Below are 144,179 nucleotides of genomic sequence, written 5' to 3' on the forward strand. Positions count from 1 at the left end.
AGAAAAAGGAAGAAAGCGATAATACAAAGAGAATAGTGAAGAAAAAAGAGAGTAAGGATTATAAGTTCTCATTTGTAACAAAGTATTGTTCCATGTCCGATAATATTAAGAAAATGGTAAAAAAGAACTGGGGGACACTTAAAAATGACCCTGTTTTAGGAAAAATCATACCCGAAAATCCTTCCTTCATTTTCAAAAGAGCGGCTAATATTAAAACCAAGCTTGTGCATAGTGCCATTCCACCTGCGAATATTAAAATAAATAGAGAGGGAGGAAAGTTCACTTGGTGTGGTTTCTGCGTAGGTTGCAGAAACCGGAACACAAAGGAACGCAAGAGGAATAGTAATAGCATTATATCTAGCAAAAATGGAATGGAATTTCGTATCAGAGGGAATTGTTCATGTGAAAACGAGAATGTCATATACGTACTGGAGTGCCCATGTGGGCTCCAGTACGTGGGTAGGACAATAAGGAAGCTTAAAGTTCGAATACAAGAACATATACGAAACATTAAAAAAGGTCTTATCACTCATAGTGTGTCGGCTCATTTCAAACTTGTACATGGGAAGAATCCTTGGGGTTTGAAATTTGCTGGAGTCGAGACAGTTAGACCACATTGGCGAGGAGGGGATTCACTGACACAAATAAATAAGAAAGAGGTCGAGTGGATCTACCAGTTGGGGACTCTGCAGCCAGGTGGATTAAATATCGAGTTTGACTTGAAACCGTGCCTTTTGTGAAATACCTTACCTGGTGCGATATTCGACTCTTCCCCATCTCGCCTCTTGAGGACCTTCGGGTGACGTCAGGAGGTTGGACTATTTTGGTAGGGCAGCGTCATGGAGTGACGTAGCTGGAGGTAACCGGAGAGGCGGGATTGGACAGATCCGAATGACGCTCTAGGAGAGGGTGGGGCGAAATGACGATGTCATGATGACTGATAGATGAAAGGAGATGAGGGATAAAACTACGAGAAGGAGAATATGTAACCATTCTTAGAAAATGTGTTTAAAGTGCGGCTATTAGCGGGGATTGATGTATTAGATAAATGCAATAACGGATTATGATTAGGCTGACTAAAATGATATTGTAATATAAGAGATATGCGGTCATGATTTATGACGAAATTGATGAGAGTAATTAAGATGAAAGTAATGCTGTTTTGTGAGTGTATAATATGAAAGTGTGATCTGCACTTCCCGGATATGATCCGGTGTAACATTCAATGTAATGAGGCAGCTGGGCTACTTAAGGAGCCTGATTGCGCATATGCGCAGTTCGCCCCTGAAGAAGCAAGGTAGCGAAACCCGGGTCGGGTAGGAACGAGACGCTGTAAAGTGGAATTACTATATGCCTTTGTTGAACAACTTTGTTGTGAGTAGATTAAAACCTTTTTATACCATCTGGTAAAGGGTACTTCACTATTTTGTCTGTCCTTTGAACCTCATAGAGGCCACTGTGTTTGGAAGATCGGACCCTGTTAGGGTGACAGAGAAAAGGCGTGTGGAGCCCAATACCATTCATCACTGACCGGGGAACCTAATCTAGAGCAGCGCGGCTCCAACCCCCCTTCTATTGACTGCTTTGAGTGTGAATACCTACCACACTACCACGGAGCCTGCAGCAGCGCAAGTACCTGTCCTTACTGGGACACAGGACTGACTTTTATTGTACTGTTTTTCATTAGTTACTGGTCACTTTGAGCAGTATTGAATGAGATCCATGCTGACAGATATGGGGGATGGGCGGCCACCTGGCTGATCAGACAATGGACATGACTCATCCTTCCTTATACAGGGATGGGGTGTGTGCATTGTCTGTCCAGCCACGTTCAGCCCCTCCCCTGTCCCTTGACATGTCATCACTTCCTGTATGTCATCACTTCCTGTATGTCATCACTTCCTGTATCCTTGTCTTGGGCCAGCCCCTTTTACACCTTTTGTGAGTAAATAAAATAAACAGACTGGGCAGGGGCTCAGAATTCAAGATAGTAACACCTGTGTCTGACTCTGACTGCGGTTGAGGGAATAGGGGTTTACATTTCCTTACACAAAGTTTGATGCGAGCGGATTACAACTATTAATATTTCTACAACAAAGGTAAAGCAGGTAGACATGAAGCCTATAGCATACACCCTAGCTTTCGGATTGGAGTAGATCCCTTTAAGAGCTGATTGAAAAAGACAAGTAAAACGCACACCATCTCAGACCCGATCCAGCCACCTCCATCCAATACTGTCAAACGCTTCCTCTGTATCGAGCGTGACAATAGCAGCAGGTTCCTTCCCTCGTATTTCGGCGATCTGACGTACAGTACAGACCAAAAGTTTGGACGCACCTTCTCATTCAAAGAGTTTTCTTTATTTTCATGACTATGAAAATTGTAGATTCACACTGAAGGCATCAAAACTATGAATTAACACATGTGGAATTATATACATAACAAAAAAGTGTGAAACAACTGAAAATATGTCATATTCTAGGTTCTTCAAAGTAGCCACCCTTTGCTTTGATTACTGCTTTGCACACTCTTGGCATTCTCTTGATGAGCTTCAAGAGGTAGTCACCTGAAATGGTCTTCCAACAGTCTTGAAGGAGTTCCCAGAGATGCTTAGCACTTGTTGGCCCTTTTGCCTTCACTCTGCGGTCCAGCTCACCCCAAACCATCTCGATTGGGTTCAGGTCCGGTGACTGTGGAGGCCAGGTCATCTGGCGCAGCACCCCATCACTCTCCTTCATGGTCAAATAGCCCTTACACAGCCTGGAGGTGTGTTTGGGGTCATTGTCCTGTTGAAAAATAAATGATGGTCCAACTAAACGCAAACCGCTGCAAGATGCTGTGGTAGCCATGCTGGCTCAGTATGCCTTCAATTTAGAATAAATCCCCAACAGTGTCACCAGCAAAGCCCCCCCACACCATCACACCTCCTCCTCCATGCTTCACGGTGGGAACCAGGCATGTAGAGTCCATCCGTTCACCTGTTCTGCGTCGCACAAAGACACGGTGGTTGGAACCAAAGATCTCAAATTTGGACTCATCAGGCCAAAGCACAGATTTCCACTGGTCTAATGTCCATTCCTTGTGTTCTTTAGCCCAAACAAGTCTCTTCTGCTTGTTGCCTGTCCTTAGCAGTGGTTTCCTAGCAGATATTCTACCATGAAGGCCTGATTCACACAGTCTCCTCTTAACAGTTGTTCTAGAGATGTGTCTGCTGCTAGAACTCTGTGTGGCATTGACCTGGTCTCTAATCTGAGCTGCTGTTAACCTGCGATTTCTGAGGCTGGTGACTCGGAGGAACTTCTCCTCCGCAGCAGAGGTGACTCTTGGTCTTCCTTTCCTGGGGCGGTCCGCATGTGAGCCAGTTTCTTTGTAGCGCTTGATGGTTTTTGTGACTGCACTTGGGGACACTTTCAAAGTTTTCCCAATTTTTCGGACTGACTGACCTTCATTTCTTAAAGTAATGATGGCCACTCGTTTTTCTTTACTTATCTGCTTTTTTCTTGTCATAATACAAATTCTAACAGTCTATTCAGTAGGACTATCAGCTGTGTATCCACCTGACTTCTCCACAACGCAACTGATGGTCCCAACCCCATTTATAAGGCAAGAAATGCCACTTATTAAACCTAACAGGTCACACCTGTGAAGTGAAGACCATTTCAGGTGACGACCTCTTGAAGCTCATCAAGTGAATGCCAAGAGTGTGCAAAGCAGTAATCAAAGCAAAAGGTGGCTACTTTGAAGAACCTAGAATATGACATATTTTCAGTTGTTTTACACTTGTTTGTTATGTATATAATTCCACATGTGTTAATTCATAGTTTTGATGCCTTCAGTGTGAAGCTACAATTTTAATTGTGGCCGCGGCCACGGTCAGCAAGGTGACGGGAGGGGGCTAGACAGTGGCTGGTGTGTGCCTGGAGCCACGGGACGTGGGCCTGCCTAAAAGAGGGCCAAAGAGACACCAGGTAGGAGAAGTGCTGCTGTTTAATGCGTGTGGAACAGGGTTACAAAGCCAAGGAACGGAATACCTGTCGGGTTTCAGTCAGCGGATCCGGGATGTATCGAGAAAAACAGGCAGATCTCCACCTACCCATGTGACGGATGACGTGCGGAGGCGTCCCGTGCTTGGAAGCCGCTGAAGCCGCTCCGATGCGGAACGAATGTCCTGATATGGTTTTGGGGTCCACCCCCAACCCTGCGACCAGGGATCTGATGTGGGAGACAAACTGTGGCGTGGATAGGGGTTTCCCCTGGAATGGCAGCAACGGAGACTCTGGATCTGGAGATGGTGTGGAACCCAGGAGATGTTGGAGTACCACCACCGGACACCAGGCGTTCCCGGACTTGAAGAAACGGATCAGTACGGGAGGACCGGTTTGGGACGTCTTGGTGGAAGGCAGGCTTAATACCAGATGATCCTGGCTCCAGGATAGCTGCTTCTTTTTCAGGAAGACCGTTTTCAGGGAAGGAACTGAAAATTCTCCTGGACGAAGGAAGCCGTAGAAGCTTAGGTACATCGCGGCTTTGATGACCAGGCTAGTGAAATGGCCAAAAGGATTGCCATCTAGGGCTGCAGACAGCTGCCTAAACAGCTCACCGGAGACCGGCCGACGGGACGGGTTGGAGTCTTTACTGTTTTTCTCAATGCCTCTGAGCGTGGCCTTGACGGCTTGGGATGTGAACGCTGCGCGTACTTCTGGGTTCTGAAGGGCTAAGAAGTGCTGCGCCCCGGCCAGGTACAAACGTATGGTGCTGGGTGCCAGCTTGAGGTTGACATGGCAATGGGCCATGAAAGCCATGATGTACGCAATGAAGGACATATCCTGTTGGGGATGGACCCTGGAAAACGCCTGGAAGTGGTTCCAACCAGTGCCGTAGTTGCGAGCCGTGTTGACCGAAAGGGATCGGTGCCTGAGGTCCTCGGCGGTTGCCAGCAGAGACCTCAGTCCAACATCAGGTCGCTGAAACCGGGAATCCGGGCCCCGGTCCGGTCTGCTTCTGGACATACCTGAAAGAAGGTGTGAAAATTGAACCTCGATAAGGCATCGGCCGCCGTGTTGCTGGTACCTGGGATATGGGAACATGAGAAATGAAAGTTATGGGTCATGGCCAGCCAGACCAGTTTGCGCAACAGGGACATGACCCTGGCCGACTTAGCTCGGCCTTTGGAGATGATGTCCACAAGGTCCTGGCTGTCAGACACAAACATGACGCTGGAATTCGCCCAGAGGTGACCCCAGACAGAAGCGGCCGCCACGATGGGGTAAAATTCCAGGAATGGTGATGAGCTGAGGGACTGAGGGTCGGAACTGACCTGAGGAGGCCATGGGCCAGCCAGCCACTGGGACCCGAAGATGGCCGCGAAACCCCGGGATGCTGCGGCATCGGCAAACACCCTGGTAGATGACTGGGACCATGAGGGGACAAACAGGCTGACCCCGTTCCAAGATAACAGAAAGCTGTCCCACATGCGCAAGTCTGCCATGGCAGCCCTGTCCAAGTGGACAATGCTGCTGGGTTCAGAGGCTGAGGGAAGGAGCGAGAGCAGCCGGGAAATGAAAGCCCTGCCCTGGGGCATGACCCTTAAGGCAAAGTTCAGCCGACCCAGGATGGACTGTAGCTCGACCTTGGTCACCTGGGAAGAGGTGATGGCCCTGGCCACGACTTCCCGTATCTGGGACAGCTTTGCCTCTGGAAGCCTGGCTTCCATTCTGTCTGAGTCCAGGACAATGCCCAGGAAGGTGATGGAAGTGACCGGCCCCGCGGTCTTCCCCTGCGAAATTGGGATGGAAAGGGCGGCAAAGATCTCCAGGAGTGAGAGCAGCCCTGATGGTCGACCTAGCGGAGGTTCAATGAGGAGGAAGTCGTCCAGGTAATGGATGACCGCTGGGGCGCTGCCGTGGTGGATCAGGATCCAGTGCAGGGCCTGCGCCAATTGGTCGAATAACCACGGGCTGCTTTTTGAGCCGAAGGTCAACCTGTTGGCAAAATAGAACCTGCCCTCCCACCTGATGCCATAGAACTGCCAAAGGTGAGGGGCAATGGGCAGCAGTTTGAAGGCGTCCGCAATGTCAGTTTTAGACAACCAGGCGCCTTTCCCGGCGCTAAGGATGAGGGCAATGGCCTCGTCTATGGACGCATAGGTCATGGAAAATTCTTCCGAAGGGATGAGCGAATTGATGCTGGGGATGACGGAATCATGGGGGGCGGAGAGATCATAAATCAAACGTTTTTTATTTGAATCTTTTTTGGCCACGATGCCTATGGGACTGATCCGCCAGCGAGAGAAAGGAACCTGGTTGAAGGGGCCCAGGAGGAACCCTTTCTTCACCTCAGAATTCAGGAGTTCCTGTACAGCGGTGGGATCTGACCTGGCTGACTGCAGGTTGCCGCACTCCCAGGTGGAATGGGGTAGTGCCACCAACCCTGTGTCAAACCCGGAGCAGAGGCCAGTGATCAGGAAGTCCACGAACCCTGGCACCGGATGGTCCCGTAACAGGAGAGCCAGGAGGTCGATGTCGCAGTCGGCTAGTCATAGGCGCTTGTACCCCTTCTTGGGACATGTGGACCTGGGGTGAGCCCTGAAACAGATGGAGCAGATGTGCAGGGCCCTGCAACCGCTAAAAACACATGCACCAAAGTTAAAGTTGTTGCAAACTTGGCTATTGCCAAGGTAGACAATGGGTCTGCCCAGCTTATCGGTGGTGGAGGGACTGCGGGGGACCCCAGAGGGGCCTGGAATAGCCTTGTCTGGTTGGGCCGTGGCCGTTTGAGGACACCACTCAGTAGAATGGAAAATCGACTGGCAGGTCGAACAAGCGGGGGCCCGGAGGCCGGCGAAATGCTGGCAGAACAACTCCATGTCCAGCGTGGCCCAGTTGACGGAGAACTGGAACTGGGCAAGCGCGGCGGCGGCCCTGGCTGAGAAGGAGCGGTGGTAGTCATAAAAAGCCGTGCCGCCGTACTTGTGCCCAAGTCCAGTGACCCTGTGTAGATACGTGTCCAGCTCCTCCCGGCGGGCCGGGGAAGCGGAGCAGAGCACGTCTCTAAACAGGCCGAAGGCCAAAACAAACTCGACGACAGAGAGCTTGCGGTTGAGACGTCCATCCTTGGCCCGAAGGACCACCGAGACCTCCCCGCAGTCAAAAGTCTTGCTGTCTGCGGCATCGTGGGACGCAATCAGGATGGACGCGAGATTCACGTCCTTGCCCGCCAAGATGTCCCTCCTGATGTGGTCGGGTACCAAGTGCGCAGGAGCCACCACCGGAGCAGCCGGGAACGTACCTGGAGCCGGAAGCTGCAACAGAGGGGGATCGGAGACGGGGACCACCGCCTGGGAAGACGCCGGTGTTCTGGACTCCAAGTCCACCACCCTGGTCCTGATGTCAGCAACGGACGAGATGAGTGAATCCAAGGAGGCCTGCAACAGCACCAGGGACTGCTGGATGGCTGGAGGTGGATCTTCCCTTTCGGGAGCGCTGGACTCGGTCATCAACAGGCGGTATAACTCGGCCTTCCTGGCTGACGCTGGGTGTCTGATGCCTCTCTTGGCTAATTCCGCAACGAGCCTCGGCACAGTCCATCTTCGGAGGGCAACTGGGCCGCCTTGGCTGGAGACTGACGTACCCGGGAGGGACAACATGTCGTCGACATCAGAGACCTGTGACATGGCTTCAACAATGGCAGAGACCTTGCAACACCTGGAATTAGAGACAACAACACGGCCGCTGGAGAGGTCATGGGGACGTGCACCCCGACTAAAAAGGTCGTGGATGAACGTAAAAGATGACGTACCTGGGAGCGTTGGGTCAACACCCTTGTCTTACCGTCAGAGGATGGACGGGAACGAACCGGCTGGACCTGGGGACTGGAAAGTTGGGAGTGACATGAGAAAAAGCCGCGCGAGACTGGAACTATCGTGGGTGCGCGTGGACACCGTGACAGAGAAGACACCTGGGCCTCAGGGTGCCTGGACAGAGAAGACACCTGAACGCCTCAGGCAAGGATGGACAGTGAAGACACCTGACCGCTTCAGGGTACCTGGACGGAGAAGACACCTGAATGCTTCAGGGTACCTGGACAGAGAAGACACCTGAACGCCTCAGGCAAGGATGGACAGAGAAGACCCTGAACGCTTCAGGGTAGCTGGACAGAGAAGACACCTAAGTGCCCCAGGCAAGGAAGGACAGAGAAGATACCAGAACGCTGAGGGTACCTGGACGGAGAAGACACCTGAACGCTTCAGGGTGCCTGGACAGAGAAGACACCTGAACGCCTCAGGCAAGGATGGACAGAGAAGACACCTGAACGCTTCAGGGTACCTGGACAGAGAAGACACCTGAACGCCTCAGGCAAGGATGGACAGAGAAGACACCTGAACGCTTCAGGGTAGCTGGACAGAGAAGACACCTAAGTGCCTCCGGCAAGGAAGGACAGAGAAGATACCAGAACGCTTCAGGGTACCTGGACGGAGCAGACACCTGGACGCCTTGGGGAAAGATGGACAGAGAAGACCCATGAACGCTTCAGGGTACCTGTACAGAGAAGCCACCTGCACGCCTCAGGCAAAGATGGACCGAGAGGACCCCTGAACGCTTCAGGGAACCTGGAGAGAGAAGACACCTGAACGCCTCAGGCCAAGATGGACAGAAAGCACACCTGAACGCTTCAGGGTACCTGGAAAGAGAAGACACCTGAACGCCTCAGGCTAAGCAGGACAGAGGAGACACCTGAATGTCTCGGGTTGAGAGCGAGAACACATCCCCGTGTGCCTCCTGGGAGGCAACCCGGGATGTCGGGAGGAGGGACTGCCAGAAGCAGCCCCCGATTACCTACCTGAACCCTCAAGTATGAGTTTTCCCGCGAGCGGCCGACAGCGATTTCCTGCAGGACCTAACCTGACGTCGGGAAAGTCGGAATAAGGTACGACGGGAACCACGAACGCTACTGGCACCTGGGAAAGGAACACACATGTGAACATGGAGAGCACCAAGGCCGGAGCCCCCAGGGGCCCCGCTGGGAGGCCGTGGGTAGGCCGGGGCGTGAACGACCTGGAGCGCCACTGATCTGACCTGAACGTGTGTGACGGAACCGTGGCGTGTGCCGGCCTGGCAGGAGCGGGCCTGGGGGTGGACATGCCGGGCCCGGCACGGCGACCTGGAAGGGGCAGTGGGATGTGGAGGGGGTGTGGCCCGTGAATTGCCCATCTGGCCACCTGTGATGGGCAATTTACCGCGTGCCAGGGCTCAGACCACCCAGTGTTGGTCATGACCAGGGAGCCATCCCAGGCTGGGCCTGGGGCAGGACGTGGCCTGCCTGCGACTGCAGGCTGGCCAGTATGGATCCATGGCTGCTGGCGCCACGGATTGGGAGGAAGCTTACCCGGCTGACTAGTGGGGGGTAAAACGCCTGGCCCAGGCCACATGAGAGACCGGAATGTGGCCGCTGGACAGCGCGGGTGGCGGCTGCCTGAGCACCCCGGCTGAGCAGCGGCAGCCCCACCGGGGCGGGAGGACAGAGTGCCCGCATGCCTCAGCCCCCACCGGGGCATGTTTTTTTTTTTGCACATGAGAAAAGACTGAGGGACACAATTATGACGCTGTCTAAAGGGAAAAATGCCTCCGCCCACGGCAACCAATCACACCACAGCCTCCAATCTCCATGAGCAGAATTTGGAATGACAGCCGGGCTGTGACTGGTCGCCATGGGCAACAGCCAGCCTCCCCCCCAGACAGCTCCACAAATCTACCCGACTCTCTTTGGAAGCTTTTCCAACACGAGTGCTGCAATGTCCAGTCAGATTGCAAGTGAAATAAAACACCTTTGTGGCCGGCGGTGTCCCCCCCCCCCCCCGGCGGCCCGCGTGTGGCCGTGAGCGAGTGCCGTGGTGCCGCGCATGCGTCCTGCCTCTCGCGAGAGGACGGGCGGCCCCGGACGGCGGAGAGGGGAGCCTGCGGCGGCCGAAGGCGGGTGGAGGAGTGAGCCGGCGGTCGGACACGGCCCGGCAGGCGAGAGACCGGAGCCCACCATGGGAGCGCGTGGTGATACTTACCTGGGGCGCGTGCTTGCCGGAAGTGGCGTGCTTACCGGAAGTGACGTTCACATGAAGTGCTGGTCGGCGGACGCGGTGAAGGTGAGCTGTGCGGGGGGGTTTAAGTAAGGGGACCTGGCCCCTCCCACAATAACAGGCTGCATGCAGCCTTAACTATTAGTCATGAAAATAAAGAAAACTCTTTGAATGAGAAATGTACTGTATATTAGTGACCGCTGATCTCCCTTTAATAAAGCCCCCTTGAAATCAATGAGGGAAGGATTTCCGCTAACCTATGGGCTAAAATCTTAGACGGCAATTTTTCATGTCTTGATTGATTGTCCTCCGGATCCTTCCCCGTGTTATGTATCAGAGCCGGGTTCATGTGATCAGGTATTCTATTTCCATCGACTATGGAGGAATGAACAGTAGTCAGCACTGGGGTGATCTGTGTGCGCAGGGCTTTATAAAGATCAGCATCCGGCCCGGGGCCTGAAGGGAAGGACTTTATAGTAGATTGTATCTCTGCAGCCGGTATAGGGGCACTCATCGAAACAAGGTGTTCCTCAGTTATTTTTGGAAGAGACAAATCTCTAAAAAACGCCTTGCCCTCCGCTATCTCTTCCCCGCGCCCTTGATAAAATCTGGCAAAATAGTCACCAAGAAGTTCAGTTATTTGTTTGTATCTGCGCGCTCCCTGGTCCCATCCTCCGTTTTTATACTGTGCATATGGGTCCGTGGGCGTCTACCCTTCGCCAAAGAGGCCAGCATCCGACCTGATTTGTGTAGCTCTATGTCAAGTCTAGTTTTTTTTAAAGCTTTCCTGCTTATCTGTCCACACGTCAAACTCTCTCTGTGCCAAGAACCCCTTCTCTGGGTCCGACCAGCGTATGACTGCCTCAAAGCCTCGCTCGCTTCCTGAAAATGCTTTCTTGCTAACCGTTTACTAGAAGACACATTCGCCAGAAAGCGCCCCCTCAGCACGGTTTTTCCTGTTATCAGCGGCTCAGTCTGTGAGCGCTTTATCAGAGTAGTCCAAATATTTACATATAAATTGTCGTGGTCTTTGATTCACACGTGTAGACGGTGAGGTAGGGGGTTCTTCCAGAAGTCCAATTCTATGCGCCCCTTCTTCCTTCCTTTCACCGGCAAGGCCAAGCGCTTGGGGCAGTTCAGTGTCGAAAAAACAGCGCAGCTCTTGTGACGATACCGATTCAAGAACTCCTACCAATCTCACATTGCTTCTTCTAGATCAGGCATGTTCAAACTGCGGCCCTCCAGCTGTTGCAAAACTACAACTCCCAGCATGCCCTAATAGCTGTAAGCTATCCAGGCATGCTGGGAGTTGTAGTTTTGCAACAGCTGGAGGGCCGCAGTTTGGACATGCCTGTTCTAGATCGATTCTCTCAGGGATGCTCAACCTGCGGCACTGCAGCTGTTGTAAAACTACAACTCCCAGAATGCCCTCCTGTGGGCTGATATCTGTAGGCAGTCCGTGCATGCTGGGAGTTGTAGTTTTGCAACAGCTGGAGGGCCGCAGGTTGAGCATGCCTGCTCTAGATCGTCTACTCTCTCACGTAGGGTTACAGTAGTTTGGTTGAGGCTCCTGCAGAGTCTTTCTCTTGACATGCCACCCTTTGCTGGCTTCTCCACGTCCTCACATACCAGCGCCGGAACCAGCATCACCATTTCCACTAGCTCTAAATAAAGGAAGTCAAACTCAAAAAGCGACCTAATTAACAAGAACGCCCCATGCAAAGACGCGCGTGTGCGTCCCATGTTTCATATTTCCCATAGATTTTCAGCTAACAACTGCAAATGTGTTTTTCCTGCCAAAAATGCACCAAAAGTACCACAAAAGCGCAAAACGACACCATTAAAAAACGAACATATCAACCCACCCTTAGGGTCCATTCACACATTCGCAAGTGTTTCCACAAAACACGGACACGGGCCATGTGCGTTCCGCATTTTGCGGACTGCACATGGCCGGCACTATGATAGAAATGCATATTCTTGTCCGTGGCTGCGGAACGGAAGTGTGGATGTGGACGGCACGTGGTGTGCTGTCTGCATCTTTTGCGGCCCCGTTGAAATGAATGCGGAATCTTGCAGAACGGATGCGGACCCATTCATGCGGAGGTGTGCACGGACCCTTAGGCAAGGGCTACGCGCGACACCTGTCAGGCAAGAAATTCAGCCATGTTGGATGTCTTGCGACTGCCGTGCAGTATTGAAACAAAGTTGTATGCGAATCGACTTTGGATGTTTCATTCGCTCATCCCTAATTATGGCGCTACCACGTGTGCAGTATTGTGTCCGCTTTCCTTTTTACAAAACATAAGCGTTTAACACCGCCTTTGCCTGGGGCCTCCTCATTTCTTGTCCTGGCCCCTGGGAGGGACATTTCAGGAACAATTACGTCTTTCCTCGTCAGCAGTGGCCCCTCCAGCTACGTCTCACATCCTGCTCTAATCACCCAGTTCCCCCATTAGATTAACAGATAAAGGGATTTTCTGCAATTAATGCTTAGGTTAGTGTCCTGCATCTAATACCCTCCTAGTATCGCCATCACGCAAGGGGTTAACAGGGTGGGACTCAAAAAAAAAAAAAAAAAAAGAGGAAAGAAGCAAGAGCAGCCGAGCAAGCCCCGGGACCGCCCGGAATATCCGCCAGCCTGTGCGATTATCCATAGATCTCCATGTAAATAGATTTTTATAGAATTGAACAATAATTGCTACATATCAGTTGTCATGTCTGGATCCCACCATCCCAGGGACTGTGCACCCTGCCCTCATGGACCTGTTGGGTGCTGGGACATTAGCTTGCACTCACCATAGGAGGCTGGGTAGTATTTGGGTACTTTTTTAGGTCTAGGTGTACTGTGGGGGTTTGTGTGCTTTATGGGTACGTTATAAGAGTTAATACTCCATGGGACCCATCACCCAGTGAGGTGCAGACTAAGCAGATTACATTATCCCTGGGCTGTGATGTCACTATGTGTATGATCCCTGGGCTGTGATGTCACTATGTGTATGATCCCTGGGCTGTGATGTCACTATGTGTATTATCCCTGGGCTGTGATGTCACTATGTGTATGATCCCTGGGCTGTGATGTCACTATGTGTATGATCCCTGGGCTGTGATGTCACTATGTGTATTATCCCTGGGCTGTGATGTCACTATGTGTATGATCCCTGGGCTGTGATGTCACTATGTGTATGATCCCTGTGCTATAATATTAATGCATTATTCCTGTGTGTGATGTTTGTGTTTTCTGTGTAAAGACGGACGGACGTGCTTCCAACAATATGCAACGTGAAGGGAGTATGAAAGACTGTAGTAATGAACGTTCATCCTCCATTCAGTTTTTTTGGACCAGGTACAAATAAGCATCAACTGACTTGGACATGACACTGTACTGTGACATCACTGTGTGTATTATCTCTGTACTGTGACATCACTGTGTGTATTATCTCTGTGACATCACTGTGTGTATTATACCTGTGCTGTGATGTCACTGTGTGTATTATCCCTGTACTGTGACATCACCGTGTGTATTATCTCTGTACTGTGACATCACTGTGTGTATTATCTCTGTACTGTGACATCACTGTGTGTATTATCCCTGTACTGTGACATCACTGTGTGTATTATCTCTGTACTGTGACATCACTGTGTGTATTATACCTGTGCTGTGATGTCACTGTGTGTATTAATCCTGTACTGTGACATCACTGTGTGTATTATCCCTGTACTGTGACATCGCTGTGTGTATTATCTCTGTACTGTGACATCACTGTGTTTATTATCTCTGTACTGTGACATCGGTGTGTGTATTATCCCTGTACTGTGACATCACTGTGTGTATTATCCCTGTACTGTGACATCACTGTGTGTATTATCCCTGTACTGTGACATCACTGTGTGTATTATCTCTGATCTGTGACATCACTGTGTTTATTATCCCTGATCTGTGACATCACTGTGTTTATTATCCTGTACTGTGACGTCACTGTGTGTATTATCCCTGTACTGTGACATCATTGTGTGTATTATCCTGTACTGTGACATCACTGTGTGTATTATCCCTGTACTGTGACATCACTGTGTTTATTATCCCTGTACTGTGACATCACTGTGTTTATTATCCCTGTACTGTGACATCACTGTGTTTATTGTCCCTGTACTGTGACATCACTGTGTTTATTATCCCTGTACTGTGACATCACTGTGTGTATTATCTCTGATCTGTGACATCACTGTGTTTATTATCCCTGATCTGTGACATCACTGTGTTTATTATCCTGTACTGTGACGTCACTGTGTGTATTATCCCTGTACTGTGACATCACTGTGTGTATTATCCCTGTACTGTGACATCATTGTGTGTATTATCCTGTACTGTGACATCACTGTGTTTATTATCCCTGATCTGTGACATCACTGTGTTTATTATCCCTGATCTGTGACATCACTGTGTGTATTATCCCTGTACTGTGACATCACTGTGTTTATTATCTCTGTATTGTGACATCACTGTGTTTATTATCCTGTACTGTGACATCACTGTGTGTATTATCCCTGTACTGTGACATCACTGTGTGTATTATCCCTGTACTGTGACATCACTGTGTGTATTATCTCTGTACTGTGACATCACTGTGTCTATTATCTCTGTACTGTGACATCACTGTGTCTATTATCTCTGTACTGTGACATCACTGTGTGTATTATCCCTGTACTGTGACATCGCTGTGTTTATTATCCCTGATCTGTGACATCACTGTGTGTATTATCCCTGCACTGTGACATCACTGTGTGTATTATCCCTGTACTGTGACATCACTGTGTGTATTATCTCTGATCTGTGACATCACTGTGTTTATTATACCTGTGCTGTGATGTCACTGTGTTTATTAGCTCTGTACTGTGACATCACTGTGTGTATTATCCCTGTGCTGTGACATCACTGTGTGTATTATCCCTGTGCTGTGACATCACTGTGTGTATTATCCCTGTACTGTGACAGCACTGTGTGTATTATCCCTGCACTGTGACATCACTGTGTGTATTATCCCTGCACTGTGACATCACTGTGTGTATTATCCCTGCACTGTGACATCACTGTGTGTATTATCCCTGTACTGTGACATCACTGTGTGTATTATCCCTGTACTGTGACATCACTGTGTGTATTATCCCTGCACTGTGACATCACTGTGTGTATTATACCTGTACTGTGACATCACTGTGTGTATTATCCCTGTACTGTGACATCACTGTGTGTATTATCTCTGTACTGTGACATCACTGTGTCTATTATCTCTGTACTGTGACATCACTGTGTGTATTATCCCTGTACTGTGACATCGCTGTGTTTATTATCCCTGATCTGTGACATCACTGTGTGTATTATCCCTGCACTGTGACATCACTGTGTGTATTATCCCTGTACTATGACATCACTGTGTGTATTATCTCTGATCTGTGACATCACTGTGTTTATTATACCTGTGCTGTGATGTCACTGTGTTTATTATCCCTGTACTGTGACATCACTGTGTGTATTATCCCTGTGCTGTGACATCACTGTGTGTATTATCCCTGTGCTGTGACATCACTGTGTGTATTATCCCTGTACTGTGACATCACTGTGTGTATTATCCCTGCACTGTGACATCACTGTGTGTATTATCCCTGCACTGTGACATCACTGTGTGTATTATCCCTGTACTGTGACATCACTGTGTGTATTATCCCTGTACTGTGACATCACTGTGTGTATTATCCCTGTACTGTGACATCACTGTGTGTATTATCCCTGTACTGTGACATCACTGTGTGTATTATCTCTGTACTGTGACATCACTGTGTCTATTATCTCTGTACTGTGACATCACTGTGTGTATTATCCCTGTACTGTGACGTCATAACCTGTCTCTGGCAAATAATGATTGTGAATAGAATTCTGAATTCATCGGGTCTGGATTTTTTCGTGCAGGTTGCGCTGCAGCACCATTGACAATCATCAAGTGCTGTGTGACTTTCCGGTTGCTGTGTGGCCCCAGCACATGATAGGCCCGTTTCACACTGGCGTTTATCTTTTCCGGCAGGGGAATAGCCTTCCATATCCCTACTATAGTGTACACCCGGGCCCATTCGCTATAACGGGGACCGGAGATCCGTCCATAGCACGGCAGATATGCCGAGAGGCGGCCGGACAAAAGCCGCTGCATGCGCGGCCCCACATATTGCAGATGTACAGAACTGTGCCACCCCTGGAGTGGAGTAGAAGTAATTTTTTGACAAATTCATTCTTAAAAAAGGCGCGTCAAGGTACACAGGCTGAAAAAAAAAAAAACAGCACAACTTGTCTCGCCCACGAAATTCCCCAAACCATGAAACTGTTGAACGAGTCTAAAACAAATGCAGCCCTAATAGTAAATGTAGTGAAAATAATGAGTCTATCCAAAAAGGGAAAAATTAGACAAAATCTGTTTTGAACCACAATAAAAAATAACCCCCATTATGGGGAATGTAACAAATTATGCAAAAATTGGTGCAATTGTATCAGTTTATATAATTTTCTCTGTGCGCCTATAAGTATGTTCTGTATCCATAAGGGCTCGTTCACACAACCGCGCCGTTTTCTGCGGTCCGCAGTTTGCGGAACGGAACAGGAGGCCCATTATAGAGATGCCTATTGTCTGCAAAACAGACAAGAATAGGACATGTCTCATAATTTTTGCGGGGTCACGGAACGGATCAACGGATGCGGACCCATTGAAATGAATGGTTCCGTATACAGAATGTAAAAAACTTTGGTGTGAACGAGCCCTAAAGCTGAGTCTCAAACATTAGTATTTACACAGTACTGACCCAACCCAATCTGGCCAACCGGCAGCTCTCCAGCTGTTGCAAAACTACAACTCCCAGCATGCACAGACTGCCTTCAGCTATCAGCCTACAGGAGGGCATGGTGGGAGTTGTAGTTTTACAACAGCTAGAGAGCAGCAGGTTGGCCATGCCTGGTATAATGCATTGATTACCACACCCCGCCCCCATCCCCCAGCCCCAGCCCCAGCCCCCAGCCCAGAACCTCTTCACATTCCTGCAGAGAAAGAGCAGCCCTCCCAGTCCCTACAGCAGAGGGACCATTACTGGAAGGCTCTCCCATTTCTCAGACTTTGGAGCGTTTGGCTGGTGGCCATCTTCAAGGTACTGTTTCAGCAGATGCAGCAGTGCTCAGTTTGTCATTTGGCAAAATTCAAGGCGATATCATGTAGTATTATCTGTGTTTTTACATGGGACTGCAGCCGACTTTCTGCATTAGGTGAATTCAGTGAGTTATCGCTGTGCAGTGCACTAAGGAAACCCTGCAGCTCTGCTACATCTGTTGCTTTGTAATACTTTTATAATGTTATAATCCTGTTCTTTCAATGAGACATTCACATATCTGGGTTTTTTTGCAGGGTGGGGGAAATGCATTTTGAGTCCACGTGGGTTTTGCACTCTGCAGATTGTTGTTTCCAACTGAAATGCTCTGCATGATGTCCCCTCATTGTAGATGAACTGCTTCTATGATGGGGGCAATGCTGCTGCCAGATTGGCATGGGAAAACCTCATACAGGGCAGCTGTAGTTTGTGAAGCAGGAAGGACTCTTGGTTTTAAAGGGCAACTAACCCTATAGGGAGTAGTTTATAACATCTAGCTATGGGGGGTGCAGAGGTGGTGGTCACACCCTGTGGGGCCCCAGCACATGGACCCTCTGCTGCATAAGAAGAGACCAGTATATCCTATGGTGGGGAAGGGGCTGCTTTGTGGTCCAGGATCTTCAAGTTACCCCTCTGTAATGATGTAAATGTCTCCAGGCGTTGTCAGCATGGGGCATAATGTGTTAAAGAAGCTTCTGTGATAGAGGTAGCATTCTGTTCCATGCAGCTCTGGTTGTGATTGGAGTCTAGGGGCGTCTTCACGCTCTGCAGATTCTGTTCCATTCACCTGGACGGGGCTTGCAGAGATCCATGTGCTTGGCACACCCTTCAAATGAATGGAACTGATTTTCAGTCGTGGAAAATTCTGCAACAAAATCTGGGGTTTGTTAAGTGGCGTCCAGAGCAAGATACGAGATTGCATAAGGTTTTCAAATGTGTCAGGGACGCGGTGCAGAACAAATGTGAGGGGCCCCTACCATACGCCATAGCTGGGGGCCCCTTCAGGCACCAGGGTGCGGCTGCTTCCTCTGCATCCCCTGTACTTACCCCCCTACAGTGGATTGTGCCCTAACCTTCTGTGACACCTTATGGGGGTTAAGATTGGCTTTTCATGCCAGTCTTTTGCTCGTTTTTTTTGCCGCCTTATTCCAAGTGTAAATGTTTCTGGGCTGGAGGCCTGGACCAGTTGGTCGTGTCAGGGACTGGGACATATATACTTACATTTACGCCTGGGAAAAGGCGCAAATGTAAGCTGAAAACTACTAGTTTTTACTCCAGGTGCACAGACTGCCACAGATGCGACTTGGCGCACGCCTTGCCATACGTTAGACGTACCTAGCAGCAGCACAGAGGGAAGCGTAAAAAGCCGCTCTTAGTAAATGTGTCCCATTAAGTCTGGTCACATGACTGCTGATATTGCTAATGGCTGACAGTCTGCTACATTGTATCAATTCTCTCGCAACACTCTGATACATTTTATCTGCACTGATACATTGTAGCAAATTATCAGAATCAGAGAGACACTCCAGTTACAGGTGCATTTAGTGCACAGAACATTGTAACAAATCCTCAGCTATGAGAAGTATTGCATCTGTACAGGTCTATAGCCTCTGGATCCCATTTGTTTGTCTATTTTGAAGAACTTGAAGAGGAGGCGCAGCAGAAGTTCTCAATTAAAACTCGGATTTCTTCAACGGGTTGATGTTGAAATCCATGTGGGTTTACCTTCAGTATGAACATGCATCAATGATGAACACGAAATCCACAGCACCTTCACATGCATTGCTGCAGAATACATGCCTACATCCAGACAGAATCTGCTGCCATGCCTGTGTGTCAGTCTTTGCATTTTATTCATGGACCAGGAGGCTCAGGTTGAACAGTGCTTTGACCCTCTGACACATGGGAACAGTGTAGTGCAGGGATCAGCAACCTCCAGCTGTTCAGAAGCTACAACTCCCAGGATCCTCCCTTCACTTCTATCAGAGTTAGGCCTCATGGACACGACCGTGGTGTGTTTTGCGGTCCGCAAAACACGGATGGCGTCCGTGTGCCTTCCGCAATTTGACAGCCTTCAATATAAATTCCTATTCTTGTCCAGAAAGCACGGACAAGAATAGGACATGCTATATTTTTTTTGGGGGGGCCACGGAACGGAGCAATGGATGAGGACAGCAGACAGAGTGCTGTCCGCATCTTTTGCGGCCCCATTGAACTGAATGGGTCTGCATCCGAGCCGCCAAAACGGCGGCTCGGATGCGGATCAAAACAACGGCTGTGTGCGTGAGGCCTTACAAGAACAGCTAAGTCAAGGCTCATGCACACGGCCACATGTATTTTACAATCCGCAAAAATATGGTTGACATCCGTATTTATTTATTTTTTGCGGAGAAGAATAAGACATGTTCTATCTTTTTTGTGAAATGGCCATGCTGAGAACCGGAAACGCAATAAAAAAGGAATGAACACGGAAACAAAATAAGTTTGTGTGCATGAGCCCTAAGGGCTAATGCACATGAACATTTTTTGCGTTCCGTATACGGACCATATTTTGATTCCGTATACGGAACCATTCATTTCAATCGGTCCACAAAAGATCTGTTCCGTGGCCCTGCAAAAATTATAAGGCATGTCCTATTCTTGTCTGTTTTGCGGACAAGAATAGGCATTTCTATAATGGGCCTCCTGTTCCGTTCAAGATTGTCGTCCGCGCATCCACGTCCGTTTTTTTCCTATCATTTGCATAGCAAACCTGTCTTAGATTTATTTTTTACTTTCCTTCATGTCTGGTGATCATCCAAAAATAAAGGAAGACACACAGAAACGGATCACGGAACAACGGAACCCCATTTTGCGGAACGGAACACAACAACGGTCGGGTGCATGAGGCCTAAGTGTGTAGTTTCACAACAGCTGGAGTGCGGAAGGTTGCTGATCCCGGGTGAGAGGGAGAGGTGATTGTAATCGGTGAATGGAGGATATTGATGCTCCATTAGAGCTAAATGTGACCGGACTGGAGGCCGCTCCCTAGGACTGCAGTCATCTGATCGCCTTTCATGTAAAGGTTGTGTATTTATAGCTGGCGCTCCAGCGCATGACCAGTGTCGGGAATTACATGCCGTCTATGGGGCACATTTACTAAAGTGTTTGCGCCTGTTTTAGACAGTCTTATTTTATTTTTGTCGCATTTACTACTGAAATTGTGCCTGTTTGAGGCTTTTGTGCCTTTTTCGACAACTTTTTTTTTTATTTTTTAGACAACGAAACGTAAATTCAACAGATTTGAGAATAAATAAGCTAATGCAGATTTCTAACTTTTTTTCAGATGTATTTATGTATATGCACCTTCTTTTGTGCTCGAATTTGTCATAAAAACTGCCTAATTTGTTCACCACCCCAGGGCTGTTGTACGTTCTTTTTTTTTTTTTTGCGTTAAATCGCAGTTTCCTTTTTTTTTTTTTTTTTTTTTTTTTTTTTTTTCAGTCTAAGGCCTCATGCACACGACCGTTGTGTGCATCCGTGGCCGTTGTGCCGTGTTCCGTTTTTTTTTTCGCGGACCCATTGACTTTCAATGGGTCCGTGGAAAAATCGGAAAATGCACCGTTTTGCAGCCGAGGCCGTGATCCGTGTATCCTGTCCGTCAAAAAAATATGACCTGTCCTATTTTTTTGACGGACAACGGTTCACGGACCCATTCAAGTCAATGGGTCCGTGAAAGAACACGGATGCACACAAGATTGGCATCCGTGTCCGTGATCCGTGGCCGTAGGTTGCTTTCATACAGACGGATCCGAAGATCCGTCTGCATAAAAGCTTTTTCAGAGGTGAGTTTTCACTTCGCGAAAACTCAGATCCGACAGTATATTCTAACACAGAGGCGTTCCCATGGTGATGGGGACGCTTCAGGTTAGAATATACTGAAAAACTGTGTACATGACTGCCCCCTGCTGCCTGGCAGGTGCTGCCAGGCAGCAGGGGGCAGACCCCCCCCCCCCCCTGTTTTTAACTCATTTGTGGCCAGTGCGGCCGCCCCCCCCCCCCCTCCCTCCCCTGTAGTTAACTTCTTGGTAGCCAGCCCCCCCTCCCTCCCCTGTAGTTAACTAATTGGTGTCCAGTGGGCCCCCCCTCCGTCCGCTATAGATAACTCATTGGTGTCCAGTGGGCCCCCCCTCCGTCCGCTATAGATAACTCATTGGTGTCCAGTGGGCCCCCCCTCCGTCCGCTATAGATAACTCATTGGTGTCCAGTGGGCCCTCTCCCCTCCCACCCCCTCCTAATTAAAATCGCCCCCCTATCATTGGTGGCAGTGGTGAGTACCGATCGGAGTCCCAGTGTAATCGCTGGGGCTCCGATCGGTAACCATGGCAACCGGGACGCTACTGCAGTCCCGGTTGCCATGGTAGCTTAGCAATTTGTAGAAGCTTTATACTTACCTGAAGAGCAGCGATGTCTGTGACCGGCCGGGAGCTCCTCCTACTGGTAAGTGACAGGTCTGTGCTATAAGCAATGCGCTGCACAGACCTTTCACTTACCAGTAGGAGGAGCTCCCGGCCGGTCACAGACATCGCAGCTCTTCAGGTAAGTATGAAGCTTCTACAAATTGCTAAGCTACCATGGCAACCGGAACTGCAGTAGCGTCCCGGTTGCCATGGTTACCGATCGGAGCCCCAGCGATTACACTGGGACTCCGATCGGTACTCACCACTGCCACCAATGATAGGGGGGCGATTTTAATTAGGAGGGGGAGGGAGGGGAGAGGGCCCACTGGCCACCAACGAGTTATCTACAGCGGAGGGAGGGGGGGCCCACTGGACACCAATGAGTTATCTATAGCGGACGGAGGGGGGGCCCACTGGACACCAATAAGTTATCTATAGCGGACGGAGGGGGGGCCCACTGGCCACCAACGAGTTAACTACAGGGGAGGGAGGGGGGGCCCACTGGACACCAACGAGTTTACTACAGGGGAGGGAGGGGGGGGGGGCGGCCGCACAGGGGAGGGAGGGGGGGGGGGGCGGCCGCACAGGGGAGGGGGGGGCGGCCGCACAGGGGAGGGGGGGGCGGCCGCACAGGGGAGGGAGCGGCCGCACTGGCCACCAATGAGTTAACTACAGGGGAGGGAGGGGGGGCGGCCGCACTGGCCACCAATGAGTTAACTACAGGGGAGGGAGGGGGGGCGGCCGCACTGGCCACCAATGATTTAAAAACAGGGGGGGGGGGGGGGTCTGCCCCCTGCTGCCTGGCAGCACCTGCCAGGCAGCAGGGGGCAGTCATGTACACAGTTTTTCAGTATATTCTAACCTGAAGCGTCCCCATCACCATGGGAACGCCTCTGTGTTAGAATATACTGTCGGATCTGATTTTCACGATGTAGCTCATATCCGACAGTATATTCTAACATAGAGGCGTTCCCATGGTGATGGGGACGCTTCAAGTTAAAATATACCATCGGATTGGAGAAAACTCCAATCCGATGGTATAAAAGAACTCCAGACTTTACATTGAAAGTCAATGGGGACGGATCCGTTTGAAATGGCACCATATTGTGTCAACTTCAAACGGATCCGTCCCTATTGACTTGCATTGTAATTCAGGACGGATCCGTTTGGCTCCGCACGGCCAGGCGGACGCCAAAACGACTTTTTTTTCATGTCCGTGGATCCTCCAAAAATCAAGGAAGACCCACGGACGAAAAAACGGTCACGGACCCACGGACCCCGTTTTTGCGGGCCGTGAAAAAAAACTGTCGTGTGCATGAGGCCTAAGTCAGGCATCCTCAAACTGCGGCCCTCCAGCTGTTGCAAAACTACAACTCCCAGCATGCCTGAACAGCCTACAAGTATCAGCCTACAGCAGGGCATTGTGGGAGTTGTAGTTTTACAACAGCTGGAGGGCCGCAGTTTGAGGATGCCTGGTCTAAGTGAATAAGAACCTGTGTAACTGAAAAACAACCACCGGAGGTCAGACTAGGGGTTGATGCACATGAATGTATTTTCTTTCCGTGTCCATTCCATTTATTTATTTATTTATTTTTGGACTGTATACAGAACCATCAATTTCAATGGGTCACCCAAAAAAATAAAAAAAATAACTGTGCTTTCCATGTTCGTTCCGCAAAAAAATAGAACAAGTCTTATTATTGTCTGCATTACGGACAAGGATAGGACTGTTCTATTAGGGTCCGGCTGTTCCGTTCCGCAAAATATGGAATGCACACGGACATCATCCGTATTTTTTGCGGACTGCAAAATACAGTTGTGTGCGTGAGCCCTAATAGCAATACGCCGAGTCTAATTCATCAACTGCTGTGCGACTTTGATTAAATTCTCTGCAAAAGAAAGACGGACGGATGAAATACGCCTGTTTAATTTTATGGCCAAAAATGGACGCGCCTGATAAATGTGCCTCTATAAGTGCTCGAGACAAGACAGCACCTGCGCTTGCTGTCATTGACTGGTCTGGAGCATATTTCCAGCATTTTGCACAGCTCTTTCCTATGGTCTTCAGGAGATCTTGTGAACAGGGTAGCGGGCATCATATATCGCCACTGATCTAGGGGGTGCCAGGCTGGAGGCTGTTGGGGCACTTTTTTGCATTTTGATTTTTGTGTTAAGCAGATGTAGCAGACCGAAATGTGTTGTCTTGACACATACCCTGCTTTCACACCTGAGCGTTTCTCAAACGCGTTTTACGCGCATTTTTGTCGCGCGTTTTTATGCACGTTTTTTGTAATAGTAAACGCGCGTTTGTGTGATTGACTGCAGTGTCCTATGGCCACAAACGCGCGTCAAAACGCCCCAAAAAAGCTCAAGTACTTGATTATGCGTCGGGCGTTTTACAGCGCGATCGTACGCGCTGTAAAACGCCCAGGTGAGAACCATTCCCATAGGGAAGCATTGGTTTTCATGTGTTGAGCGTTTTACAGCGCGTTTGAACGCGCTGTAAAACGCTCAGGTGTGAACTTAGGGATAAGGAAAAAATTACAACCCTTGGAATCCACAGGAAAAAAAAATCTGCAAAATGTTTGCAGTTGAGGGGCGAAAAACTGCTTTTTATGCAAAGTGAAAAAGCGAGTTTGCAAGCTTTTAAATGTGTTTTCATCTGAAGTATGATTTGAGATTGAAGGGGTTATCCGAGGTTGGAAATGTCCAATCTCTCCCCCCCCCCCCCCCATATACCTGGGCACACTAATTCTACTTACCACGCTCCCTGCGCTGCTCCTGGTACCTGCACGGCCACTACTGCTTCTCCCAATGCGCGGATGAAAACATCTGGTGTTAGGGGAATGGGGGTTGGAGGCAGCCAATGGCAGGCGGTGACAGGAACGAGTCTCCCTAGCATCGTGGTTGACGCTAGTGAGGCTCATCCTCCCCCCAACACAGGATATTTTCATCCGCGCATGGGGGGGAAAAGCAGCTGTGGCCATGCGGGGACCAGAAGTGGCACGGGGAGCTAGGAAAGTAGTGTGTGTGTTTAAAATAAATAAATAAAATTTGTATTTTAGGCCAGGGTATTAGTTTATACATTGTTGATTACATAGTAGTTGGGAGTATGTTGAGGTTCAAAGTTAGATTAACCTAGTTTATGATCATTTGTCAAGCTTGTCTGTTTCTGCCTCTAAAATTAGACTGGCGGCATATTTCATTCACCTGCCTTTCTTTTTGTCGCACAGCCATTGATTTAATTGGACTCGGCGTATTGCTATTTGACTGCCCTCTGGTGGTTGTTTTTCAGTACGACAGGTTCATATTCACTTAGACTGGTCTAGTTAGTATCCGCATGAAAAATTTGCATCTTTGCAAGCAAAGTCAGACGCTCTTGTGAAATGACCCTAAATGTTAGTAAGTTTGCTGGGGTTGGAGTCCAGGCCCTGGCACAGCCCCCGTCATGCCCAACTGGCAGACACTGCGTAAAACCGGCCATGTGACTAAATATTGTTGCATTGCTGGTTATACCTGAAATAGTCGCAAGTCTGTTAGTAGACGCGCTCCATTAGTTTGCTCAGCAGTTCAGTCTCTGGTGTGTTGCACTGGTGACTGGTTAGGGGTGAGGTTAGCTAATTAAGAAGACGTAAATTGCCAGAGGGAAAAAATGCTGTCTGCCTTCGAATGGAGAGAAACTCCGTTATAGTTAGACTGAAAAAGCGAGTTTGGTAGTGTTCAGTGTGTGACTTAAGGTTCAGAGGTGGGAACTGAGTTTATTCACTTGTTTATCCTCTTCATTGTATAATTTACCATTTATTTATTTTGTTCTGGTTTGATCCCTGTTAGCAAATATGTGCTCTCTTATTGGCAGTGCAGCCCAGTGCACATCTTGTATGCGGTCCTGGAGGCGCTGTATGAGGGTGCATACTGCTGTGCAAAATGTGAGCCAATTGCACATTTGAAAGCCCAGGTCCTGTATGTAAATAAGCGAATTGCAGCGTTGAGACGCATTGACAATATTGGAAAGGAGTTTGCTGCTCACTGAAGAGATACTCTATGGAGAAGGTGCAGGGAAAGCTGGTGGTACGGAGGGACAGGAAAGTGAGTAAGGCTACTCTCACACCAGCTAGAGCAGTGATGGCTAACCTTGGCACTCCAGCTGTGGTAAAACTACAATTCCCAAGATGCCCCCCTTGTTTGGCTGCTCCCAGAACTCTATAGAAATAAATGGAACATGCTGGGAGTCGTAGTTTCACCACAGCTGGAGTGCCAAGGTTAGCCATCACTGAGCTAGAGTCACCTGGCAGGCTACTCCAATAGAGCAGCCTGCTGGAGTTCTCTGGATCTGGCAGAGCTGGATAGTCCCACTGGACCACATTGACCCACAATGGGAACCAACAGAGAGCCAGCCACTCCCCAGCATATATATTCCGTCAGGCAAAAAAACGTGTCGTGAGACTTTTATCCTGCCAGTTTCCATTACAGTCAGAGGTTTGGGGGCAGGCAGGACTTCCCAGCTATGCCGGATCCGGAGAACTTCGCCAGGCTGCTAGAACAGCCTGCGGGAGGTCTCTAACACTGGTGTGAAACCAGCATAAAAGATAGAAGGTGAGGGAAGAGTGCCAGGGAGGCTAGCCCTGATCTGACACAAGGTTGGCAGATGAGGGGATGTCAGTCCAGGGTTGGCACTGCCACAAACAGACACTTAAAATAGAAAAATAGAATATGTAAAAGACAGCTAGGCTGGGGACGGAGAACTAACCATAACATGTTCTTTAATTATATTAATGGTAAAAGGTTAAACCTGAAAATAGTGATGGGGGAGCGAGTTCATTACATTTTTGTCCACTGGAAAATCAAATGTAGAGTGGCAAAATAAACTCTCCATTAAATGTGGCCTCTCTGACCCAGGAAGAAGTGCAGCAGCATCATAAAAAGATTAAAATAGACAAATCACCGGATCCAGATGGCATACACCCCTGTATCCTAAGAGAGTTAAGTTATATTATAGACAGACCCTGATTTATGATATTTAAGGACTCTATACTGACAGGGAGCGTTTTCCTCATGATTGGCTTAGCAAATGTGGTGGCAATATTCAAAAAGGGGTAAAAAAAACAGAGCTTTTAAACTGTAGGCCGGCAAGTCTAACATCTGTTATGGGTAAACTGAGCGTTTTCTAAGAGATGCTATTCTGTAGTGTCTCAATAAAAATTAGTGTCTAACGCCATTTCAGCATCTAATAATTTAACCAGTTTTTGTGAGGAGGTAAATTCTGGGTATAGGGCCCCTGTCCTCGTGATCAATGGGGTCTCGGCAGTAGGACCCTCACCAATCTGATAGTCCTCACCCATTCTGTGAACAGGGATAACTTGTTTTAACCAGAATGTTGCTTTAATGATTGCACACCCAGCTCTGCTATACCTATTATCTCCCTGACCAGGCCTGCACAGTACATCTGTCTGGCTCAATCATTTTGCTATTTACAGGAATCTGGTATGTGCAGGGGAGAGAAAGGGATTTTAAGCCTCAGATAATTACTGTGTAAACATTACTGGAGAAGATCTTTAGGTTCAGATTGCGGGTTGGGGTATTGTAAATGTGAACCAACACAGGAAAGGAGACAGAGTGTATATAATGCATGCATGTGTTATAAAAGCAGCGCTAGGATCTGCAGACAGTGGAGAGATAGCAGAATCACATTTAATGTTCATATTTCCATTTTAGGTCTATGATAAAATTCACCACTAGAGACAGCTCACTACATACAGATTATACAGCCACCACTAGAGGGAGCTCACTACATACAGATTATACAGCCACCACTAGAGGGAGCTCACTACATACAGATTATACAGCCACCACTAGGGGGAGCTCACTACATACAGATTATACAGCCACCACTAGAGGGAGCTCACTACATACAGATTATACAGGCACCACTAGAGGGAGCTCACTACATACAGATTATACAGCCACCACTAGAGGGAGCTCACTACATACAGAATATACAGCCACCACTAGAGGGAGCTCACTACATACAGATTATACAGCCACCACTAGAGGGAGCTCAATACATACAGATTATACAGCCACCACTAGGGGGAGCTCAATACATACAGATTATACAGCCACCACTAGGGGGACCTCACTACATACAGATTATACAGCCACCACTAGGGGGACCTCACTACATACAGATTATACAGCCACCACTAGGGGGACCTCACTACATACAGATTATACAGCCACCACTAGGGGGACCTCACTACATACAGATTATACAGCCACCACTAGGGGGACCTCACTACATACAGATTATACAGCCACCACTAGGGGGACCTCACTACATACAGATTATACAGCCACCACTAGGGGGACCTCACTACATACAGATTATACAGCCACCACTAGGGGGACCTCACTACATACAGTAGCTGTATAATCTGTATGTAGTGAGCTCCCCCTAGTGGGGGCTAAAGGTAGAGAAAACCCCATGTAAACACATGGTGCCATCAGCCGTTATACAATTGTGTACACTGAGCAGGGTCATAGGTCTATATGTCCTTTCATAGCTCCTTATAGGTTTAACCTAAATATCGTAGGCCCCAATGCAAAACGTATAACCTAGCCATTTGTGTATCCTATTTAGTACTGGGACAGAGACCACATATGGTACTGATGCTTATGTGGTAGAGGATCCTTGCTGCTGCCTTAGGGCCTGGGTGGAGGTGCAGCCTCTGCAGCCCCTATAGTTCGCCCCTATAGCACTGGACATGTACAAATGACTGTGTTTTCAGGCTTCCCATGGTTGACCACATTTTCCTCCCTCTTTGTAAAGTTCACTGCAGGAATAGGAAGAGTCTCTGGGGGAACCTTAATGGAGTCATAATAAGCAGAGGAAAGATGTGTGTAAACCCCCGCCCTCCTCTATGCAAACAGCCACCAAATTCTGTTGCTTTCTAGGACAATGAATACAGGATGAGGGCGTGTAATTGGCAAGTGCAAACCTAATATACCAGTTCCTCCAGTGCAGCAGAGGAGGTTACTGCTGGGTTAATCCACCATAAGTGCTCATATCACTGGAGCCAGATAATATATATCCAACATGGCTGCTTTCTTCTGCGAACAGTGTCACGTCTGCTCATAGGTTGTGTCAACTGTAAATTAAATGAATGTGGCCGAGATGCAATACCACACACAGCCTGTGGACCAGTGTGGCGCTGTCCATGGAGAAACAGCTGTGTTTTTCTAGCCCTGCAGTCTTTCTGGTCAGTAGCCACTGTTGTCGTAGTGCAGCATCAATACTGCGAGGCTTTACAGCTGCTTCTGCAATATATGCGCCCCCTGTTGGTAACGGAGACCAATGACAATTATAATCTTACGCTTCACATTTCTGTGGATTTCCTAGAGGAAAAAGATTTTATTTTGTGACAATTTTTTTTATTTTTTTTTCCAGTTCATCCAAAACCATGAATATGTCAGCAGCTACTCCCCTTCTGCAGCCAGGATACCCCATGAACCCAGGTAACTCCTTGAAGGTGACATGATGGGTGTTTTCAGCATGGATGATGGGACTCATACAATCCAGAGTCGTGTAGTTTGATCTCTTTAAGTTGTTAGGCCCCTTGCAGATGAGCGTGTCGCACTGCGAGTCCGGCAGCGCAGCTCCCGTCCTGACCTCCCAGCACTGACTGGGACACACAGCATTATAGTGATTGATGCTATGTAACCCTTACAGTTCTGGAATGTATTGATGACACTGACATAATGCTGTTAGTGTCATCTAATACATTCCAGGACTGCAAGGGTTAAACAGCATCATAAATAAATATAATTCTATGTGTCCCTCGTCAGTGCTGGGAGGTCAGGACGGGAGCTGCGCTGCGGACTCGGTGTGACGGACACTTATCTGCCTTAGAGCCGTACATAATCACTTATGTTGAAAGTTGCCCAATATTTTCATTTTGGATACATTGAGGCAAAAAAGTCATCAAAAGTATACACGCCCTTTAAGATGGGATCATATAGTTAAATTACAGGTGATGTATAAAATGAGTTCAGATTCAAACCTTAATATGTTTTTGTTTTTCCCAAATTAATCCAGCAATGGCGCCAGGGCTCCCCTACCCGCCTCCTATGAACGCCGCTGTGACTCCGGGCTATTACCCCTCTGTGAACACAAGCGCCCTTGCCCCTCAGGTGGCGCCCTATCCCCAGTTTGCTGGCATTCCCGGCTATGAAGGGATGTCTGGTGATGGCAACGGTGAGTGATCTCATTAATTTCATTGCGTTTATCTTGTAGCGTTTTGTACATACCGTATGTTTGTATCCATTTCTTATATAGTTGAAAATGTTTGCCTCTTCCTATAATACTGTGTGTGTTAATTTCTCATCATTTTCAAGATCTCTGCTGTCTCGGTTGTTGACATTCAGATGCTAAAAACCGTACATACCTAATACTTCTCACAGCTGAGGATTTGTTACAATTGTATCCAGACTAGTAAATGCTGTGAGGCATACTGCCTGGACAATAGATTACATTCAGTCTGGTGACCACATGTGAATACAGTAGTAGTAGCAGCAAACCCTCAGCTGTGAGAAGGATTAGGAATGCGCAGGTTTTTAACCCATGGATTCAGCAATCTTGAAAATGGTGGAAAAAATAAAAATAAGTCCTTCTAATGATGCAGCCTGTATATATTGTAAGTAAATTCAACAATACAGCTCTGCTACGTCCGGTAAGGACCAGTTTTTTACTGACTGTCCGTTGCCTGGTATAATTCTGACATGATCCTTTTTGTTTCATTTCCAGATGGTAGATTTCTACCTCCCCCACCACCTTTTGGACCAGCACCTGGCAATATACCCGCTCCTACAAACAACGACTGGTTGTACGTGGCTGCTTTCTAACATTGTATCACTCGTTTATGTAGAAGGTATAGGGCAGTGTTTCCCAACCAGTGTGCCTACAGCTGTTGCAAAACTACAACTCCCAGCATGCCCGCACAGCCAAAGGCTGTCCAGGCATGCTGGGAGTTGTAGTCTTGCAACACCTGGAGGCACACTGGTTGGGAAACACTGGTATAGGGAACGGACTAACATGGCACCCCATGGGTGGCCTGAGCAGGTAGGCTTCAGCGCAGGTGGTCCATAGGGGTTTCCCATATGGGGATCCTATGCAGCCAGCCCAGACTAGCCTTAATCCTCCCCTCTCTAACATCTCGGCAAAAGTGGGGGGGAAATGTAACATATGAACCCAATGTAGATTTCTGCCCCCTTGAACTATTGCACCCTCTTACAACCTTATCTCCCTGCAGAATTCCGTCTATCAATCAAGAGACGGCGAAGCAGGCCCTGCTGGACTATGCCAACGGTCAGTGTTGTTATGGGTCATCCCCAGCAGAAGAGATGACAATTACTCAGCTCAGGCCATACAACACCTATCGGGTCAGTGCTGCCCCCTATGCTTCCTGCTGTATTGCTGTAATTATACAATTCTTATACATAGTTGTTCCCTCTAACTTTTTTTTTTTTCTTCTTCTTTTGTTCTAGTTTCGGCTGGAAACATTTACAGAGTCGCGGTTATGTGAATGGGTCACTAAACCTCTGCCGGGTAAGTGCCGTAAGCCACAATACCAGAGATGTAATACCCTGATACTTTACTATCCCTAAGCTCAGAAAAGCTGGGTGACAGTACATTGCTTATTTATAATGGCAGACATATTGGATGTAACCTCCTAATGAGATTTTTCAATGCAGCGGGGGCCCTTGACGGTCCTGACAAAGGCAATGCCCCTCAACCCTGGGATATCCAAGTGACTCCTCCAACTCTCTTCCATGATGAAACCAAAAAAATGCCCATTCCTTTTACAACTTCCAAGAAGGTGAGAACTATGTCGGCCCTGTCAATCCAATGGATCCATTCCAGTAAGGAGCGCTGGAGCTAATCTTCACATCTTGTGTTACAGTCCTGCCAAGAGTGCAACGGAAAAGGAAAGATCATCTGCCAGAAATGTAATGGAAATAGCCGGGTGAGTGTGTGGCTGTAGTAGCGCAAGCTGCCAGCAGGGGGCGCACTGTTCTTGTGACAGTATTGTGTGTTAGTGGGTGCCAGAAATAAAGGTTAATAACTTCTTAGTTTTCCCTTATGGTGTCGGGATGCGGTGTTTTACGGAATAAATCAAACCTACTAATGTCCCATGGACTAAATTACACCTCTTAATCCTGCACCTACTTATTACTAAAACATAACTTTTATTAAATTAATCTATCTAATATATTTCTAGAGGGTGCTTTTACAATTGCCAGCTAGTCTCAGCCTGCACTTCTAAATGTTATTGCGGCTCCTGCTCTAGTATCCTAGCTAGGAATGTAACATTGTTACTGTTACTGGCTGCGCGCTGCCAGTATAGTTTGTAGGTACAATGTATCATTTACTTGTTGTGGGATTGACTTGCTATTGCTTTGCTAGAGGCTATGCTGAATTAAAACATATGAGCAACGTGGTCCCTTGCCGACAATCGATCCGATTGGTTAGTCTGTGCAGACTAACCAATCGGATCGCGGCGGTAAAAAAAATGCCTGTTCCAGGCTCTGACCTGCGCTCTGCAGATCAGAGCCTGAAATCAGGTAATGTGTCCTCGTGCCCCCCGATCTGTACCCCCTTCCTGTGCGCCTCCTGTCCCCGCCTGCCTCTGATGCAGTTCCCCCCCCCCCGGCCCCATCCATATTCATGCAGCCTGCCCCTGATGCGGTTGGCCCCCTCCCCGCCCCATACATTTACTCTGCCCCCATTTGCTCTTGCCCCTCAATGCTGGCTGTACTTCCCCCTCCCCCTTTCCAGCACTGCCCCCTGCCCTTTGCCCCCGATGCGGTGCAGTCCCCCTGCTGTGTGTGATGGCGGTGGCTCTGTTCCTGAGCCGCTGCCATCAGCAGCAAGTGTCGGCTCTATGCTGACACTCTGGTATAACCCCTTAGATGCCGCGGCATCCATGGGGTTAATAGAGGGAGGGATCTCACTCTCTCAACCATCGGGGCTGCCGCGCTGCGATGGCAGCGCCCGATGATTGCCATTGCAACTGGATGCGTTGCAAAGCGTCCTGGTGTTGCCACCTACAGGACATCTGATAGTATTATATAATGCAAGAGCATTGCAAAGTATAGTACAGCCATCAGCCCCACTGGATCTTAAAGATCCAAGAGGGACTTGATAAAAAAAAAAAAAGTGAAAATAATAAAAGTAAAAAAATTAAAAATGTAAATAAAAAAATTGCCTTTTGCTAAAAAAAAACTAAAAAAAAATAAAACTACACATATTGGGTATCGCCGCATCCGTAATGACAGTCTCTATAAATGTATCACATGATAGACCCCTGTCCAATAAACACCATAGAAATAAAAAAAATTGTGTAAAAACAAAAATGCTATTTTGTCACTTTACATCACAAAAAATGCAACACCAAGCGATCAAAAAGGTATATATCAAACAAAATGGTACCGATAAGTCACCTCATCCCGCAAAAAATGAGACCCTACATAAGAAAATCGAAAAAAAAATATAGTTCTTAGAACATTGAGACACTAAAACATAAATATGCTATTGTGTTAAAGTAAAAAAAGTGTACATATTAGGTATCGCCGCATCTGTAATAACCTGCTCGATAAAAATATCACATGACCTTAACTCCTCAGGTGAACACCGTAAAAAACAAAAACAATAAAAAACTGACAAAAAAGCCATTTTTGTCACCTTACATCACAAAGTGGAACATCAAGCAATCAAAAAGGCTTATGACCCCCAAAATAGTACCAATCAAACCGAAACCTCATCCCGCAAAAAATTATACTCTATTTAAGACAATCGCCCAAAAAATAAAAAAGCTATGACTCTCAGACTATGGAAGACACTAAAACATCATTTGTTTGGTTTCGTAAATGCTATTAATGTTACCTTGCCTCACAAAAAACGAAATTTAGAGCAATTAAAAATCATATGTACCCCAAATTAGTACCAATAAAACTGGCACCTTATCCCCTAGTTTCCAAAATAGGGTCCCTTTTTGGGAGTTTCTCCTGTATGGGTGCATCAGGGGGGCTTTAAATGGGACATGGCATCTAAAACCAGTCCAGCAAAATCTGCCTTCCAAAAACCACACGGCGCTCCTTTTCTTCTGCGCCCTGCCATGCGCCCTTACAGAAACACCCCAGATGTGGTCGTAAACTGATGTAAGCCGCGGAATCGGGGTAATAAATATTGAGTTTTGTTTGGCTGTTAACCCTCAATGTGTTAAAGAAAAAAATGTAATAAAATGGAAAATCTGCCCAAAAAGTGAAATTTAGAAATGTAATCTCCATTTTCCTTTAACAAAGTTAACAAAGTTTGTAAAATCAGTTTTGAGTAACTTGAGGGGCATAGTTTCTACAATGGGGTTGTTTATGGGGGGTTCCCACTGTGTAAGCCCCACAAAGTGACTTCAGACCTGAACTGGTCCTTTAAAAAGTGGGTTTTTGAAATTTTTCTTAAAATTTTTTAAGAATTGCTTCTAAAGTTCTAAGGCTACTTTCACACTAGCGTTCGGGGCTCCGCTTATGAGTTCCGTTTGAAGGCTCTGACAAGCGGCCCCGAACGCATCCGTACTGCCCTAATACATTCTGAGTGGATGCGGATCCGCTCAGAATGCATCAGTCTGGCAGCGTTTGTCCTCCGCTCAGCAGGCGGACACCCGAACACTGCTTGCATCGTTCGGATGTCCGCCTGGCCATGCGGAGGCAAACGGATCCGTCCAGACTTACAATGTAAGTCAATGGGGACGGATCCGTTTGAATATGACACAGTATGGCTCAATTTTCAAACTGATCCGTCCCCCATTGACTTTCAATGTAAAGTCAAAACGGATCCGTTTGCACTATCATGAACAAAAAAAAAATTTTTTTTTTTTTTTGTTCATGGTAATGCAAACGGGTCCGTTCTGAACGGATCTAAGCATTTGCATTATAGGTGCGGATCCGTCTGTGCAGACACCAGACGGATCCGCTCCGAACGCAAGTGTGAAAGTAGCCTAAGCCTTAACGTCCTAAAAAAATAAAATGACATTTCCAAAATGATGCCAACATAAAGTATCCATATGGGGAATGTTAAGTAATAAATATTTTATTAGGTATGACTTTCGGTTTTAGAAGCAGAGAAATTGAGATTTTGAAAATTTTTCTAAATTTTTTTGTATACAAAATATATATATTTTTTTCATAAATAAAGGTGAAATATATTGACTCACATTTATGCCTATCATGAAATACAATCTGAGTGACTTGGATAAATAAGTGTTCCAAAGCCATTACCACATAAAGTGACGCATGTCAGATTTGTAAATTTTGACCTGGACACTGGGGCATCAATGACCCTTGGTCATGAAAGGGTTAACTAATATATATAATGCATTTCCATTGCTTTTAGATGAAATGTGATGACTGTAATGGATCTGGGAATCGTGCAGGGGCGGAGTGTACGGAGTGCGGAGGGTCTGGATCTGTAGGGTACGTATCTCCGGCGAGGGGAACAGGGGGGGATTCTTCTTGCCAATGCCGCACCAGGTCCAGAGCACATCTCTGGCTGGATGTTTAAAAAACTAACATTCCAGATTAGTGGGTTTTTCCGACTATTGGATACTATTCAGTAAAAATGCTGACATTTATGGGATGTTGGTCTCCCCAGGAACCTTGCATGGTTGTCTTCCTCCTTAGAACCCATATTAAAGTTCTTTTAGAAGACCCAGAATTAAGAGAAGGGGAAACGTGAGGTCAGAAAGGTGGTCAAAAGATCAGTAGATATAAGGGGTTCCTCATTCCTTTGCTGCTACAGTTTGCAACATGTTTTGGGAGATTCCTCCTCCTACAGATTTTGCAGTTCACACCATGCGTTTCAAAATAAAATCTTGCTACCCCCATTACCCCGAATCTGTGATCAGACTGCTGTGCCTGTATGGCCCACTTCACTGCTCATCTCAGACAACGGGGGCATATCGCTACGGAGCCCCGAAAGTAGTGGAGGGCACGCTGCGCATGCACAGCCGCTGGCTTGGCCATTTGTCGGACCCGTAGAAGTGTTTGGGAGCCGAGGCCGGTCATAGCACAATTCATTGCTATGGGGAGATCGCTTGATGGTGCCAGACCGGAGTCCTCCGGCCACCAGTTTCCCCGCTCTGTTCTTTATTTCACCTATCGGACAATGGGAGTGTATCCTAGCGATATGCCCTCATTGCCTCAGATGAGAATACCCCTTGAAGGACCTTGGGGTCAGCATCAGATTATCATATATTCACTTTTCATATTTTTATTAATTTATAGATGCAAGACCTGCAACCAGACCAATGTCCAGACCTGTCCAGGCTGCAATGGAAAGGGCCAAGTGATGACCTACATCGAGCTGACAGTGACCTGGTGAGGACATGACGCTAAAGGACCACTACCCCTAAAGTGGGGGGCTGCATTATAAAAGGAGCGACTGATGATAAATCACATTTGCCTCTTGTAACCTGAAATGGCTGATACCAGGGGACAATATCTCTACAGTCTCTACCCAGTCCGACACGGCTGATGGCAGTGACCAATAGATTCATTTACACAGTCCCATTATTCTGACCACTTCCTACTTTTGTTGTCTGCAGCCATGTGGTGGGCTGGCTCGGTGGCTACATAAGGTGTGGTGGGCTGGCTCGGTGGCTACATAAGGTGTGGTGGGCTGGCTCGGTGGCTACATAAGGTGTGGTGGGCTGGCTCGGTGGCTACATAAGGTGTGGTGGGCTGGCTCGGTGGGTACATAAGGTGCGGTGGGCTGGCTCGGTGGGTACATAAGGTGTGGTGGGCTGGCTCGGTGGGTACATAAGGTGTGGTGGGCTGGCTCGGTGGCTATATAAGGTGTGGTGGACTGGCTCGGTGGCTACATAAGGTGTGGTGGGCTGGCTCTGTGGCTACATAAGGTGTGGTGGGCTGGCTCGGTGGCTAAATAAGGTGTGGTGGGCTGGCTCGGTGGCTACATAAGGTGTGGTGGGCTGGCTCGGTGGCTACATAAGGTGTGGTGGGCTGGCTCGGTGGGTACATAAGGTGTGGTGGGCTGGCTCGGTGGGTACATAAGGTGTGGTGGGCTGGCTCGGTGGGTACATAAGGTGTGGTGGGCTGGCTCGGTGGCTATATAAGGTGTGGTGGGCTGGCTCGGTGGGTACATAAGGTGTGGTGGGTACATAAGGTGTGGTGGGCTGGCTCGGTGGCTACATAAGGTGTGGTGGGCTGGCTCGGTGGCTACATAAGGTGCGGTGGGCTTTCTGCACACATATCCCTCATTGCTGTCATGGGCGAAAGAGGTGATTTATCGGAGATGCAGGAAGGGATGATTATTGGCTTTCGGGCCCCGGGTGGCGGTATTTATGAACCTGCGCAGTGTGAACTGTTCTCTGCTGTTGTGGTGAAAATGTCTGGCGTGTATCTGGCATGTCAGGAGAGAAACATCAGAAAGGGAACACCCCGCAGCCATTGCTGGAAGAACACAGGCTGGTGGGGGCAGCGTTATGGTCGGGGGGAGGTTTTCCTGGCATTCTCTGGGCCACTCAGCCATGTGGAAGGCGCTCTCAGCCGATGAATCCATCCTTGCAGATCTCGTACACCCATACATGCTGATTGTATCCCATGGGGCGGATGGCATCTTCCAGCAAGACAATGCGACCCGTCACACGAAGAGAAATGTCTGACGTTGGTTGGATGAGCCTGACCAAGACTTCCAAGTACTACCCTGCCCCTAATTAACCAGACTTGAACCCAGTTGATTATCTGTGGGACCCCCTTGCAGGTCATGTCCGCTCTGTTTCCCCCCTACGCCCCCTCCGGCAGCTGTGGGATGCACTGCGGTCAGCATGGCTCCAGATACCTGTCACAACCGACCAGGACCTTATGGAGTCACTCCGGGCCCGTCTAGCTGCTGTCCGTGAGGCACACGGTGGTTAGTCTGGAGATCAGCTGGTGGCCATAATATGGGACTCGACTGTAATTAAACACCAAATGGAGATCGGCGCAGTGTCCCTTTACCACCAGACCTGTGGTTGCAGCGCTGGTTTCACTATGGATTTTCATTGTATTTATAGGAAGAATAATGTATACGAGTTCATCCCCGATCACCACTCGGAATTCCCGACAGACCTCTTCAAGAAGGTGACGGGAGAGAAGATGTATACGGATGAGCAGTTCCTGGTGAGACACCAATATATCTGAGAACTGCTGCTCTGAGGCGCACCGACCCTTCACTAATACAGAACCAACATTCATCTTTACATCTGTGTCTTCTCCATAGGTACCTCCCATCATGAATTTCCCTGAGCCGTCCATAAACCAGGCCTCACAAACCGCGGTCCAGCAGCATTACTCCGAGTACATGTCCACAGCTCGAATCCTGAAGCAGGTAAGTACTGGTCAGTCCGAGTAAGGAATTGGATCAATTCACAGTCATATGTGGAAGAGCTAAATATCAGGTTGTGTACAGCATGTACTATAATACTGCTCCTCTGTACAAGAATATAACTGCTATAATACTGCCCCTATGTACAAGAATATAACTACTATAATACTGCCTCCTATGTACAAGAATATAACTACTATAATACTGCCTCCTATGTACAAGAATATAACTACTATAATACTGCCTCCTATGTACAAGAATATACCTACTATAATACTGCCTCCTATGTACAAGAATATAACTACTATAATACTGCCTCCTATGTACAAGAATATAACTACTATAATACTGCCTCCTATGTACAAGAATATAACTACTATAATACTGCCTCCTATGTACAAGAATATACCTACTATAATACTGCCTCCTATGTACAAGAATATAACTACTATAATACTGCCTCCTATGTACAAGAATATAACTACTATAATACTGCCTCCTATGTACAAGAATATAACTACTATAATACTGCCTCCTATGTACAAGAATATAACTACTATAATACTGCCTCCTATGTACAAGAATATAACTACTATAATACTGCCTCCTATGTACAAGAATATAACTACTATAATACTGCTCCTATGTACAAGAATATAACCACTATATTACTGCTCCCTATGTGCAAGAATATAACTACGATAATACTGCTCCTATGTACAAGAATATAACTACTATAATACTGCCCCCTATGTGCAAGAATATAACTACTATAATACTGCCCCCTATGTGCAAGAATATAACTACTATAATACTGCTCCTATGTACAAGAATATAACTACTATAATACTGCTCCTATGTACAAGAATATAACTACTATAATACTGCTCCTATGTACAGGAATATAACTACTATAATACTGCTATTATGTGGTCCTTTCGCTGGTCTTGTATAACATTTTGTGTTTTCTCTCCTCAGAGACAGTCCATTGAGTGGCTTCCGCTCACTAAGGTTGAGTACAGCTGGAAGGGTAAAAATTGCAGTTACTTTGTGTACGGACGGGAGAATAAAGTGCAGACTAAGGACTATCCTTCCACTTGTTGCTGCGTCATCCTGTGATCGGGAACTTTTACTTTTTACTACTTTTTTATATTTTCTCCTAATGAAGAGAGGCAGCATGTAGACTGTAATCACCTCCTATGTATCCTGGCCTCTGTTAGTGGAAGCTGGAGATGTCGCTGTATGTAGTGTCTTGTGCACATTGTGGATTATAACTTCTGTTTTGTTTTTTGTTTTTGTTCCAGTTTATTCGGTTCTCCTTTAAAAAAATAAATAAAACAGATCCCCAGTAAATATAAATCCTTAATTCATCCTCCAGCAGGTCTTACATTGGTTGTCTCACCCCTTTACCCCTTTCCTGCGGTTTGTCTGGAAAAGCTGAGCAGCAACTCGCACGGGAGCTGCCATATTGACGGTCACACGTCTCGCCTGAATCAAACAGAGGAATAATCCAGTGTCAACATTACTTTTAATGGCGGCCATATTGGTTGTTACCAAACTTTTCCAGAACCAGAGACGGCAGGATATAATTTTTACCCACCGCACATAATGAGACACAAGAATTTTAGATTTGCTGGAGATTTTTTAGCTTTTAATTTTGAGGTTGAAAGTGCCTTTTAATTTAAATGGATTGTCTATAGTTATCACTGGACACATCTGCGGGAAATATATTATAGGACTATATGGGACTGGAAATGTAACATTTTATGTGCTTCATTATTACTTTAAGAAAAACTCTGTTGCAATAAACTTCATTTTTTAATCAGTGTGTTTGAGTTGGGAAGGGGGCGCGGGGGGTATCAAAATGGCCACAATTATTCTCTTATTGATATGTCTACCTCCTTCCACACCTTAATGGTTGTGCCTGGTGCTAAAGTGTATGACGCAGGGTTGCAAAACTGCACACAACCTGTGAACAGGTTACATGATGAAATTCTGTCTGCCTGCAGTCACCACTAGGGGAGCTCTGTGCACATACGGTTATACATCCACCACTAGGGGAAGTTTACTACATACAGATTATACAGCCACCACTAGAGGGAGCTCACTTCATACAGATTATACAGCCACTGCTAGAGGAAGCTCACTACATACAGATTATACAGCCACCACTAGAGGGAGCTCACTACATACAGATTATACAGCCACCACTAGAGGGAGCTCACTACATACAGATTATACAGCCACCGCTAGAGGGAGCTCACTACATGCAGATTATACAGCCACCGCTAGAGGGAGCTCACTACATACAGATTATATAGCCACCACTAGAGGGAGCTCACTACATACAGATTATACAGCCACCACTAGAGGGAGCTCACTACATACAGATTATACAGCCACCACTAGAGGGAGCTCACTACATACAGATTATACAGCCACCACTAGGGGGAGCTCACTACATGCAGATTATACAGCCACCACTAGGGGGAGCTCACTACATGCAGATTATACACTTTTTACAATTTTTCATTCAGTTTCATGATCACTGTGTTAAATACAACTGAGTGCCCCCTAGTGGATTTATCCTATACTACATGAAGGAACCTTCACAATGTTTTTATGCAGGTTATCTTCTCTAAACATGTTTAAGATTGATTTATTTATTTTTTACTTTATTAGTCAGATCACTTAGTGGGGGGTGGGGCCCCATACTAAGATTTGCTATGGGGCCCTATGATTTATGTGTCCATGTGACACTGCACATAGCTAAACCAGTATATAATAGAGACCAGAGAGGGACACCGCGTATGGGGAGTTCCCTATTATGTCATCAACGTTGTGTTTAACAGCTTCTTTAGCAAGGTCACGAATCCTAGATCTGCAAAATCTCAATACTTGCAGGATATGTAAAAGTTGGGAATTTGGTAGTTGGAATCTTTCTTTCAATTCCCCAGGGGACAACCATCTCCTTTCCTCCACCTGCATCAGATGTTCCGCCCTAGTGATCCCTTTCATTCTCCATGTCTCCAGAAATGCATTGTGTCTGCCCCGAGGGAACTCCGGGTGAATCCCATAGTGGCATCCATTTGGATGTTGAGAAAGGGAGCCCAAATGCTTTCCTGGCCACTTTCCATGCAACTACTGTGTCTTATTAGTATCGAGTTTTTTATTCCCAATGGTAAAGTAGCTAAATTGGAGTGGAGGCATGAGACCGGGCCCCACGGAGCTACTAAGTCTCTGTTAGAGAACTGGTCCGTCCCATGTAGCCAGTCCAGGATAGGTCTCGTGAGGCAGATAATATTATAGCCCCTAATGTTTGGGAACTTCCGTCCTTCTTCAGGCTTCCACAGCATCAGTTTATGCAGGGAGATTCGGGGTCATTTCCCAACCCATAAGAATTTAGTGAAGGCTGAGTGTTTCAGCAAAATTGGAAGGGTTTGAAGAGGGTAAAGTAGCTTGGAAAAACTCATCATTTTGATTAGGTGACACCGTCCCATGAACGACAGTGGAAGACAATGCCATCTATTCAAGTCCGCCACTATGGTATTAATCAGAGGCGGGTAGTTTAGATGACACAGGGAGCTCGTAAGTTTGCCTATCTTCAGCCCTAAGGCCCCTTTCACACGGGCAAGATTTCCACGCTGGTGCAATGCAAGTGCGGATGCGGTTGCAAGGACATGATCGGGATGGAGACCCGATCATTATTATTTTCCCTTATAACATGGTTATAAGGGAAAATAATAGCATTCTGAATACAGACTGCATAGTACAATAGCGCTGGAGGGTTAAAAAAATTGAACTCACTTTAATCCACTTGTTCGCGCAACCGGCATCTCTTCTGTCTTCATCTTTGCTGTGCACAGGAAAAGGACCTGTGGTGACGTCACTGCGCTCATCACATGGTCCGTCACATGGTCCATCACAATGGTAAAAGATCATATGATGGACCATGTGATGAGTGCAAAGGTCCTATTCCTCAAAGATGAAAACAGAAGTGGATTAAGGTGAGTCACATTAATATTATTTTTTTTAACCCCTCCAGCGCTATTGTACTATGCATTCTGTATTCAGAATGCTATTATTTTCCCTTATAACCATGTTATAAGGGAAAATAATACAATCTACACAACCTTGAACCCAAACCTGAACTTCTGTGAAGAAGTTCGGATTTGGGTACCACATTCAGTTATTTATCATGCGCGTGCAAAACACATTGCACCCCGCGTGATAAAAACGGAACGCAATCGCAGTCCAAACTGTAATTGGGTACCTACTTGTGAGGGGTTTGCCGCATTGCACCTGGGACGCCTCCGGAGCCAAAATGTGACGCCCGTGTAAAAGGAGCCTAAATATGTTATGTTTTGTTTAACCGAGTTAGAGGCGAACCCATTAGTCTGCCATAATTGAGGGGGATTCCTGGCTTGTAGTTCAAGAATTTCACTTTTGGAGGAGTTGATTTGGTATCCTGAAAGAGAACCAAAGGTCCGCATTAAATCCATTAGGGGGCGTAAGTGTTGGGCTGGATTTGACATGAACAATAGCAAATCATCTACATACAGGGTTAATTTTACTTCTTTTCTGCCAATTTTAATACCCGAGTAAACATCTGACCCCTCCAGGAGTCGTGCTAAGGGCTCTAGGGCTCGGTCGAAGAGTAGCGGGTATAGGGGGCACCCTTGTCGCGTTCCCTTGTATAATGAGAAGGTGGGGGAGAGGAAACCTCCCGTATGTACTAATGGGTCTGTATACAAGCCTTTCAAAAAGGTGCAGAAAAAAATAACATAATCTGGAACTTGTCTAGAACCGCTTCCAGCCAATCCCATTTCACCGAATCGAAAGCTTTCTCCGCATCTATAGCTAGCAAAATAGGGGACTCTCTACAGCCGACCTATGCGTTGCCTCTCTCCTGTCCACCCACAATTCATAGCCACTTCTGGCCCTGATCCAATTCTCTTTATCTGTTAAGGAAGCTGATTTTAGAAATGCTGTATAAGCTTCTCTCAGGGACTTACTGGCCGCCAAATGTTGTCTAGATATTGTTTTGCGCAGGTTGCCGATACGCCCAATCAGGGCCGGCTCCAGGTTCATGTGGGCCCTTGGGCGATAAATCCCAGTGGGCCCCCATGAGGCATTTTTTTTACATTGACATGTCCCCCTGTGGCTCCCACCAGGTATAATGACCCCCCAGTGGCCCCTATACAGTATAATGACTACTAGTGGCCCTTCACACAGTATAATGACTACTAGTGGCCCTTCACACAGTATAATGACTACTAGTGGCCCTTCACACAGTATAATGACTACTAGTGGCCCTTCACATAGTATAATGAACCCCCAATTCCCCCCCACTGTATAATGACCACCTGTGGCCCCCCATTCAGAATAATAACCCCCAGTCGCCCCCATTCAGAATAATGACCCCCCAGTAGCCCCCACACTGGGGGAATACTGTATGGAGGGGGCTCTGGGGGTCATTATACTGAATGGAGGGTCATTGGTGATCATTATTCTAAATTATGTAAAGGGCCCTCACAGTATAATGACCCCACAGTGACCCTCCATTCAGAATAATGACCCCCAGTCGCCCCCACACTGGGGGTTATACTGTATGGAGGGGGCACGAGGGGTTATTATATTTAATAGGGGCTCTGGTGGTCATTATGCTAAATGGAGGGTCAATGGGATCATTATACTAAATGGGGGGCACTGGGAGTCATTATACTGTGTAAGGGGCCCTCACAGTGTGATGAATGACCCCCCAGTGGCCCCCTCACATACCTATCATTGCAGGGGAGGCGGCGGTCCTGTCATTCACTAACCGCAGCTCCCTGCGCTCCTTCTCTCCTCCGGCGGCCGCTGCAGCAGTGAGCCGGGCCTGGAGGAGAGAAGGAGACGTGCAGTGATGTAGCTAGAACTGACTGGGCCCCACAGCAAATTTTTAGTAAGCCCCCCTCCCCCCCCCCCCATGTGTGTTCACATCACGTTTTTCCTATCGGTTTGATGTATAGACATGTGCAGCGCTCCACGTTTTTGTATCCTGCAGTCAAGTAAAAAATGCAGACGTTAACGTATATGTTTTTTCTACCATGGAACTGTATGGTGAACGGACGCCACTGTAAGGCATCAGTCTGAGGATTGTATGGTGACCGGACGCCACTGTACGGCATCAGTCTGAGGATTGTATGGTGACCGGACGCCACTGTGCGGCATCAGTCTGAGGATTGTATGGTGACCGGACGCCGCTGTACGGCATCAGTCTGAGGATTGTATGGTGACCGGACGCCACTGTGCGGCATCAGTCTGAGGATTGTATGGTGACCGGACGCCACTGTACGGCATCAGTCTGAGGATTGTATGGTGAACGGACGCCACTGTGCGGCATCAGTCTGAGGATTGTATGGTGACCGGACGCCACTGTACAGCATCAGTCTGAGGATTGTATGGTGAACGGACGCCACTGTACGGCATCAGTCTGAGGATTGTATGGTGACTGGACGCCGCTGTACGGCATCAGTCTGAGGATTGTATGGTGAACGGACGCCACTGTACAGCATCAGTCTGAGGATTGTACGGTGACCGGACGCCGCTGTACGGCATCAGTCTGAGGATTGTATGGTGACCGGACGCCGCTGTACGGCATCAGTCTGAGGATTGTATGGTGACCGGACGCCACTGTACGGCATCAGTCTGAGGATTGTATGGCGACCGGACCCCACTGTACGGCATCAGTCTGAGGATTGTATGGTGACTGGACGCCGCTGTACGGCATCAGTCTGAGGATTGTATGGTGACCGGACGCCACTGTACGGCATCAGTCTGAGGATTGTATGGTGACCGGACGCCACTGTACGGCATCAGTCTGAGGATTGTATGGTGAACGGACGCCACTGTACGGCATCAGTCTGAGGATTGTATGGTGACCGGACGCCACTGTACGGCATCAGTCTGAGGATTGTATGGTGACCGGACGCCCCTGTACGGCATCAGTCTGAGGCATCTGGGAACGCATACATTTTTGGTATACATTAAATGGATGGCAAAAATAGGACGTGAACCCAGCCCTAGTGTCAGAATAAGCCCCAGTACACAGCGGAGCAGCGTGGCGGAGCGGGGAGGCCGCCATGTACTGACAGAGCGCTAACTGGTCCTGGTGGTCAGGGATGAGGACTATGCTTCCCAGGATCATTTTCTACTGGGAAATACAGGGCACAGTATAAGACACTAGAATCTATATAATATACAGATATTAGCCCTACCTCCAAATAATAATACAATTAGGGGGTCATTTATTATATAGAAATACATCTATATTAGGCGTATTTCTGACACAGATTGTGGTGCAAAGGTCCTTAGCACCGCAATCTGTATCTTTTCCCGCTCATGCCAGGTCTAAAAAAGGATGGCGTGGGCAGGGAAGGGGATACAGTTATGGCCATGCAGTTATTGGATACCACCGCCATATAGTGATAACACCGACATACAATGATAAAACCACCATACAGTGACCGGATAAAAGGGTATAAGAGGGCACAGTACAGGGAATGACTATGGGCACTGCACAGGGTGTGGTAAGAGGGCACAATGCAGGGTATAAAGGGGCACAGTACGGGGTGGGGGGCACAGTCACATGACCCTGTGACGTTAGAAGGCCCTTATGGTGAATGCTGTTCAGATGCCACCATAATGTGAGACAGGGGCCCTGGATGGACAGGAGGGGTGGACACAGCAAGTAGGTGGAAGGGGCTCTGAGGGGGATTCATACAAGAAGTAGGGGCAGGAGGTCTGTGCAGGGCAGCAATAGGAGATCGGAGGGTGGGACAGGAGCTCTGGATACATGAGGGAGGAAAGGAGACAGCAGGGGTCCCATGAGGATGAGATAGGACAGGATATGGGGGGGGGGGGCAGGTGTCATGGAGACAAACTGCTTAATGAAACAGTAACACAACTAAATAGAATGAAGCAGCAGATCGAAGAGTCCCCCCTTCTGTCCCACAGACAAGAGACAGTCACAGTGCAGACTCACTCACAGACTGTCCTCACACTTCTGTGCTCCAGCCCTGCGGTCTCTCTCCTCAGGCAGCATGTCCTGTGTAGAGGGGGCGTGTCCTGTGTAGAGGGGGCGTGTTCTGAGTCTCTGCAGCTCAGAGGCCCCACCAAAGGGGTACTGCGTAAGTGAAATGACAGCAGTGAGAGCTCCCATCTGTATTGATGGAAGTGCTCATAGCAGCTCAGTGGGCCCCCCCAGGAGCATTGGGCCCCGGGGATGCCGGGTTATGACGCCGGCCCTGTGCCCAATTATCTTACCCCTCAAAACCGCTTTTGCCACTTCCCAATGAGTAGAGACATCTGATGCATGTGGGGGATTGTCATCTTCAAACTCCAACCACCAACCTTTTAAGATATTGTGGAAGTTATCATCCTTGGCCAAGAAGGAAGGATAGCGCCAAATAAAATCCGTTCCCCTGGGATGTGCGTTCTGAAAGTAAATAGATACAGGTGAGTGATCTGATATCCCCAAACCATGGATCTCCGCACCGGTCACTCTGCCCTCCATGTTTGTGCTAGGCAGCAGATAATCAATGTGAGACCACGACTGGTGCACATGAGAATAATGTGTGCATTCTCTATCATCTGGGTGAAGAGATCTCCATGTGTCTGTAATGCCAGAAGAGGACATGAGGGGTTGTAAGACCTTATCGGTGGGGCGTGGGTTAATTACTGACCGATCCTCATGAGTCGGGACAACTGTATTGAAATCTCCTCCTACAATCTTGTTGGGGATTTTCATCTGATAGTAACCTATTTTCTAAGCTGGTGAAGAAGGTTTTATTTCCCCCATTAGGTGCCTATATGTTATGTATGCTATACTTTGCACCTTCAAATTCTAGGGTTAATCTAAGCCAGGCATGTCCAAACTGCGGCCCTCGTCATATGTCTCAGAAAGTGGAGTAAAATCCACTTGGAGTAAGATCATCACTCCAGCTTTGTGGCCTACAGCCGGAGATCTATAGACTCTACCAACCCAGAACTTCTGCATCCGGAAAAAATCCTCTTTGACTAGATGAGTCTCCTGGAGGAGAACAATCTCACGACGTAGACGTTTCTAGTCACGTAGAATTTTAGAGCGCTTCGATGGAGAGCGAAGCCCTTTCCTGTTCCAGGATAGTATATGCATCACTGGTCTGGCTTGGTAGTGTCCAATGGAGCACGATGAGAAGGTCAGGAAAGTAGAGAAAAGGAGAAAGTGAGGGAAGAACAATAATCAACAATTTAACTCTTATATAGTAGTAGCTGAGATAGAAACTAGTGCTACACCGTATGTGGAAGTAAGAATGGTCAGTGTACACTTCCCGGTGCTAAGCTGGAGACTTCTCTTTTTTCTGCCAGAGATAGCTCTAAACTGCAGGCACTGAAACCTCCGCATGTCATAACCCCATAACTTCACGCTGAGTACACAAACAAAGAACCTCTTAAATACCCCCATGAACTAGCTCAAGACACATGCAGTCAGGTCCATAAATATTGGGACATCAACACAATTGTAACATTTTTGGCTCTATACTCTACCACAATGGATTTGAAATGAAACCGACAAGATGTGCTTTACCTGCAGACTGTCAGCTTTACCTGCAGACTGTCAGCTTTACCTGCAGACTGTCGGCTTTACCTGCAGACTGTCAGCTTTACCTGCAGACTGTCAGCTTTACCTGCAGACTGTCAGCTGTAATATGAGGGTATTTACATCCAAATCAGGTGAACGGTGCAGGAATTACAGCAGTTTGCATCTGTGCCTCCCACTTGTTAAGGGACCAAAAGTAATGGGACAATTGGCTTCTCAGCTGTTCCATGGCCGGTGTGTGTTATTCCCTCATTATCCCAATTACAATGAGCAGATAAAGGGTCCAGAGGACATCTCCAGTCTGCTATTTGCTATTTGCATTTGGAATCTGTTGCTGTCAACTGTCAAGATGAGATCGAAAGAGCGGTCACTATCAGTGAAGCCATCATTAGGCTGAAAAACACCACAAACCCATCAGAGAGATAGCAAAAACATTAGGCGCGGCCAAAACAACTTTTTGGAACATTCTTACACAGAAGGAACGCACCGGAGAGCTCAGCAACACCGAAAGACCCGGAAGACCACGGAAAACAACTGTGGTGGATGAGCGAAGAATTCTTTCCCTGGTGAAGAAAACGCCCTTCACAACAGTTGGCCGGATCAAGAACACTCTCCAGGAGGTAGGTGTATGTGTGTCAAAGTCAACCATCAGGAGAAGACTTCACCAGAGTGAATACAGAGGGTTCACCACAAGATGGAAACCATTGGTGAGCCTCAAAAACAGGAAGGCGAGATTAGAGTTTGCCAAACGACATCTAAAAAAGCCTTCACGGTTCTGGAACAACATCCTATGGACAGATGAGACCAAGATCAACTTGTACCAGAGTGATGGGAAGAGAAGAGTATGGAGAAGGAAAGGAACTGCTCATGATCCTAAGCAGACCACCTCATCAGTGAAGCATGGTGGTGGTAGTGTCATGGCGTGGGCATGTATGGCTGCCAATGGAACTGGTTCTCTGGTATTTATTGATGATGTGACTGCTGACAAAAGCAGCAGGATGAATTCTGAAGTGTTTCGGGCAATATTATCTGCTCCTATTCAGCCAAATGCTTCAGAACTCATTGGACAGCGCTTCACAGTGCAGATGGACAATGACCCAAAGCATACTGCAAAAGCAACCAAAGAGTTTAAGGGAAAGAAGTGGAATGTACTGCAATGGCCGAGTCAATCCCCGGACCTGAATCCGATTGAGCATTTCACTTGCTGAAGACAAAACTGAAGGGAAAATGCCCCAAGAACAAGCAGGAACTGAAGACAGTTGCAGTAGAGGCCGGGCCGAGCGTCACCAGGGATGAGACCAGCGTCTGGTGATGTCTATGCGTTCCAGACTTCAGGCTGTAATTGACTGCAAAGGATTTGTAACCAAGTATTAAAAAGTGAAAGTTTGATTTATGATTATTATTCTGTCCCATTACTTCTGGTTCCTTAACAAGTGGGAGGCACAGATGCAAACTGCTGTAATTCCTGCACCGTTCACCTGATATGGATGTAAATCCCCTCAGATTACAGCTGACAGTCTGCAGGTAAAGCTGACAGTCTGCAGGTAAAGCTGACAGTCTGCAGGTAAAGCCGACAGTCTGCAGGTAAAGCACATCTTGTTTGTTTCATTTCAAATCCATTGTGGTGGTGTATAGAGCCAAAAATGTTACAATTGTGTCCATGTCCCAATATTTATGGACCTGACTTTATATATATATATATATATATCTTGGTCTGCAGAGATTTCGCCATGCATGGCGTCAGGCGAGTTAGAGTCACACTTAACCTTCTAAGGGCGTTTGGCGGTCCGCATCTAGCCGTATCTTCCCGACGATTGCGGAGTCAGTCGTCTGATGCTTCTTGATCTTCCTGCCGATCGTCTTTCTGAGCGACCTCTGCGCTGTTGGAAGGTTTTCCTCTCTTCAGAATGTCCGTAGGTTCGTGGCGAAGAGGATGCTGGAGTGGAGACATTCCTGAAGATAATGGAGTCCAAGGCCGTCTCCGCTTCCGAAGTAAGAACCTTTTCCTGATGATAAACCTTTAGAATCGCCGGGTGCAGGAGCTGGAACCGGATATTTCCCTCGTATAGCTTAGTGCAGATAGGGCTGAAAGCTTTGCGCTTTTTCGCCATCTCCGCTGAGTAATCTTTAACTAACATGACTGTGTGGCCCCTGATAGATATCAGGCGATGTCTTCTCCGGAAGGCTCGCATCATGGCTGCTTTGTCATTAAATCCAGCAGACACATTATAACTTGGCGAGGTCTCTCTCGGAGGAAAGAAGGAGTCGGGGCAGAGCGGGACCTGTGCCTCGTCATGGTGTCTGGCCCCACTCTGTGTGCTCTTTCCACCCTACAGAAAAAGTTACGGCCCAAAGCCTCTGGCAGCTCCTTCTCGCATATGTCAAGTAATTCTGGAGGCCGGATGCTCTCAGGCAGTCCCACCATCCGCAGATTGTTGTGGAGGGACCTGTTTTCAAGATCCTCCATTTTTCAGTGCATTTGATCAATAACCCGTTGCTGGGTTTGAATAGTGGTGGCTACTTCTGCCGAGGTGGCACGAAGCAAATTTATCTCTTGCTCAAGTTCTCCCACCCTTTGGCTGGTTTGACCTACTTCCTCCTGCAATGCGTTCAGGGAGGACTGGATGGTGGTCTCCAGGGTCTTTTTGATGTCCGGGGTTATGCGTAGTGCCACTTCAATGGCTAGTCGCTTGTAATCCAGCACATCTGGGTCCCCGCTAAAAGGTTCTGGATCTTGAGAGCCGTCATCCTGGAGCAGGAGGGGTGATGTCGCCGCCGCCATATTGGTAGGCTGTGAGGCGAGGAAGGGAATCCCACCGATTTCTGGCTGCTATGAAGTAAGTATCGCTCCATGTGCAGCGAGTGAGATCTCCCGATGTTGTGTCCCGATGTCGGGGGAGAGAATGCTATGCAGGCTCACTTAAAAGTAACTTGTTAGATCAGTGCCGCGGAGGAGCTCTTCCCTTTGCGTTCTCACATGGCAGTGCCGGAACCGGAAGTCGTGGCGTCTGCTTTTTGTAGAACGGACATATGGAGGTGGAAAGCACATGGGAGATAAAGAATGGAACAATAAGAACATGTCCAATTCTTGGCCACAAATGCAGACAATTGAAGTAATCCGCTTTTTTCGGACCACAAAATACGTACTGTCGTATAAATGTGGCCTAAATTTGGGGGTCATACAGCTGAAAATGACTTTTCTGGTGTTAAATGCACTGGATGGTCAGATGGGGGCGCCACAGCAGTCTATTTGATTTTCATGTTAAGGGTCCATTGACACGTCCGTAAGTGTTTTGCGGTCTGCAAATTGCACATCCGAAGAGCACGGATACTGGCCGTCTGCATTTCCCTTTTTCCAGACTGCACATGGCTCGCCCTATAATAGAAATTGCTATTCTTGTCTGCGATTGTGAAACGGATGCAGCCCCAGAACTACCCTAACATGACTCTATGTTATGAGTGTTGTTACCAGTGTTACAATAGATGGACCATAGGAGTCTGCTGCTATGCGTCTAGACCCGGGATCAGCAACCAGCTGTTCTGAAACTACAACTCCCAAAATGCTCTATTCATTTCTATTGGAGTTAGAAGAACAGCCAAGTATGTTTGCATGCTGGGAGTTGTAGTTTTACAGCAGCTGGAATGCTGAAGGTTGCTGATCCCTGGTGTAGACATTTATGGCAAAAGTCCATTCATTCTCTGAGGGTTTGTTACAATCGAATCCTCACATAAGCAGCTTGAACGTCTCTCATCTTTTGATATTTTGACACATTTAACTACCCTGATACATTGTATCAGTCTGGAGTCCAGCCTGTTGTCCAGCTACACTTGTAACAAACCTTCAGTTCTGGAAGTAACAGTTCTTTATAGTTTTTACCATTTGGGAATGCTTCTGTCTCCATTCACTGACAGCAAGCAGAAATGACACTTTGTAATATTATAGAACTGTGATGCACAGCAGTACGGGGTTGTAACCGGAGAACAGAAACAGAAAGTGGTGACCCGGCTGGGCGGAGAATTGTGTAATAATCTGCATAAGGAAGAGGAAGTGAGTTCTACTTCTATCAGTCACATTCTGTGGTCATGGAGGAGCACAGGGGGATCAGGTCAGTGACATGTTAATCCTGTGTCGTTACTTTGTATCAGTTTTGCTACTGTTCATTTCTATTACAGAACAGTCACGGTAGAACTACAAAGCTCAGCATGCCCAATCACAGGATGGCCAACCATGATTTAAGAGGAAGCATATCCTAAAGTCTGGACAGCAGGCATCTGTGGGACTGTGCCCTGTTATCTGCCATTTCAGAGGAGAGGATGACTGTAGGACAGGAGAATACAGTCTATTACCCCCTGTTATCAGCCATTTCAGGGAGAGGATGACTGTAGGACAGGAGAATACAGTCTATTGCTCCCTGTTATCAGCCATTTCAGGGGAGAGGATGACTGTAGGACAGGAGAATACAGTCTATTGCCCCCTGTTATCAGCCATTTCAGGGGAGAGGATGACTGTAAGACAGGAGAATACAGTCTATTGCCCCCTGTTATCAGCCATTTCAGTGGAGAGGATGACTGTAGGACAGGAGAATACAGTCTATTGCTCCCTGTTATCAGCCATTTCAGGGGAGATGATGACTGTAGGACAGGAGAATACAGTCTATTGCCCCCTGTTATCAGCCATTTCAGGGGGGAAGATGACTGTAGGACAGGAGAATACAGTCTATTGCCCCCTGTTATCAGCCATTTCAGGGGATAGGATGACTGTATGACAGGAGAATACAGTCTATTGCTCCCTGTTATCAGCCATTTCAGGGGGGAAGATGACTGTAGGACAGGAGAATACAGTCTATTGCCCCCTGTTATCAGCCATTTCAGGGGATAGGATGACTGTATGACAGGAGAATACAGTCTATTGCCCCCTGTTATCAGCCATCTCAGGGGAGAGGATGACTGTAGGACAGGAGAATACAGTCTATTGCCCCCTGTTATCAGCCAATTCAGGGGAGAGGATGACTGTAGGACAGGAGAATACAGTCTATTGCCCCCTGTTATCAGCCATTTCAGAGGAGAGGATGACTGTAGGACAGGAGAATACAGTCTAATTGCCCCCTGTTATCAGCCATTTCAGGGGAGAGGACGACTGTAGGACAGGAGAATACAGTTTATTGCCCCCTGTTATCAGCCATTTCAGGGGAGAGGATGACTGTAGGACAAGAGAATACAGTCTATTGCCCCCTGTTATCAGCCATTTCAGGGGAGAGGACGACTGTAGGACAGGAGAATACAGTTTATTGCCCCCTGTTATCAGCCATTTCAGGGGAGAGGATGACTGTAGGACAGGAGAATACAGTCTATTGCCCCCTGTTATCAGCCATTACAGGGGAGAGGATGACTGTAGGACAGGAGAATACAGTCTATTGCCCCCTGTTATCAGCCATTTCAGGGGAGAGGATGACTGTAGGACAGGAGAATACAGTCTATTGCCTCCTGTTATCAGCCATTTCAAGGGAGAGGATGATTGTAGGACAGGAGAATACAGTCTATTGCCCCCTGTTATCAGCCATTTCAGGGGAGAGGATGACTGTAGGACAGGAGAATACAGTCTATTGCCCCCTGTTATCAGCCATTTCAGGGGAGAAGATGACTGTAGGACAGGAGAATACAGTCTATTGCCCCTGTTATCAGCCATTTCAGGGGAGAGGATGACTGTAGGACAGGAGAATACAGTCTATTGCCCCCTGTTATCAGCCATTTCAGGGGATAGGATGACTGTAGGACAGGAGAATACAGTCTATTGCTCCCTGTTATCAGCCATTTCAGGGGAGAGGATGACTGTAGGACAGGAGAATACAATCTATTGCCTCCTGTTATCAGCCATTTCAGGGGAGAGGATGACTGTAGGACAGGAGAATTCAGTCTTTTGCTCCCTGTTATCAGCCATTTCAGGGGGAGGATGACTGTAGGACATGAGAATACAGTCTATTGCCCCCTGTTATCAGCCATTTCAGGGGTGAGGACGACTGTAGGACAGGAGAATACAGTCTATTGCTCCCTGTTATCAGCCATTTCAGGGGTGAGGACGACTGTAGGACAGGAGAATACAGTCTATTGCTCCCTGTTATCAGCCATTTCAGGGGAGAGGATGACTGTAGGACAGGAGAATACAGTCTACTGCCCCCTGTTATCAGCCATTTCAGGGGAGAGGATGACTGTAGGACAGGAGAATACAGTCTATTGCCTCCTGTTATCAGCCATGTCAGGGGAGAGGATGACTGTAGGACAGGAGAATACAGTCTATTGCTCCCTGTTATCAGCCATTTCAGGGGTGAGGATGACTGTAGGACAGGAGAATACAGTCTATTGCTCCCTGTTATCAGCCATTTCAGGGGAGAGGATGACTGTAGGACAGGAGAATACAGTCTATTGCTCCCTGTTATCAGCCATTTCAGAGGAGAGGATGACTGTAGGACAGGAGAATACAGTCTATTGCCCCCTGTTATCAGCCATTTCAGAGGAGAGGATGACTGTAGGACAGGAGAATACAGTCTATTGCCCCCTGTTATCGGCCATTTCAGGGGAGAGGATGACTGTAGGACAGGAGAATACAGTCTATTGCCCCCTGTTATCAGCCATTTCAGGGGAGAGGATGACTGTAGGACAGGAGAATACAGTCTATTGCCTCCTGTTATCAGCCATTTCAGGGCAGAGGATGACTGTAGGACAGGAGAATACAGTCTATTGCCTCCTGTTATCAGCCATTTCAGGGGAGAGGACGACTGTAGGACAGGAGAATACAGTCTATTGCTCCCTGTTATCAGCCATTTCAGGGGAGAGGATGACTGTAGGACAGGAGAATACAGTCTATTGCCTCCTGTTATCAGCCATTTCAGGGGTGAGGATGACTGTAGGAAAGGAGAATACAGTCTATTGCCCCCTATTATCAGCCATCTAGTTGCAGAGTTGGGTTTTCAGGTGTCCATTTAAATTGTACTAAATATGAGGAGCAGGTGACGACCCTGTGGTGACTTTGCTCTGTATCACCATTTTGCAGTGATTTTTGGGATTATTGCAACATCTCCCTATATATGGTTCATTACTGGGGTTGAAAGACGGGGATGCAAGCGGCCGCCTAGGACTTAGCCTGAGCCTTTTACTGTGTGAACACTGCACATTATGTATTATTACCACGGTGTGATCTCTCAGTCTCATGATAATAACTGCACTGATGTGATTAGAATGGGAAATTCTGTTATTGCTGCTACTCATTATGTCTCATGTCCAGGAAGCCGCGCCTCATCTATAAGCTGTAGCTTACGGCCGGGGTCACATGTGACTGATTAGCTGTGGATTTTCGTGCGGCATATCCGATGTGGATGAGAATTTCTGAATTCTCTTCCACACGTTGCATAAAAAGAATGCAGCAGAAAAGCTGCGCTATTGTGGATTTGAAATCTGAATAATTTTATACAGCGGATTGTTTTTTGCGGATTTCACCATTTCTAATGCAGAGAGTGAAATCTGCTGGCATTTCTGCCAAAAATACCTGCACTTATGTGGTTTTGCTGTGTTTCTTTGTGCATTTTTACATCGGAAAAGGAGCAAAAAATCTGCAGTGGATGGGTCCGCTAGATTTTCCGTCATGTGTGTCCCTGGTCTTAAAGGGAATCTGTCACCAGGATTTTGGGTATAGAGCTGAGGACATGGGTTGCTAGATGGCCGCTAGCACACCCGCAATACCCAGTCCCCATAGCTCTGTGTGCTTTTATTCTGTAAAAAAAAACGATTTGATACATATGCAAATTAACATAAAAGAGTCATATCTTACTTGTGTGACCAGAGAAGAGTCATATTTTCAAGCTCTGACTCATCTCAAGTTAATTTGCATATGTATCAAATCGGTTTTTATACACAATAAAAGCACACAGAGCTATGGGGACTGGGTATTGCGGATGTGCTAGCGGCTATCTAGCAACCCATGTCCTCAGCTCTATACCCAAAATCCAGGTGACAGGTTCCCTTTAATGTCTGCCAAAGTTTAACCAGAATCCTTCAGCTTCACAGCCCCTGCTTGTTCTGTTGCTCTGTGTGATAGGGGTTCAATGGTGACTGCAACCATCGGGAGGACTGGTCAACGTGAATTCCCACGTGGGATGTCTCCCAGCTTTTCTAAGGGACTGAATGGCAGGAGAGAAAGTTGTGGGAATCCGGAAAGTATCCGGAATTTCTGAATTCCCATTCTGGAGTCTGGGAAAGCTGGATGACATTCCCAATTGAGACTGAAAAAACCGAGCAGATTTTTAGAACCGGATTTCTTTACCTTTATGTCTGGTGAAGGTTATGAGTTATTCTAATTATTTTCTTATTCTCAGAGCACCAAACTCCACCAACTATGGAGCCATGGGGCAGCCGTTCGACGCCAATTACCTCATGCCATCAGGTAGGACCCGCCACAGGACTCATCCTCCTGATTGAAAAGCTCTGCAACTTTCTAGCATCATTTGTGTTTCAATTCTTCACCGTTCTCAAGATTCTGCTTGAAGGTTATTATAATTTGGGCTAAACATGCCTCATGCACACGACTGTGTCCATTTTGGTGTCCGTACACTGCGAATCTGTGTGCCATCCACACTTTTTTTCGGTCCCATTGACTTCTATAGTTCCGTGGTCTGCGTCTTATTATCTTTGCATAATGAACATACAAATGCAGACATTACATCTGTGTGCTTTCCGCATCCGTATGTCCGTTCTGCAAAAAGATAGAGCATGTCCTGTACATGGCTGTAAAATGTGGACCATGGACCTATTGAAGTCAATGGGTCTGCAAAAAATACGGATGCAACAAGGGCGGCTGCAATTTGTGGACTGCAAAATACATATGGTCGTGTGCATGAGGCCTTTTACAAATCTCTCTTCTATCCTGACTGTTTGCTACAGTGCAGGGGAGCAGTGGGGGGGGGGGGAGCTGGGGGCTTGATGGGGGGGGGCACCTGCCTGGCAGTTCATTTAGATGATAAAGTAGGGAGCCGTCTGCTCCCTGCTTCACTGTTCCGCTGGTCCCCAACGCTCCCCAGCAGCCGCACATCGCACTGTGAGGTGAAAGCCCGGGAATCAGCCTCCTGCACAGCCAGCGGCGCAGTGTGTGTGAGAGCGCGTCGTGCTGCTGCTACTGAGGAACGCAGGATGTGCCGACCATCAGGGCAACAGATGAGTATTTGTGTTTTTTGTTTTTTATGAAGCTAGAGAGGGCACTAGGGGCCGAAAGGGGGTACAAGGAGGACATAACTGCAATGAGGGGGCACAACGGTGGGCATATCTACTGTGAAGAGGCACAAAGGTGCCATAACTACTGTGAAGGGGCACAAAGGTGGGCATAACTACTGTGAAGGGGCACAAAGGTGGCCAAAACTACTGTGAAGGGGCACAAAGGTAGGCATAACTACTGTAAAGGGGCTCAAAGGTGGGCATAACTACTGTGAAGGGGCACAAAGGGAGGCATAACTACTGTTAAGGGGCACAATGGTGGCCAAAACTACTGTGAAGGGGCACAAAGATGGGCATAACTACTGTGAAGGGGCACAAAGGGAGGCATAACTACTGTTAAGGGGCACAATGGTGGCCAAAACTACTGTGAAGGGGCACAATAGTGGCCAAAACTATTGTGAAGGGGCACAAAGGTGGCCAAAACTACCGTGAAGGGGCACAAAGATAGGCATAAGTACTTTGAAGGGGCACAAGGTGGACAAAACTGCAGTGAGAGGGCACAATGTGGGCATTAGTACTTTGTGGCAGAACTAAGGGGAAATGCCCTTGAGTACCCTGCTATACATTGGGATGACTCGGTTTTACAGGCCAGCGCAGCGCCCCCTGCTGGGCATTTTGTGATTATAATTTTTGCTTTAAACCACTTGTTCCAGATCCAGCAGACATCACGCCGACGCCAGTGGCACCCTGATTGAGGTAGAACCAGTTGGTTCTTTCGTTTATCGCAGGTGTGTTGGTTCCGCTGTGTACCCTGGGATAGATTTTATCAGGTAAGTGGTACTCGGTGAGTAAAGTTATGCATTGGGTGGAGTTAGAGGAGCGGCTTAGTAAAAAAAATAAAAAAAAGTTTGACGCACCACGTGACACACGCCGCTGAACTTATTCGTCTTTATGTAAATTTGTGTGGCGGGGTGCGGTGAGGAGGACTGGGCCAATATGGATTCCTTGCCCCGGGTGCTGGAAGCCTCGCTGCACCTCTGCTACAGTGTATCAGTGCAGGTGAAATGTATCGGTTTGCAGTCCAGGAGAGCAGAGAGATTTGCGCTGCTGCTGTGTGTAGCTCACAGGGGATTACCTGTGGGGGATACACTGTAACAAACCTTCAGCTTATTGTTAGTACGAGACTCATCAGATCGGTCCCGATAAATTTTAGGTAAGTGAGAAATAGATTAAAAAGCTGTCGGCCTCATTGCCCCCATGACAGCGCTGCTCATTTACAATACGTCATAACAATCGTATACTTTCCTCCACTGAAGACAGGACATAAAGATAGATAAGCCGCACCATGTACAGGCGTGCAGACTTTCGCAAGGATGGTTCCAGGAATGTTGCAATGGACAATAAACCGTAACAACGCTGACGCAATCAGTTTCCCAATTCTCAGAGTTTTGCAAATGCATCTTAGGCTACTTTCACACTAGCGTTATTCTTTTCCGGCAATGAGTTCCGTCCCAGGGGCTCAATACCGGAAAAGAACTGATTAGTTTTATCCCCATGCATTCTGAATGGAGAGCGATCCCTTCAGGACGTCTTCAGTTCAGTCTTTTTGCCTTTTCAGGACGGAGTTAATACCGCAGCATGCTACGGTTTTATCTCCATCCAAAATTCCAGAACACTTGCCGGAATGCCGGATCCAGCATTTTTTCCCATTGAAATGCATTAATGCCTGATCCGGCAAAACTGATCCGTTTTTGCGGTCTACGCATGCTCAGACCGCAAAAATGTGAAAAAAATAAATGCTGGATCCGTTTTTTTCCAGATGACACCAGAGAGAAGGATCCGGCATTTCAATGCATTTGTCAGACGGATCAGGATTTTGCATACGTTTTGACGGATCCGAATCCTCTGCCGCAAGTGTGAAAGTACCCTAAAATAAAACAAAACATTGCAATAAAAAAATCCTGCCGCTTTCTGTCCACAGCTCCTAGGCAGAACCGCGTGTCTCCATGGTTACAGACTACAAACCAGCCCTGTGTAGTCTGATCCTGCTCTGATAAGCTCTGGGCAGTAGGAGGACGAGCCGACTGATGAGTCTAGGATTCGATCCGTACATTGATTTTCACCTAATCTCTCTCTCTCTCTCTCTGTGCTCTGCTCCCTGAATTATGAAACTATCCAGAGAAAGCAATGACGTCAGCGCTAATGAATCCAGCTATGGCTCCAGCCATGACGTCACAGGGGGCTCCTCTTACTGCACCTGCAGTAGTCACTGATGGTCCAACAGCGCCACCCTCTGACTGGGAGGTGATTCCAGGGTATGAAGGCATGGGCAGCGATGATGGCGGTATGTGGACTACTTTGCTTACTGATGTTACATTTTGTTATAACATATTTTCTGATTTCTTAGACATATCATTGTAATATTTAAAGGGATTGTCTATATTTGGATGCCTCCCTTTAATTCCAGAATCTATGCCAGTAGCTAAAGTAAACTGGGCCAGTGGAACAAAAACCACCATCCATCTAAAAAAAGGAGATCTCTTGAGCTGTATTGTTGTCTTGGATGTTATATCCTGTTCTTCCTGCAGGGGCGCTGCAGGCAAAGCTTTCTATGTACAGATGTAGCAAACTTTAGTGCAACAAAAGCCTTTGAGAACTTTGCTACATCTGTAATTTAGGAAGATTTCAGCTGCTGGAATATGAGGCTGGCTGTGGGGGCACTTACATATGCGGGCCCCTAGCTCTCCTTGATTTCTAGATAATAAAAGGTGAAAGGTGAATGAATCCCTAAATAGACAGATTTACCATTCAGGAGGTAACAGCCCTGGCTGGAGTCGTCATGGAGGCCATATTGGAGATTACCCAGCTTTTCCAGGAGAAGATAGATCTAAGTAAGGCCTCATGCACACGGACGTTTTTTTTGCGGTCCGCAAAAACGGTTTCCGTTGTTCCGAGGATCCACGGACATGAAAAATGAAAAAAAAATCTAAGTAAAGTTTTTCTTTGAAATGATAGGAAAAAACGGACACGGATCACGGACGCGGATGACAATCTTGTGTGCATCCGTGATTTTTCACGGACCCATTGACTTGAATGGGTCCGTGAACCGTTGGCCGTAAAAAAAATAGGACAGGTCATATTTTTTTCACGGACTGGAAACACGGATCACGGACGCCAAACGGTGCATTTTCCAATTTTTCCACTGACCCATTCAATGGGTCAGCGGAAAAGAACGGAAAATGGAACAACGGCCGCGGATGCACACAACGGTCGTGTGCATGAGGCCTTTTATCTGAACCGCAGATTCTGCAACTGAAACTCCAGAGCAGACACTCGATGTGGACCGTGACCGAGGTTTGATTCCGGGGGTAATGCACACATGACCTCATCTTTATTACATGGCTTCTCCAATTATTCTGGATGAATATCGCCTTTTATAATGTTTTCTGCTACTAATTAGGAGGAGGCTGCTTTTCTCTAAATCTCCATCCTTGAGATGCTGGGAAATACTTTTCATAGTTCTTAGCAGCAAAGCATAGCAGAGCCGAGTGTGTGGTGAGGTCCGTGGGGAAGCAGATGGAGTCCCTGCGGTGCCGCACTATGCTTTATGTAACAACTAGGGATCAACAGGTTGATAGATGCCCATCACCCGATGAAGGCTTGTCCCCGATAATAGGCCCAAAAATCACATGGGTGCTGTGCATTGGGGATCGCAAATTGCATCCATGTGGCCTGCGCTGGCGGATGCAGACCCATTCAACTTGAAAGGATCCACGATACGTCCGCACCGCAGAAAAATATAGCATGTTCTATTTTTTTTTGCGATGCAGAGGCACGGAGAGAAAACCCATGGAAGTACTCCATAGTACCTTCCAGACTGCAGACCCAAGTGAATGGGCCCGCATCCATGATATGGCGCGCACACAGCCGGTGCCCGTATATTGCAGACCCGCTGTTTGCACGACACGGCCGCCACACGTTCGTGTGCATGAGCCCTAAAGTGCCCTGATGCTTTCTAATTGACTTTTGTTACAATTTGTCTCCATTTTCTCTGCTTGCTGTTAGTGAATGAGAAACTTCAGTTTAAAGGGACACTGACAGGCCCAAAAAGCATATTTAGGTATATATATGACAGTACAGGTCATATAAAGTGTATTAGAATCATCTAAGTATCCCCCCTGTCCACCTCATAAATACAGTAAAAAGAAGTTTTATAACCTGCTTTCATCGTGTTCAATCTGCCCAAGGGGCGATGTTTCATCTCAACTTGCGCCCCGCCAGCCTCGCCACAACTGCCGTCTGAAGCGCCGCCCAGCTAATCAATATTCACTTCGCTGGGCGGCTACTAGTGTCCCCGGCCATCTTCAGCGCATGCGCCCGGCACCCTCACTAGCCGGGATCGCATCGCGCCTGCGCACAGTCTGATTCCCAGAGGCCGATGCAGCCTCTGCTTAATGCGCATGCGCCGGGCACAGCAGCGCTTCAGAGTAGCCGCCCAGCGAAGTGAATATTGATTAGCTGGGCGGCGCTTCAAACGGCAGTTGTGGCGAGGCTGGCTGGGCGCAAGTTGAGATGAAACACCGCCCCTTGGGCAGATTGAACACGATGAAAGCAGGTTATAAAACTTCAGATTACTGTATTTATAAGGTGGACAGGGGGGCTACTTAGATGATTCTAATACACTTTATATGACCTGTACTGTCATATATATACCTAAATATGCTTTTTGGGCCTGTCAGTGTCCCTTTAAATATCCTCCCCGATCTAATACGGTTGAAGGTTTGCTACAATTGTATCCAGTCTAAACAATTGTCTGTGAGCTGACCCTCCAGGATTCCAGACTGACACATACTGATACATTGTAACAAACTCGCTCATCAGCACAGGAGAGAGATTTGTGCTGCTTGGACCTCAGTAGATTGTCCAGACTGGATACGATTGTAACAAACCTTCAGCTGTGGGAGGTATTAGGTCTGTACAATCAGGCTAGGTTCACATCTGTGGTGATGGTTCCAGCCAGATTCCAGGAAAGAAATGGAGAAATACCTCTGAATGAAGTAGAATTTTTTTGGGTAAAATGCTGGGATCCTAATGCACCTCATTACAGTCGGTGTCGGACACAGGATCCGGCGATTTTCCTATGCAGGAACAGAAAACCAGAATTTCTCCGCAGATGTGAACGCAGTCAAAGTAAAGAAGAACGTTCACATTTATTGACACGGACTGTGTCCGACAAACAGATTATTGGGGACAACATTTCATTTTCTCATAATCTACAAACTCGCTCTCATAGATGACACATTTCTCACTGGCGTCTGAACCGTCCGATATCTGATGATACAGTAAATAAGAAAATCAATAAAAGCATAAAAGATGCACATTAGCATTTCCCTTTTCCTAAATTATTTCCTTTTTTTCTTGATTTATTGTTTCCTTTTTTCTTGATCCCTTGGTTATTTTCAGCCGTGCTATGTGACTATTATTTCTTTTTCTGACCCTTTGTCTAATGTAGACTTTCCTGCCGTTCACAGGTAAATTTCTGCCCCCAGCCCAACCGGGGCTGATGCCAGGCTCCATGCCGACACCTGCAAACACCAGCTGGACGTAAGAGAACTTCTGGTGTCGTATACATAGTAACAGAGAGAGGATCACTGTATATACCCAGTCTGTAGATTTAAAGGAGTTGTCCCATCTTGGACATTGGGGGCATAGGGTTAGAACGGAGCCCTCAAAATGTGCAGGAGGGCGCACTCCATTCATTGCTGTGAGACTGCCAAAGTAAATTGAGTGGTAGCTGCGCTTGCACGATGGACCCCCCCCCCCCCCCTATTCACCTCTATGGGACGGCTCTTTAGTATTCAAGTGTATAGGAAGAAGCCATCGCATAGAATGGAATGGGACGGCTTTGTGCAATTACACTGATCATTGCTGCGAGGTCGACGGCGAGCGGGTAATCAATGAAGGGAAGGCTGCACTGGCATGGAGCAGCTGATTGGCGATCTGATATTGATAAATTATCCTAAAGGATAGGGCATCAATATTAAAATCCCGGAAAACCCCTTTAAGTAAAGACTAATAATAATTTGATCCATTCTGTGAGGCTGTGGTCTCCAGCCCGAGCCTCTCTCGCTGTTGCAAAACTACAACTCCCAGCAGGCCCTGACAGCCTTGCGATACTGACACACCCAGGGGTATAAATATAGGGGGTGCAGAAGTATCAAGGAGGTCCAATGGTCCCAGTGCCATGTATGAATACACCAGAGATCTAGAAGGCGGGGGCACATCAAGATTTAAGATAAGAATGCCGGCACACGGTATGAAACATTCAATATGATCCAAGAAAGAGAGAGAGAGAATACCGAGATAAGAGCCGCACATCTAAAAAGTATCAAAATTATTCAAGACAATAGACACAACAAGGACAACTTAAAATGATTGTATACAATAAATCATGGCTGTGTGGACTGGATACGTGCCACACGCCACCCTGACTCTACCACAAAGCCTTAAACATCCTCCCACATAAATTAGTACATTTCAATTAAAGTGCATAAAATCCATCAACATGAATGATCTAGGTGGAATCTGCGTGGTGGTCAGGGAGAAAAATGCCCATCGCGTATCGCCAGGCTCTGCTGGCTTCCTCAGGTGCCTATTTCTGTGTCACATATGGGCTTGTATATATATACATAATAATGATCATCACCTGTGGTATAGACGTACATGTGGTCTATTAGAGGAATCCCCCCCCCCCCCCCACACCTCACACAGGGGGAGGAGATGCTGGTCATCAGTATGAATTCAGCACAGAGGCAAGAATGCGCGCCGAGACAAGCGGCAGACGGAACTGACATCTGCGCATGCGTTCAGTCGAACCAGCCGCGTTCCAAATAGCGGAAGCAGCAGATCACGCTGGATCAGAGCGCGTGCTGCGTTCCATAGACCGGAAGCACCGTCACGCAATGAAGGCTCGACCTGAACGCATGGGGACCCATGTGGGAGAGAGGACAAAAGGGGAAAGGAAACAAACAAACAAAGGATAGGACATAAATGATAACAAAAATAGATATCTCATGAAGAGCAAATGATAGGCATGAACCCATATGTATATACAAAGCAAATTGTGCTCATAAAGCAAAAAATAATAAAAAGAAGAAATAAAATATATATTCAAAATACATACAAAATCCACATAATATGTAGCACAGTGACCATGATTAGTGTATATTATTAATGACCATGATTGGTGTGTATATATATAAAAAAACTCATATTAAACCCATCACTTTTAACTCTTTAACTCACTATCAATTGTGTCCATTATTTATTTAGTATTATTTGTACTGGTTATTCTATACATTATTTAATAATCTGCATAATTTATGCTTTTTATTTCTTGTGTTAAATGTATGACTACACCAGTGTTATAGATGGTGCTTCGTAGCTGAGGACGTTATTAGACATTATACATAGAGAACCAGAAGCTTCTTGGGATGGAGTCATAGAGCCTGTTTGGCCCCCACTACTCCCATTACAAGCCTTAGGCCTCTTTCACACTTGCGTTGTCCGGATCCGGCGTGTACTCCATTTGCCGGAATTACACGCCGGATCCGGAAAAACGCAAGTGTACTGAAAGCATTTGAAGACGGATCCGTCTTCAAAATGCGTTCAGTGTTACTATGGCAGCCAGGATGCTATTAAAGTCCTGGTTGCCATAGTAGGAGCGGGGAGCGGGGGAGCGGTATACTTACAGTCCGTGCGGCTCCCGGGGCGCTCCAGAGTGACGTCAGAGCGCCCCATGCGCATGGATGACGTGCCATGCGATCACGTGATCCATGCGCTTGGGGCGCCCTGACGTCACTCTGGAGCGCCCCGGGAGCAGCACGGACTGTAAGTATACCGCTCCCCCGCTCCCCGCTCCTACTATGGCAACCAGGACTTTAGCGTCCCAGCAGCCATGGTAACCATTCAGAAAAAACTAAATGTCGGATCCGGCAATGCGCCGAAACGACGTTTAGCTTAAGGCCAGATCCGAATTAATGCCTTTCAATGGGCATTAATTCCGGATCCGGCCTTGCGGCAAGTCTTCAGGATTTTTGGCCGGAGCAAAAAGCGCAGCATGCTGCGGTATTTTCTCCGGCCAAAAAACGTTCCGGTCCTGAACTGAAGACATCCTGATGCATCCTGAACGGATTTCTCTCCATTCAGAATGCATTAGGATAAAACTGATCAGGATTCTTCCGGCATAGAGCCCCGACGACGGAACTCTATGCCGGAAGACAAGAACGCAGGTGTGAAAGAGCCCTAAGGGGTATTCCGGTGTTAAAAGATATTCCCTATCCACAGGATAGGGGATAACTATTAGATTGGTGGGGGTCCTACTGCTGGGACCCCACTGATCGTCATGAGAATTGATTGCTTCTTTGTCTGCCCTCAGGGGCCCAATATTGTCCACATGGACAGCCTCACCGGTAGCTAGATAGTCTCCATATAGACAATTTAGGATACGTGGTTTCCTGCTCTCATATATTTCTGATTGTTGTAGAATTGCATTCAAGATCACCGATTCTGGTTTGTTGCCTTCATTTTTGCAGAATCCCATCGGTCTCAGAAAATGATGCTAGAAATGCCCTGAAGGATTTTGCCAAAAATAAATGCTGCTACCGCACCACCCCTGCAGAGGAAATGGACTTCCATGAACTTCGACCTTTTAATACATACAGGGTGTGTAGAATGTTTTTTACTCTTACCCTTAAAAGGGAAGTATCACATTTTATAGACCTTGTCACCTCGGTCACATGGTCACATATGTCACTTTATAATTGTAGTATCGACTGGAGACGTTCACAGAGTCCCGGACATGTAAATGGGTCACCACACCTTACAATGGTCAGTATGTAATCAGGGTCAGCACTGCTGTTCAGAGGTCAGTGCTACAGTCAGGGTGCACTGAGGTTATGGTTTGCAGTCTGACTGCAGCTACATCTGCATGGAGTTTGCTTGTTCCTGCTGTTTGCATTGACTTTGGGCACTTTTTATTTGCTTATGTGGACTTTGGGTGTTTGCCTTCTGCATACATAGACTTTTGGTGCTTTATTTCTGCTGGCATGAACTTTGGGCACTAATTCTCTGTTTGCGTGGACATTGGCCACTTTGCTTCTGTTTCCATTAAATTTGGGTATTTTTCTTCTGTTCTAATGGACTTTGGGTGCTTTCCTTGTGCATATATGGACTTTGGGTGCTTCCCTTCTGCTTGCATGGACTTTGTGCACTTTCCTTCTTTCTTTTTTCCATAGACTTTGGGTGCTTTCCTTCTGCATACATGGACTTTGGGTGCTTTCCTTCTGGTTGAATGGTCTTTGGGTTGTTCCTTCTGCTTTCATGGACTTTGGGTGTTTTTCTTCTGCATGCATGGACTCCGCCTGCTTTCCCTCTGTTTGCATGGACTTTGGGTACTTTCCTTCTGCTTGCATGGACTTGGGGCACTTTTTCTCTGTTTGCATGGACTTTGGCCACTTTTCCTCTTTTTCCATGGACTTTGGGTGCTTTCCTTCTGGTTGCATGGATTTTAGGTGCTTTCCCTCTGTTTGCATGGACTTTGGGTGCTTTCCCTCTGTTTACATGGAATTTAGGTGCTTTCCCTCTGTTTGCATTGACTTTGGGTGCTTTCCTTCTGGTTGCATGGACTTGGGGCACTTTCCCTCTTTTTCCGTAGACTTTGGGTGCTTTCCTTCTGGTTGCATTGTCTTTGGGTCGTTCCTTCTTCTTTCATGGACTTTGGGTGCTTTCCTTCTGCATGAATGGACTCTGCAGGCTTTCCCTCTGTTTGCATGGACTTTGGGTGCTTTCCTTCTGCTTGCATGAACTTGGGGAACGTTCTCTCTGTTTGCATGGACTTTGGCCACTTTCCCTCTTTTTCCATAGATTTTGGGTGCTTTCCTTCTGCTTGCATGGACTTGGGGCACGTTCTCTCTTTTTCCATGGACTTTGGGTGCTTTCCTTCTGGTTGCATGGACTTGGCATGCTTTCCTTCTGCATGCATGGACTTTGGGTGCTTTCCTTCTGGTTGCATGGACTTTGGGTGCTTTCCCTCTGTTTGCATTGACTTTGGGTGCTTTCCTTCTGCATGCTTGGACTTTGGGTGCTTTCCCTCTCATTTGGATTGACTTTGGATGCTTTCCTTCTGGTTGCATGGACTTGGGGTACTTTCCCTCTTTTTTTTATAGACTTTGGGTGCTTTCCTTCTGGTTGCATGGTCTTTGAGTAGTTCCTTCTGCTTTCATGGGCTTTGGGTGCTTTCCTTCTGCATGCATGGACTCTGCGTGCTTTCCCTCTGTTTGCATGGACTTTTGGTACTTTCCTTCTGCTTGCATTGACTTGGGGCACTTTTTCTCTGTTTGCATGGACTTTCGGTGCTTTCCTTCTGCTTGCATGGACTTTGGCCACTCTCCCTCTTTTTCCATAGACTTTGGGTGCTTTCCTTCTGCTTGCATGGACTTGGGGCACGATCCCTCTTTTTCCATGGACTTTGCGTGCTTTCCTTCTGGTTGCATGGATTTTGGATGCTTTCCTCCTGCATGCATGGACTCTGCGTGCTTTCCCTCTGTTTGCATGGACTTTGGATGCTTTCCTTCTGCATGCATGGACTTTGGGTGCTTTACCTCTGTTTGCATTGACTTTGGGTGCTTTCCTTCTGGTTGCATGGTCTTTGGGTAGTTCCTTCTGCTTTCATGGGCTTTAGGTGCTTTCCTTCTGCATGCATGGACTCTGCGTGCTTTCCCTCTGTTTTCATGGACTTTTGGTACTTTCCTTCTGCTTGAATGGACTTGGGGCACTTTTTCTCTGTTTGCATGGACTTTGGCTACTTTCACTCTTTTTTTCCCATGGACTTTGGGTGCTTTCCTTCTGCATTTATGGACTTTGGGTGATTTCCTTCTGGTTGCATTGACTATGGGTGCTTTCCTTCTGTATGCATGGACTTTGGGTGCTTTCCTTCTGTATGCATGGACTTTGGGTGCTTTCCCTCTGGTTGCATGGACTTTGGGTGCTTTCCCTCTGTTTGCATTGACTTTGGGTGTTTTCCCTCTGTTTGCATTGACTTTGGGTGTTTTACCTCTGTTTGCATTGACTTTGGGTGCTTTCCTTCTAGTTGCATGGACTTGGGGCACTTTCACTCTTTTTCCATAGACTTTGGGTGCTTTCCTTCTGGTTGCATGGACTTGGGGCACTTTCCCTCTTTTTCCATAGACTTTGGGTGCTTTTCTTCTGGTTGCATGGTCTTTGGGTCGTTCCTTTTGAATTCATGGACTTTAGGTGCTTTCCTTCGCATGCATGGACTTTGGATGCTTTCCTTCTGCATGCATGGACTTTGGGTGCTTTCCTTCTGGTTGCATGGGCTTTAGGTGCTTTCCCTCTGTTTGCATTGACTTTGGGTGCTTTCCTTCTGCATGCTTGGACTTTGGGTGCTTTCCCTCTGTTTGGATTGACTTTGGGTCCTTTCCTTCTGTTTGCATGGACTTGGGGTACTTTACCTCTTTTTCCATAGACTTTGGGTGCTTTCCTTTTGGTTGCATGGTCTTTGGGTAGTTCCTTCTGCTTTCATGGGCTTTGGGTGCTTTCCTTCTGCATGCATGGACTCTGCGTGCTTTCCCTCTGTTTGCATGGACTTTTGGTACTTTCCTTCTGCTTGACTGGACTTGGGGCACTTTCCCTCTTTTTCCATAGACTTTGGGTGCTTTCCTTCTGGTTGCATGGACTTAGGGCACTTTCCCTCTTTTTCCATAGACTTTGGGTGCTTTCCTTCTGGTTGCATGGTCTTTGGGTAGTTCCTTCTGCTTTCATGGGCTTTAGGTGCTTTCCTTCTGCATGCATGGACTCTGCGTGCTTTCCCTCTGTTTTCATGGACTTTTGGTACTTTCCTTCTGCTTGAATGGACTTGGGGCACTTTTTCTCTGTTTGCATGGACTTTGGCCACTTTCACTCTTTTTTCCATGGACTTTGGGTGCTTTCCTTCTGCATTCATGGACTTTGGGTGATTTCCTTCTGGTTGCATGGACTTGGGGTACTTTACCTCTTTTTCCATAGACTTTGGGTGCTTTCCTTTTGGTTGCATGGTCTTTGGGTAGTTCCTTCTGCTTTCATGGGCTTTGGGTGCTTTCCTTCTGCATGCATGGACACTGCGTGCTTTCCCTCTGTTTGCATGGACTTTTGGTACTTTCCTTCTGCTTGACTGGACTTGGGGCACTTTCCCTCTTTTTCCATAGACTTTGGGTGCTTTCCTTCTGGTTGCATGGACTTAGGGCACTTTCCCTCTTTTTCCATAGACTTTGGGTGCTTTCCTTCTGGTTGCATGGTCTTTGGGTCGTTCCTTTTGAATTCATGGACTTTGGGTGCTTTCCTTCTGCATGCATGGACTCTGCATGCTTTCCCTCTGTTTGCATGGACTTTGGGTACTTTCCTTCTGCTTGAATGGACTTGGGGCACGTTCTCTCTGTTTGCATGGACTTTGGGTACTTTCCTTCTGCTTGCATGGAATTTGGGTGCTTTCCTTCTGGTTGCATGGACATTGGGTGCTTTCCCTCTGTTTGCATGGACTTTTGGTACTTTCCTTCTGCTTGCATGGACTTGGGGCACTTTTTATCTGTTTGCATGGAGTTTGGCCCCTTTCCCTCTTTTTTTATGGACTTTGGGTGCTTTCCTTCTGCATGCATGGACTTTGGGTGCTTTCCTTCCGGTTGCATGGACTTTGGGCACTTTCCTTCACTTTGCTTGGACTTTGAATACTTTCCCTCTGTTTACATGGACTTTGGGCACTTTCCCTGGCTTTGCAGGGACTTTTGACACTTTTCTTCTGCTTGCATGGACTTCAGGCTTCTGTTTCCATTGACTTTGGGCGTTTGCCTCCTGCATGCATGGACTTTGGGCACTTTTCCTTTGTATGTATGTGCTTCCTGCTAATCTTTCTAAACATTCTGGCTCTGATTTTTCAAACTGGTGTAAAGTAAAACAGGCTTACTTCCCCATAGCATCCAAACAGATTTCATCTATCATTTTCCAATGGAGCTCTGAAAAATTGGTTGCTATGTTAACTAAGCCCGTTTTCCTTTACACCAGTTGTGATAAATCCCCCCTCTCTGTTTTGCTCAGATTACTGACCTTGTAGCCTAGATCCTGTGTCTTCAGGTGGTATTGCATCATTGCAGTGCTTCGCCCTCTAGTGGCTGATCCAAAAAATGTTATATATTTTATATAGAGCTTAGGCATCTTCCACTCCTCCCAAATTTTATGCATAATTACAACTTATGACCAGTGATTAGAATTTTCCATTTTGTCATTACTGACAGGTCAGTCTGTGGATTCACCAGTATTTGGCATTCCCCCTCAGCCATGGGATGTACCCATCCAGATCCCAGCTATGTTTAAAGATGAGATAATGAAGATGCCTGTTCCTCATACATCTTCCTTGAAGGTGCAAATATTAATGATAGAGGTGCTCAGTGGTCAGCAGTACAGGTGTCTTGCAGTGCTGGGTCCTGGGTTTGAATCTGACCAGGGACATCATCTGCATGGAGTTTGTATCTTCTCGCCGTGTTTGCATGGGTTTCCTCAGGGTTGTCCGGTTTCCTCCCACACTGCAAAAATATACTAATAGCCAAATTGGCTTGACTTCCCAGGGAGTATCCCCAGCCACACAACCATCCCTGGGCTTTGAAGCACATTAGAAATGTTTGTCATTGTCACTGTCTATTTATGCTCCCCCCGGGATAAGAAGACCCAATGCTTTTTTGGATCCTTCTTTCTCCTTACCCCTTATATGAGAGAGATGGGCAGTATAACGCACACTACCCATGTGGAAGGGGTGAGGCCAGTCTGATCCAGGTCCCCTCCCTCAGAGCAGTTAGGCCGAGTTCACGTCACCGTTTATTTTTCCGACGTAGCACATTGGTCTTTCATAAATTGCCCCCTAAGAGCTAAAGATCCTGGACTCCAGACAGATACATTGTATCAGACTATAACACTACACTTACCACCTGCATCTGTGTAGCGATCTGATCTCCCTTACAGTTTTCTTCTTTGCCTTTCATGTAACAGATTTAGATTTTCTACCCTGTAAAGTGATGACATTTGTTATTTCAGGCCTGTCCTCAGTGTCTGGGAATCTGCAAGACGGTGTGCAAGAAGTGTCATGGCACAGGCCGTGTAAGTGCTAACCGGGTATTATTATGAAGGATGTATGGATCAGACGAAGTGTTTACATTGATGAACCTGCAAATCCTCTTCTGACCAAGATCAACCAATCACCTGCTGGACATCAGGGGCCACAAAGTGATGTTTTTGATGAAAATGTTGCTTTAATGGTAAAGATGTCACGCACACCAAGTAGTTAGGCAAAGGCTCAGAGTGGTGCCATCCTCCCTTCCCCCATAAACACACAACAAACTTATGGTTTAACCAAATTTATCCCCCCCCCAGAAAATATAAGGTAACATATACCATTGTACCAAACACATCTTATTGCTGCACTGCACACATATAGTACTGCTATATGATACACACGTACCTAAAAACACAGGTATGTGTAAACACATATATGCACAATACACACATTGCACACAAATTCATGCCTGCATATATACATCTGTCCTCCCTATTTTTTTTTTAAATTTACAAAACCTTTTGTGTTAAGAATTTAAAGAATATCATGGAAAAACTGTCACATGGTTGGGTTTAAAAAAAAAGGCATGCAGGATGGTGAATGATACAATGGGAAAATTGTTCTGTCTTGGGTGCATCGATCAATAGTGACCGTGGCATCAAAGTGGTTTAGAGGGAGTGGGCTCCCTCTCTCAGGCATCTGCACCACCTCAATAAACAGTACAGTGTATTATAGAAACAATCAGAAGATTGATCGACAAACTCCCCTTGTGGGGCTAATAAATAGTAAAAATAAGAGTTAAAGTTTTATTAAATCAAAAAATCTCCGAGTTAAAACCATGTGCCCTTTTTACATTAAAAAATTATTTTCAAATTTTGGGAAAAAATTGCAAAACTTAAATCTACCCCACATATTTGTTATCACCACATCCATAACCAACCACACTATACAATTATCACATAATATTAAAACTGCATGTTGAATACCATAAAAAAAAACTGAATTGCAGTTTTTTGTGTCAAATCAAATGCTGTTATCTACCCCAAACTGGCAACAATAAAAACTATAATTTTTTCCGCAATAATCAAGCCCTCACCCAGCTCCATACAAATAAAAAATAAAAACATTATGGGTCTTGGGATGTGGAAACATTTTCCTTTTTTAAAAAAAGGGGCTTTATTGTGCAAAAGTTTATATATATATATATATATATATATATATGTATATAGCAAACAAATAAAGTAGCAGCACACCACTAAATGCACTAAGACTGAGTATACAGGTGAATGTGTGAACAGGGTCAAATACATGACGCCAATATTTACTGCAAATGCAGTGAAGAAGCTCTTAGCGCATATTATTGATCAAAAATATGTCAGGCCCACCTACCAGACGACAAGGTAGCTTCTCTGATTTAAAAACACCCCAGCCCTTGGTGTTTTTAAATCAGAGTGAAAATGGAACTGGACCCTCCATGTTAGAGTAGGTCCCACCTGATAAGAAGCTACCTTGTCGTCTGGTAGGTGGGCCCGACATATTTTTGATCAATAATATGCGCTAAGAGCTTCTTCACTGCATTTGCAGTAAATATTGGCGTCAAGTATTTGACCCTGTTCACACATTCACCTGTATACTCAGTCTTAGTGCATTTAGTGGTGTGCTGCTACTTTATTTGTTTGCTGTATTATTGCCGGGTAGCTTGCACCTGCGATTTGTCTCAGGAGGTGCTGTTCCGTTTTTTTGCTTATATATATATATATATATATATACAGTGGGGGAAATAATTATTTGACCCCTCACTGATTTTGTAAGTTTGTCCAATGACAAAGAAATGAAAAGTCTCAGAACAGTATCATTTCAATGGTAGGTTTATTGTAACAGTGGCAGATAGCACATCAAAAGGAAAATCGAAAAAATAACTTTAAATAAAAGATAGCAACTGATTTGCATTTCATTGAGTGAAATAAGTATTTGAACCCTCTAACAAAAAAAGACTTAATACTTGGTGGAAAAACCCTTGTTTGCAAGCACAGAGGTCAAACGTTTCTTGTAATTGATGACCAAGTTTGCGCACATTTTAGGAGGAATGTTGGTCCACTCCTCTTTGCAGATCATCTCTAAATCCCTAAGGTTTCGAGGCTGTCTCTGTGCAACTCTGAGCTTGAGCTCCCTCCATAGGTTTTCGATTGGATTAAGGTCCGGAGACTGACTAGGCCACTCCATGACCTTAATGTGCTTCTTCTTGAGCCACTCCTTTGTTGCCTTTGCTGTATGTTTTGGGTCATTGTCGTGCTGGAACATCCATCCACGACCCATTTTCAGTTTCCTGGCAGAGGGAAGGAGGTTGTCGCTCAGGATTTCACGATACATGGCTCCGTCCATTTTCCCGTTTATGCGAATAAGTTGTCCTGTGCCCTTAGCAGAAAAACACCCCCAAAGCAAAATGTTTCCACCCCCATGCTTGACGGTGGGGACGGTGTTTTGGGGGTCATAGGCAGCATTTTTCTTCCTCCAAACACAGCGAGTTGAGTTAATGCCAAAGAGCTCTATTTTGGTCTCATCAGACCACAGCACCTTCTCCCAGTCACTCTCTGAATCATTCAGGTGTTCATTGGCAAACTTCAGACGGGCCTGCACATGTGCCTTCCTGAGCAGGGGGACCTTGCGAGCCCTGCAGGATTTTAATCCATTGCGGTGTAATGTGTTTCCAATGGTTTTCTTGGTGACTGTGGTCCCTGCTAATTTGAGGTCATTAACTAACTCCTCCCGTGTAGTTCTAGGATGCTTTTTCACCTTTCTCAGAACCATTGACACCCCACGAGGTGAGATCTTGCGTGGAGCCCCAGAGCGAGGTCGATTGATGGTCATTTTGTGCTCCTTCCATTTTCGAACAATCGCACCAACAGTTGTCACCTTCTCTCCCAGCTTCTTGCTAATGGTTTTGTAGCCCATTCCAGCCTTGTGCAGGTCTACAATTTTGTCTCTGACATCCTTGGACAGCTCTTTGGTCTTTCCCATGTTGGAGAGTTTGGAGTCTGCTTGATTGATTGATTCTGTGGACAGGTGTCTTTTATACAGGTGACTAGTTAAGACAGGTGTCCTTAATGAGGGTGACTAATTGAGTAGAAGTGTCTAACCACTCTGTGGGAGCCAGAACTCTTAATGGTTGGTAGGGGTTCAAATACTTATTTCACTCAATGAAATGCAAATCAGTTGCTATCTTTTATTTAAAGTTATTTTTTCGATTTTCCTTTTGATGTGCTATCTGCCACTGTTACAATAAACCTACCATTGAAATGATACTGTTCTGAGACTTTTCATTTCTTTGTCATTGGACAAACTTACAAAATCAGTGAGGGGTCAAATAATTATTTCCCCCACTGTATATTAGCATTGTAATCATTCTGACCCCAAGAATAACGTTATAAAGTTATTTTATTGCCAAAGAACAAACACCGCAAAATGTATAAAGTAAAAACTCAGTGGCAGTATTGTTATTCCCCCTCCCCAGGAACATTTAATAAAAGTAAATTTTTGTGTGTACCTCAAAATGATGTTATTAAAAACTACAACTTTTCCTGCAAAAAACGAGCCCTCATACGACTACATTGATAGAAATATAAAAAAGTTATAGCTTTGAATACGACAATTAGAAAATGAATGAAAAATTGCTTGGTCACTAAGGCCCAGAATTTTCTTTCCGTCTCCGTTCCGTTTTTTTTTTTTTTTTGCGGACTGTATGCAGAACCATTCATTTAAAAAAAAAACGGAAGTTACTCCGTGTGCATTCTGTTTCCATATGTCTGTATTTCCGTTCCACAAAAAAATAGAACATGTCCTACTATTGTCCGCATTACAGACAAGGATAGTACTGTTCTATTAGGGGCTAGATGATACGGAATGCACACGGATGTCATTCATATTTTTTGCGATCCGTAAAATACATACGGTCGTGTGCATGAGCCCTAAGGGGTTAATGGCAGTAAAAAACGTTGTTGCTGTTTGTTGAATGGAAATATCACTGGCTCCAGGAATATCATCAGTAACTCACTCATTTGTCACTCTTTGCTTTCATGCAGGTGAGGTGCTGGGTTTGCAACGGGACTGGACGCCGTTTCGATGACCCTTGTCACCGCTGCAGAGGACAAGGCACAGAAAGGTGGGCGAAACTTTTCAGTCTGTAGGGGCGTCTTAGGAGAGATGTGGTGAGACACTTAGGCTGTACCCATGAACTGTCAGTGCATCCCATTGATATGAGTGGGACCCACCAGCAAAATCCAGTGCTTGCTCTGACCATCGACTGGAGGAAGCTCCTGACCAGCTCAGCACTTTGCTTCCTACTCTGGTGGCCACATTGGATGGAAAATTGGGGTTAGAGGGCACCTGTTCTATCCATAGGCGTCTCATAAAGACAACCTCTTTCTATATGTCCTATCACAGACATATAGAATATCTTGAAAAAGTATTCATACCCCTTGGACTTTTTCACATTTTTCCATTTTACACCCACAAGCTAAAATGTGCTTTACTGGGAGTTCATGTGATCGGCCAACACAAAGTACAAGTCTGTGTGAAGTGAGAAGAAGATGATACAAGGTTTTCACAATTTGTAATAAATAAATATCTGGAAAGTGTGCGATGCATTTGTATTCAGCCCCCTGAGTCAATACTTAGTAGGACCACCTGTCACTGCAATTACAGCTGCAGTCTTTTGGGGGGGATGTCTCTACCAGCTTTGCACATCTAGAGGCTGAAATTTTTCCCGATTGTTCTTTGCAGAAGAGCTCAGGCTCAGTTAGATTCCATGGAGTGCATCTGTGAAGAGCAATTTCCAAGTCTTGCCCCAGATTCTCAGTGGGATTTAGGTCTGGACTGTGACTGGGCCGTTCTAACACATGAAGATGCTCTGATCTAAACCATTCCATTGTAGCTCTGGCCTGATGTTGAGGGTGGTTGTCCTGCTGGAAGGTGAACCTTCTCCCAGTCTCAAGTCTTTTGCAGCCTCTCCCAGGTTTTCCTCCAGGATTGTCCTGTATTTAGCTCCATCCATCTTCCCATCACCTCTGACCGGCTTCGCTGTCCCTGCTGAAGAAGAGCCTCCCCCCGGCATGATGCTGCCACCGCCATGTCTCATGGTGGGGATGGTGAGTTCAGGGTGATGTGCAGGGTTAGTTTCCCCCACACATAGCGTTTAGGCCAAAAAGTTCCACTTTGGTCTCCTTTGACCAGAGAACCTTCTTCCATGTTTGCTGTGTCCCCTACATGGCTTGTGGGAAACTGCAGATGGGCCTTCTTAAGGCGTCTTTTTTCTTGCGACTCTTCCATAAAGGGCAGATTTGCAGAGTACACGACTAGGATCTCTGCAGCTCCTCCAGAGTGACCATGGGCCTCGGCTACTTCTCGAATAAGTGCTTTCCTCTTCTGGGCTGTCAGTTTAGGTTTGCAGTTGTGCCATACTCCTTCCATTTTCGGATGATGGATTGAACAGTGCTCCATGAGATGTTCAGAGCATGGGGGATTTTATTTTATAACCTAACCCTGCTTTATACTTCTCCACAACTTTATCCCTGACCTGTCTGATGTGTTCCTGTCATGCCCTGCTCAGGTTATGTGCGGAGGTCTGCCAGGTTAGCAGCACGTGTGTAGTTTGTTTTGTTTTGGGTTTGGATTTGAGCTGTATCCGCCTCCTTCCAGGTGCACTGGGTGTGGTTGTTTGTATGAGTTTAAATTATGCCCCTTCCCAGTGTCCTGTGCAGGTTATAGCTTCTATCTTGCTCTGAGGAAGGAAGGAAGAAATCGCTGTTTCTGCACAGCTACAGATAAGTTGGTTTTGTTTCTCTCTTGTGTTCTGTCTAGGCTGTTAGGGAGACACCTGCTCCCTCTTTGCTTGAGGAAGCGGGCTGTCTCTTTTCCCCTTTTCCATCATCTTAGGGATTTTAGGGTTTCTTCAGCCTTAGGCACGGGGGCACGTTTATTCCCACCTTCAGGGTCTGAACGTGTGCACAGAAGTCCAGGGAGAATTGGTAGGGATTTGTCAGGAGGTGACCTTTATCCACAGCTTCTGGCCTAGACACTTGTTTCATGGTTTTCTGTGTTTCTATTGTATCTTGTATCCTACCCAGCGTGACAGTATAACCCGCCAATACTTAGACGGCCATTTCTCAGCTGCTTTGAGATGGTTATCAATTGAAGCGCTAGTTGATTGCATGCAGGGATTATCCCTAGAGGTGGCTGATCTGCGTAATTCTGTCGCACAGTGTCAGAATGCCTTGGCATCAGGTGCAAAAGGAGGAAGTCAAATTTATGGGGAGCCTAGAGTCGCTCTCCCTGATAGATTTGCAGGGGGTGTGGATGACTTTATCCGCTTTAGAGAGTCATGCAAGCTGTATTTTTGGCAGCATCTATCTTCATCTGGTGATGAGATTCAGAGAGTAGGGATAATCATATCCCTGCTTAAAGGGGACGCGCAATCCTGGGCCTTTTCTCCGATTCTGTGGCCCTCCGGTCGGTGGAAGCCTTGGGATTAATTTATGACGACCCAGATCGGGTCTCGATGGCGGAATCTAAATTGCGTAATTTATTACAAGGCGAACATACTGCAGAGGCTTACTGCGTTGAGTTTAGGAGATAGGCTACTGAGTCAGAGTGGAATGACCCTGCGTTACGTAGTTGAGGTTGTCTGAGAGATTAAAAGATACCCTTGCTTTTCATGAGTACCCGGATACATTGGAGAATGCTATGTCTTTGGCAGTACGGTTAGATAGACGTATTAGAGAGAGGTGTAAGGTTCCCTCCGCGCAAGGATCCCTTCTGTGAGTGGTTTCGTCTCACCTGCTCCCCAGGTTGATATGACATGTAACTCTGGGGTAGGGAAGGAACCCATGCAGCTGGGTCAGGTGTCTATCCGTTCTGGTAGTAGGAACTTTAGGAGGTTGCATAAACTATGTTATTACTGTGGGAAAAGTGGTCATTTTATTTTTGCTTGTCCTTTAGTTAAACTGCATGTTGATGAGAGAGAATCACAAAGAGGTTTACTTAAAGAGAAAAAAGAAACATTTCTGACTCTTGGTAGTGTGGATGGGGTGGTGGAGCAAGCAGGTATGCAAGCTCCCTGTAATACTCGCTTTCTCCTTCCAGCTATGGTGGGGCTAGACTCAAGAAAATTCAATGTTGAAGTATTCATTGACTGTGGTGCTGGGGTAAACCTTATTGATTTTCTTTTTCTTCAAAATCTAGGACTAAGTACTTGCACTTTAGAAAGAGAGATTCCGGTTTTTGCAATTGACTCTTCCCCTCTTTCTCAGAGGAGTCTCACTCATATAGCTCATGGTATTCTGTTAAGGGTGGGTGATTCACATGTTGAGATCATGTCTTGTTTTGTTATGAAGGACTTGCCCGCTCCTATAGTCTTAGGTTTACCTTGGTTGACCAAACATAACCCAATTATAGATTGGCAGGCAAGACAGATCATTGGTTGGAGTGAATTTTGTTTGGACAATTGTCTTGGCACATCTATCTCTGGTGTGTCTACTACAGCTCTACCTCAGTATCTCTCAGATTTTAGGGATGTCTTTTCGGAGGGTGGGGCTCAGGAATTGCCCCCTCATCGTGAATATGATTGTCCAGTTAATCTCATCCCAGGGGCTAAGTTGCCAAAGTTTTGGCTTTACAATCTTTGTCAACCTGAAAGAGAGGTCATGCGGAAGTATATTGCCGAGAGTTTGTCAAAAGGTCATATTAGGCCATCTAAGTCTCCGGTTTCAGTTGGGTTATTCTTTGTAAAGAAAAAGGATGAATCGCTTAGACCTTGTTTGGATTTCCGGGAATTAAACCGTATTACGGTCCGTGATCCGTTTCCCCTTCCTTTGATCTCTGACCTTTTTGATCAAATTGTTGGAGCCAAGGTGTTCTCCAAGTTAGATTTAAGAGGGGCCTACAATCTGATCAGAATCAAGGAAGGAGATGAGTGGAAAACGGCCTTCAACACGCACGAGGGCCATTTCGAGAATCTGGGTATGCCTTTTGGGTTAACTAACGCGGTTTTTCAGCGATTTGTCAGTTACATTTTCCATCATTTTGTGGGAAGGTTCGTGGTAATTTACTTGGATGACATTCTAATTTACTCTCCTGTTCTGAAGACCCATCAGGATCACGTGAAACAGGTTTTGTCGATCCTTCGGGCGAATAAATTATATGCCAAATTGGAGAAATGTGTGTTTTCTGTTCAGGAGCTTCCGTTTCTGGGATATCTGCTTTCTGACTCTGGTTTTCGTATGGACCCCTAAAAGGTCCGGGCAGTTCTGGAATGGGACCGACCGGAGAATCAGAAAGCTTTGATGCGGTTTTTGGGGTTTACTAATTATTATAGAAAATTTATCTTGAACTAATCTACCATTGTAAGACCTCTGACCGATATGACTAAGAAGGGCGTCGACTTCTCTGTCTGGTCGGATGAGGCATTGCAGGCTTTTTCGGCTATTAAGGAATGTTTTGCGTCTGCTCCCATTCTGATGCAGCCCGATGTGTCTCAGCCATACGTGGTGGAGGTGGATGCATCCCGTTACGGTATATACTGATCATAAGAATTTGGCTTACCTGCAATCTGCCAAGCGTCTGAATCCTAGACAGGCTAGATGGTCACTGTTCTTTACTATGTTCAATTTTGTGGTTACTTTTCGCCCAGGGGTTAAAAACGTCAAGGCAGATGCATTGTCTCATAGTTTTCCTGGGGGAGGTGATTCAGAGGATCCTGCTCCGATTTTGGCTGATGGGGTGGTGGTCTCCGCTCTGTACCCCGAATTGGAGATGGAAGTGTTGGGAGCCCAGGAGGAGGCTCCTGATTCTTGTCCCCCAGGGAGGTTGTTTGTTCCTGATGGACTGCGATACAAGGTATTCAAGGAACATCACTGTCCTTGCTGGACATCCTGGTGGTAAGTCCACCTTTGATCTTATTTCCCGGAGGTTCTGGTGGCCCGGATTACGTAAGAGTGTTGAGGATTATGTAGCAGCTTGTGAGACCTGTGCCCGGTCAAAGGTTGCTCACACTCGACCTTCTGGTTCACTTCTTCCTTTGTCTATTCCATCTCGTCCTTGGACGCACTTGTCTATGGACTTTATCACTGATCTGCCGAGTTCCTCCGCGAAAACAGTGATTTTGGTGGTTGTTGACCGTTTTAGTAAAATGTCTCACTTTGTATCGTTAGCTAGTCTGCCCAATGCCAAGACTCTTGCTCAGTTTAGGACCTTTTCTGGGACTAGTTCCTCTGGGATGCCAGAGGAGGAGAGATTTTCTTCTGCCTTGTCCTCTATCTGGCGGAGGATCGAAGTGAATTTGGAGAAGATGGGTGAGAGGTATAACCGAATGGATGACAAGAGACGTATGACTGGTCCAGACCTGTGTGTGGGTGATCTGGTGTGGTTATCTACTAAAAATATTAAACTGAGAGTACCATCTTGGAAACTGGGTCCAAGATTTATTGGACCTTACAAAATATCTGCGGTTGTCAATCCAGTTGCGTTTCGTCTGGATTTTCCACAGATCTGGAAGATCCATGATGTGTTCCACAGGTCTTTACTGAAGAAATATGTAAAACCGGTGGAACCATCGCCATTGCCTCTTCCCCCTGTTCTGGTTGATGGAAATTTAGAGTTTGAGATCTCTAGGGTTCTCCACTTATGTGTTCTTCGGGGTTCCCTTCAGTACCTGGTACACTGGAGGGGATACGGCCCCGAGGAGAGGATGTGGGTTCCGGCTGTGGATGTTAGTGCCAGCCGACTCAGCCGACTGGTGAGGGCCTTTCACAGGACCCATCCGGATAAAGTTGGGCCGGGGTGTCCGGAGGTTACCCGTAGAAGGGGGGGTACTGTCATGCCCTGCTCAGGTTATGTGCGGAGGTCTGCCAGGTTAGCAGCACGTGTGTAGTTTGTTTTGTTTTGGGTTTGGATTTGAGCTGTATCCGCCTCCTGTCAGGTGCACTGGGTGGGGTTGTTTGTGTGAGTTTAAATTTTGCCCCTTCCCAGTGTCCTGTGCGGGTTATAGCTTCTATCTTGCTCTGAGGAAGGAAGGAATCGCTGTTTCTGCTCAGCTACATATAAGTTGGTTTTGTTTCTCTTGTGTTCTGTCTAGGCTGTTAGGGAGACAGCTGCTCCCTCCTTGCTTGAGGAAGCAGGCTGTCTCTTTTCCCCTTTTCCACCCTCTTAGGGATTTTAGGGTTTCTTCAGCCTTAGGCACGGGGGCACGTTTATTCCCACCTTCAGGGTCTGAACGTGGGCACAGAAGTCCAGGGAGAGTTGGTAGGGATTTGTCAGGAGGTGACCTTTATCCACAGCTTCTGGCCTAGACACTTGTTTCATGGTTTTCTGTGTTTCTATTGCATCTTGTATCCTACCCAGCATGACAGTTCCTTGGTTTTAATGATGCTGTTTGATCACTGATGTTCTCTAATAAACCTCTGAGGCCTTCACAGAACATCTGTAGTTATACTGAGAATACATTACAGACAAGTGAACTCCATTTATTAATTAGGTGACTTAATTTAATTGGATTCATTAGGTTTCCATTCAAGAAAAGTTTTTTGTCGCAGAGGCAAAAGTCCTGTTCCCCTGAACAGAAACCTAACAAATCCGATTATAGTCAATGAGGTCCATAGGTTTCGTTCACTTCTGTTAACGGATCAGAAGAATGAAAAACTAAAGAGCTGATGTAAAAGCAGCGTAAGTTTGTGGGTGTAACGTGGAAATGTTCAAGGGGGTATGAATACTTTTTCAAGGCACTGAAGATGCCATACAGGGACCTCCGTATAGGAGCCAGAATAGAGAGCTGCCCTATAAGAGTGGCCCGTAGTCTTGTGTATAAGGCAACCCCTTTAATTGGCTTTGTATGACACCCTGCATATATAAGGTATGTACACTTTTGCAACCAAGTAGCTAACTGTAACTGTAGCCAAGCGTATATGGGGGCAGGGGGATTCCAAGAAATAGTTGCTGGCCAAGCAGACATTCATCCATGGCCACCTTTACACGACTGCAGGATCAGACCACACAGGAATTGTTTGCAGTCTGCAACCATGAAAGCACATAAGTCTGCATGGGAGCTGTATACAAAAATAAATGCAAAGTTTAAATCAGGACTAGTTGCAAAGTTGCACCATTTTATTTATTTTAGATGCACTGGCTGCAATTGTGTAGACTCCCTTTTAAAATGTTTTTCAATGCTCCTGCAATCCAGTCCTTGGATGCTCAGTAACAAGCCGTTGTGTTGTCACCCACAGCTGCACCACTTGTCACAGCACTAGATATGAGAGGTGTGTGGGATGCTCTGGACGCGGACAGATCCTGAACTACATTGAGCTGACTGTCACATGGTGAGAGGGAGGGTTGTAATAATCTCAAGGGGTCAACCTAGAGAGACAGAATCTTTGGTCTTTGCAGAATTTACAGTTTTTGTGCAATTCTTTTAAAACCTTTCAAAAAGTTGACTGCATTAGATTATCGGCAGCTGCTAAGTTGTCGTGGAGGCATGTGAATGAGGGGCGGCTGGTGCCAGATAGCTGCTGCAAAAGGCTCCAGTTCCAAATTGTATTTACTGATACAGGTAGGCTCTGTGCCCGCCCCTGCAGAGCTCTGTGCCCACCCCCGCAGACCTTCCTTGGTGACAGGGCAAATCCAGCAGCAGAAAGGAGAGTAATGTTCACTTCTGTTCTCCCGTCCACTGATTGTGTCGTCTTTTCTGTTTCCAGGAAAAATAACATTTATGAGTTTGTAGCCGAACACAATTCAGAGTTTCCTACAGATCTGTTCAAAAAGGTCAATGGAGAAATGATCTTCATGGATGAGCAAATGCTGGTGAGGATTTGTTGGTTAGATAGACAGATATACAAATAGATAGATAGGAGAGAGTGATACATAAATGATAGATAGATATGAGATAGATAGATTTTATTGTGTATGTTTGTATCTTGATCTTCTTCCCTTTGTTCATTCTTGTTACAGTTGTCTCCCTTGGTTAATTTCCCAGCTCAGTCCATAAATCAGTCTTCCCAGAATGCCTTGCAGCAGCATCGTACCCAGTTTTTTTCCACAAGTCGGGTGCTCAGACAGGTGCGTCCCTCTGGTCTATTCCCCTTGCCTATGGGAAGCTAAACCTGGCCAAGTTTTAACGAGTATTTTTCCCGTTCCTGCAGAGACACAGCATCGAGTGGCTGCCGCTCACCAAGGTGGAGTACATCTGGAGGGGGAATCGCTATGACTACTTTGTGTACGGAAAAGAGAACCAAGTGTACACTGACAACTATCCACAGAAGTGCTGCTGCGTAGTCATGTGACTTGTACCTGTCCCAGGACAGCACTCATCATGCCTATTTCCAGAAGGTTCCTCATGGGCGGAGCCTGTGATGTTGCAGCAGCTCACATGATTGGGCTATATGAGGTCCTTTCCAGACAATAAAATCACAATCCAGTGTAATACTGGACCTCATTACAAGGGTATATTCACACATTGCTGCGCCATAGCAAAACTACATGCAGATAAAAGTCGCTTTTGTCACAGTTCTAATGTAATTGCAGTGGGGGCTTATTTACATGTTTATATTTTCAGTTTCTACTGTTTAATTATACAATTGTATCAATATATGATCAATGGGAGCAATAAAAAAAATAAAAAATTTCCACTGGGGAAAACTAACCTCAATCATTGCCAATATTCTGGTGTGTATGGCCCTTTAAGAACCAGTATTACTATAAAATACCAGCACACATTTTTGATTGGAAACAAATTGTCTTCCTTTTTTAGTGTGTGACCCTCTGCATGACCGCACAATATGTAGCTTTACGTATGTGCATTCATCAGATTTTATGTAGTGCATCGTTATTTATGCTTTGTGGCATATTTTAGGATTGTGTCCACTCAATACAATATTTTTTTGCTCCAGTGTCTCTAAAATAATAAAATGAAACATCTTTTCAAATAATCTTGTCTATGTTTCTGACCATATAGCTCCTATGCAGACTTGGGTGTCTCCATGGTGACAGACTACAAACTCACCGTCGGTCATTAGATCTGTGGGGTCCGACTACCGGGACACCCATGATCAGCTTTTAGAAGGAGACTTGAGCACTGCAGTCTCTTCCTAAGCCAGTGACATCACTGCACTTCGGTCACACGGCCTAGAAGCTGGCAGGAGCCTGCATTGTGTTCACCATAGCTCCGGTGAGCACTGGTGCGGGTGTCGGGACTTGGACCCCCGCTGATGTGATAACGATGATCTATCCTGAGGATAAGTCATCATTGTTGAAGGGTAGGAACCCTGGCTCCATGTGTCTTCCATCTTCTTCAGCTGCAACCCCCAACAGAGGGAGAGTAAGAAGACCCCCTTGTCTTTCCCTGTCAGTCATTTATGGCATAGATACAGATGTGTCTTACTAATGTATGCGCTTCTACATTGTCATATATGGAGACTTCAAATATAGGTCTTGATGTTCCCATGCAGACCTCCCTTGTGTATCACTGTAGATGGCGTCAGTGTGTAGTGTAATAAATCCTTTATATTAAATACCAACTAATATTATATCACATATTATTTAGCGGGTAGTCCTTGCCTCTGCCAGAAAATGTATTTCAGCCCTTGTCAGGCATAGTTTTTTTTGGTAACTATTACGCTTTTTTCCTGTTGTAAAATTAGTAAATTAAAATTAACAAAATTAGCGGTCCCCATCACTCCCCGTCACTGCTATGTGTCGAACACGGCGTAAAAACAAATATTGTCACATAAGCGTTTGAAAAGTTGCAAAAATGCGTCCGTGCAACAATTTTATGCCAAAAAGAGTCATCAAATTGTTAGTAAATGACCCGTACAGCTTTCCAAGGTGCACTGATGAGTCCTGCAGTCTCTCCCACTGCCTGCGGGATCTTGCCCCCTCACACGCAGCACCCGCGCCCACTGCATAGTCCTCAGACCAGACCCCAAATGAATCCAACCCCCGCGGATCCCTTTGTACATTGCACTGATGCTGGGGGCCCCGTGTCGGCTCTGCTACATCACTTTCCTCTGCAAATATATTTGCTGTTAAGCATCTCCCATTGATTCCTATTGGAGAGGACGTTTCCAAAAAAAAAAAAAAAGATGCAGGGTCACGGAGTGGGGCCCTCAGCAAGGTCCTTCAGCCTCCGCTACATCCCTGGATATTACCTTTGAACACACACAACACAAATATAACAATGCTGGATGGAGATGGATCTGAAATATAATAGAATACATAGTATAGTGACAGGAGACGGAGTCTGCCGTTATGTGGAGGGTCCAGCTGGAGCTTTTCGACCTCGAATCAGAGTTGGAAAAGGTCAAGCCAGCAGCTAAAGGGTTACTGCCCTCTCCAATCCCAATATCAGGTGTCGGCACCCCCCTCCCTGAACACCTCAACCCCGGCCCTCAGTGTGGATGCTGCTGTGGACTTTCCTTGGTCACTGTATAGCGACATATTTCCACGTAGGTGAACAGTCACTTTAATAAATGAAGGCCATCATGTACAGCCAGTCTGTCTCCTGTGCTGGACTCCATGCTTGTATCTCCTTCACTGACACATTGTAGCAAACTGAGGTTGTATGAAGTTAGATACAGGCTGTTTAGACTCAGCTTTGCAAACAATACATATTTCCATTTCTCAGCAAGCAGAGATCTTGAAAATGGTGAGGAATTCAAAAAGTGAAAGTGAACTAGAAAGGTAACAAATTAAGGGAGGGAAGATATTTTTCTGCGCACACGGAACTTCCTGTCCTGTGACTGCAGTCACTTGTTATATGGTTGATAACGGAGAGCGACAGTCCCCGTGATCTGTGTCTGTCACTGGCCACAGAGGGAGAAGTGGCGCAGCGTGTGGGATTTATTTGGTTTGTAAAATGATGTTTAGAGGTTTTTTGAGGATTTTTATATTGATGACCACAACTCAGGTCCACAGCTGAGTGTTTGTTACAGTTGTATCTGGCCTTGAAAATCCTGTCTGAACTATAGACAGTCTGGACCGTAGACTGCTACAATGTATCAGCGGAGCTGAAATGTATCAAAATATCAGGACTGGAGAGAGATCACACAGGATGCAGTTGGAACAAGAGTTAGGCCTCATGCACACAACCGTTGTTTTGGTCCGCATCCGAGCCGCAGTTTTGGCGGCTCGGATGCGGACCCATTCACTTTAATGGGGCTGAAAAAGATGCAGACGGCACTCCGTGTGTTGTCCGCATCTGTTGCTCCGTTCCGTGGTCTGCAAAAAAACATATAACCTGTCCTATTCTTGTCTGTTTTGTGGACAAGAATAGGCAGTTATATCAATGGCTGTCCGAGCCATTCCGCAAATTCGCGTGACGCACACGGCTGCCATCCGTGTTTTGCAGACTGCAAAACACACAATGGTCGTGTGCATGAGGCCTTAATGGATTTTTCCCATACATGTGTGACATTGGGTTTCAGTTCAGTAGATAATAGTTTTCCTTTATTTGTCACCAGATTAATGGATTGGACAGACCTCCGTGTCGTCTCCGATTCCCCAGGTCAGTACATGGCATCGTAACCTACAGGCAGGGTGAGGTAGGTATGTTCCAGACCAGAGAGGGGCATGGCCATCCCACCAGTCAGTGCAATGTGATGGGCGCATAGATTTATTTATGATTTAATATTTTTTATTACATAAAACTTTGATCCCCCGATTGCAGCCTTTACATTGAGTTACTCTGTGCAAAATATGGAGGAATTGCTTAAATAGCAGTCGCCTAATGTGATGTGAGAGTTCTGAAGCTGCTGTGAATAGTCCGTGGTTGCTCTTTATGGCAGTCTGTATTCTGAAACATTGGTCCAGGTGACAGGAGATATTCTGAGATACCACTGCATGGAATTGCTACTTAAGCATCATGCACACATTTCCTGCAAAACAGCTTTTAGTGCTGAAAAAAATAACTGATGTGAAATCCCCATCAGGATTCTGCGTAGTTTTCTGGATGCAGTTTTGACCCTTTTTTTTTTTTTCCATCCTGCCCATTTCATAGGGAATTATTATTCCTATTAGAAAACTGCATAAGTAGCAATTCCCTAATATCAATTGGATTACTACAATATAGGGCCATGGGTTCCAATTTATAGCCCTCCAGCTGTTGGGGAAACTACAACTCCCAGCATGCCCTAACAGCCTGCAGTTTGCCACCAGCCACAGTTTGATGGCCTTTGTATTATGGAACTGCTATATATGCAGTTCCCTCATATGGATACTATGTATCAGTATGTATAATGCAAAAATTTATTATGGGTTAACCCTTTATTTCCCCAGACCCGGTAAGAATGGCTGTGACTCCATCTCGCACCATGTCGGATTTCGTTGAGGTTGATTTGAGCACTCCTAAATCCTCCCCAAAGGTAGCGCTGGTTCCCCCATCCAAGGGCACAGCAGTGGGTTTGGCATCTCTCCGTGCCCCCCAGGGCAGCACTGTACCCGCCTCGCCTCTCGCATCACTAAACACAGGCGCAGAGCAGCTTCATCCTCGCAACCCAAATGGAAGCTCAGAGGAGGCGCCGCCGTCCAACCCTCCACCTGGTATGGATGCCAGTCCAGGGGCATCAGGTCCAACCACTGTGAGGTCCCAGTGTCGCCCTCCAGTGGACGTTCAAGTAGGGGTTCCCCAGGACTTTAGCCAATCTCCTGGGAACACGGGTCCTATTGATGGTGAGTACATATCGGGGGTCCTGAAACTAACAGATTGGTCCAAGCCACACTTAATAAATATTGCCAGGTCTGCTTTTCAGGACTCTAGGAAAGCTGGGTGACTGACAAGCTCTGTGAGGGATCTAATGGCATCCCCGGATCACAGCCTCTATGTCCACTATTTCCACAGGTGGGCAGTCTTCACCATCTCGTCCTTCTGGCCAAATTCCTGCATCTGCCGCTGCGTCCTGCCCCCCGGACCGCAGGTAAGTCGACATCCCCTGGCCGCAGGGATTCCAAGGGTTAAATCACAGTAAAGGGACAGCAGAGTGCTGAAATCTCACCCTGAGGGCTCGTTCACACGACCAATGGTGTCCAGTGCCCATACTGTAAACCACAAACTGCGGTCCGCAATGCACTGGCACCTTCCGTGGGGCAGGCGCATGGGGATCGCAGACCCATTCACTTGAATGGGTCCGCAATCCCTCCGTTCTGCAAAAAGATAGATCTTTTTGCGGTGCGGAAGCACCGAACGGAACCCCAGAAAGCACTCCGTAGTGTTCCGTTCCGTGCTTCCATTACGCATCTCCAGATTTGCAGACCCATTGAAATGAATGGGTCCGCATCCGTGATACGGAATAGCCACGGAACGGTGCCCGTGTATTGCGGTTCTGCAAATGCGGTCGGCAATATGGGAACGGGACACCAACGGTCGTGTGTATGAGCCCTAACGCCCTCACAGTTGATCATGATAAGCGGTGTCCTCCGCAGGGCGCTCCTGATCACTGAAGCTGCAGCCAAACAAGCGTTTCGGGATTATGGTGACAGCAAATTTTGGTATGGAAGCGCGCCGGCCAAAGAGATGACGATCGAGGGGCTGCAGCCATTAAACACTTATAGGGTGAGAATCTTAGAGGTTTATAGGAGTACTGATCAGTTCTTTGCCCGTGCTTTACACTACAGCTCTGCTCCCTTATGGCACTGGTATCATCAATGATGTCTGTCGGAGCCTTAGGTAGTCTCTTACCCACCTGACATTAGAGGCTCAGACCACCGCTCTGTCCTATTCATGCTTTAGGCCTCTTTCACATGGATGCGTCTTCCGTCCGGTCGATGCGTGCACTGAACGGACTAACTCCGGATCCATTCACTTCACTGGGTCTGTGCATCATCCTGACACAATACATATCGCGCTTCTGTCCATTGGGGCTCTGCTATGATGGCGACTCCAGCTCTGCTGCATTGTCTGTTGTAGTCTAAAGAGGCTCAGACTACCATTATTGTCCATCCACCATGCTTTACTCTGCAGCTCTACTTCACTAGTTTACAGCTACGATCAGTCATTCCGGCTCTGCTGCGTTGACTGTTGGATTTTGGGTAGTCAGAAATCTATGTTCTGTATCATCGGAGCTGCTTCTTTGTCCCATGCTTTACACTACAGCTTTTCTCGTTCAGTGACCCCAGCTTCACTGCATGTCTGATGGAGTCTCAGGTTGCCCATAATGAAGTGGATATCTAAATCAGACTCCTTCCCTCATGCTTTACAGTGCTGCTCTCCTCCGAATGGACACAGCTCTGACTCTCCAAGTTAGGGCTCACGCACACGACCCTTGGCTAGTTTGCGGTCCGCAAAACATGGATACCGGCATAGTGCATTCCACATTTAGCGAAACGGCCGGCTCCTATAGAACTATCCTATCTTTGTCCGTAATGCGTCAAGAATAGGACATGTTCTATAATTTTCAGATGTGAATGGGTCCGCATCCGATCCGCATCTTTTGCGGGACATGAAATACGTTTTTGTGCCTGAGCCATTAGCCTATTGGAATCTCAGGTAGTCAGAAATCCACCACTCATTGCAACAGAAGTTCTAACTAGTCCTCTGTCCCTTCTCCATGCTTTACACTGCAGCTTTGCTTGCTAAGCGCTGCATAGACCTAGTATTAGTATTTTATCTATTATTACAGGGGGTCATGTATAGCTAGTGTAAACCATCCAGCGCTAATGGTTTCTCTTTGCAGTTTTCTTTGGAGACTTTTACAGATTCGCGGACCTGCGAATGGGTGACGGAACTATATACAGGTGGGTGCCCCGTATACAGGTAGATGTATGCAGTCCGTTCCTTCAGATCACCAAAAGGGGAGTGGTTTTCTCACAGTGGGTGTGGTCCTGACAACACTGGGTGGAGCTTAGTTGATAACCCACAGAACATAATGTGATACAATGTAACATTCCTCATTGTGGAACCTTATTATACTGAGGAATTTCATTTAAAGGGGCAGCTTTATTTAGGGGATCAGTGTGTGGAGCTTGCAGACCCCAATTCTCAGACATTGCTCATGTCTGTTATTCTTCTGCGGGTCCCATAGGTCAGCACGTGGATTCTACAAATGTTAGGTTCGTCCAGCCCTGGGAGGTCACGGTCGCTGTACCCGACATGTTCAAGGACAGGACTCAGAAGATGAAGGTTCCTAATACGTCCTCGGTGAAGGTACTGACCGTGGGGGGAGGGGCGGTGGAATATGAGACGCCGGACTATTAGTGTCTGTTCACACCTGGCAGGTTTGTTGCACGCGCGTGTTTGCTGTCATCACACGTATGGAGCTGATTTTCAGCCACAGAACATTCTGCAATGAATCTGCTGCAAGTGAATTCATCTTATATTGGAATTTCAGTGTCCAGTCCTGTTCCTGCGCTGGGACTGTGTGGGTCTGTGAAGCCTGGGTGACTCTGAGACTAAGGCCTCGTGGCCATGCTGCAGTCCGCAATGCACGAGCACCCACCGTGGGGCAGCCGCAGCGGATCGCGGACCCATTCACTTGAATGGGTCCTCGATCCGGACGTTCCACAAAAAGATAGGACATGTTCTATCTTTTTGCGGAACGGAAGTACGGGACGAAACCCCACAGAAGCACTCCGTAGTGCTTCCGTAGGGTTCCGTTCACCGCACCATTTCTGCATCTTCAGATTTGCGGACCCATTCAAGTGAATGGGTCAGCATCCGTGATGCGAAATGCCCACCGAACGGCGCCCGTGTATTGCAGATCCGCAAATGCGGTCCACAAAATAGCCACGGAGCGCGCATGTTCGTGCCTAAGGCCTCCTGCACATGACCGTAGGTGTCCCGTTGCTGTATTGCGCACCCTCAATACACGGGCACTGTTCCGTGGGCATTCTGCATCACTGATGCGGACCCATTCACTTCAAAGGGTCCGCAAATCCGGAGATGTGGAATGGTGCGGAACTGAAACACGGAACCCTACAGAAGCACTACGGAGTGCTTCCGCAGGGTTTCGTCTCGTACTTCCGTTCCGCAAAAAGATAGAACATGTCCTATATTTTTACAGAACGGCCGGATCGAGGACCCATTAAAGTGAATGGGTCCGCGATCCGCTGCGGCTGCCCCGCGGTCGGTGTTTGTGCTTGGCGGCTCACATTTTGCGGTCTGCAGCGCGGCCACGGGGCGCACACGTTCGTGTGCAGATGGCCTAAGTGAAAGCTTCATAATTGCTAGAAAAATTGAGCCCTGGAACTTTTGTTCCTTTCTGTTCTGATCCAGTTGCAAGAGGAAGAAGGGGTGATGAGAGTAACTGGCTGATACAGGAGGAAAATAGCACCCAGCGACCGTACAGAAGGGGGTCTGGGCACTGCAGGGGGGGTGCACATAGTGGGCGCTGCTGGTGATGTGTCTGCTATTTGGTTGTGGTGTGTGCAGAACCTCCTGTGTCCCCCCCCCCCCCCCCTGGGGGTTTATAATTCCCCCCTTTCATTTTCCTTTCCTTGTGTTTCTCCAGGTTTGTGCACAATGCAAAGGGATGGGAAAGAACATGTGCCTGAGGTGTCACGGGACCGGCCGGGTGCGTACGACTGACCAATCACAGGGACCTGCCCGGAGGAGCAGCTACTATAGGGGAGAAAATGGGGGCATGTCCCCTTTAAACACGATGCAGCCATTGGTTCGAAAGGCTAACTTGCGTGCTTGAGTTATCTTTTACTCCAGTCGCTTCCAGAGCTGCAGTAACAATTTTACAGGCTGTCTGTCCTTTGCCAGGTTTTACAGACGCTGAATCAATAGGGGCAGCAGAAAGATCCCCCAACGCAGGAATCCAGCAGAGCTCGGAGTGCAGCTCTGGATGTGACTGGAGTAAACGGTTAACTGTAGATTATTTTTTATTACTTATGTTCACACATTTAGAGGGGAAGACTACCACTGAGAACCGTTATAGAGGTGGGGTCCCGTGATGCATTCTGATGTGGGGTGGGGTCCCGTGATGCATTCTGATGTCCCTGTTCATATTCTTGCTGCAGATCCAGTGCATGTGGTGTAACGGGACCGGGAGACGGATGCAGATGGAGATGTGTCAGCAGTGCTACGGGAGCGGGACCGAGAGGTGACCAATAAAATAAACCATGCTACTGGTCTGCAACTTGTGATACTATAACTCCCACCTGAAGGCTATTGGGGTATGCTAGGAGTTGTAGTTTCACTAGGATTGGAGCGTTCCAGGCTGTAAACCACAATTCCTCTTCTATTTGCCACAGCCTCCATGTGTTTGAGGTCAGACGTGTCCTAATTTATCCCCCCCTGTGTCCTGCAGCTGTAGGATGTGTAACGTCACCAACATTCAGAACTGCGTCACCTGCGCCGGGAGGGGACAAGTCCTGACCTACCTGCAGCTGACCGTCACCTGGTGAGCGGCTGGTAACAGAATTCATAGCAGGGCCGCATCTAAGGAATGTGTAATGGCTGCATCATGGAAAATACCCTTCCATTTTCAAGATCTCTGCTTGCTGGAATAGAAAGATATTTTTTCTTGCATTCAGGTGCTGATAACCCTGCATAGATCTGAATGTTCTCACAGCTGAGGATTTGTTACAATGCATCCATTCTAGACAATGCTATGTGATAGGAAAAGGTCAGATTCTAGACGGATACCTTGTACCTGAAGATGTTTATCTGCACTGGATACAATTGTAATAACTCCAAAACAGTGTGTGCGCTGAATGTAAGCAAGCAGAGATCTTAAACATAGAGAGTAATTAAGCTAATTACTGACTATATGTATTCTTTTTTTTTCTTTCAGGAAGAATAATAAATATGAATACATATCGGATCATAACTCAGAATTCTCCTCGGATCACTTCAGCGCTGTTCACGGAGAGAGGATCTTTACAGACGAACAGTTGTCGGTCAGCTATCCAGCCAACTATATCATACGGGGGTCACACACCTATAGTTACCAGCAGCGCAGAGGATTTCAGGAGGGGAGTGTGCTGATCTTGTGGGAGGTCACAGGATGAGAGTTACATAGTGGAAGGAGCAGGGTCCTCCCAGCAGCACAGAGGATTTCAGGAGGGGAGTGCGCTGATCTTCTGGGAGGTCACAGGATGAGGGTTACATAGTGGAAGGTGCAGGGTCCCCAGCAGCACAGAGTACTTCAGGAGAGGGGTGTGCTGAGTTGTTGATTTTACATGCAGGTATCTCCACTGGCACATTTCCCAGACTCCTCCATTATTTGGGCTTCCCAGAATGCTTTGGAGCAGCACCGCACCCAGTTCTCCTCCACATGTCATGTTCTCAGACAGGTATACAATCTGGTTACAAGTGTTGGGGGAGGGGGTTTATTTTTCTTGATTTTATCGTTTTAAATTAATTGTTGACAAATGGTTAATATCTCATCATATGAAGCTATGGAGAACTACAAGTCTCAGCCTACAGGCAGCTCTGGGATTAGCAGTCAGATGAGGCTTCTATACAGTTTACCTAGCCCTGCAGTTTTTTCAGTACTGTTCTTATGACCCCTTTCTCCCCCCCCCCCCCCCCCCGACTTGTAAAAACTGCACCTATCTGTTTCCACCACTAGAGGGCGATCTCTACATAACAGTATCAGAATCCTATGGCTAGAAGCTGCGTAGAGAGATCGCCCCCCAGTGGTGGTAACAGGCAGCTGAGATTTTTGGATTCTTGCTCTTTAATAGTAGCTTCACTTTAAGACGATACAATATAACTTGCTTTTCCTTCCTAACAGCGGCAGAGCATTGAATTACTTCCTCTCACCAAAGTGCAATACACCTGGAAAGGGAATCCATTAAACTACTTTGTGTATGGAAAGGAAAACAAGGTTTATGTCCAGAATTACCCCCAGAAGTGCTGCTGCGCGGTCATGTGACCTCCCTGAACCAATCACGTACTTGGACTTCTAACCCTGTGTCTTGTGTGATAATTTATAGTTTTTTTATTTGTATCACTCTCACCGAAGCACGAAAATCCACAGTTCTAAAATGTGCACAAAATTATAACCTATTAAGAAATGTGTAAAATATAATAAATCGTAACTTAACATTGTTGTAAAAAAAAATCCTTGTTCTGTTTAGTCTGCGATTTGTGATGGGAAATGAAATCTGTTTATTAAAGCTTGTATTCTGATTATAATTGTTTGCAATATTATATTATGTTACATTTCAACTTTTATGTTCCAATCTGTAATTTTATTGCACGCCTTGGGATATTCTTCCTGCAGTTTGTAACATGGCCACAAGATGGCAGTGTTATTTCAGTTCTCCATTGGACTCCGTTCACATAGCTGTCACTTTTGATGGCAGGAATAGCGCAGCGTAAGGAAGAAACGCATTGAAATCTGTGCAAAAGTGAAAGGATCCGGCTTCTGGTAAAACGATATCCTTTATTTGATGCGGTAAAATCCATACAGTGCAAGACAAGTGCAAAATTGACGCGTTTCGGATCACAAGTTAACGCTGGATCCTTTCACTTTTTGCACAGTTCATGTTGGCCTCGTCCTAGCCACATCCATGCCTCTGATACCATACGCAGGTGAGCGCTGAGTTTCTATACCCATCTTCCATCCTTTACATGGCTCATTCAGCTCTGCTACATCAGTCCATACTGTGAAGTTAAACCAAACATAGTGAATGCAGCAATTTGCACACTGGAATCAGCCAGATGTCCTATATTTGCAAAAGTGACACCCCAATGGGTCAGTGAGGCGTGAGGTCTCTATTCCTAGCTGGTTTGCTACATGTGATGCTTATGTATCTGTGTGTTACGTGGACGGCGCTCGCTTTTGTTATTTTGTTGCAGGAGTAACGTGATTTCATCCACACAATTCCAAACCACACCCGGCCTAGTGCGTGCGACGCCACCCGCTGCTCCATTGTGGTCAAATGACCCTGGGTACTTGCAACGTGGCCAGTGGTCTGGTCTGCAACCTGTGGCTCTCCAGCTGTTGTGGAACTACAAGTCCCAGCCTGCCTTAGCTATTTACTTTATTTGCTGCTACTAATAGGGGGCGTTCACACTTATTCAACTGGTATTAATATGTTCCTATTTTGACCCAGGATTAGATATGACTAGGATGCAGCAGAGCACAGCGACCCCGTCCATTCTTGATCTTATCGGTTTCTGTAGTGTTTGCGAATTCTCTGGACAATGGACGGGCTGGGTCCTGGCGCCCTATATATAGAGAGAAACAATCCTTCTGAGTGAGACGACTCTGAGCGCCTCTTATCATCCCCAGACCAGATTTTACCGTAATGTCGGCCGCACCAACAACCATTGTCCGCCCCCTCCCAAGGGGCATTATTGCTCAGACCCATCCCCCCCGGGGGGTTGTGATCCCCCCCCAGCACTGTGCCCGGGCTCCGAGCTGCACAGGGTCTGATTCTCTGCTCTCTCAGAGTTGCCTCTGCCTGTAGAGTGGGGGTTGTTGTCTTGCTGCACCATGTCTGGAGGATCTGGGTCTGTTTTTGGGATTTCTTGCAGATATGGAGCTGCCTCATGGACCGTCCACCCATTACTGACCACCTGCATGTGACATTGGACACATCCGCATGGAGCCAGGTAGATGTTTTGTCACCTGCATTTCCCCCATCTCTTCTCAGAGCTGTGTATTACATTGCTTTCTTCCTGCAGAATAACATAACTGCTGTGGGGTCATTAGTAGAAGGGGGCGCTGCACTGAAATGTCACCTGCCTTCTTTTACAAGTTACCTGGAGCTGCCACTAGGGAGCGCTCACTACATGCACCTTTGTATTGACTCAATACTAACTTTTTAAATCCACGTGAAGTGAGCTCCCCCTAGTGGTGGCTGAAGAAAGCCAGGATTATTATAATTGATCTCTGCTTGCTGTCATCAAATGGAAACAATCTTTTCTTTTTATATCCAGAGACCGTATAGTTCTCACAGCTGAGTTTTGTTATAATTGTATCCCGTTTAGACAATCCTCTATGAGCTAAACACATCAACACCACAAATCTCTCTCCTGTCCTGATCATTGTTACACATTTTCCATAACCTCAGTTACTTCCTACATAGGAACCTCTATGGGCAGTGACCACTTCACCCTATGTGAGATCTCCAGCAGAAACCTCCAGGGCTACAGGTGAGACTTGCCAATTATATGCTGTGTCTATTTTCACTTCACTTCCCCCATATTACCGCCAGCCTGATTGCTTCAATGCTACTCTACCGCACTATCCTGCACTGGAGCACCCCCCCCCCCTTCCTAAATAAGAACGCTCACTATCTTTGCCTCCCTTCTTATTTAGAAATGTCCTTATCGCAGAGGACGCTGCACGGGACGCTGTGCAGAAATACACGTCCTCCTCATACTGCTGCTATAGACCCAGAGCAGAAGAGCCGGTTATTGAGAGGTTAACACAAATGCCTCTGTACAGGGTGAGTCCGTTTTTGCAATGTTTTGAGAATTTTGCCCTGATGTGGAGTTACATGTTGGTATACTCCAGCCACATCCAGAGCTGCATTCACAGAATTGATCGTCTACCTGCTGCCCCCTACTGGTTAACTCTCCAGAGCATGTTTTATAATGATGCAATACAAATGATGAACTGGTTATAATAACAGGCGCAGTAGTTTGATAAAGTAAAAGAAAGCAATGCACCACATAACGGGTGAGGGTAAACGTGAGGGGTATGAAGTGGATAAGGCAGGGTCCTGGAGCTCAGAGAAGTGGGTAGAGACATATCGCTCAGTACACTGCTGATATATTCCAATTAGCAGCCAGCAGAATCCTGAATGCAGCTCTGGATGCAACTGCCTGAGGAGGTGGTGATGGGGAGTCACTAAAAGAGCTCAGGAGGGGCCTGGATGTATTTCTGGAGTGTAATAATATTACAGGCTATAGCTACTAGAGAGGGGTCGGGGATCCAGGGAGTTATTCTGATTGGAGTCGGGAAGGAATTTTTTTCGCCTAATGTGGGGAAATTTGGCTTCTACCTCAAAGGGGCTGCGTGAAAATCACAAGCATCCGCAAGCAAGTGCTGTATTATTTTCCGTTATAACATGGTTATAAGGGAAAATAACAGCATTCTTAATACAGAATGCATAGTAGAAGGTCAATTGAGGGTTAAAAAATAAAAAATAATTAACTTACCTCCTCCTCTTGATCGCGTAGCTGCCGGTTTCTTCTTACTTCTTTAATCATGAGCTGCCGGCTAAAGGACCTGTGGTGACGTCGCATCACATGGTCCAATCACATGGTCCATCACTGTGGTGATGGACCATGTGATTGGACCATGTGATGAGCGCAGCGACGTCACCACAGGTCCTTTGAAGAAAGAACAGGAGACCGGCAGCTACGCGATCAATTGGAGAAGGTGAGTTCATTTTTTAAATTTATTTTAACCCTCAATTGACCACCTACTAAGCATTCTGTATTAAAGAATGCTATTATTTTCCCTTATATCCATGTTATAAGGGAAAATAATTACATCCACACAAAACCGAACCCAAACCTAAACTTCAGAGAAGAAGTTTGGGTCTGGGTACCACAGTGCGTGTGGTACCAAAATGCATTGCACCCGCGGAATAAAAACTGAACAACGGAACGCAATCGCAGTCAAAACTGACTGCACTTGGGTACCTACTCACGCGGGTGCAATGCACCTGGGACGCTTCCGGAGCCAAAACGTGACGCCCGTGTGAAAGAGGCCTTAGACTTGAACTGTAGAGCAGAAATATTCCCCAGTTTCTGTAAAAGATGACATATAATTTCTTTTGTGTGTCCTGTTATATATCTGTTAAAGGGACCCTAATGCTTTTGGGCCCCATATTAAGGCTTGTTCTGCTTATGCTCCCACCCCAATCTATTTTACAGTACAAACTGGAGACTTTCACTGAAACGAGGCACATTGAGAGAACCTGCAAGCCTCATACTGGTGAGTGCAGAGAAGTGCGTCCTGTAAGGTAGAGGTATATATGTTGGCTGCAGAGCATTGCATTCCTCTGGTGGTAGCTTATTTAGATTGTATTCCCATTGGTTTTGTGGATAGATGCTGGAGATGCGAGTGCCCGGATATCTGTCGGTCAGAGGATTGACGCCTCATACAACAAGACTCTGTCACAGCTTTGGGAAATTGAAGTCTACACCCCAAAAATGTTTCATGAAGGGTCTAAGAAATTTCCCCTTCCTGGATCCAGAGAAATAAAGGTAAATGGGATATTCCTATAGTATTGCTGTGTGTCTAGTTTATAGATTGTAAGCTCCTCAGGTCAGAAACTTCTATATTAGTCATATAATATCTGCCTGTTGAGGTTATAATTTACCCTGGGATTCCCCTTAATATCTCTTAAAGGGGTCACTAATATAGCAGGATCTATTTCTAAACAGATATTGCATCTTGTAACCCCCCGGTGGCTGAGAAGAGAGGCTTATCAACAAGCAGCCATACACTGTGGACATTGTGGGGGGTATTTAGGGGATTCTGTTGCATTTCCTAATTCAGAGATACACTGTACATGGGCATCTGACAATCATATGTTAAATAGAGGTTTAATAGTCCATTTAAGAATTTGTCCAGTTACTTTAGTTTTGGGTAAAACGGATGAATCTGTGACCCTGAAATACCTTGTTGCAGTCGTGCCATAAATGCGGTGGTCGGGGACGCTGTAAATGCTCCAGATGTGGAGGATCAGGACAAGTAAGAATGTAATTCCTTTGTCAAATTTTCCCATTTTCAGTTTTCTGGTGTCTCCAAAACATTCTTTATTTTTCCACAGTTCAGATGTCGATGCTCCAGCAGCAGCCGCCAGAGATCCAGAAACAAGAGATGTCCTGCGTGCTCGGGGAGCGGCAGAAAGAGGTGTATAGCGCAGAAACTGCAGAGCCTTGTGTGTTATCAATAGGTTATAATACTGCCTCCTGTGTACAAGAATATAACTGCTATAATACTGCCTCCTATGTACAAGAATATAACTAGTATAATACTGCTCCTATGTACAAGAATATAACTACTATAATACTGCCTCCTATGTACAAGAATATAACTACTATAATACTGCTCCTATGTACAAGAATATAACTACTATAATACTGCCTCCTATGTACAAGAATATAACTACTATAATACTGCTCCTATGTACAAGAATATAACTACTATAATACTGCCTCCTATGTACAAGAATATAACTACTATAATACTGCTCCTATGTACAAGAATATAACTACTATAATACTGCCTCCTATGTACAAGAATATAACTACTATAATACTGCCTCCTATGTACAAGAATATAACTACTATAATACTGCCCCTATGTACAGGAATATAACTACTATAATACTGCTCCTATGTACAAGAATATAACTACTATAATACTGCTCCTATGTACAAGAATATAACTGCTATAATACTGCTCCTATGTACAAGAATATAACTACTATAATACTGCTCCTATGTACAAGAATATAACTACTATAATACTGCCCCTATGTACAAGAATATAACTACTATAATACTGCCCCTATGTACAAGAATATAACTACTATAATACTGTCTCCTATGTACAAGAATATAACTACTATAATACTGCTCCTATGTACAAGAATATAACTACTATAATACTGCTTCTGTGTACAAGAATATAACTACTATAATACTGCCTCCTATGTACAAGAATATAACTACTATAATACTGCTCCTATGTACAAGAATATAACTACTATAATACTGCTCATATGTACAAGAATATAACTACTTTAATGTTCATATGCCTGGATAGGGATGACATTTTTGCCTGTCAATTAATATTACAAATTGTTTTATATGATCAACATAATGTGCTCTACAGCTGCTTATCATAATGCACTTTTTGTGTTAAACACTGTAAAATGTGTTATGTCTGTCTTTTTCCTGACATGACTAATAAAAAAGAGATTTGGTTAAGAATATAACTACTATAATACTGCCTCCTATGTACAAGAATATACCTACTATAATACTGCCTCCTATGTACAAGAATATAACTACTATAATACTGCTCCTATGTACAAGAATATAACTACTATAATACTGCCTCCAATGTACAAGAATATAACTGCTATAATACTGCCTCCTATGTACTAGAATATAACTACTGTAATACTGCTCCTATGTACAAGAATATAACTCCTATAATACTGCCCCCTATGTACAAGAATATACCTACTATAATACTGCCTCCTATGTACAAGAATATAACTCCTATAATACTGCCCCCTATGTACAAGAATATACCTACTATAATACTGCCTCCTATGTACAAGAATATAACTACTATAATACTGCTCCTATGTACAAGAATATAACTACTATAATACTGCCTCCTATGTACAAGAATATAACTACTATAATACTGCTCCTATGTACAAGACTATAACTACTATAATACTGTCTCCTATGTACAAGAATATATCTACTATAATACTGCTCCTATGTACAAGAATATAACTACGATAATACTGCCTCCAATGTACAAGAATATAACTACTATAATACTGCTCCTATGTACAGGAATATAACTACTGTAATACTGCTCCTCTGTACAAGAATATAACTACTATAATACTGCTCCTATGTACAAGAATATAACTACTATAATACTGCCCCCTATGTACAAGAATATAACTACTATAATACTGCTCCTATGTACAAGAATATAACTACTATAATACTGCTCCTATGTACAAGAATATAACTACTATAATACTGCTCCTATGTACAGAAATATTACTACTATAATACTGCCCCTATGTACAAGAATATAACTACTAGGGGGCGGAGTCTGACTGCTGACCTGAGCAGACGCATGTAGGAGCTGCTCCTCTCCATGCAATCCTGCAACCTGGTTTATTTCGCTTAAAAGCCCAACAAGTATGGTGAAAATCGGCAGATATATCCCTAGAGACAAAACTGAATCTCCTAAACCTGATCGAGGGGTCTCAGACATGGAGAAGTTCTTAAATAAGAAGCCCTCCGGTGCGGTGAGCGGGGCTCCCAAGATGGCGCCGCATGATCCAGACGACTGGTCACAAGAAGCTGATGGCGCTACTGGAGGCCACGATGATGAGTCCCAGCTTTCAGGCATTGCGCCTATATCGAAGAAGTTTCTTCAACAAGCCCTCTCATCGGCTATAGCACCTGTGCTACAAGACCTCCAAGAGATCAAGTCCGACATCAAGCATATCGGACACCGCGTGGAGACTTTGGAAGGCAATCAAGCAGCCATACTCACCTTCTCCCGCTCACTAAGTGAGAACACCGCGGCATGTATGGACTCCTTGGACACAGCTTTCTCCCTCATTGAGGACCAGGAGAACCGCAGCAGGCGGAAAAATATTAGGCTACGCGGCATACCGGAACTGATCCCACACGAGGACCTACCAGGAGCGGCCGCCGCCATCTTTGCCACCCTTCTAGGCACCGAAAACGCATCGGACATTGAAATTGAGCGCATACACCGATCGCTCAGACCGAAGCCTAAGGATAACGAAAATCCTAGGGATGTTATATGTGGCTTGTTGAAATATACAGACACAGCGGCCCTTCTGAAAGCGGCCAGGGAGCAAAAGGAACTCACCTATGAAGGGGCCACGATCCTGCTGTTCCAGGACCTAGCGCCGACGACGCTGAATAAGAGGAGAGCCCTCCGACCCCTTACAGACCACCTACGGCATGTCAAGACGCCATATAAATGGCTGTTCCCTTTCGGCCTTACGTTTGCGGTCGGGGGCAGGAGGTGCACCATACGGGTCCCGAAGGATCTAGCTGCGGCCTGGGAGTTACTCCAGACCACTCCAATGGACATACCCTCGTGGCTGCCTTCGGCGGAGACCGGGATACCGCTGCCGGATCTGCCAGGAGTTCAACGGTGGTCCAAAGCCATGCCGAAGAGGAAGATGGGGCCTGGTTCCAGAGACACTTGAACGCTATGTCTCAGGGGGTCGCCCTGGTTTCTTGCCAGTTTCTCTCCGTGGGTGCTGAGTGAGGACAGAATCATCTCCACACTTCTACTATCTGCCCAGCAAGTATCACTTGGCCATTTTGTGTGGTATCTGACGCAGTCATGCTTGTTTACCTGTTTAGTATGCCTATGTCTTGCTCCGGTCCCCTGCACTCTACACCTATTTCCCATGTTATGTTACCAGAATGTTTAGGATTTCATGCTGGGTTGGGTTACTTGATGTTTTTCAGTGCGGCACCAGGTTAGCAGGATCTGCTGGATGCTAGGATCGGTATTTGATCTTAGATCCCCCCCCACATGTCTTACATCAGGGGTACACTAGCGCAGTCCTGGTGTCAGCGCATTACCTGGGTGGACGGCATACTGACTGTATGCTCCTTCTTGGGAGTTGTCAGATGTATCCCCCACAAGTTCAGTTACGTGGCCATGTTCCTATGTTATACACGGAATAATGGATACGCGTCAGTTATATTATGTTATGGATCTCTGTTGCACAGGACAATAGGTGGCTGCTGGTGGGTTCATATGTACATGCGAGATGTCTCAGATTAAATGCACGTCTTTTAACGTCAGAGGGTTCAATACCCCACAAAAAAGATCGCAGGTTCTACGCTTATTAAAGAAATCTCGCACGGACATATGCTTTTTCCAGGAGCTGCACTTCAGGTCAGAGAATGTTCCCTCTCTCCAGAAGGGATACTTCAATAATTGGTTCCTTAGCACCTATACTAAGGCCAAAAGAGGGGTCGGTATCGCTGTTGCCAAAAGTGTCCCATTTTCAATGACAGCCACACAGTCAGACGCAGAGGGCAGATTTGTTTTTGTTAAAGGGACAATAGGCACCCAACCTGTAACCCTCGCGAGTCTCTATAGCCCAAACAGAGGTCAGAAAGCTTGGATAGTGCAGACTTTACGAATCTTCAAAGCCTTCGCTGAGGGCATCTGTATTGTTGGCGGGGATCTCAATGTAGCCCTTAACCCTAGTATAGATACCTCAGATGGTTCCACTCAGCAAACGCAAAAAACCCTGGGCCGTATTAACTCATGCATATCAGATGCTAACCTGACAGATGCCTGGCGTTTAGTACATCCTTCAGTCAGGGATTACACTTTTTTCTCAGCCCCCCATAATGTTTATAAAAGGTTGGATTACCTCCTGATTTCGAGCCCCTGCATTGATATGGTAGAGCAGGCATCGATCGATCCTATTACGGTTTCGGATCATGCTCCGGTGTCGGTGGTTATACATATAGCTAGCCTGCCTTCTCATAGTAAACAATGGAGACTTAATGAGACGCTGCTGGATAGAAGGGAGGTAGTGGATGCATTGTCACAGAGGCTGAAGTGGTTCTTTGAGGAGAATTTAACCCCAGACGTCCCTTTAACTACGGTGTGGGAAGCGCATAAATCTGTTATGAGGGGTGAATTTATTGCTCTGGGTTGCAAGCTTAAAAGGGATCGACAACAAACACTGCAGTCCCTGCTTAAACGGATTACTGAGATTGAAAGCCTCCACAAAAGGTCTAGAGCCTTACAGGCTCAACAAGAGCTCCTCCTCATGAGAGTGAAACTGAAGGACCACCTGAACGTTTGCCACGCTAAGGCGTATCAATATGCGCAGTTTCGGTTTTACTCTCATGGGGACAGAGGTTCGAAGTTGATGTCTGCTCTTGTTAAGCAAAGGAAAGACGCTATGTACATTCCTAGCATAAAATCTGCAGAGGGTAAATCTTTACATAGAACGGTGGATATAGCTAAGGAGTTCCAAAAATTCTATCAAAACCTATACGGGCTAGATGATAACACTGAACGTTCAGATTTCACTGCAGATTCTGTATTAGAAGATTTCCTGTCTCACCTAAATTTGCCTCGCCTTGACAGGGATGAAGGTTCCTTACTGACTACCCCAGTCACCGAGGAAGAAGTAGGGACAGTTCTGAAATCAATGCCCATGGGGAAGTGCCCGGGTCCGGACGGATTTCCGGTGGGGTACTATAGGAAATTTACTAGTATTTTGAGTCCTCAACTCACGACTTGGTGTAATTCTCTTCTCGCAGGTGGACGCCTCCCTACCCAATCTTTAGAAGCTACAGTGACTATCTTGCCTAAACCTGGGAAGGACCACACGCTCTGCGGGAGTTACAGGCCCATATCTCTCCTGAATGTCGATGTTAAGATCTGGGCTAAGATCTTGGCCTCTCGCCTCAGCTCCTTCCTCCCTAAACTGATTCACCAGGATCAGGCGGGCTTTGTGCCAGGAAGAGAGGGGAACCATAACTCCTGCAGAGTCGTCACGGCCATTCAGTGGGCGAAAAAGCAAGGTACACCTCTGACTTTCCTGAGTGTTGATGCGGAGAAGGCCTTCGACCGGGTGAGCTGGAGGTTCATGCGGATGGCATTGCAGAGGTTTGGGATCCCCGAACAATTTCAAAGGGCCGTTACGACCTTATACACCAACCCGAGTGCTAAAATTAGAGTAAATGGCACTTTATCACCCTCCTTTCCTATACATAATGGCACCCGTCAAGGCTGCCCACTATCCCCCGCCCTATATATATTAGTGATGGAGACCCTCCTGCAAGCAATCAGAGATCATCCTAGTATTCGAGGTGTCAGGGCCAGGAATGATACAGTTGAGTATACCAATGTTGCGTACGCCGATGATCTTTTAGTAATGGTCTCTAACCCGGTCGAGGCCTTCCCGCATCTCCTATCTCTATTTGAATTGTTCGGCAAGGTCTCCAACTATAAGGTAAATTACACCAAGTCGGAGGCCATGAATATTACAGCCCCACTAAAAAGTGTGTCCTCCCTTAAGGCCAAGACACCCTTCATATGGCAGACTTCCCACATTACATACTTGGGGGTTAAGATCCCGGCTGACCCAAGCAATATTTTTCGGCTGAACTATACACCCCTATTGGCTGAGGTGCAGCGCTTATTGGGCTCCCTTCGCATTCCATACACTTCCTGGATGGGGAGAAAGAATTTGCTGAAGGCCTTTGTACTACCTAAGATACTCTATGTCATGCAGATGCTGCCTGTCTTCCTTCCCTCTTCGTTTTTTACGCAGATGCGAAGGTTGTTTTCTACTTACCTGTGGGGAGGGAGGGGAGCCAGGATAGCACATAGCAGATTGATTTTGAGGAGGACTCAGGGTGGGTTTGCTCTGCCAGACGTACAGCTATATTACCAGGCGATCCATCTTAGACGGTGGATGCAACTCCACGTCCCTAATTACTCTACACTGGGCACTGACCTGGAGATACTCCAACTTTCTCAACCGCAGAGGGCCGCACTGTGGGGTCTACCCACCGCATCCTTACATAACCATACGCTGCTTAAAGGAACGAGTCTGGTGATTAAGCAACTTAACAAAGACGGCAAACTACTGGGTAACCCCTCACTAGTCATGCCTGCAGATTTAGCCCCTTATGCTGCGAGACCTAGGTTAGTGAGGACTTCCCCAGCGTGGAATGCCCTTAGGAGTTTCACTGTTAAGACGCTCTTGGAGGATGCCTTAAGTAAATTGGCTGCTGAACACCCCCTGCGTCTGGCTGTGCGATCCTGCAATTTTTTGGGACTGGCTGACATTAAGTCAGTTAGTAAGATCCTGCTAGGGACCCTGGCTCATGACCGAGAACTGACATGGTTCGAAAAAATTTTGACCTCCAGCTCTCCGCATAAAAGAGTGATCTCTCTATTTTATTTAGGTTTGAATGTACCCAATTCTACTGATGTCCCTTCATTCTTGAGAACCTGGGAAACAGAGTTAGGTAGGACCTTCTCGGAGACAGACGTTCTTCGCCTATACGCACATTCGCATGGCTTTTCCAGGTGTGTCAAGATTCAAGAACATTCCTTTAAGGTGCTTACCCAGTGGTACATGACTCCTAAGCAGCTTTCCCTTAGAGGTCTTAGCCCTAGTGACCGCTGCTGGAGATGTAAGACTGGGGAGGGTACGCTCTCACATATTTTCTGGTCATGTCCTAAGATTCAGCCTTTCTGGGATACAGTATCCAAAACCATTAATTTGATTATGCACAAGGTGATGCCTTTGTCTCCCGAGTTGGTCCTACTGTGGCTCCCCACTAAAGACCTTTCCCCCTCAAAACGCAGCTTGGCCACACAGCTAATCCAGGCCGCGAGGCTATTAATCCCCCAGAGGTGGCTTAGTACAGATCCGCCTACTTTTATGCAATGGGTAAATAAAGTAGACCACATCCAACGTCTCGAGGAGTTAGCTAGTTGGGAGGCTAGAACACATGATCAACATGCCAAATTGTGGGATCCTTGGTTGCGCTACCGTCTAACATCTACTGCGACAGCTCAATAAAGGTCTTTGACCCTGATACCGTGTGTCGCTATGTCTTACCCCCAAGACAGTATTATCATATTTTTCCAAGATGTGCCTAGAGATCCAGTTTATGATTGGTTTGTTTAGTAAGGCCAGTTGCCTTGCTGTTCACCTAAAAAATAAAATGTCCCCGCAGACTAAGTGACATTCCTATACATGTATGTTAATGCAAAGGGCGCGTGTCGGATAGGGCAAGCAAGAACAGATGTTTTAGTATAATGTTGGTATTGTATGGAACGTATGTGCCTATCTGTGGGATGTGCCTATCCCCCTTGTTGCTATACTTTGATGTGCATGTGAATTTTTGCCCTCAATGCGGGTCACTTTTATACATGCTGTCTGCTTCTTTTCAATAAAAAGATAATTGACAAAGAATATAACTACTATAATACTGCTCCTATGTACAAGAATATATCTACTATAATACTTCTCCTATGTACAAGAATATAACTACTATAATACTGCTCCTATGTACAAGTATATAACTACTATAATACTGCCTCCTATATACAAGACTATAACTACTATAATACTGCTCCTATGTACAAGAATATAACTACTATATTACTGCTCCTATGTACAAGAATATACCTACTATAATACTGCTCCTATGTTCAAGAATATAACTACTATAATACTGCTCCTATGTACAAGAATATAACTACTATAATACTGCTCCTATGTACAAGAATATAACTACTATATTACTGCTCCTATGTACAAGAATATACCTACTATAATACTGCTCCTATGTTCAAGAATATAACTACTATAATACTGCTCCTATGTACAAGAATATAACTACTATAATACTGCTCCTATGTACAAGAATATAACTACTATAATGTTCATATGCCTGGATAGGGATGACATTTTTGCCTGTCAATTAATATTACAAATTGTTTTATATGATCAACATAATGTGCTCTACAGCTGCTTATCATAATGCACTTTTTGTGTTAAACACTGTAAAATGTGTTATGTCTATGTCTTTTTCCTGACATGACTAATAAAAAAGAGATTTGGTTAAGAATATAACTACTATAATACTGCTCCTATGTACAAGAATATAACTCCTATAATACTGCCCCCTATGTACAAGAATATACCTACTATAATACTGCCTCCTATGTACAAGAATATAACTCCTATAATACTGCCCCTATGTACAAGAATATACCTACTATAATACTGCCTCCTATGTACAAGAATATAACTCCTATAATACTGCCCCCTATGTACAAGAATATACCTACTATAATACTGCCTCCTATGTACAAGAATATAACTCCTATAATACTGCCCCCTATGTACAAGAATATACCTACTATAATACTGCCTCCTATGTACAAGAATATAACTACTATAATACTGCTCCTCTGTACAAGAATATAACTACTATAATACTGCCTCCTATGTACAAGAATATAACTACTATAATACTGCTCCTATGTACAAGACTATAACTACTATAATACTGCTCCTATGTACAAGAATATAACTACTATAATACTGCTCCTCTGTACAATAATATAACTACTATAATACTGCCTCCTATGTACAAGAATATAACTACTATAATACTGCTCCTATGTACAAGAATATAACTACTATAATACTGCTCCTATGTACAAGAATATAACTACTATAATACTGCCCCCTATGTACAAGAATATATCTACTATAATACTTCTCCTATGTACAAGAATATAACTACTATAATACTGCTCCTATGTACAAAAATATAACTACTATAATACTGCTCCTATGTACAAGAATATAACTACTATAATACTGCTCCTATGTACAAGAATATACCTACTATAATACTGCTCCTATGTACAAGAATATAACTACTATAATACTGCTCCTATGTACAAGAATATAACTATTATAATACTGCTCCTATGTACAAGAATATAACTATTATAATACTGCTCCTATGTACAAGAATATAACTACTATAATACTGCCTCCTATGTATAAGAATATAACTACTATAATACTGCTCCTATGTACAAGAATATAACTACTATATTACTGCTCCTATGTACAAGAATATAACTACTATAATACTGCTCCTATGTACAAGAATATACCTACTATAATACTGCTCCTATGTACAAGAATATACCTACTATAATACTGCTCCTATGTACAAGACTATAACTACTATAATACTGCCTCCTATGTACAAGAATATAACTACTATAATACTGCTCCTATGTACAAGAATATAACTACTATAATACTGCTCCTATATACAAGAATATAACTACTATAATACTGCCTTCTATCTACAAGAATATAACTACTATAATACTGCCTCCTATGTACAAGAATATAAATACTATAATACTGCTCCTATGTACAAGAATATAACTACTATAATACTGCCTCCTATGTACAAGAATATAACTACTATAATACTGCCTCCTATGTACAAGAATATAACTACAATAATACTGCTCCTATGTACAAGAATATAACTACTATAATACTGCTCCTATGTACAAGAATATACCTACTATAATACTGCTCCTATGTACAAGAATATACCTACTATAATACTGCTCCTATGTACAAGAATATAACTACTATAATACTGCCTCCTATGTACAAGAATATAACTACTATAATACTGCTCCTATGTACAAGAATAACTACTATAATACTGCTCCTATTTACAAGAATATAACTACTATAATACTGCTCCTATATACAAGAATATAACTACTATAATACTGCCTTCTATCTACAAGAATATAACTACTATAATACTGCCTCCTATGTACAAGAATATAACTACTATAATACTGCTCCTATGTACAAGAATATAACTACTATAATACTGCCTCCTATGTACAAGAATATAACTACTATAATACTGCCTCCTATGTACAAGAATATAACTACAATAATACTGCTCCTATGTACAAGAATATAACTACTATAATACTGCTCCTATGTACAAGAATATAACTACTATAATACTGCTCCTATGTACAAGAATACAACTACTATAATACTGCTCCTATGTACAAGAATATACCTACTATAATACTGCTCCTATGTACAAGAATATAACTACTATAATACTGCCTTCTATCTACAAGAATATACCTACTATAATACTGCTCCTATGTACAAGAATATAACTACTATAATACTGCCTTCTATCTACAAGAATATACCTACTATAATACTGCTCCTATGTACAAGAATATAACTACTATAATACTGCTCCTATGTACAAGAATACAACTACTATAATACTGCTCCTATGTACAAGAATATACCTACTATAATACTGCTCCTATGTACAAGAATATAACTACTATAATACTGCTCCTATGTACAAGAATATAACTACTATAATACTGCTCCTATGTACAAGAATATAACTACTATAATACTGCCTCCTATGTACAAGAATATACCTACTATAATACTGCTCCTATGTACAAGAATATAACAGCTATAATACTTCCAGCTTGTCTTTTATATTTATACCCTGGCCACAATATTTGCCTATTACAATGTATCATTTTGTGCTATGGTTTTATATATCCACAAATTACTTCTTGCATTTGTCATCTATAATATGTTCAGCTTTTTTGCTTATATTTTTAATATTTCCGAGCTGTGATTTGTGTCATTTTGTTCTTAGACTTTTTTTTTTTTTTACTTTTCAGGTGCAGCAAATGTTCTGGACGAGGCAGAAGAATCTGTGTTTCATGCAATGGAGAAGGACGACTCTTATATTACCAGCAACTAGCTGTAAAATGGTGAGCTGCATTGTCAGTGTAGACCTAGGTATATATTGTTTATATGCTGACAGTTGCATTCTGGGTGTTGTAGTTCTAAAACAGGATTGTTGTACAGGTGTGTTTGAGGTATGCAGCAGTTTTGCTCTTTGCAGACATTGAGTCAGCAGGGGCTGCAGGAGATGAGCTGATACAATATGTCAGGATTCTGCAGTAATGATCAATTCTCTTGGGATTTATGATTTCCTCATTGCAGGAAGACGCTGCGCTCCGAGATCGTTTCGGATCCGCCTGAGCAGGCGCCCAGTTTGCCGCTTATCCTCCTGCAGAAGGTGACGGGGGAGGTGATTATGACAGATGAAGATGTGAGGGTATGTACAGTGTGGTAGAGCAATCTGTACAACGTGGTACATGCCAATGGATTAGATACATAATAGAGGATTAGAAACATACATGAGAATTACATACCTGTCTGTGCATTAGATACATACCCAGAGATCTTGGATTAGATACTTTCCTCTGGATTAGATACAGACCATGAATTCTATACGTTCGTGTGAATTGGGCCTCTTGCACACGAACGTTGTGCATCTGTTACGTGCATTGGGGACCGCAATCTGCGGTCCCCAATGCACGAGCAACGTCCATGCAGCGGCCGGGACGGATTGAGACCCATTCAACTTGAACGGGTCTGTGATCCGTCCGCACCGGAGGCATGGACAGGAACGCCACGGAAGCACTAGCTGTGAATTAGATACATATGCCTGGGTACATGTCTGTAGGTTAAATATTCTCCCATTGATGAGGAATATATTAGATACATATCTGTAGATTACAACCATATGCAAGAATTACATCCCATGGATTAGATACATACCTATGGAGAAATGCATACATGTGCAATAGATTAGATACATGTCCATGATTTAGATACTAACCTATAGCTTAGTTACATGACTATGAATTAGATAGTCTTTCCCTGTGAATTAGCTACATATTTATGGATTAGATACAGTGTTACCCGTGGACTAGATACAGATCTGTGAATTAGATACTCTGTTACTTGTGGATTAGATACATGTCTATCACTTGGATACACTTGGCTTCCTGTGGATTAGATATATAACTATGAATATCATATTGAATGTGACTCCCCATGAACTTTGAGCCGCGGCTGTAATGTTCCGTTATCAGCCTATCTGGTTCTTGGAAAGTTGGGTGATGCGCCGCTGCTCTTATATTGGTGCAGATTTGCTCATCAGGAGTCTAAGAAAAGCCGCAGTAGCAGACCGCGGCTTTCTGTCCTCGCCATTCCTGCCATGGGTCTTATTGCAGGTTCGCCCTGTCCCTGGATTTGCTGATGTCCCTGACGTATCTGCCGCCTCTGCGAGACTGATCCAAGATCACCAGGACAGTTGTGGCCCCTCGTGTCGTGTCCTGAGGCAGGTAAGCCATGAAAATGGGGGGAAAGGGGGGGATGCAATTCTGTGGTGTCACTCAATAAACACCTGCAGTTCTAGTAGGAATAATACAGTAAATATACAGTGTAGTAACAGTGCGGTAGTAATAATATAGTACTTGACTAGTAGTAATACAGTAATAGTCTATGGTCATAATAATAATAGCACAGGAGTAACATTGTAGTCTAAGTAACAGTGAAGTAATAATACAGAAGAAACAGTAATAGTAATATAATATTACTGCAGTAATATTCTTGTTCTAATGTAGTGTAATGTAGTGTAATAGTATATAGTATTGCAGTACTAGTTTAACAGTAACGGTATAACAGTAATATTGTAGTACCAGTACAGTAGTAATAATGGTATAATATCCTGTGTGATACTGTCTGCTGAGCTGTGTATCTAATCCTATCATGTGTGATACTGTCTGCTGAGCTGTGTATCTAATCCTATCATGTGTGATACTGACTGCTGAGCTGTGTATCTAATCCTATCCTGTGCGATACTGTCTGCTGAGCTGTGTATCTAATCCTATCCTGTGTGATACTGTCTGCTGAGCTGTGTATCTAATCCTATCCTGTGTGATACTGTCTGCTGAGCTGTGTATCTAATCCTATCCTGTGTGATACTGTCTGCTGAGCTGTGTATCTAATCCTATCCTGTGTGATACTGTCTGCTGAGCTGTGTATCTAATCCTATCCTGTGTGATACTGTCTGCTGAGCTGTGTATCTAATCCTATCCTGTGTGATACTGTCTGCTGAGCTGTGTATCTAATCCTATCATGTGTGATACTGTCTGCTGAGCTGTGTATCTAATCCTATCCTGTGTGATACTGTCTGCTGAGCTGTGTATCTAATCCTATCCTGTGTGATACTGTCTGCTGAGCTGTGTATCTAATCCTATCCTGTGTGATACTGTCTGCTGAGCTGTGTATCTAATCATATCCTGTGTGATACTGCCTGCTGAGCTGTGTATCTAATCCTCTCCTGTGTGATACTGTCTGCTGAGCTGTGTATCTAATCCTGTCGTATGTGATACAGTCTGCTGCATATATCTTTCCTGTATTAGGCTCAGGGCCGGGATGACGGCCTAGGGTGACATCTTGCTACCCATGAGATGGGGCACACTCATGGCCACATTTGCAGCCCTTCAATAGGCTTCAGGCCTAGGGTGCTGAGATACCTGGTCCTTGCCTTAGAAAACCACCCAGCCTGACATTTCCCAGGCTGGATGTAGGATGGCAGAGGCCCCTTGATCCAATATTGTATGTTGGCCCCATAATTACAGTATGTGCATGTATGTATATATATAATTTCTGTATGAGCTGCATTACATGAGAAAAACCACAAGATGGCGCCAGCTCTCCGGGTTTCTCGTTGATCCGGTTTTATTATAATCCTATTATCTGCATTATTATATTATAAATTGTAACCATTATTTCACTCAGAATAACAGCAATTCTCCTCTTTTCTCAGCGGCAGACGCTGGAGATGATCCCAGTTGCTTACGTCCAGTATGGATCCGGTGGGAAGAACCTCTCATGCCATGTATACGGCCGGGAGCGCAGAGTCTACGCTAAGCGGCGCTTTCATGATCTCCCCTGTGGCTGCTCGGTTATGTGAGATCTGGATGTTCACCGCTCTGTGTCTGGAAGCCATTGCTTTGAATACAATATAACCAATAAATCGCTTCATGAGGTTGCGCTCGGCTACAGACAACGCTTTCATGTTCTACACTTCAACCCGCGGCTCATTGCAGTAAAGCGTGGATGCTGCGCTCCTGTGCAGGCAACAATGTAAGAATAAAATGGACCATAGGGCACCACGTAAGCAAATGATACAGCCATAACATTGCCTCCCAGCGCCACTTATCTGTGAGCAATGGTGGAGCGGTATGTACGGAGGTGGACGTGGCGCTACAGGACTATAGGGGCGGGGTGCAGACCGGAGTGAATCTGCAGAAGGGGAGCAAGGACAAAATCAGATTTCCCCATTTCTATAGAACATTGATCAGTTACAGATGTGTCCAGCAGGTGGCGCAAGTGCAGCATTAACCGGCTGCAAGAACAGGGGAAAGATGGGGAAAGATGGGGTGCAGACAAAGGGGGTGCAGATAAGGAAGTAGACAAGACACAGAGGTGCAAAGTAGGGATGCAGATAAAGAGGGGCATAGAAAAGGGGGTGCAGATAAGGGAGTAGAAAAAGGGGGGTGCAGGCACAGGAGTGGAAAGTAGGGGTGCAGATAGAGAGGGAGTAGAAAACGGTGGTTGCAAATAAAGGGATTAGACAAGGGGGATGCAGACTTACCCTAGAGGGAATGATAAAACCCCCCACAGGGCTCCGCAGATGACAGAGGACTTCGCTCCTGGCCAGTGAGGTTACTGGAGATGGGCTGCTTGCAGCAGAGGGGGTGCCGGTACAATGGAGCAGAGTATGGCGCCCGTCACCTAGAAGTATGTGCCTCGCTCTAGTGACCCCCTGAAATATTCTGGGGTAGAATAAATGTATAGAAAACATCCCTGTAAATTATAATTCCTTATAAAATAATACAACTGTTCAAGGACCTGAGTAATCCCCCCGCACTGCACCCCCATAACCCCCGCACTGCACCCCCATAACCCCCCACACTGCACCCCCATAACCCCCCACACTGCACCCCCATAACCCCCGCACTTCACCCCCATAACCCCCCACACTGCACCCCCATAACCTCCGCACTGCACCCCCATAACCCCCCACACTGCACCCCCATAACCCCCACACACTGCACCCCCATAACCCCCACACACTGCACCCCTATAACCCCCGCACTGCACCCCTATAACCCCCACACACTGCACCCCCATACCCCCCGCACTGCACCCCCATAACCCCCCCACACTGCACCCTCATAACCCCCACACTACACCCCCATAACCCCCGCACACTGCACTCCCGGGGCCCCCGCACTGCACCCCCATAACCCCTGCACTACACCCCCATAACCCCGCACACTGCACTCCCGGGGCCCCCGCACTACACCCCCATAACCCTGCACACTGCACTCCCGGGGCCCCCGCACTACACCCCCATAACCCCCCACGCTGCACCCCCATAACCCCCGCACTGCACCCCCGGGACCCCATAATCCTGCCTGTGAAGGGGGCACTTTACTGGGCATATTACTGTGAGGGGGGGCACATATCTGGTATAACTACTGTGAGGGGGCATAAAGGGGGAATAATTACTATGTGGGGGCAGTTAGGGGACTGGTTGGGATTAGGTATTTAGTTATGTTTTGGGCGGAGTTAGAGGCGTGGCCTAGTGCGGAAAAAATGTGTCCCTTCTTTTCTAAAGTTGGGAGGTATGCATGAGGCAGATTTATGAAACCTGCCCATAGCAACCAATCACAGCACAGCTTTCATTCCGTATTGAGCAACTGAAAAATGAAAACTGCTCTGTGATTGGTCGCTATGGGGAACAACAGTTTGACTTTCAGACAGTCTTGTCAATGACACCCCATATCCTCAGCTCATCATCAGTGATGTAATTGATGAACTCATCACTAGATAAGATATTCATAGGGTAGGGGCTACAATTATTTGGGTAGGCAGTGACTGCACCAGCAGAATAGTGAGTGCAGCTCTGGAGTATAATACAGGATGTAACTCAGGATCAGTACAGGATAAGTAATGTAATGTATTTACACGTTGGGCCAGGCTTATTAGGACTGACATTTTATAAGTTTCAATATGAATATTTCAGACGTACTAGATTAAAATGTAACACATGTATTAAGAGGCGTAGATTTCTTAATGAGTAGCACATCTGCTGGTGTCTGTGTTGCACAAAAGCAGATTTTCTGCCCTGCTCACTGTTTGAGGGTACAGTAAAAACTTTGTAACTTTTACTACTCCAGAGATCCGGTGTTCTGCCTTTTGATAAGTTCCCTCCAGTGACTCCACTATGTGTGTATAAGTGGTCCCCTTACATTTCTGTATATGTATTTAACGTATTAGAATTCCTAATAGCAGGCTGGCATTGTCATTGCATTTGTTCACCCCTAGGTGGTGCTGGCGCCACATACTATATATAGCTTGGGGTTTGCTGACTCAGTGTGGAGGAAGTGTGTAGAAAGGAAGCAGAGAGGAGAAGCAAGTGTCTGGAGGAGCAGAGCAGGCTCAGTCCAAGATGTAGCTGCCTTTCTTTCCTCTGGGCCCTGATCAAGCCTGGAGAAGACAGACCAAGTAGTCCCAGCATCCCAGCACAGACAAGTGAGTCTATGTACGAATGTAAAGCAAGTCTAGTGAAGAATAGAGCTGAGTTTAGCCAAGGGACTTCACAAGCACCAGTGACCAGGAGGAACTTAAAGGTGCCTGGACACAACTGGATGAATAGTGCGCAGAATTATCCTTTTTCACTAAATGTCTTCTGGGACATGGTGAACCTGAATATTTCAGGAGAGCATCCTGCATAAAATAATGTAGCAGAGAGTTTGTCTGCCACAAGTGAGAACGCCTTTATTGGATTGCTCAATATAAAGTAAGGATACCATTACATTCAGTACCTGAGTGCTAGAGATTGGACTTAGAGTAGAACTATCTAAGAAGAGAACTTTTGTCTTGCCTATAAAGTAACGGCATTAGGAAAACTCCTCAACTGACAATTGCCGGACCTGTTGTAAGGAGTACAGCTACACTAATTTCTGAATCATCCTTTATGCCATATAAGTGCATTGTACTGATGAACTCTACCAACAGTCCTGAGACATTTAATTTAAGTTTCAACTGTTTCTACTACAACCGTACGGTGCTGGCGTCACGAACACAAGGGCCCAGCCGCCAAAGCACCTTAAACACCTATACCAGGGGTCCTCAAACTACGGCCTGCGGGCCACATGCGGCCCGAGGAGGACACTGATCCGGCCCACCGGGTGTTTTGGCCGTTTCAGCAATTCTGCAGGGCACAGCAGGAGATGAGCGCTGCGCTTCCATTGCGCTCATCTCCATAGTGATCTGCATCACTGTCCTCAGGACGGCGATACAGACGGCTGTGCTGTGGCAGGGGAGGGAGATGCGGGACACAGGCCAGAAGCGTCCTGCATCGCACCGCATCGCAGATGGTAAGTATGAGTGTCTTTTTTATTTTATTAAATCGGCCAATTTCTCTGCCACACTTATTACTGGCACATGAGGGGGGGGGGCAGCAATTGGCACTTATTACTGGCACATGGCGGGGTGGCAGCAGAGAGGAGACTGGCACATGATGGGGGGAGAATTGGCACGTATTGCTGGCACATGGGAGGGGGGTGGCAGCATAGAGGAGACTGGCACATGATGGGGGGAGAATTGGCACTTATTACTGGCACATGCGGGTGGCAGCAGCGAGGAGACTGGCACATGATGGGGGGGGAGAATTGGCACTTATTACTGGCACATGGGGGGTGGCAGCAGAGATGAGACTGGCACATGATGGGTGGGGAGAGAATTGGCACTTTTTACTGGCACATGGGGGGGTTTCAGCATAGAGGAGACTGTGGGGGGAGGCACTTTTCACTAGCACAGGATTGGGGGGCATCTATGGGGGCACCTCTTACTGGCACATTATTAGGAGGCACTATGGGGACATTTACTGAGGCCACAAAGAAGGGGTATTTTATATGGGGGGCTCTGTGTGGCACTAATATTATCAGTGGTATTATCTGTTTCTGCAGTATAGTATTGGGGAGCTCTGGATCCGCGCACCTCCTTCCAGACCTGTGAACCTCATGTGCAGCTGCGTCACAGGAAGTCTGGAGAAAAAGAAAGGAGAAGGAGACGTTCAGGGGGAGGGAAATGTGTTTTTTTTACTTCAAAATAAGATCTGTGCAGTGTGCATCAGAATTTGTTCATAGTTAAAGGGGTTTTCCCATCTTGGACAATGGGGGCATATCGCTAGGATATGCCCCCATTGTCCTATAGGCGCCGGTCCCACCGCTGGGACCCGCACCTATATAGAGAACGGAGCCCCGAAATAGCGCTGGCTCGGATATTGTCGTCGGCCTCATAGAAATGAATGGGAGCATGGCAGTGCATGCGCGGTACGCTCCCATTCACTTTTGGGGCTCCGTTCTCTATATAGGTGCGGGTCCCAGCGGTGGGACCCGCACCTACCTACATGCCCCCATTGTCCAAGATGGGAATACCCCTTTAAACTATAGTCCGGCCTGAGGGACAGTGAACTGGCCCCCTGTTTAAAAAGTTTGAGGACCCCTGACCTTTTCCATCAAGGGCAGCTCACCTTCCATCTGGCTGGTGTTCCCTGCAATAGAGAGCGCCCCGGAGGATCTAGTGCTATCTTCCTCATCACTGCACGCTGGCCCAGGGAGGCTCTGCTAACCGTGAGTACCAAAAACGACTACTACCCCCATCGCCCACCGTAGCCTCACATGTTGCCCCTGCGGACCCGGTTGCTGCAACTGTTTTATAGCGATTTTTTTCTGTATGAAACCTATGGAGTGATAGGCATATCCTTACAACGGAGCCCTTACAAAGTAGCTGATGTCGCGCTCTGATGGGATTTTCGCTGTTACATAACTCGGCTTCCTGAGCGATGGAGAAATGTAAACTGTTCTCATCCGGAGCTGCAGATCTTGTCTCAAGGAAATCAAAGCTCTGAAGTGTAAAGTCTCATTCCATGGCAGCTCCTCGGTGGGCACCCTGTCCGTGCCAACGGACCGGCAAAAGAAAAACCTACTACTTCTGAAACTTAGGTTTGCTACAGGTTACCTGGCCAACGAAAAAAAGGCTCAGAATCTCTAGAAAATAAAACTTCGCCAATCCCTCCCTGGTGCTGTTCCAATGATTCCTGGGGCCCCACTGATCTCTGCTTCCTGGTCACGGGAGACGGGTCACTGCTCTGGGCAGTGATTGGCTGTGCATTCAGGTGTCAGCACAAGTCTCTCTCCTGTCCTAATAGTCTGTCACAATGTATCAGTGCAGGTAAAATATATCAGTCTGCAGTCCCTGCTGTTCGGCTCACAGAGGATGATCTAAACTGGATACAATTGTAACAAAACCTCATCTGTGAGACGTATTCGTGTGCTGGTATTCAGCCTCTGAAAGTAAATAAACATTTTCCCATTCACTGACAACAAGCAGAGATCTTGGAAACAAAGAGAGAAATCAAAACAATAACTACATTGGAAAGTTGCAGAATATACAGAAACCTGTTTAGTATCGAACTTAAGACTCAACTCAGCCTGTGGCCCCTGGCCTCCCGGGCCCTTGGGTGCTGTCCGATTCCCTCACCTATATAAATATTCTCAGTGCCTGATGCAGAATTCGGCTCCATTCATGTACATTAGGTGGATTCTTGGCATTCCTCCTCCTATGAGATCACACACTATATTTTGCACTAGTGAGGGCCACAGTCAGGAGGTCACCCCAAGAATCTGCCCATTTTCCTGAAGTATCTATAATTATGTCGGAGCACATTCCGATTCATGCCGCAGCTTGGAGGAGCTGGAGACACAGGAATGAAGAAAAGTCAATTCTCAAGGAGACAACTTTAAACAAAATTCCATTCTTTGAAGTTTATGGTTAGAGAATTTTAGGCTGCGATCCATTAGACGGGGCGATGACCCTCCTCGTCTCCCTCATGCCACCTCCAATCTGCGGAAAGAAGATGGAAACACTTTTATTTTTATTTTTTTATTTTATTTTTTTCTTGCAAAAATGTAAATGTTCTGTAAAATCCACTTCTCCTCAGACCCAGTGACCTCATTGAGGTTTGAGGTGTCATCTACCTCATTCAGCCAACCGCTATCCAAGGTGTAGGGCCAGGTTATTTCAGGCTTTAGCAGTAATAGAACCAGTAATGGAAGGACATAGGACAATCTGTAAAGAATTCTCATAGGGGTTCAGGAGATTTCCAAAGTTCTGTGGCTCCAACAAGGTTGTCTCAAGTGGTATCATGACGATAGGTGGATTTCCCCTTTAAGAGATATGGCGTATGAAGAGGTCACGAATCACGATACACATTAAATATAAACTTCATTATGGACACCAATAATTAATGATGTAAGGACTTTCCTTATGACACCAGACAGGGGGTGCTAACTGTTTACTGTTACATTGTTTCATTATTGTAGAATTCACCCCATGAGACAAGTTATGTAATTTCTTGCTTCTTGTCTGCTTTTTCCACAATCGCCTCCAAAATTTCTGCCGCGGATCCCCTATAGTCAGGAACGCTCCATCCCAATATATTAAACTATCACTTACAGTGGAAGGGTTCAAAATAAACCTGAAAACCCACCAGTTGTGAAACTACACCTCTCAGCATGCACACCCACTCAGCTGTTCAGCTGTATAAGTGAATGGAGCATGATGGGAAGTGTAGTTTAACAACAGGTGGAGCGCTGGAGGTTGCTGCTCCCACCATGATGCCGCCATCCCCTGTAGATTGTAAGCCCTCCGGGGCAAGGTCCTCTCTCCTCCTTGTTTATGCTTGATGTACTTTTATATATATATATATATATATACGCCCCTTTTCCATATGTACAGAGCCATGAAATAAATGGCTCTATAATAATTACGCCTTTGCAGTTCAGTGGGTCACATATTGTATAATTTGGCCTCTTGTTGTCCCCCATTTTGCTATGAAAGAGGGAACTGCGGCTCCTTAAAAGAACATTGGCGGGAAAACCGCACCGTTATAAAATAAAAATATTTCACATATGACATAGTTGAATATCTGTCCAAATATTTAGCTTTACTCGCATTCTGCCTTACACTCCAGTCACACCCAGAGCTGCATTCACAATTCTACTAGTAAGGAGTCCATTGTTGGAGCTCATATGGCCTTTGCATAGGTGGCGTTTAGAAATTAGGTCCATTTGTGACGGGAATTGTCAGGGAGATTTCACTGCAACCAGATTAGTTTCTTTTGACTTGAATAGAGAAGAAAATCTGGTGTCCTGCCTAAGTCCGCAGGTGTGGTGGGATTTAAAGGGACATCATATCGGACCTATAAGGTCCATTCAGATGTCCGTAAGTGTTTTGCAAATTGCGGAACCACAAAACATGGATACCGGCCGTGTACGTTCTGCATTTTGCGGATCACACATGGCCGGCCCTATGATAGAACTGCCTATTCTTGTCCGCAATCACGGACGTGTTCTATCTTCTTTGTGGAGCCGCGGAATGGAACTACGGATGCGGCCAGCACACAGTGTGGTGTCCGCATCTTTTGCGGCCCCATTGAAAGGAATGGGTCGACATCCGTACCACAAAATTGCAGAACGGATGTGGAGCCAGAAATACAGACATGAATGGACCCTAATATTTGTGGAGTCCCATGGGCACCTCCAGAACCCACGACCTCTGAGCTTAGGCTACTTTCACACTTGCGGCAGAGAGATCCGGCAAGCAGTTCCGTCGCCGGTAAACTGCCTGCCGGATCAGGCAAAACGTATGCCAACTGATGGCATTAGTAAGACTGATCAGGATGCCGAAAAAATGCATTGAAATGCCGGATCCGTCGTTCCGGTGTCATCCGGCAAAACAGATCCGGCATTTATTTTTTTCACCTTTTTTTCAGTCTGCGCATGCGCATAACGGAACGATGGATCCGGCACTAATACATCCCTATGGGAAAAAATGCCGGATCCGGCGTTCAGGCAAGTCTTCCGTTTTTTCGCCGGAGAGAAAACCGTAGCATGCTGCGGTTTTCTCTTTTGCCTGAACAGTCAAAACGACTGAACTGAAGACGTCCTGATGCAAACTGAACGGATTCCTCTCCATTCAGAATGCCTGGGGATAAAACTGATCAGTTCTTTTCCGGTATAGAGCCCCTGTGACGGAACTCAGCGCCGGAAAAGAAAAACGCAAGTGTGAAAGTAGCCTAAAGTTGACAGGCTTGCCACTGACCAGCTGGTAAGTTACACTTCCCCTTTAAGGTCAGACTTGAGGTCAGATGACCTTGGTGACTCCTTTCCCATTAGGTTCTGGATCTGCGCTACTGTTTATTCCAGCAGGGATACATTTGTGTTTTGATTTTCTGGGGTTGCGTCATTCCCCCCCGGGGACGTGTCCTGTATACACCAGTGCAGGACGCTTCCATGAACCTTATTTTGGAAGGAAATGATGACTCTGCGATCATGGTGAGAGCAGGGAGGACGACAATCTGCAGCACTATACTGCCTACCGTCAGCGAACTGGGATCCGAAAATCATCAAAAATGCAGAAAAATCTCGCTGCAGCCTCCGGGCGGGGAGCAGGGTCTGCACAGAATCCCTTCAAAGGGCGAGTGCACTTTAAATCCCCTTTCTACAATACACTAGGGAATTGCATGTCAAGCAATTCCCTTATATAGGCCACTAATGAGCAGTTTGCCTGAGTGCAGCAGGGACTACAGCCCTTCGCCTCCCCGTGGCCATATGATGTAGGTATAGACTGTACAGTAGGCAACTGCTGAAAATACAATTCCCTGATCGCTCGCCATTGTCTGTGTAACCAGCGAGTGTAAAACTGAGCCTCTCTGTGTCACTTCTCAGTGTTCTATTTTGCAGTCTTCCTTTTGCCTGGAAACCATCAGCAAGTAGGTCAGTTTAACTTGTACATTGGCTTAATAAACGACATCAATGTCTGCCGCATAATGACGCCTTAGGGCTCATGTACACGACCGTGGGTTTTTTTTCCGCATCCTGATCTGCATTTTTTGCGGGTCAGATGCGGACCCATTCACTTCAATGGAGCCACAAAAGATGTGGACAGCACTCCGTGTACTGATCGCATCCATATGTCCGTTCCGTGGCTGCGCAAAAAATAGAACATGTCCTATTCTTGTCTGCTTTACAGTTCTATAGAGGGCAGGACGTTCCGTTCCTCAAATTGTGGAACACACACGGCAGGTATCTGTGATTTGCGGATCCGAAATTTTCAGACCTCAAAAACGGCAATGACCATGTGTATGAGCAACAAAACGGATGACGTCCGTGTGCATTCCGTTTTTTGCAGAACGGAACATCTGGCCCCTAAAAGAACAGTGTTATCCTTGTCCGTTATGCAGACAATAATAGGACATGTTCTCTCTTTGAACAGAACGGAAAAATGGAAATACGGCATACCTTCCGTTTTTTGGCGGATCAATTGAAATGAATGGTTCTGTATACGGTCTGTATATGGAACACAAAAAACGGAATGGAAACAGAAGGCCTTACACCTTATTTTGATTCCGTATACGGTCTGTATACGGAACCATTCATTTCAATGGGTCCGCAAAATATGCGCACAGTACTCTGTGTGCTGTTTGCATCTGTTGCTCTGTTCTGTGACCCCGCAAAAATTATGAGGCACGTCCTATTCTTGTCCGTTTTGCGGACAAGAATAGGCATTTCTATAATGGGCCTCCTGTTCCGTTCCGCAAATTGCGGAAGGCACACGGGCGGCATCCGTTTTTTGCTGATCCGCAATTTGCAGACTGTAAAAAACGGCACGGTCCTGTGCGTGAGCCCTATCTCTGTGGAGGCTCCAACCCTGATTTTGGCTCACAATCACTGATCAAACACTGACGTGTGAATAAGGCCTCATGCACACAACAGTATTTTTTTGCGGTCCACAAAAAGGGGTTCCGTTGTTCCGTGATCCGTGTCCGTTTTTGTTTCCGTGTGCCTTCCTTTATTTTTGAAGGATCTCCAGACATGAAGGAAAGTAAAAAAAAAATCTAAGTCAAGTTTGCCATGCAAATGATAGGAAAAAAACGGACGCGGACGACAATCTTGTGTGCCTCCGCGTTTTTTAACGTACCCATTGACTTGAATAGGTCCGCAAACCGTTTTCCGTGAAAAAAATAGGACAGGTTATATTTTTTCGACGGACTGAAACCACGGATCACGGACGCGGATGACAAACGGTGCATTAGCCGAGTTTTTAACGGACCCATTGAAAATCACGAAAAACGGACACGTAATGAAACAACGGTCGTGTGCATGAGGCCTAAGATGTAACACAGGAAAACTGAAAGGATGTATTCACACCTGCAGGTTTTGATCAGGATTTGTTCCGTTTTTTTCATGCAGTTTCTGAAGCCAAACACAGGAGCGAATCGTAAAATGAGAGCAAATATAAACGTGCGCATGTGAATACGCCAGATAGAACGTCTGACACGTGCCCTGGACACTCACACGCTAATGACCTATCTGACCTACATAACTATGTGCTGAACAGGGGCCTCTCTCAAGAATAACAGATCCGTCAATGGCAGCTTGTTGATGGTTTCCAGGGCAATAACTGATTGGTGAGAGAGAAAAGTGTCGCACGATGGCCGTCAGCTCCTCCATCCAGACTCTGCTCTGGTGCTGTGAGTGAGGCAGAGAGGTGCGATGCCTCAGGGCGCGGATGTTACCTCATTCGCCCTCGCTCAGTATTATGTCAGTCCCCACGGCCTCTGGATTATATTATTAATGACACATTTGGTTACATAGTCCCTGATGACAGATGAGCAGCGCACAACCCTCCCTTCCCCCGGACTCCGCTGACTTCACTGCGCATTTTGTGTACGACGCTCTGGCTACCAATAAATATTTATTCCAGGGCGTGTCCTCTCTGGTGCAGGAAGCCAAGGTTCTGTCTGTCAGCTGCTGGGACACGAGGGAAGTGCTGGAGCTCAGCAGGACCGCAGTTTTATTATCCTGCCGTTTAGGACTCGTGTGGGATCATTCAACTTTCCGCAGATCCTGAATGGCATTTGGCTGCCCTGCTCTATGCAGATATCATCTTCTCCTAATGATCTGTCTGGATAAGGCCTCCTGCGCACGAACGTGTGCGCCCCGGGCCGCAATGCACCAACACCGACCGTGGGGCAGCCGCAGCGGATCGCGGACCCATTCACTTTGATAGGTCCGCGATCTGCCCGATCCGCAAAAGGATAGGACATGTTCTATCTTTTTGCGGAATGGAGGTAGGGGACGAAATCCCACGGCAGCACTCCGCAGTGCTCCCGTAGGTTTACGTTCCGTGCTTCCATTCCGCATCTCCGGATTTGCAGACCCGTTGAAGTGATTGGGTCCGCATCCGTGATGAGGAATGCCAACGGAACGGAGCCCGTGTATTGCGGATCAGCAAACGTTTGTGTACAGGAGGCCTACATGACAGTCTTTACTGTAGGTCTAACATTGCATTCATGAATCAGGCAGCTCAGGATGAACAGAAATATCGGTCAAGCCTGTAGTAAAGTGTGCTGCAAAAGGTGGGAGGATGTACAATCCAGATTATTATCACTCTGAACGGCACATCTGTCTAGTTATGGAGGGGCACACAGTAACGCTCTGCATTGCTTGGTAGATAACCATATTGGTTGTCACCCAGCTTTCCCAGAAACAGATGTATCTAAAGCTGGCCATGCACATGAGATCTCAGGTCTCCCTGTACACATGCATGCTCGGCTCATGTCTGCATGCATGTGCTTTGAATGGGGAGAGGAGAGAAAGCCACTACTAGACTCATCTGGCGGCAGCCTCATTTCCCAGGAACAAAAGGCTTGGGCATGTTAAAACCCAGCATGTCTGATCCATCCGCCATCAGGGGAGAGTCGGGGTGCCCCCTTACATATAGGATGGTGCCAGTCCTGCTGTAATTGACACTTATCTAATGTGTATAGCCAGCTTAAAGGGGTTCTCCTCAGCGACCCCAAGAACATCAGCTGTCAGACCCCTGCGATCCGATTTGTATCACCTAGGGCTCATGCACACGACTGTATGTATTTTGCAGTCTGCAAAACACGGATCCGCCCCAAAAAATGGATGACATCCGCGTGACATCCATTTTTTGCGCCCCCATTGAAATGAATGATCCCGCATACAGGCTGCAAAGAAAACGGGACGGACACGGACAAAAAATACGCTTGTGTGCACGAGCCCCTATTCTGTGGAGAACCCCTTTAAGAGCCCTCGGATACAATGTTTCAGGGTGTTTCTCTCTTCTGCCCGCAGTTCCTCCCACAAGGTGAGGACGTGAATGAAGCGACGGTGCCAACCCCCGTCTCATGTATCAGGTCTGGGGGATTCATCAATCAAACATCTGCAGAAAAGACTCAGGATCAACTGAAAGATAGAGAAATCTCCATAAATGGGTCGGAGCCGCTCGCTTGTTGTTGTTTTTACTTAACCAAATGTTAATGACATCACCCTGAAAGCAGCCGAACGTGTGCCAAGCGTCCCGGCCTCAGAAAACGCCTTCTCACCCTCCACATGAGGGCCGACAGAGGCTCGCGTTAGCCCCACTCACTGCCTGCAGGGGGGGCACTAACCGGAAATTCTGGGTCTGTGGGATTTACTGAAACTTTATACGAAACAGGTCTGGATATATTTGTGACTATTAGTCAGTCGTGTAGCTACAAGGATGAGGGGCCCCGGGGCCCAACCGCTACCCCCCAACAGAGACAGCAATGATGTGGGGCAACTGTGACCCCATAACAGTGACATCCACAGTGCCCCCATAACAGTGACATCCACAGTGTCCCCATAACAGTGACATCCACAGTGCCCGCATAACAGTGACATCCACAGTGTCCCCATAACAGTGACATCCACAGTGTCCCCATAACAGTGACATCCACAGTGCTCCCATAACAGTGACATCCACAGTGTCCCCATAACAGTGACATCCACAGTGCCCCCATAACAGTGACATCCACAGTGTCCCCATAACAGTGACATCCACAGTGTCCCCATGACAGTGACATCCACAGCGCCCCCATAACCGTGACATCCACAGTGCTCCCATAACAGTGACATCCACAGTGTCCCCATAACAGTGACATCCACAGTGTCCCCATGACAGTGACATCCACAGCGCCCCCATAACAGTGACATCCACAGTGTCCCCATAACAGTGACATCCACAGTGTCCCCATAACAGTGACATCCACAGTGTCCCCATAACAGTGACATCCACAGTGTCCCCATAACAGTGACATCCACAGTGTCCCCATAACAGTGACATCCACAGTGTCCCCATAACAGTGACATCCACAGTGTCCCCATAACAGTGACATCCACAGTGCCCCCCATAACAGTGACATCCACAGCGCCCCCATAACCGTGACATCCACAGTGCCCTCATAACAGTGACATCCACAGTGTCCCCATAACAGTGACATCCACAGTGTCCCCATAACAGTGACATCCACTGCGTCCCCATAACCGTGACATCCACTGCGTCCCCATAACCGTGACATCCACAGTGCCCCCATAACAGTGACATCCACAGTGCCACCATAACAGTGACATCCACAGTGCCCCCATAACAGTGACATCCACAGTGCCCCCATAACAGTGACATTCACAGTGCCCCCATGACAGTGACATCCACAGTGTCCCCATGACAGTGACATCCACAGCGCCCCCATGACAGTGACATCCACAGTGTCCTCATAACAGTGACATCCACAGTGTCCCCATGACAGTGACATCCACAGTGTCCCCATAACAGTGACATCCACAGTGCTCCCATAACAGTGACATGCACAGTGTCCCCATAACAGTGACATCCACAGTGCCCCCATAACAGTGACATCCACAGTGTCCCCATGACAGTGACATCCACAGTGTCCCCATAACAGTGATATCCACAGTGCTCCCATAACAGTGACATCCACAGTGTCCCCATGACAGTGACATCAACAGTGCCCCCATGACAGTGACATCCACAGTGTCCCCATAACAGTGACATCCACAGTGCCCCCATGACAGTGACATCCACAGTGTCCCCATAACAGTGACATCCACAGTGCTCCCATAACAGTGACATCCACAGTGTCCCCATAACCATGACATCCACAGTGCCCCCATAACAGTGACATCCACAGCACCCTCATAACAGTGACATCCACAGTGCCCCCATAACAGAGCTATCTACAGTGCCCCATAACAGTGACATCCACAGTGCCACCATAACAGTGACATCCACAGTGCCCCCATAACAGTGACATCCACAGTGCCCCCATAACAGTGACATCCACAGCACCCTCATAACAGTGACATCCACAGTGCCCCCATAACAGTGACATCCACAGTGCTCCCATAACAGTAACAGCCACAATGCTCCACATAACACTGACATCTACAATGGCCCTATAACAGTGACATCCACAGCGCCACATAACAGTAACATCCACAGTGCCTCCATAACAGTGACATCTACAGTGCCCCCATATCAGTGACATCCACAGCGCCACATAACAATGACATCCATGGTGCCCCCATAACAGTGACATCCACTGCGTCCCCATAACCGTGACATCCACAGTGCCCCCATAACCGTGACATCCACAGGGCCTCCATAACAGTGACATCCACAGTGCCCCCATAACAGTGACATCAACAGTGCCCCCATAACAGTGACATCCACAGTGCCTCCATAACAGTGACATCCACAGTGCCTCCATAACAGTGACATCCACAGTGCCCCTTTAACAGTGACATCCACAGCGCCCTCATAACAGTGACAACCACAGCGCCACATAACAGTGACATCCACAGATCCCCATAACAGTGACATCCACAGTGCCTCCATAACAGTGACATCCACAGTGCCTCCATAACAGTGACATCCACAGTGTCCCCATAACAGTGACATCCACAGTACCTCCATAACAGTGACATCCACAGTGCCCCTATAACAGTGACATCCACAGTGCCCCTATAACAGTGACATCCACAGTGCCTCCATACCAGTGACATCCACAGTGTCCCCATAACAGTGACATCCACAGTGCCCCCACACCAGAACAAGCCTCAGGGCTCCTATATTATTTCCAGCTATAACTCATCAATAACAGTACCAGCCATAGTAAACCTATAACAGTGTAAGCTGCAGAGCCCCCTTACTGTCAGCCAGTGTCCCTATAACATTGCCAACCACAGTGCTTCCATATAACAGTGCCAACCATAGTGCTTCCATATAACAGTACCAACCACAGTGCTTCCATATAACAGTGCCAACCACAGTGCTTCCATATAACAGTGCCAACCACAGTGCTTCCATATAACAGTACCAACCACAGTGCTTCCATAAAAGCTTTAATCACAGCAAACAAGAGTGCTCCTAATTCACAGTGCTTCCACTAATACTCCTTTATGTGTTAACCACAGTGCTCCCATATAATGTAACACTACCAAGCACAGTGCTTCCATATAACAGTACCAACCATAGTGTCTCTATATAGCAGTGGTAACCACGCTGCTTCCATACAACAGTGCAAACCACAGTGCTTCCATATAATACTGCCAACCACAGAGCTTCTATACAACAGTGCAAACCACAGTGCTCCCATATAATGTAACACTACCAACCCCAGTGCTTCCATATAACAGTACCAACCACAGTGCTTCCATATAACAGTGCCAACCACAGTGCTTCCATATAACAGTGTCAACCACAGTGCTCCCATATAATGTAACACTACCAACCATAGTGCTTCCATATAACAGTGCCAACCACAGTGCTTCCATATAACAGTGCCAACCACAGTGCTCCCATATAATGTAACACTACCAACCATAGTGCTTCCATATAACAGTGCCAACCATAGTGCTTCCATATAACAGTGCCAACCACAGTGCTCCCATATAATGTAACACTACCAACCACAGTGCTTCCATACAACAGTGCAAACCACAGTGCTTCCATATAACAGTGCCAACCACAGTGCTCCCATATAATGTAACACTACCAAGCACAGTGCTTCCATATAACAGTACCAACCATAGTGCTTTCATATAACAGTGCCAACCACAGTGCTTCCATACAACAGTGCAAACCACAGTGCTTCCATATAACAGTGCCAACCACAGTGCTCCCATATAATGTAACACTACCAACCATAGTGCTTCCATATAACAGTGCCAACCATATTGCTTCCATATAACAGTGCCAACCATAGTGCTTCCATATAACAGTGCCAACCATAGTGCTTCCGTATAACAGTACCAACCCCAGTGCTTCCATATAACAGTGCCAATCACAGTGCTTCCATATAACAGTGCCAATCACAGTGCTTCCATATAACATTGCCAACCACAGTGCTTCCACATAACAGTGTCAACCACAGTGATTCCATATAACAGTGCCAACCATAGTGCTTCCATATATAACAGTGCCAACCATAGTGCTTCCATATAACAGTGCCAACCTTAGTGCTTCCATATAACAGTGCCAATCACAGTGCTTCCACATAACAGTGCCAACCATAGTGCTTCCATATAACAGTGCCAACCATAGTGCTTCCATATAACAGTGCCAACCATAGTGCTTCCATATAACAGTGCCAACCTTAGTGCTTCCATATAACAGTGCCAACCACAGTGCTTTCATATAACAGTGCCAACCATAGAGCTTCCATATAACAGTGCCAACCATAGTGCTTCCATATAACAGTGCCAACCACAGTGCTTCCATATAACAGTGCCAACCTTAGTGCTTCCATATAACAGTGCCAACCACAGTGCTTTCATATAACAGTACCAACCACAGTGCTTCCATATAACAGTGCCAACCATAGTGCTTCCATATAACAGTGCCAATCACAGTGCTTCCATATAACATTGCCAACCACAGTGCTTCCATATAACAGTGCCAATCACAGTGCTTCCATATAACAGTGCCAACCACAGTGCATTCATATAACAGTAATAAGCACAGTGCTTCCATATAACAGTGACAACCACAGTGCTTCCATATAACAGTACCAACCATAGTGCCTCCATATAACAGTGTCAACCACAGTGCTTTCATATAACAGTGCCAACCATAGTGCTTCCATATAACAGTGCCAATCACAGCGCTTCCATATAACAGTGCCAGAGTGCTTTCATATAACAGTACCAACCACAGTGCTTCCATATAACAGTACCAACCCCAGTGCTTCCATATAACAGTACCAACCACAATGCTTCCATATAACAGTGCCAACCACAGTGCTTCCATATAACAGTACCAACCACAGTGCTTCCATATAACAGTACCAACCACAGTGCTTCCATATAACAGTACCAACCACAGTGCTTCCATATAACAGTACCAACCACAGTGCTTCCATATAACAGTGCCAACCACAGTGTTTCTATATAACATTGCCAACCACAGTGCTTCCATATAACAGTGCCAACCACAGTGATTCCATATAACAGTGCCAGAGTGCTTTCATATAACAGTGCCAACCACAATGTTTCTATATAACATTGCCAACCACAGTGCTTCCATATAACAGTGCCAACCACAGTGCTTCTATATGACATTGCCAACCACAGTGCTTTCATATAACAGTGACAATCACAGTGCTTCCATATAACAGTACCAACCACAGTCCTTTAATATAACAGTACCAACCACAGTCCTTTAAAATAACAGTACCAACCACAGTGCTTCCATATAACAGTGACAATCACAGTGCTTTCATATAACAGTACCAACCACAGTCCTTTAATATAACAGTGCCAAACACAGTGCTTCCATATAACAGTACCAACCACAGTCCTTTAATATAACAGTACCAACCACAGTGCTTCCATATAACAGTGTTAACCACAGTGCTTCCATTTAACAGTACCAACCACAGTGCTTCCATATAACAGTACCAACCACAGTGCTTCCATATAACAGTACCAACCATAGTGCTTCCATATAACAGTGCCAACCATAGTGCTTCCATATAACAGTGCCAATCACAGTGCTTCCATATAACAGTACCAACCACAGTGCTTCCATATAACAGTACCAACCACAGTGCTTCCATATAACAGTGCCAACCACAGTGTTTCTATATAACATTGCCAACCACAGTGCTTCCATATAACAGTGCCAACCACAGTGATTCCATATAACAGTGCCAGAGTGCTTTCATATAACAGTACCAACCACAATGCTTCCATATAACAGTACCAACCACAGTGCTTCCATATAACAGTGCCAACCACAATGTTTCTATATAACATTGCCAACCACAGTGCTTCCATATAACAGTGCCAACCACAGTGCTTCTATATGACATTGCCAACCACAGTGCTTTCATATAACAGTGACAATCACAGTGCTTTCATATAACAGTACCAACCACAGTCCTTTAATATAACAGTACCAACCACAGTCCTTTAATATAACAGTGACAATCACAGTGCTTCCATATAACAGTGACAATCACAGTGCTTTCATATAACAGTACCAACCACAGTCCTTTAATATAACAGTGCCAAACACAGTGCTTCCATATAACAGTGTTAACCACAGTGCTTCCATTTAACAGTACCAACCACAGTGCTTCCATATAACAGTACCAACCACAGTGCTTCCATATAACAGTACCAACCATAGTGCTTCCATATAACAGTGCCAACCATAGTGCTTCCATATAACAGTGCCAATCACAGTGCTTCCATATAACAGTACCAACCACAGTACTTCCATATAAGAGTGCCAACCACAGTGCTTCCATATAACAGTGTAAACCACAGTGCTTCCATATAACAGTGCCAACCATAGTGCTTCCATATAACAGTACCAACCACAGTCCTTTAATATAACAGTACCAACCACAGTGCTTCCATATAACAGTGTTAACCACAGTGCTTCCATTTAACAGTACCAACCACAGTGCTTCCATATAACAGTACCAACCACAGTGCTTCCATATAACAGTACCAACCATAGTGCTTCCATATAACAGTGCCAACCATAGTGCTTCCATATAACAGTGCCAATCACAGTGCTTCCATATAACAGTACCAACCACAGTACTTCCATATAAGAGTGCCAACCACAGTGCTTCCATATAACAGTGTAAACCACAGTGCTTCCATATAACAGTGCCAACCATAGTGCTTCCATATAACAGTGCCAATCACAGTGCTTTCATATAACAGTACCAACCACAGTGCTTCCATATAACAGTGTCAACCACAGTGCTTCCATATAACAGTGTCAACCACAGTGCTTCCATATAACAGTGCCAACCATAGTGCTTCCATTTAACAGTACCAACCACAGTGCTTCCATATAACAGTACCAACCACAGTGCTTCCATATAACAGTACCAACCATAGTGCTTCCATATAACAGTGCCAACCATAGTGCTTCCATATAACAGTGCCAATCACAGTGCTTTCATATAACAGTACCAACCACAATGCTTCTATATAACATTGCTAACCACAGTGCTTCCATATAACAGTACCAACCACAGTACTTCCATATAACAGTGCCAACCACAGTGCTTCCATATAACAGTGTAAACCACAGTGCTTCCATATAACAGTGCCAACCATAGTGCTTCCATATAACAGTGCCAATCACAGTGCTTTCATATAACAGTGTCAACCAGAGTGCTTTCATATAACAGTACCAACCACAGTGCTTCCATATAACAGTGTCAACCACAGTGCTTCCATATAACAGTACCAACCATAGTGCTTCCATATAACAGTGCCAACCATAGTGCTTCCATATAACAGTGCCAATCACAGTGCTTTCATATAACAGTACCAACCACAATGCTTCTATATAACATTGCTAACCACAGTGCTTTCATATAACAGTGCCAACCACAGTGCTTCCATATAACAGTGTAAACCACAGTGCTTCCATATAACATTGCCAACCATAGTGCTTCCATATAACAGTGCCAATCACAGTGCTTCCATATAACAGTGCCAACCAGAGTGATTTCATATAACAGTACCAACCACAGTGCTTCCATATAACAGTGTCAACCACAGTGCTTCCATATAACAGTGCCAACCACAGTGCTTCCATATAACAGTACCAACCACAGTGCTTCCATATAACAGTACCAACCACAGTGCTTTCATATAACAGTACCAACCACAGTACTTCCATATAACAGTATGAACCCCAGTGTTCCATATAACAGTACCAACCACAGTGCTTCCATATAACAGTACCAGCCACAGTGCTTCCATATAACAGTGCCAATCACAGTGCTTTCATATAACAGTGCCAAACACAGTGCTTCCATATAACAGTACCAACCACAGTCCTTTAATATAACAGTACCAACCACAGTGCTTCCATATAACAGTGTTAACCACAGTGCTTCCATTTAACAGTACCAACCACAGTGCTTCCATATAACAGTACCAACCACAGTGCTTCCATATAACAGTACCAACCATAGTGCTTCCATATAACAGTGCCAACCATAGTGCTTCCATATAACAGTGCCAATCACAGTGCTTCCATATAACAGTACCAACCACAGTACTTCCATATAAGAGTGCCAACCACAGTGCTTCCATATAACAGTGTAAACCACAGTGCTTCCATATAACAGTGCCAACCATAGTGCTTCCATATAACAGTGCCAATCACAGTGCTTTCATATAACAGTACCAACCACAGTGCTTCCATATAACAGTGTCAACCACAGTGCTTCCATATAACAGTGCCAACCATAGTGCTTCCATTTAACAGTACCAACCACAGTGCTTCCATATAACAGTACCAACCACAGTGCTTCCATATAACAGTACCAACCATAGTGCTTCCATATAACAGTGCCAACCATAGTGCTTCCATATAACAGTGCCAATCACAGTGCTTTCATATAACAGTACCAACCACAATGCTTCTATATAACATTGCTAACCACAGTGCTTCCATATAACAGTACCAACCACAGTACTTCCATATAACAGTGCCAACCACAGTGCTTCCATATAACAGTGTAAACCACAGTGCTTCCATATAACAGTGCCAACCATAGTGCTTCCATATAACAGTGCCAATCACAGTGCTTTCATATAACAGTGTCAACCAGAGTGCTTTCATATAACAGTACCAACCACAGTGCTTCCATATAACAGTGTCAACCACAGTGCTTCCATATAACAGTACCAACCATAGTGCTTCCATATAACAGTGCCAACCATAGTGCTTCCATATAACAGTGCCAATCACAGTGCTTTCATATAACAGTACCAACCACAATGCTTCTATATAACATTGCTAACCACAGTGCTTTCATATAACAGTGCCAACCACAGTGCTTCCATATAACAGTGTAAACCACAGTGCTTCCATATAACATTGCCAACCATAGTGCTTCCATATAACAGTGCCAATCACAGTGCTTCCATATAACAGTGCCAACCAGAGTGATTTCATATAACAGTACCAACCACAGTGCTTCCATATAACAGTGTCAACCACAGTGCTTCCATATAACAGTGCCAACCACAGTGCTTCCATATAACAGTACCAACCACAGTGCTTCCATATAACAGTACCAACCACAGTGCTTCCATATAACAGTACCAACCACAGTACTTCCATATAACAGTATGAACCCCAGTGTTCCATATAACAGTACCAACCACAGTGCTTCCATATAACAGTACCAGCCACAGTGCTTCCATATAACAGTGCCAATCACAGTGCTTTCATATAACAGTACCAACCACAGTGCTTTCATATAACAGTGCAAACCATAGTGCTTCCATATAACAGTGCCAACCACAGTGCTTCCATATAACAGTACCAACCACAGTGCTTCCATATAACAGTACCAGCCACAGTTCTTCCATATAACAGTGCCAACCACAGTGCTTCCATATAACAGTACCAACCACCGTGCTTCCATATAACAGTACCAACCATAGTGCTTCCATATAACAGTACCAACCACAGTGCTTCTATATAACAGTGCCAACCATAGTGCTTCCATATAACAGTGCCAACCATAGTGCTTCCATAGAACAGTACCAACCACAGTACTTCCATATAACAGTGCCAACCATAGTGCTTCCATATAACAGTGCCAACCATAGTGCTTCCATATAACAGTGCCAATCACAGTGCTTTCATATAACAGTGCAAACCATAGTGCTTCCATATAACAGTACCAACCACAGTGCTTCCATGTAACAGTACCAACCACAGTGCTTCCATGTAACAGTACCAACCACAGTGCTTCCATATAACAGTGCCAATTACAACGCCCCATATAACAGTGCCAACCACAGTGCCCTTATATAACAGTGCCAACCATAGTTCTTCCATATAACAGTGCCAACCACAGTGCTTCCATATAACAGTGCCAACCATAGTGCTTCCATATAACAGTACCAACCACAGTGCTTCCATATAACAGTGCCAATTACAACGCCCCATATAACAGTGCCAACCACAGTGCCCTTATATAACAGTGCCAACCATAGTTCTTCCATATAACAGTGCCAACCACAGTGCTTCCATATAACTGTACCAACCACAGAGCTTCCATATAACAGTGCCAACCACAGTGCTTCCATATAACAGTGCCAACCACAGTACCCTTATATAACAGTGCCAACCACAGTGCTCCTATAACATACATTATGTAGATATTTTAGAATGCCTCCATTCGCTGACATTTATCCTGGCAATGTCTGATGCTTACACCTGGTGCTGTTTTAGTTTCTTATAGTATCTTTCCTTCTGCACTATATGGGCACCCTTGTGGTGGTGATGAGGGTGTATATTGCCAGGACAGAGAACTGCTCTATAGGACCCACCAGGACCATGTGCAATTCCGTGCGGTATAATAGTCTATATTAGTATATCAGTTGTCACCCAGCTTCTCCGGGAGCAGATACAACCTGATGAGCAATCACAGCTAATATTCCAGAGGATATTTCTGGCTCCCTGCAGAGATGCTGGATGTTTTCCTTGGTTCCCCTCCCAGTATGGCTCTGCAGGGGCCGGCGGCTCCGTTTTGTTGCCGCTGTGCGCCTTGTGCTCTCACTCCTCTGTGCTCTGTTCTGCAGGAGTCCTGCTGTGCTCCTTGTTATGAAGGGTTTTTCATTTGTTTTTCTGGCTCAGCCGATGAGAGTTGTTATTTCTCCAGTTATTGCTTTCCAGGAGAACATCGCGTTTTTATGATGTTTCACCGAGAAATATCTCCACGCTTCTATTAAGTGAAGCCAAATGTTCTGAGATGTTCAATCGAACCTTCCCGGCCGGGGTCAATTACAGCGCAGAGAAATATGTCAGCACCTTAAAACATCTCTCCTGTCTGAGAATTACTCGTTGGGAGTTGTAGGTTTTTGGACTGTAATAATAATAGAAAGAAAATGGGGAAAATTCAGGAAAGTGCAAGGCAGAGAGTAAACATTGTATGTACAAGCCCCGCCCCCGAGTATTTGGACCACACCCACAATATTGCTGTACGGTGTCAGCCAGAAGTCCTCTTATAACCAGAACTGATGACAGCCAGATGTACCACCATAACCGAGCCAGAGAATTCCCAAAATATTATCAGCCACAGCTCCCCCATATATAGACAGAGGTTCCCATAACATTGAGCCCTTATCACAGTGCCACAATGTTTGCCCTTGTCACCCTTATAAACAGTCCCAGCCAGATCTCCTCGATAATATGTCTGATTTCCTCATGGCAGTACCCTAATAACAGCACTAGCTAAAGCTGCCCCAGAACCAGTGCCAGCCAGTGTTACCCCTGAAATACATGTCCAGCCAAAGCTCCCTCATATACAGTGCCAAAGGCATCCCCATGAACAGTGCCAGATATTGCCAATAAACCATTCCAGCTAGGGTTTCTAATAACTGTCTGCTAATAACAGTGCCAACAGAGGGTCCCCATAACCAGTGTCAGGCGGTGTTACCCTTAAAGATAGTTTCAACCAGTGCCCCCATAAACAATGAGCTTTCTTATAAACTGTGCCAGGAAGTGGCCCCCATAACAGTACTGGGCAAAGCTCCCTCATAAACAGTGCCAGGTAGAGATTTCCCATAAACAGTGTCAGGCAGAGCTCCCCCACAAACAGTGACAGACAGAGCTCTATAATAAACAGTGACAGGCAGAGCTCTATAATAAACAGAGACAGGCAGAGCTCTATAATAAACAGAGACAGGCAGAGCTCTATAATAAACAGTGACAGGCAGAGCTTTCCCATAAACAGTGTCAGGCAGAGCTCTATAATAAACAGAGACAGGCAGAGCTCTATAATAAATAGTGACAGGCAGAGCTCTATAATAAACAGTGACAGGCAGAGCTCTATAATAAACAGAGACAGGCAGAGCTCTATAATAAACAGTGACAGGCAGAGCTTTCCCATAAACAGTGTCAGGCAGAGCTCTATAATAAACAGAGACAGGCAGAGCTCTATAATAAACAGAGACAGGCAGAGCTTTCCCATAAACAGTGTCAGGCAGAGCTCTATAATAAACAGAGACAGGCAGAGCTCTATAATAAATAGTGACAGGCAGAGCTCTATAATAAATAGTGACAGACAGAGCTCTATAATAAACAGTGACAGGCAGAGCTCTATAATAAACAGTGACAGACAGAGCTCTATAATAAATAGTGACAGGCAGAGCTCTATAATAAACAGTGTCAGGCAGAGCTCTATAATAAACAGAGACAGACAGAGCTCTATAATAAATAGTGACAGGCAGAGCTCTATAATAAACACTGTCAGGCAGAGCTCCCCCACAAACTGTGACAGACAGAGCTCTATAATAAACAGTGACAGGCAGAGCTCTATAATAAACAGAGACAGGCAGAGCTCTATAATAAACAGAGACAGACAGAGCTCTATAATAAATAGTGACAGACAGAGCTCTATAATAAACAGTGACAGGCAGAGCTCTATAATAAACAGAGACAGGCAGAGCTCTATAATAAACAGTGACAGACAGAGCTCTATAATAAACAGTGACAGGCAGAGCTCTATAATAAACAGAGACAGGCAGAGCTCTATAATAAACAGTGACAGGCAGAGCTTTCCCATAAACAGTGTCAGGCAGAGCTCTATAATAAACAGAGACAGGCAGAGCTCTATAATAAACAGAGACAGGCCGAGCTCTATAATAAACAGTGACAGGCAGAGCTTTCCCATAAACAGTGACAGGCAGAGCTCTATAATAAACAGAGACAGACAGAGCTCTATAATAAATAGTGACAGACAGAGCTCTATAATAAATAGTGACAGGCAGAGCTCTATAATAAATAGTGACAGGCAGAGCTCTATAATAAACAGTGTCAGGCAGAGCTCTATAATAAACAGTGACAGACAGAGCTCTATAATAAACAGTGACAGGCAGAGCTCTATAATAAACAGAGACAGGCAGAGCTCTATAATAAACAGTGACATGCAGAGCTCTATAATAAACAGTGACAGGCAGAGCTCTATAATAAATAGTGACAGGCAGAGCTCTATAATAAACAGTGACAGGCAGAGCTCTATAATAAACAGTGTCAGGCAGAGCTCTATAATAAACAGTGACAGGCAGAGCTCTATAATAAACAGTGACAGGCAGAGCTCTATAATAAACAGTGACAGGCAGAGCTCTATAATAAACAGTGACAGGCAGAGCTCTATAATAAACAGTGACAGGCAGAGCTCTATAATAAACAGTGACAGGCAGAGCTCTATAATAAACAGTGACAGGCAGAGCTCTATAATAAACAGTGACAGGCAGAGCTCTATAATAAACAGTGACAGGAAGAGCTCTATAATAAACAGAGACAGGCAGAGCTCTATAATAAACAGTGACAGGCAGAGCTCTATAATAAACAGTGACAGGCAGAGCTCTATAATAAACAGAGACAGGCAGAGCTCTATAATTAACAGTGACAGGCAGAGCTCTATAATAAACAGTGACAGGCAGAGCTCTATAATAAACAGTGACAGGCAGAGCTCTATAATAAACAGTGACAGGCAGAGCTCTATAATAAACAGTGACAGGCAGAGCTCTATAATAAACAGTGACAGGCAGAGCTCTATAATAAACAGTGACAGGCAGAGCTCTATAATAAACAGTGACAGGCAGAGCTCTATAATAAACAGTGACAGGCAGAGCTCTATAATAAACAGTGACAGGCAGAGCTCTATAATAAACAGTGACAGGCAGAGCTCTATAATAAACAGTGACAGGCAGAGCTCTATAATAAACAGTGACAGGAAGAGCTCTATAATAAACAGAGACAGGCAGAGCTCTATAATAAACAGTGACAGGCAGAGCTCTATAATAAACAGTGACAGGCAGAGCTCTATAATAAACAGAGACAGGCAGAGCTCTATAATTAACAGTGACAGGCAGAGCTCTATAATAAACAGTGACAGGCAGAGCTCTATAATAAACAGTGACAGGCAGAGCTCTATAATAAACAGTGACAGGCAGAGCTCTATAATAAACAGTGACAGGCAGAGCTCTATAATAAACAGTGACAGGCAGAGCTCTATAATAAACAGTGACAGGAAGAGCTCTATAATAAACAGAGACAGGCAGAGCTCTATAATAAACAGTGACAGGCAGAGCTCTATAATAACAGTGACAGGCAGAGCTCTATAATAAACAGTGACAGGCAGAGCTCTATAATAAACAGTGACAGGCAGAGCTCTATAATAAACAGTGACAGGCAGAGCTCTATAATAAACAGTGACAGGCAGAGCTCTATAATAAACAGAGACAGGCAGAGCTCTATAATTAACAGTGACAGGCAGAGCTCTATAATAAACAGTGACAGGCAGAGCTCTATAATAAACAGTGACAGGCAGAGCTCTATAATAAACAGTGACAGGCAGAGCTCTATAATAAACAGTGACAGGCAGAGCTCTATAATAAACAGTGACAGGCAGAGCTCTATAATAAACAGAGACAGGCAGAGCTCTATAATAAACAGTGACAGGCAGAGCTCTATAATAAACAGTGACAGGCAGAGCTCTATAATAAACAGTGACAGGCAGAGCTCTATAATAAACAGAGACAGGCAGAGCTCTATAATAAACAGTGACAGGCAGAGCTCTATAATAAACAGTGACAGGCAGAGCTCTATAATAAACAGTGACAGGCAGAGCTCTATAATAAACAGTAACAGGCAGAGCTCTATAATAAACAGTGACAGGCAGAGCTTTCCCATAAACACTGTCAGGCAGAGCTCCCCCACAAACAGTGACAGACAGAGCTCTATAATAAACAGTGACAAGCAGAGCTCCCTCATAAATAGTGATAGGCAGAGCTCTCTAATTAATAGTGGCACGCAGTGCTTTCCAGAGTTTCCTCATAATCAGTGCCAGACAGAGAACTCCATAAATAGTGTCAGACAGTGCTACCTAAATTAGACACTGCAGAGTTCCCCCATAAACAGTGCCAGAATATGCTATCTTATAGATAGTGCTAGCAAGAGCTCCCCAAATAATGCTTCATTATAGATATGCCATCCGGAGTTCTCGCATAATCAGTTCCAGCGGGCACCCCAGAGAGAGGTCTCTAAAACACATTGTCAGACAGAGCTCCCCCGTACATAGTGCCAGGCAGTGCTATCTTATAGACAGTGCCAGAGCTCCTCCATATACACTGCGAGACAGTGCTATCTTATAGACAGTGCCAGAGCTCTTCCATATACAGTCCGAGACAGTGCTATCTATAGACAGTGCCAGAGCTCTTCCATATACAGGACCAGACAGTGCTATCTTATAGACAGCGCCAGAGCTCTTCCATATACAGTGCGAGACAGTGTTATCTTATAGACAGTGCCAGAGCTCTTCCATATACAGTCCGAGACAGTGCTATCTTATAGACAGTGCCAGAGCTCTTCCATATACAGTGCGAGACAGTGCTTTCTTATAGACAGTGCCAGAGCTCCTCCATATACAGTGCGAGACAGTGCTATCTTATAGACAGTGCCAGAGCTCTTCCATATACAGTGCGAGACAGTGCTATCTTATAGACAGCGCCAGAGCTCTTCCATATACAGTGCGAGACAGTGCTATCTTATAGACAGTGCCAGAGCTCTTCCATATACAGTGCGAGACAGTGCTATCTAATAGACAGTGCCAGAGCTCCCCCATATACAGTGCCAGACAGTGCTATCTGATAGACAGTGCTAGAGCTCCTCCCTATACAGTGCGAGACAGTGCTATCTTATAGACAGTGCCAGAGCTCCTCCATATACAGTGCGAGACAGTGCTTATCTTATAGACAGTGCCAGAGCTCCCCCATACATAGTGCCAGGCAGTGCTATCTTATAGACAGTGCCAGAGCTCCTCCATATACACTGCGAGACAGTGCTATCTTATAGACAGTGCCAGAGCTCTTCCATATACAGTCCGAGACAGTGCTATCTATAGACAGTGCCAGAGCTCTTCCATATACAGGACCAGACAGTGCTATCTTATAGACAGCGCCAGAGCTCTTCCATATACAGTGCGAGACAGTGTTATCTTATAGACAGTGCCAGAGCTCTTCCATATACAGTCCGAGACAGTGCTATCTTATAGACAGTGCCAGAGCTCTTCCATATACAGTGCGAGACAGTGCTTTCTTATAGACAGTGCCAGAGCTCCTCCATATACAGTGCGAGACAGTGCTATCTTATAGACAGTGCCAGAGCTCTTCCATATACAGTGCGAGACAGTGCTATCTATAGACAGTGCCAGAGCTCTTCCATATACAGGACCAGACAGTGCTATCTTATAGACAGCGCCAGAGCTCTTCCATATACAGTGCGAGACAGTGCTATCTTATAGACAGCGCCAGAGCTCTTCCATATACAGTGCGAGACAGTGCTATCTTATAGACAGCGCCAGAGCTCTTCCATATACAGTGCGAGACAGTGCTATCTTATAGACAGTGCAAGAGCTCTTCCATATACAGTGCGAGACAGTGCTATCTAATAGACAGTGCCAGAGCTCCCCCATATACAGTGCCAGACAGTGCTATCTGATAGACAGTGCTAGAGCTCCTCCCTATACAGTGCGAGACAGTGCTATCTTATAGACAGTGCCAGAGCTCCTCCATATACAGTGCCAGACAGTGCTATCTTATAGACAGTGCTAGAGCTCCTCCATATACAGTGCGAGACAGTGCTATCTTATAAACAGTGCCAGAGCTCCTCCATATACAGTGCGAGACAGTGCTATCTTATAGACAGTGCCAGAGCTCTTCCATATACAGTGCGAGACAGTGCTTTCTTATAGACAGTGCCAGAGCTCTTCCATATACAGTGCGAGACAGTGCTATCTTATAGACAGTGCCAGAGCTCCTCCATATACAGTGCGAGACAGTGCTATCTTATAGACAGTGCTAGAGCTCTTCCATATACAGTGCGAGACAGTGCTTTCTTATAGACAGTGCCAGAGCTCCCCATATACAGTGCGAGACAGTGCTATCTTATAGACTGTGCCAGAGCTCCTCCATATAGAGTGCGAGACAGTGCTTTCTTATAGACAGTGCCAGAGCTCTTCCATATACACTGCGAGACAGTGCTATCTTATAGACAGTGCCAGAGCTCCCCCATATACAGTGCCAGACAGTGCTATCTTATAGACAGTGCCAGAGCTCCCCCATATACAGTGCCAGACAGTGCTATCTTATAGACAGTGCCAGAGCTCCCCATATACAGTGCGAGACAGTGCTATCTTATAGACAGTGCCAGAGCTCCCCCATATACAGTGCCAGACAGTGCTATCTTATAGACAGTGCCAGAGCTCCCCCATATACAGTGCGAGACAGTGCTATCTTATAGACAGTGCCAGAGCTCCTCCATATACAGTGCGAGACAGTGATATCTTATAGACAGTGCTAGAGCTCTTCCATATACAGTGCGAGACAGTGCTATCTTATAGACAGTGCCAGAGCTCTTCCATATACAGGACCAGACAGTGCTATCTTATAGACAGCGCCAGAGCTCTTCCATATACAGTGCGAGACAGTGCTATCTTATAGACAGTGCCAGAGCTCTTCCATATACAGTGCGAGACAGTGCTATCTTATAGACAGTGCCAGAGCTCTTCCATATACACTGCGAGACAGTGCTATCTTATAGACAGTGCCAGAGCTCCTCCATATACACTGCGAGACAGTGCTATCTTATAGACAGTGCCAGAGCTCCTCCATATACAGTGCGAGACAGTGCTATCTTATAGACAGTGCCAGAGCTCCTCCATATACAGTGCGAGACAGTGCTATCTTATAGACAGTGCCAGAGCTCTTCCATATACAGTGCGAGACAGTACTTATCTCATAGACAGTGCCAGAGCTCCTCCATATACAGTGCGAGACAGTGCTATCTTATAGACAGTGCCAGAGCTCTTCCATATACAGTGCGAGACAGTACTTATCTCATAGACAGTGCCAGAGCTCCCCCATACACAGGACCAGACAGTGCTTATCTCATAGACAGTGCCAGAGCTCCTCCATATACAGTGCGAGACAGTGCTATCTTATAGACAGTGCTAGAGCTCCCCCATACACAGGACCAGACAGTGCTATCTTATAGACAGTGCCAGAGCTCCCCCATATACAGTGCGAGACAGTGCTATCTTATAGACAGTGCTAGAGCTCTTCCATATACAGTGCGAGACAGTGCTATCTTATAGACAGTGCCAGAGCTCTTCCATATACAGTGCGAGACGGTGCTTTCTTATAGACAGTGCCAGAGCTCTTCCATATACAGTGCGAGACAGTGCTATCTTATAGACAGTGCCAGAGATCCTCCATATACAGGACCAGACAGTGCTATCTTATAGACAGTGCTATGTTATAGACACTGCTATCTTATAGACAGTGCTAGAGCTCCTCCAT

The 144,179-nt window shown here is 46.0% G+C and overlaps 4 protein-coding genes across 9 annotated transcripts; all 4 read left to right on the forward strand.

The window, feature by feature from the left end:
- Positions 1-9,898: 9,898 nt before the first annotated feature.
- On the forward strand, positions 9,899-39,941 carry LOC122944222 (protein SSUH2 homolog). Its single transcript, XM_044302449.1, has 14 exons — positions 9,899-10,135; positions 17,109-17,254; positions 29,135-29,202; positions 29,783-29,941; positions 30,491-30,569; positions 30,996-31,125; positions 31,231-31,291; positions 31,438-31,562; positions 31,647-31,709; positions 35,132-35,211; positions 36,022-36,114; positions 37,809-37,914; positions 38,015-38,122; positions 39,098-39,941. The coding sequence occupies exons 1-14, from the start codon at positions 9,899-9,901 to the stop codon at positions 39,236-39,238; spliced, it is 1,596 nt and encodes a 531-aa protein (XP_044158384.1). The 3' UTR covers positions 39,239-39,941.
- An 11,813-nt stretch (positions 39,942-51,754) lies between these two features.
- LOC122943194 (protein SSUH2 homolog) lies at positions 51,755-84,062 on the forward strand. Of its 2 annotated transcripts, XM_044300751.1 has the most exons (13): positions 51,755-51,847; positions 56,108-56,175; positions 59,119-59,283; positions 62,471-62,543; positions 65,534-65,663; positions 65,768-65,828; positions 70,283-70,407; positions 71,076-71,138; positions 75,174-75,253; positions 82,365-82,457; positions 82,833-82,938; positions 83,086-83,193; positions 83,277-84,062. In XM_044300751.1, exons 1-13 carry the CDS (start codon positions 51,825-51,827, stop codon positions 83,415-83,417), a joined length of 1,236 nt encoding a protein of 411 aa, XP_044156686.1. In that variant the 5' UTR covers positions 51,755-51,824; the 3' UTR covers positions 83,418-84,062. The 2 variants fall into 2 exon arrangements, with proteins under 2 accessions (XP_044156686.1, XP_044156687.1); XM_044300752.1 differs by lacking the exons at positions 51,755-51,847; positions 56,108-56,175 and adding an exon at positions 57,408-57,769.
- A 744-nt stretch (positions 84,063-84,806) lies between these two features.
- LOC122943765 (protein SSUH2 homolog) lies at positions 84,807-94,180 on the forward strand. Of its 5 annotated transcripts, XM_044301776.1 has the most exons (13): positions 84,807-85,978; positions 86,592-86,635; positions 87,406-87,798; positions 87,968-88,043; positions 88,549-88,678; positions 89,799-89,859; positions 90,147-90,268; positions 91,572-91,634; positions 92,086-92,168; positions 92,376-92,468; positions 92,862-92,967; positions 93,256-93,363; positions 93,807-94,180. In XM_044301776.1, the coding sequence occupies exons 2-13, from the start codon at positions 86,596-86,598 to the stop codon at positions 93,945-93,947; spliced, it is 1,416 nt and encodes a 471-aa protein (XP_044157711.1). In that variant the 5' UTR covers positions 84,807-85,978; positions 86,592-86,595; the 3' UTR covers positions 93,948-94,180. The 5 variants fall into 5 exon arrangements, with proteins under 5 accessions (XP_044157711.1, XP_044157709.1, XP_044157712.1 ...); XM_044301774.1 differs by lacking the exon at positions 84,807-85,978 and having other exon boundaries at positions 86,385-86,635; XM_044301777.1 differs by lacking the exons at positions 84,807-85,978; positions 92,376-92,468 and having other exon boundaries at positions 86,385-86,635.
- A 1,227-nt stretch (positions 94,181-95,407) lies between these two features.
- LOC122943860 (protein SSUH2 homolog) lies at positions 95,408-113,703 on the forward strand. The gene is made up of 11 exons (XM_044301941.1): positions 95,408-95,635; positions 96,112-96,178; positions 96,345-96,474; positions 97,913-97,973; positions 98,088-98,245; positions 98,673-98,735; positions 98,815-98,897; positions 110,088-110,180; positions 110,416-110,530; positions 111,495-111,605; positions 113,096-113,703. The coding sequence occupies exons 1-11, from the start codon at positions 95,626-95,628 to the stop codon at positions 113,240-113,242; spliced, it is 1,038 nt and encodes a 345-aa protein (XP_044157876.1). The 5' UTR covers positions 95,408-95,625; the 3' UTR covers positions 113,243-113,703.
- The last annotated feature ends 30,476 nt before the right edge of the window (positions 113,704-144,179 follow it).

The sequence above is a fragment of the Bufo gargarizans genome, chromosome 7 (genome assembly GCF_014858855.1).
Source record: "Bufo gargarizans isolate SCDJY-AF-19 chromosome 7, ASM1485885v1, whole genome shotgun sequence".
Classification (NCBI taxonomy): domain Eukaryota; kingdom Metazoa; phylum Chordata; class Amphibia; order Anura; family Bufonidae; genus Bufo; species Bufo gargarizans.

Excerpts from the sequence above, each read along its gene's own strand:
- LOC122943860 (XM_044301941.1), top strand. Across the intron at positions 96,475-97,912 it reads CACAAATGCCTCTGTACAGG|TACAAACTGGAGACTTTCAC; the intron begins GTGAGTCCGTTT and ends TCTATTTTACAG. Across the intron at positions 98,898-110,087 it reads TCGGGGAGCGGCAGAAAGAG|GTGCAGCAAATGTTCTGGAC; the intron begins GTGTATAGCGCA and ends TTTACTTTTCAG.
- LOC122943765 (XM_044301774.1), top strand. The coding sequence starts at position 86,518 with ATGGATTTTTCCCATACATGTGTGACATTGGGTTTCAGTTCAGTAGAT. Across the intron at positions 86,636-87,405 it reads TGTCGTCTCCGATTCCCCAG|ACCCGGTAAGAATGGCTGTG; the intron begins GTCAGTACATGG and ends TTATTTCCCCAG. Across the intron at positions 88,679-89,798 it reads AGCCATTAAACACTTATAGG|TTTTCTTTGGAGACTTTTAC; the intron begins GTGAGAATCTTA and ends TTCTCTTTGCAG.
- LOC122943194 (XM_044300751.1), top strand. The coding sequence starts at position 51,825 with ATGGAGGAGCACAGGGGGATCAG. Across the intron at positions 62,544-65,533 it reads CCTGCAAACACCAGCTGGAC|AATCCCATCGGTCTCAGAAA; the intron begins GTAAGAGAACTT and ends TCATTTTTGCAG. Across the intron at positions 83,194-83,276 it reads CAAGTCGGGTGCTCAGACAG|AGACACAGCATCGAGTGGCT; the intron begins GTGCGTCCCTCT and ends CCGTTCCTGCAG.
- LOC122944222 (XM_044302449.1), top strand. The coding sequence starts at position 9,899 with ATGCGTCCTGCCTCTCGCGAGAGGACGGGCGGCCCCGGACGGCGGAGA. Across the intron at positions 29,203-29,782 it reads AGGATACCCCATGAACCCAG|CAATGGCGCCAGGGCTCCCC; the intron begins GTAACTCCTTGA and ends AAATTAATCCAG. Across the intron at positions 35,212-36,021 it reads GGAGGGTCTGGATCTGTAGG|ATGCAAGACCTGCAACCAGA; the intron begins GTACGTATCTCC and ends ATTAATTTATAG.